Source organism: Epinephelus moara, chromosome 20 (assembly GCF_006386435.1).
Source record: "Epinephelus moara isolate mb chromosome 20, YSFRI_EMoa_1.0, whole genome shotgun sequence".
NCBI classification, from domain to species: Eukaryota; Metazoa; Chordata; class Actinopteri; order Perciformes; family Serranidae; genus Epinephelus; species Epinephelus moara.
Window position 1 is genome coordinate 22774318 of NC_065525.1, and position 131822 is coordinate 22906139.

Here is a 131822-nt window from a genome sequence, read left to right on the forward strand (position 1 = left end):
GAGAGGAAGAGATCTCTGCAGATAATGCAGCTCATGGTAACTCCTGAATGTCTGTGTCAGATAAAGTGAGCACACATTTGGTTATCAGAGAAAAAGGGTGAGCACAAAACAGCCTGTGGTGGGTGAGCAGTCCGTCTCTGAGATGCCAAACAGCATCAGAGAACTGGTTTTAATCACCTGGTGTGTTTGTTTTGGAGAGGAAGAGATGTCTGTGGATAATTGGGCTTGTGGTAAACACCTCCTGAACAATGAACACACATGGAATTCTAGGTGGGAGAAGTTTTAATTGGTTGCAATCTGCAATTCACCACTAGATGCCACCAAATCCCCCTAAATCTTATACACATTGCCTTTACGTTCTTTATTGATTACATGGCCTTAGCATCCTTAGAAACACTGATGTTAGAGTAAGTTTAAAAAGACTTACGCATATCCTTTGTTGGCCTTCAGCTCATACTTGTATCAAATATATCCATTCTTCAGCTGTCACATCAAGATGACAAATAACTTTTACTTAATGATGTTGACTAAACCAATCCTTACTCCATCGGTCCTTGTGCTGTTGTATAACACAAAAGTTACTGCGTGAAAATATGTTTTGGTGGTATATCCCGATTAAAGAAGCCCTGAGATTCATATAAGTGTTATTTTGTGATCTGTGTTGCTCCAACACCATCAGCTTCTTTTAAAACCAGGAGGCTCTGCTACAGTCTAACATTTTAGCTTGAGTCAACTCTGCCCCAGAGTGGCCATGTCTTCACATTACAGCTAAATATAAAGCATCAAAGGCATGACCAAGCATGGATATGTTGTTGTATAAATTTTAGTTCCAGCTTCTGCTTTACAGTTCTAAATGAACTGATTTAAAGTCAATAAAAATAAAGGCAAACCCAGAATGTTCATTCTTTGTAATTAAACTTAAAGCTGATAGAGATGGTGATGTGAATGATAACCCCCCCCCCCCACACACACACACACAAAAAAAGATAATTAAATGAGAAAATGGGCCATTTAATAATTAAATAAATACAATCACTGAGACTAAATAAATCGTATTAAAATGTTTAATTTTAAGTGTCTTAGAGTGCTCCCCAAAATGGCAGTGAGGTCATGGGTGTGCCACTCTGTTGATGCATTTTCGTAGCTGCTGGCACTTAATTGTCAACATTTGCATACCTCATTTAAATGGCTATTTGCAAAACAAGAGGGCAGAGGATCCAAATGTAAATGCACTTGCCCTTGAGCAGACCTAATTAAATTAAACTACTCAACAAAAAAATGGAATAAAGTGCTGTGGAAGGGTTACTTTCTTAAATGCATATGGTGGATAATTGTAATTAAAAACGTCAATGGGCATTGCTTTGGCGCCATCAGGTGGTGACATTAAGAATGACACTGTGTTAGACTGTAGACTGCCTTGTTCAGTCTACTCCAATAATCATTATTAACACATGGTAAATTGACTGCACTTGTACGGCACTTTTCTAGTCTTCTGACCACTCAAAGCGCTTTAACACTGCATGTCACGTTCACCCACGCACACAGTCACACACTAGTGGCTGAGGATACTGTGCTGTACATGGGGCCACCTGCTACTCAGTAACCATTCACACACACTCACACACTGAAGGAGCAGCCATCAGCAGGTTGGGGTTCAGTATCTTGCCCAAGGATACCTGACATGGAGGAGCTGAGAATCGGACGACCTGCTCTACCAAAAAGAAGTTTGGTCTTTATGTGAGAATAAAAATGTTGCTTTACATTCTTCAAAATTCATTTTCACAATTCACAACAAAGCAAGCTCCACTCTGTGTGTGTAATATAGCTCTTCTTAATATTTATTCTTTAGACTCAGGGGAAACAGCTGATTTTTTACAGCACAATTTGCATAATATCTCAACACATCCTGTGTACAACCACAAAACCATAACATGTTAGATTCTTTGTTTTTGCACTGAGTGAAAAACAAGACAATTTTACAAGCATATTTCTTTACAGTCAGCATACAGATAAATCTATACATATTCTGTCTCTTTTTAAACATAATCTGTAGGCAAAATATACAGACAAACCATCAACAAAACATGCAACATCCAAAACATAAAGTCTCAGACAACTATTGAAGTTGAATAGATTTTTTTTCCCTTTGTGTTGTTTCAGCCGTTTACGGGATGTGGTTGCACAGATAGTCATTGGTTGACAGCACATGTTTTGATTACACAGTCAACTCCCCTTATACAACTATAGACACGCATTGCTGTACAGTTATAAGTCTTTTGTGGGTTTTTTTTTTTTTTCTCGACACTCACATGCTCAAACTTCGGACAATATAAACATTCAATCTTTGTAGAAAATAAACACTTTATGTACACATGTCAAAGGACTTGAGTCACATTCACACCCCTCAGAACAACAACACATGGATGGTTTCACAATTACAGGCAACAGCTGATCTGAACAAACAGTAATTAGCTTGGGGGAAGTCTAATGAAACACGAGGGGTTAAACAGTCATGACGGAGCATTTAGGGAATATGTCTTATTTACTGTACTTTGTACACAGACTGGTAAGTAGACTATGAGCGTGATGTAGTGAGGGTGATTTCTCCCCGGATTGTGCATCGTGTTCAGGAACCCCAACATGTCTGCGTGTTTTTCTTTTTTGCCACATAGATACAAAATGCACACCACGATATTTTCTGCCACCACGTACACCATGTTTCAGTTCATTTCAGTGCAGAAACACAAAACACATAACCTTGCATGTCATGACAGTTAAAACTGAGACAAGAAAATAAACAATGTCATAATAAAGTGCACAAGCTCCATGTAGACGTTAACGGCTGTTAACATCAATTCATATTAAAATCAGTAAAAAATCAATATATTTAATATTTTCTTTCAATGATGTACAAATTAAAGATATTTTCCTATAAGACATTTTTTTATGTTCACAGATATAACATTTAGTTCAAAAAAACAAATGCATTCAAACACATCTATGTTGCATAGAATTAAGAACCAATGGGTCTGGAATTAAAAAAAAAAAAAAAAGGTTGGCACAGCAAAATAATAATCTGAGAAATCAACCACATTCCCTTCCTTATTATATTCTCTCTTTTTTTTACCATTTGCTATAAGATTTAAGTGACATCTTGCTCTAAGTGTGTCTGTCGTTTCCTCTGGTATATTTAATTCTTTAAAAAATTGCATCAGCCCTGTGATATGCCTAAATACACCGACAGTAGGTCTGAGGGTCACTTGATAGATTTTTTTATTTTTTTTTAAATTCTGTAGATATGGTGGCAAAACATTACAAGATAAATGCATGGGTCACCTGCTCCACGTTCGTACTGAGACTTGGCCCCATCGGACTTGTGTATGACTGAACCCCAGCGGGCCTGAGTGAGTGTTTTGGTCACAGGCAGTGAAAGAGGCTGGTTCACTGTGTTGCAACGGGAGTCACTGACACAAAACAGCATAGTGAGTTTTACAGCACAGCCGGACACACAGAGGAACCTTGACATATGACTGGTAAGAATTTTTTTTTTGTTGTCATTTTGAAGTTATTTTCAGGTAAAACTCAGACTGGGAGTGGGGGGGGGCTTTTTAACTAATACACAGAGAGCAGAGCTGTCACACTGAGGTGGTGACAGTTGCAGATCTACGTATGGTTTTGACACAGTGTAATTACATGATGGGTTACACGGAAAGAAATATTAGCGTACTATGAGCAACTACGACAGCCTTAAATTAAAACGTCGTACAGATGACACAGATGTGATCTTGTCATCCTCTACAGTTGGCTTGTAACTTTCAACTTGGTATTATTGTAACTCTGCCTGGCAAGAAAGCATGCCAGTGAAATAGCAATGCCACTGCATGTTGACCTTGACCTTTAAAATCTATCACAGCCCTGTTGAATGGTGCATCAGTGTGATCAGAGGACCGGCGGAGCTATTATTCATAAACATCCTTGAGCTCACATAGGTCCACATTCACGTTACAGCTAGTTAGACTGCCTACACCATAGACTAAAGTAGCCTACTGGATTGTCAGTGCGTCACCCACAGCCTCAACCTAACAGATCATATGTCTATAGTTTATTATATATACTCTAATGACAAGAGAACAGCTCTTTTACTGTATATTGTATTTAGATATATTCTGCATCTTATATCTTTGTATATTATATAAACATCACGCTGTACAATGTGGTTCTCTGATATGCTCTGTAATCTGCATGTGATATCTACAGTCTGTAGTGCTGTACATTTTTATCTTCAACCCATAGCAAAACTGTCTGGCTCTTTTTTTTTTTTCTTTTTACATGAAACTGAATCATAGAAAACATTTAGCATTCCTTCATCGTTAAACATTTCAAGACCACTGATGTCCACACACATTACAACCATCATTTCGGCATCACAACAATGACTCTCGTATGAAGAAAACACTAATTCAGCTGATGTCATTTTTTTTTTTTTCATCTTTCCCCCTCTCATAGATATGTTAGCTCAGTTGCGCAGCACCAAAACAAGAAAGTCTCATGTGGATGATGGAATCGGGGACTATGGTAAGAAAGACGTCGCTGCTCTCAAAGCCATATTGCTGCTGAGTGTGTTTCAGTGCCTGCTGTGGTATTTGCATGTTTGCATCCTTACAAGCAAAGTCCACAGCCAGCACAGACTCGATGTGGGAAGAGGTGGACATGTGTGCTGGCAGTGTTGGACTGATAAAGTTGTCATGGTATTAGCACGTAATTCCCTCCTTCTTATAACGTATGAACTGAGGAAGTGAATTAAATGGATCTTTTTCATTCCTCTATTTGATTTTTTTTTTTGGTCTAGTATTCGTCTTTTTGTCAAATCAGATCTCCAAACTACTACATTCTGGCTTCACCTGTCGTCAGTCTATCGCATCTCCGTCTTGTTTGACGTGGCGCTCAGGGGTTGGTCTGAGTGGAGCTGACGAATAACTTGTGCCAGCTGACCACTCTCTTCCTCATGTCCACCTTGTCCAGCCAGATGTAGGCTTCACCGATCAGAGTCTTCTTCATGAACTTGCCTCCGTTGGACACCAGGAAAAGCTGGAAACACATTACAGAGAGAAACAGATTTGTCATGGCTGTTGTTGTTCTGTCTTGGAAAGTGCACGAGTAAAAGCATGTTATTCGGCATGAATAATGCAAACACCATTTGGCAAAGTGGTTACAAGACGACAAACCTGATCTGGCGATCAATACTTACTTAAGCAAGTGTAACCTTTAAATCAGGATGCAAAATGGACATAATGGGATTATCCTTTTCTTTTTAAAGATTATTTTTCGGGTGTTTTTTGCCTTTAATGACAGTACAGCTGGAAACAGACAGGAAAGGTTAGAGAGGGGGGGTGACATGCAGAAAAGGGCTGCAAGTTGGTGTTAAACCCAGGCCACTTGGAACGCACTCTCTACCAGGTGAGCAAGCGGTCATCCCCCATATCTGTTGTGTAGGACTAGATGTTGATATCCCTTACTGCACACTTGAGACACTGCAAGACTCTGTGGGATGGTCAAGTGAGAGATGGCATCCTCTAGGTTATCAAGTGGGCGCCCTACTTCCTTGGTGTTTCACTGATTGGCCCACGACACCTCCAGAGGGTTTAGCAGTGAATCCCAGCGTCCCAGGTTCACCCCCTAGATGCCTAGATGCCTTGGGTGAGGCTGGTCTTGCAGCCCACCAAGATGTGCTTAAGTGTTGCTGGACTTGGACAGAATGGGCATGTGGGGTCTTCACCATACCACTGGCTGAGGTTTTTGGGAGATGGAAGGACATCGTAGGCAGCCCTGATGTTAAAGCTTGCCCTGAATGCCTCCATCTCCCACAGCTCTTGCCAGGAGATCTTCCTCTTCTCCACTCCTTCCCACGTCATCCACTGCCCTTGCTTTGCCTGTGCCACGGCCTTTGCGCACCTTCCTGCTTCCTCTTCCCGACGCACCTCTTGAACCACGAGCTTGCGACTCTGGGACGGAGTGGCCTTGTTCCAGGCTGGTGTGCTGTCCCCAAGACCAAGACCACTCCTCCCATGCTGCACTCGGCCAGCGATGTCTTTGTGTTTTAGTGCTGCCTTTGCCTGCTCAGTTGCAGCCAGTGGAGTCCACTTCCTCCTCCATATTGGTATTGTAAGATCCTGTTATGCCTGGTTCACACTACACAAGATTTTTGTCTGTTCCGACGGTCACTATGACAGACTACACGATGGTCCACACCAATCATCCCCGGTTGTCTTTCAAAATGTATGTGATGTCATCGGGTTGTTCTTGTCCTACTTTTATTATTATTATGAGTATTTCAGTCACACTGTCTGTTCATGTCCCAGCTGAAATATTACCGTAGTAACGCAAAAATGGCCACCAGATGGCAGGAGCTACATTTTAAGTACCACATGCAAATTTGCAACTCACTAAATCCTCCACAAGTTCCTGCAAATGTTTCACAACAATATTACTTTATATCCTCCAGTCTGATGCTAATAGCAGTACTCAGTGGGTTGCTAAAGTGCCTCTGCTGTTTCAACCCATCGTTTTTCCCTTTTTACTCAATTGTGGTAACGTCCCTAAAGACATATCCAAAAGGCTGGGGTGTTGTTGTCATACAGTTCTACGGCAGCAGATTGCATTGTCTTTGTATGGGTCAAAATGACGGCTGTGATGGGAGCAGTTGTGAACAACAAAAAGAAAATTAAACATGCTAGACTTTCTGTAGGAAAGTTGTGAGGTGTCCCAGTTGTGGCGTTGGATAAAGTATTTCTGATTCTGATTGTCATCTACTATGTAACACTACACGAGATGAAACCTTGGATTATCTCGTTCGACACTCGTTGTCATTTACGATCCATGCCAACACTGTACATTGCTGCGTCAGGCTATAATCGGGCTGATATTGTGTGGTGTGAACCAGGCATTATTTTCATCTTATCTGATGAACAGGAGGTTCTGTGTCTCTGTCAACACACACTTCTCATCAGTTTTCACCTCTTAAGTATGGTGTGCCTCAAGGGTCGGTCCTGGGACCAATTTTATTCTCTATATAAATGCTTCCCCTTGGGCACATTAATCAGAGACATGGTGTCTCTTTTCATTTTTACGCTGATGATACACAGATGTACCTGATCCACAGACCCTGGAATGATGTGTTCACTCAGTGAGTACCTTACTGATGTTAAAAGCTGGATGTCAAAATTTTTTTCTTCAGCTGAACTCAGACTAAACAGACATTGTTGTCATCGGGCCCCAGCATGGCTGGTCCCCTATTGGATAATATCAATCCTAGTGCAACAAATCTTGGAGTCTGGTTTTGACAGTAATTTAAGTTTTGAGCCGATGTTTTTACCATCTCAGAAATATTTCAAAAATACGATCCATTTTAACTCACTTAAGACACTGAGACAATTTTACATGCCTTCATCTGTTCACGCCTGGGATACTGCAACAGCCTCTTTTCTTGCCTGAATCAAAAATCTATTAATCGACTCCAGACTATTATTATTGTAACGTGAGGGTTCAATGTGTAGTGGTTGGATCACATGCCCCTTAGTTAACCAGTGAGAAGCTAGAAGGACTTAGACTGAGGTAAATGTGTGTAAAAATTACTGTGGCAGATTCAGCAAATAAAGTCAATAATAATTGTGAACATAAATGTGTAAACAGTTAACTGTACAAACACTGTAAATGTAATTTTTTAGCAAATTACTGTAACACATGAATTAACATAACTTGTAAACCTTACAGTATTATCCTTAAATTCAGAGCAAAAGAAGACTATAAATGAATGCGTTTATAATTTCCATCCATTTCCATTCATCTTCCTTAAGGGCATGCACGCTCCCCTAAATCTACTCCTATGATTTTCCTTTATTTTCTCAGAGTCAGTGAGCATGAGATATGTCAGTTTTTATTAAACTGCACCAGTCTGTGCAGAATTTACCTTTTATAGTTTACCAGCTACTTTTAGATGCTCATATCCTGCAGCCCACCAGGAGGAGGTTCATTCTCCCAGCTGCTCCATGAGGCAGCAGACCACTTTATAAAACTTCCCATAATGACGTTTAAGACTTGTATTGTCAGGCGTTACGAGCCTCCCGTTTTAATTAGCTGCAATAAAGCATTTTGGAGATGCTGCATGCAAACTGAACTGGAACAATTGGATGAGTACACCACAAATTACTGCAAATCTATACATGGAATTCATTTTCTATGATTATTCAGCCAACCAGGCATGGACAAATGTATTACACCTGATATAACTGGAGCAGTATTGTGTGACACATCATGCTTGAAAGGTAGAGAGAGCCTGATCCGTATCTGTCAGTCTGCAGTGTCTCATTATGTGGCATGTTGTACCTGTATGGAGTGTCCTGTTGGGTTCAGAGGGAATCTGAAGGTCTCGTTGAAAGAGGGCTCTCTGTCGTGTCGGCAAACTCTGGTCTTCTTCTTGATGATCCTCTTCTGAGTGGCTACATTGACCACATACAGCTTCACATACAGGTCTGAAGGCAAATAGGATAAAACATGAATATGTATTAGTCCCCTGCCAAAAAACTGTGAGCATTTAACATTTAATTTCCTGTGTGCTGGGGAATTTTTTTGCACCAATTTGTGCCTTTTCTGTATCAATTTATGGTGTAAATGTGCTTAATTTTGTCAAAATAAAAGTCATCTGCTTGTGCACAAATACACACTACTTCCTGACCTGGTAGGTGGTCGGGGCTTTTGAACTTGTAAGTGATGTTTCTGCATTGAAGGATCTCCAAGACCAGTTGATCCCCTTCTGTCTTCACCTCCTTCTTGAGAGCAACCTTGATCTCTCCCATTACTTGTGTTTTGCCGCCTGAAAATAAGAATGAAAAAGAGATATGGGTTATCAGTTTTCAGAATAAAATCGAGATAACTATATGTCTTTATTTGAATAGCCCTGGCTGAACCCTAGACTAAGAAACTGCAGGCAGATTCCTACAGCTGCACAGAAAATTGTGTTCTCCTAGTGTCACTAAGGATTATTTAAATTATTTAATAATTCTGCATCACTAAACCTGGGCTCACAGCAGAATGAAAGCGGGTCAGGGAACATCCTCGCAGTATCACATGGGTCTTATCACTGTCATGTGTCTCCACTGATACCTGAGGGCTTCACCAAGACGGAGTTAACTGTGTTAAATGAATCATCAGGCGCCATGGAAATGACCGCCTGACCCTCATCTGTGTAACAGCTGCCAGGCTACAGCCTAAGATGACCTTGGGCTCTTTGTTACAAATTGAAACGAGAGATGGAAGGGAGGCACCATGACACCCGAGCTACATGAAACGTAGATATAGTTATGACAGTGGGTAGGATAGTGTGACATCCATTTCTCTACCGCCATCCCAAGCCATGCATTAAGTCATTAGGCTGGGTAAATATTGTTTCATGACAATGAGCACTTAACTGAGCTTTTGACTCCACAATTAAATGGAGTCATCATTAAAAGACAATTTATAGGTGGCTAAAAGTGTCTGGGTAAATAAATAAATAAATAAATAAAATAAAGTGTTGTTATGCAAAATAACCAGCAGGTGGAGACCTATATCCAAAAAACAACCAAACAGAGGCCATTTCTGGAACTTGCCTTCATTTTCTGGGGTCCCTAGTTGGTTTTTGTCGGTGCCGTTAGGAATAGTCTTACCACTGTGGGGAGAAAAAAATCAGACATATTATGACAGTGCAAAACTTGGCATTAGTGTCAGCTGTGAGCATTATGGTGCTGAATGTGCTGAAAAACACTGAGTCACAAATGGTCTTACATGCGTGGCACTTGAAAAATGGCACTGTCCACTCCAGTGTCCGCCCCCTCTTCACCTTCCAGACCTCCATAGGCGTCTCCAACAAGACTCGGGGCAGACAACACCACTGACCCTGAGACATCTGCCAGTCGGTGTCCTGGTCCTGAGGGTGGAAAGTGCAAGCATGATGGTGAGGAACTTTATGGTTTTCAGGACAGGAAGTCATTTGTACACAGAGCGTCTTCACTGACTCAGATTTTACCACACATGCATGTCCAACAGAAACACTTCACGCCCCCAGCTATAGCTCACTGACAGGGATGCTGTCTGTCACATACAACTTTAAGTGAGCATCACAGAACAGCTTATGCAGGGAGGGACACATCAGCAGAGACGACAGCTTGTCCTTGTATTTAGCAGTGCAGCGTGAATTACCTCGCTTCACTCATCGAGATCACAGCACTAGAAATAAATGAAGGTTGCGAAGTTTAATTCACACATGAAAATGAATTTTGCGTGAGAAAATGTGGATGTTCTTTCATAGTTTTAATCATTTGCTCGTGGCTGCTGGCTGCTGCTGAGTTACATGCTCATACAGTACGACAGACTGTGATTAGTTCAGGGAATATATGAAGTGTTTCTGTCTAGACGACGAGTGGATACATGGCCTTTGTGATCTCTTTGCTTTAAAGCAATGACTAATAGAAGTTAGATTATGTTTGAAACACAATCTGTGGTACAAAGGCAATAGCTGGAAGTCACTTTCTCAATGAAAAAACATAGCAAAATTACAACAGCAAAAAAAGACACGCGCATGCACACTCACACAATCACAAACAAAGATACATGAAAATCATTAAATGAGACTTATTTTGTTACTTTAATTATTCACACATTTGGTTATATGGATTTATTTTGTTTATTTTCTTTAGGTTTAGTGTTGTTATAGTTAAGGTTATGTTAGGCTTAATAATATTTAGCAGTACATTTTTCCTATGTTGTCTCACCTTCCCTTGACACTCATGGTTCCTCTCATGGTTAGCTGACCGCTTTACTCTCATTGGCCGGTGAGTGAGCCTCCTGATGCCTTTTGAACCTCTTGGTGTGTCTGTGTTTCCTGGTTTGACTGCTTCAGTCTCACATTTGTGTCCACTTAGTTTTAGGGGCGGCAGGTTTGGGGAGAGGAACGGGAAGGGAGGGGAGCCTTGTGGGCCATACCTGTGTGTGTGTCTGTGTGTGTGTGTTTTGTGACTAAGGGTTCATTCATATGGTACACGCATGCACACACACAGAGAGGCTGCAGCATCACAAAGTCCTCAGTGGCCGGGGAACAGTAGCCAGGGAAGCTGCAACTGCATGCGTAAATCGTTCTGACACTGGGCTAACTTATCTCAGAGAGGGGTGACAACATACAGTAGTTTGTCATTTTAAGGACATCACACTTAAGACTATGCATGAACATGAATGGATATTGTTGTTCATTAAGTTGTGTTAATATGGTACAAGACATGTGAGGGATTGCAATCCCAGTTTGGTTTCTATACTGGGGTTGGAGATCTCCACACTGGGGTTCTGTAGAAACCATATACTTGGGATTGGCACATGCACAATTCACGTAGAAACAGAGGGGTATGGGCTCTTATTTTGAAGCTCATAAATATTTTTCTTTGGGGTTTTTTTTATAAGTTGTTAAAACTCTTCTACTGTTTTAATAACTCATAGTAAAATATCAACTTTATGTCCTACTTAAGAGACCAAAATATGCAGCAAAATATTAAAAAGGTGGGAAATGTCAAATACTGTATTTGGAATATTTAGTGCACTAACTGTGCCAGATTTATAAATATTTAATTTCAGATTTCAAGGTTTAATAAAATAAGATTTTTACAGCAAGTTTAGGTTTCGCTATATCTCAGTTATTTGTCTTTTTTATCTTTTTTATTAGAAAATAGATAAGAAGAACAGAAGGCAAAGGTCAAATGTTAAGGAGGTGAACGCACAGCGGTTCAGGTTCTAATCAAACGTTCTCGACAAAGCTTGCATGCGCAGGAAAAAAGGAAGCATGTCACAGGAAGTGTATCACAGGTAGGGAAGGGAATTACTTGGTTGCAGGCGGGACTGTTGCACGGCAGCCTCGGCGGCAGCGATGGCTATCCCAGCATCCTCAAGGTGGGCCTGAGTGACGCTGCTCTTGCTTTGGCTGCGGGAGGGGCCATGGGAGCGCAGTTGGCCATCGGAGGAAGACTTGGAGCTGCCCGGGCTGCTGTGTGACTTTTCCAAAGGTAGCATCTGCATGTCTGGAGGAAGGTGAGACAAAGTGTTGTGACTGCTAACGGGACGTGAGACATGAGATGAATAGATGGATCCATGCTATTAACAGTATTTAATATTTCCCGCTCTGCTGTGTGTGTCATGTAGCAGTTGTCAAGCACATGTGTAATTACAGCTGTCAAGAAATTATTAGCATTTTTGTTTCTATGGTAACAGCCTCTATCTCTATGACAACTGAGGGAGCACTTTATGAATTATAGCTTTTGTCGTAAACGGACACCTGCCAAGGATTCTTTTACCTTTGGATGGATCAGGGAAGATTCCATGGCTTCTGCTCTTGATTACAGAGTTTTTAGGTGAGTCATGACCCCCGTCTGGTCCTTGACCCTGTCCCATACCATGCCCAGGCCCCATCCCAGGCCCTGACATATGGCCAAGGCTGTGTCCATGACCATGACCCTGACCTGGCCCAGACCCTGGCGGTCCTTGAGCAGCGTGGTGGGCTTTGCTGTGCTCAATGCTCTCGCTCTGCTCCTTCAGAGGCAGCCAGCGAGGAGTGTTGTCCAGCTGGGCTGTGTTTGACAAGTCAATCAACACCTGAGACACAATTAACACACACATACACACAGTGACAGTGTGAGAAAGACAATCTTAAACAAGCCCAACATATAGAAAAACTGATACAATAAGGAGAGGAATTTGCATGAGGGTAGATAACAACGTAGTGTGTGGAAACAGTCTATTTGCAAAAGCATTGAAATGCACACTGCATTTAGCACGAGATGAATAGCACCGCTCACTATACAGATTTACAGGCATGAAGCAAAGCTTGACTTCGGAGCTTATGAGAGGAGGGAGATAAGGCTAATAATATTAGGTTGTTTAAGAAAAGCCGGTCCATCGCAAAAAAATAAAAAATAAATAAAGCAACAGAAACCTTTTGTGTGAGGTAAACACTAAATGCATTTGACATTTTCAGACATTTTTATTCAGATTCCAAAAGCACTCACTTCTCCAAGGAAGTCATTGGAGGAGGATCTGTCATAGTCCCACACTGTCACCTCCAGCGTCTTCTTCTTTAACTGGATAGAAAGAGTGAAGGAGAGGAGACAGGGGTAAAGATTATGACGAGGGATCTTGTGTGCATATGTATGTGTGCGGGAGAGGAATGTGTCTGAGTGCCTGTGTTTGTGTGCATGTGGGTGGTGGGAGCGTGAAAGAAAACAGGAACACTGTATGTGCTGTGCATGAATGAATGCACTGCATTTACTGTAATAAGCAAAGAAGCGGGGAGTTAGATTAGATTTGGTTTGTTTCAGTATACGTACATGCATGTGTGTATAGACTTGTGCATGTGCATGTGTAGAAAGGAACATGTGGGAGGAGATGGAAACATATCTCAGAGGAGGAGGAGGAGGAGGAGGAGGAGGAGGAGGAGTGGGCGAACGAGAGATGCAGCAGCATTTTTAGGGCCGGCAGGCTCCGGCCAGCAATGAGACGTGATTAACAGAAGGCAGCCCCGGAGGAGCCGGTGGAGGCCTCTATTCTCTGACCACTAAAGCTACCGCATCTGCACTCGTCCCTCACTGTTGTTGTTGTTATTACAGTCTGGGTGGTGTCTGTGTCGCAAACAACACATGCTCCTAGCAAACACAGATATCCAAGAATAAACAGCCATACACACAGCGACACTTGCACGGTGACAGACAAGCACACAAGCGCACAGTTACCAAGTTTCTATTCTCTTTTTGTTAAAATGACACGCGGTTAGGCTGCCTGTGTCGAGGCTGCGTGAGAGCAGAAATGATGGTTGTTAACTTGAGTCTTGGGAGTGCTGATAAGAGGTTGCACAGGGATACGGAGGACAGCCCTGGGGACAAGGCATGAGGACAGAATCCTAATAAGAGTATAAGACATCCACTTCACCTAAAGTGGCCCACAGCACATACAGTAACTGCACTGAGTGAAGGCTTTGTGTGTGTGTGTGTGTGTGTGTGTGTGTGTGTGTGTGTGTGTGTGTGTGTGTGTGTAAGTGTGTGTAAGTGTGTGTGCGTGTTATTGTCATTCTGCACAGTACCTGCTCCAAATGAATGTTCTTGTAGATGACAGTCTGGTTCCATTCTGGGTTCATGGTCTTCTGAGCATACTTGGTCCTTCTCTTGTTATCAGCACTGATAAGTCATGATATTCAGAATGATAGGTTGTCAGTTAATAATTAAAAAAAGTTTTTCTCCTGCCTGAACCCATGGCAAACATTCACCAAACTGTGATATACTCAGTAAATGTGGATTCAATAGACGCTTGTAAAATAGTCAATCTCCTGCCGTGGAGACATGAGAAACAAACCCAGATATAAATGCTCTTTAAATTACCTAAGATGCTTTTACAAAAAAATCACAGAGTACTTCAGAGATAGGAGCTGAGGAGAGTTAAAAGTGAGAGGCATGGAGAGAAAAAAGCAATGACAGGAGTGCTCTTAAACACCATGAAATAGAGCAGATAATTGGACAAACAACAGAGGCCACAACAAAAGGATGGAGAACCACTTTGGAGACGTAATTTACAGAAAGAGAGGACATGACACCAAACGAAAAAGCAAAGATCAGCACCACGCTACCTTGCATTCTGGACAACCATGACTTGGCTGAGGCAGTCCAGAAGAGGAAGAGGAGGGCAGATATCACAAACAAGAAAAGCAAAAACACAAAAAACAGTCAGAGAAGCCCAGAGAGCTCAAAGAAAAGGCAGTAAAGGATAGAGAGCTGAGGCAATCAATATTCACTGCAGGGTGTATCGCTGTTTTTGTGCCCGAGCCATGTTTGTGACGCGAGACAAAAAAAAACTCACAATGATTACATCTGGCTCATGGGTGACTGACTAATTCACTCTTCTGAACTGTTGTTGTTGTACCACGGTTGTGCACTCTGCCGCTAATGTCTGACAAATACATTTGAAAATACTCTTCAAATGAAACAGCAGGGGAACAAAAGTGCTCTCCTACAGAGCTTTCAGTTGTAACCTATACAGCGTGTAGTAGAGAGGGCTTATAATCTCATAAACAGGTCTGATGGGGTCATTATCTAAGAGCAGATACTGTTACAGAGCAGATAAAGGCTGGATCGATCCTTTCTCCTGCTATCCACAGGCTCTTGGGAAAGACAGTGGATCAGGCAGGAGGAGGAAACCTGGGCATAATACTGAGGGACAATACTAAAATTCTGATTCAGTAAAAAGAAGGCAGAGTAAGAATTCAGCATAGAGTATGTTTGCACACATGTATGCTGCCTACGCTTAGATAATTGAACATATTGTAATCTCGTAGCGTGCCAAATGACCTCACCTCGCGGATTTGTTTCAATTCTAAAACACCCATCCATTGATTCACAAAGACTGAATCAAATTGAATCGAATTGCACTGCAAATGACTGCCTCATATCATCATGTCCAGGCTCATTCTCTCACACAAACTCAAGTAGTTAGTCAATTCCGTACAGGACATTCAATATAAAAGTCAGAAAGAAATAGGGGGAGAGAAAACAAGACAGACACAGAAGCAGAAAGGCAGACACAGACCAGACACTCGTGAGCACTCAAACACACGCGCAGAGCTCACCCTCTCCCCGGCAAGAGGTAGACCTTGACAAAAGGGTCAGAGTAGCCGTCGTTGTCCCTCGGGGCCAGGTTTCTAGCCTGCAGGACGTGGACGATCAGGTTTCCCAAGTTCCTGTCATAGTTGATCTGGAGCTGAAGGGAAAACAGAGGCTGTGTGAGAAAGACCAAACAGATGAATGACACCGAAAGTGATTTTTATAAGTGTTTTAATACCTGAATTTCTCCAGTGATGGCATGAGGTGTCCTCATTGCCTCCATTGGCTACACAAAAAAGTGGGGAAATGCACACAGTGGTTGTAAAACAATTGTCTCATGATCTGACCCACAAAGAAAAGTTCATGCCAGATTTAAGCTGTTACCCTGGTGTTAGGTTGCAGTAAACGGTGCTCTGACTTCACTCTCGAAATATATATTGTCAGCTTACAGATGAATGGGCTGTCCTTGTAGAAAAGATGCCGAGTAAAGATTTCTCACTGAATCTATAGGCCTCAGGAGGGATTTGACCATCTGAGCTGTGTAATTGACTGGAAAAGTCCTCCAGTGAAGTTTGGGAAGGTTAATCAATTATTTGAGGTACTTAAACATTAATGAAAAAATCTGTTTCAGTGCAGACGATTTCTAAATATATTTCTACTCTTTGTTTTATATTCTATTCCTAATAATGCCTTTATATATTTAAACATCTGCTTATAATGAAGCACTTATGCTTATATTGCCCATTTCATGTGTAAAGGCCACCCGCAGCCAGGGTCATGCACTGTACCACACTATTTCTTGTTCCGCTATAATTGGCCTGTCACAGTGATGAACACAGTCACACTCTTTGACCTTCACATGCAAGCTCCCCTTTGTAGTGTTATGTACATATGATGTAATACTAATGGAGGTGCATGATGGATCACACAGGGGACCCAGAGTCTGCGGCTTAAAACGGATTCACACACTATTATTAATTCAAACTAGATTTATATTTTGCAGAATGTTTCAGGCGCTGATATATTGTTCACTGTCTATATTCTGCCTCGTCATCACATTGTGAGCTGAACTCTTCACAACTGAAGAGCGTGTCTGAGACGAGGCAGCAGAAAGCGTGCTAACAAGTCAAATCCACAACCTTGTGTCGCTGTTTCTTGTTTATGGCTGGGGATGCGGGCTGGCCGGGGCTTGGCACGCCACTGGAGGCAGCCGATCCAGGACCTGAGTGGAGGAGGGCTGAGCGCTCAAGTGCAGAGAGGACCCCCAAACCCCCGGGCCCGAGTCCTGTTCCAGCCATACCAGGAGCCAGCTGCTGGGACACTTTCTGCAGCTCGGCAGCCAACTGCTTAGGATCCACACCAGGGGAACGCTGCCCACCTACTGAGACAAATGCGTATAGTAATTCACTTTGTATTTATGTGAAATAGGTACACAGATACATGCATGCATGCAGACATATCAGCAAATCCTTGTACATACCAGCCTTAAGCTGGACATGGTGCTCCAGGGCTTGTGGGTGCTCAGGGTCAGACAGCATATTAAGGTCGCTGTTTGGATCCATACAGGAAATTTATAATGGAATATCAACCAGTGTATCTTAGCAGTAATCAGTCATAGAGTGAGTATTTGTCAGATGAAGGGGTGTGGGATGAAGAGGAGGGAAAGGAAGGAGGAGAGAAGGTGTACATGGGTGCAGAGCTGCCATATTGCGACTAAACATGTCGGAGTCTTAGTGGGATAGATGGGTAAATGATGACAGATGTAACTCACAGTCTCACACAGAGCTCCGCCTCTGCACATGGCTGGCCCATGATGCACTGCACTTCTTCATAAGTCTTTCCCGTCAGAGGGACTCCATTCCACTCCAACACCTGCATTCCTGTGGTGTGATAAAGGCAAGCAGGCGGAGTCAGAGACAAAAGGGTGCTATCAATTCCCACACAAGATGTTATAGCCTGTCGGCAAATGCACTGCACCCCCACTCCGTATATGAAACATGATTCAGTGTGGGTAGTGCAGCCTACATGCTCACACAGCAGAAGTAATGCTTTTATTTGTAGTATACCCAGTGGAAAAGTTTAATAATTTCATTTTCAATTTGTGTTTGTGTTGACTTTGACATTGCATCACTATAGCATTACACACACACAGCACAGCGAGAGGAAACTGAAGTTTTGCACACAATCTCATTTGTTTAAACTCAAGAGAATGGCATGTCAGATGCAAGAGCAGTGGGAAGTCAGTGCACAGCAAACTCAAACTTCCAACTCAATGCCAGAGCTGCAGAAGGCCTCACTTACACAACTGAAATCTGGTCCTCAGATTAGGCTTCTGCTTACGAGGCAACTTACCAGCTGCTGTGACAATAAAGACTTGAATTAATATTCCCATATCCTTCTGCATGAGCCAGTGCTCATTTCGATTATTCCCTCTGCTCCCTCTATATATAATCCACCGTATCCTCCCCCACCTTATTTCTCTTTGCACCTGAAGGCATGTTGCGCTGCCATTCTCTTTCAGTGGAACACAAACATCACATTTGCATAGTTACAATTCAGCATACGCTACAAAGTAAACATTGCCATTCTGACCACTATTCCTATTTCATTATTACAACGAATAATGCCATAAAAATGGGAGCCCAGTCTAACCTTTTCAGTCTCATTATTTCCAAAGCAAAACAATGAATGAAAGCATTAGACCAAGCAGAAATACACTAGCTGATCTGTCCTTCACCCTCTCTCTTGTGTAATAGCAAAGTCGTGGCAGTCCCCATGGCAGAGCTCCCTTCAAAAGGAGAAACTAGAACCAATTTTGTCCTAAAATATCTTCAAACGTCAGAAATGACCATTAATATCCAGGCTCCTCTCTGTCCAAACAATAAACATTAAGATCAACCATTTGAAAAATCCTAATGACTTAATGTACAAATTGAGTAGGGATTTCGGAAGGTTCATAAAGCTAATTATTGTGTGTGTGTGTTTGTGTATGCCTGGGTGTGTGTATTTGTGTGTCTATAATGATGCTAAATATAGCCTAATGACTAACACAGCCCAGTGCTGTGGAGGGTGAGTTGACAGGCTCTTTCTGTGTTTGGATGTGATGTGTCGGGGAATGAGACATGACAGACCACAACACAGAAGGCTACAGCAGCCTCTCACATCTCCATCTGGAATTCACTGATTCAGGCAGGGATTTTTTTTTTGGCTGAGGGCTTATAGACTGCCCTAAAAATAATAACACTTGGAAGATTTGCATTTACACTGTTTATCTCTCGGGCCCCAGAAATGATGTTTTTTTACCATGTATAAAGTCAAATGAATGCACAGGAAATACCTTAATTTCAGCAGCACATCTTCTCTTGTGGGATGGAAATATGTATATGAGTTTTTCTTACTATTCAAAACTTAACAAAACTTACTGCCACCTCCTTACTCAATCTCCTCTTACCTTCTACAACTTTTCCTGTTTGCTCTGCCACACCACCAGGGATAACCTTGGCAATGTATGCTCCAATCTCTCCTCGGCTCCCCGGAATCTCCTTCCCACCTACCACGCGGATCCCTAGTCCGTTTCCTGAGGGAAAAATAAACATGCAAATTCTAGTGAGCAAAGAGAGATAGAAAATGATTGTATGCACAATGCTTTGTTCTGTGTTCGCCTTGTACCTGACACACTGGTATCCTTGGGGTCTCTCTTAAGCTTGATGCGAGTGTGAGGGAAAGCATAAGGGACCAGTTTCATCTGAAAGTAATTTTTGAGAAATTACAGCATGAAAAATAGGCCTCCTCGCAGAAAACATGCCAGGTTTACAGACCGAAATTTAACCAAGGAAACAGCACAATGTGAAGCTGAATGTTGGACCTCACCTGTCTCCTGTCTGACATGCTTCCGCTCTGTGGATGCCCTTCTCTTGGCTTATCAAACCAATCTGTGTCCTCTCTCCTCAGGTGGTAGGCTAGGCAGGGAGAGATATTGGTCAACAGCCATGTACACACAAACACAAACCCACTGTATCCCCAATAGCTTTAAAAAAATATCTGCTGTAAACATGGTTACGACTACTTTGGGCAGAGATCAATCTTGCAATCAAGCTTTGGAAACAGTTTCTAGCCTGCATCACAAAGTTTGAAACACATCCATCCCCATTTGTACAAATGCAGGAAGATCTCTGATCTGTCCTGACCGGATAGGTGAAAGCAAAGAAGTATAAACTCTGGTCCATCCTATCCATGCCAACTGTGAGTTCAGATGATTACTGCAAGCACTGAATGAAGGATGAATACATTTCAAGAGCATTATACATTTTGCATGCTTTTGATACCATGCAGTGCTCCCCGTCTCAGTGTGAGGGCACATTCTTGTCCACATTTTCATAGCTGCTGTATATGAAACATTGTTGTTGAAAGAAGCCCTTGGAAATGATGTATTGTATTTAATAATTTCAGACAAAACACTGTGGGTTGGAGTTGTCCCATTGTGTGTTTTAATTCTAATAATAATAATAATGATAATAACGTATCTTGTTTATAGAAATTATCTTAAGAGCATTGTTGTTTGCATGAAGGGGGAGAAGTATCTACGCAGTCTGTGAGTCACAACCTCCAACTGTAGCTTACATATAGGATCAATAACCATATACCTGTGAAGTGGTACTGTACAATGCTAATGTAAGTATGATGTATTTTAAGTTCTGTGTGCTGTGAAACCAGCCAGAGATCATCACACAGGCATCTACCACCTTTTAAGCATGATATGTAACATCTGAAAGACTTCAGATGCCTCATGTTACATTTAGCATCATTACTGCAGAGCTCACAATTCATCTAAAGCCATGGTAACGAGACAGATTGGTGGAGAAAGTTCTACATAAGAAATGTGAGTCATCATTTTGGTGCTTGATGCTATACATTGTCACTAAGGATAGAATGTGCACACATCTGCCAAATGTCTCTTTGTATTATCAGTGATCTAATTCCACCAAGGAGATGCACCAATAATGATGAAGAGTATGGCCTGATGACTGTATTTGCTGAAGGTAAATGTTGCCTGTTAGCTAAATCTCTTGGATTAGACAGCACTAATCAGTTCTTATCGCTACAGGAGTTTTCTGATCTACAATGAGAACACAGCGGCAACATCGACCTTCAGAATTCTATAAAGCAACTGGATAAAATGCACTGCCATAGCAATTCGGATTTTGTTGGCAACACTTATGCATGATCACACAATATACACGTGATTTTATTTGCAGAAGTGCATGAACATGAATACTGGAAATGGGTCTGATATGCTTACAGAAGCACCGTGATGTTCAATCATTCCAGAATGATGTATAGCTAAAGTCACTTTGGGTAAAACATTATCTAGTGCCATTACGATGGGGTTCATTGCAGAATGGATCTGACATGTCAGCTACTACAGATCTGCTACATGACATGTATTGTATACTACTGAGATGTGGGTCATTCCAGAATGAGTCTGGTATGTTTGCAAAATCAACCAGAGAAGTGGATCATTCAGAACCATGATGTGCGGCATGGAGGCAAACAGTCTCTATGTATCTACATGGAATTGTGATGCTGTCTCACCTTCTATATTCCAGTTTGGGCCTCCAGCTGGGGTACAAAGTTATATGTTTTTTTCAGAAATGCGTCCAACACATGTTCAGTAATCTTAACAAACTACAGGAACTGTGCTAACACTACTTAGATTTGTATTGTGAGTATACTTCAGCACATGAAATCAGTAGTCAATGTAAGATGCATGCTTGAAATTAGCCTGGCAAAGAGTTTACAAATTTAAGCAGTAGCATTAAGGAAAACATAAAATACATTTTAGGGGAAAAAGTCATCTATCAATGAATGTAAGATTGAGCTATAGCAGTACCAGGAAAGTAAGGGTTTTTAACTAATACTGTAAGATACTCTACCGTGTCTGATACTTTCATGAAAGATTCTGGCATCATCTCTGTTCAGAGCCAGCATGGACTCACTTAGTGCTGTAATCAAGGCAGATGGACACTCTTATGTGGGGTCAGGACAAATATCACCTTCTTATCAAGAATTTAATCATACAGACTCTTTGCAAATGGTCCAGAAACAAAGCTAAAGTTGCTAAACATATTTATTACTCATAATCTCATAATTAATATGGACATTAAACCCTCTTAACCTTAACTCTAATCAGGCAAGTGTTTTTAAAAGTCATTGGCCTTTTTTTTTTTGCAATGTCTAATTATACTTGTATCTAATAAATGCATAACATACTGTGTCTAATTAAATCTTAAAAATAACTTTACATATCATACAGTATGATATGTTGACATCTACAGAAATTGATTTTACCTAACCTAATGGAACACTACCAATCCCACACTTAGGAAAATGGAGATAGCACATGTCAATATTTTGCTGTCAATAGGGGACATGGACATCTCACATTGCAATGAGACATCCACAGCAACAACCGACAAGCAGAAAACATTCACTTTATTAAAATGGAAATGGAAAACATATATTATTGCACAACATGCAAGGATGCAAAATCAGATACAGATAGAAAATTAAAGACATAGAAACACAGACGTACAGTTACATACAAGAAAAATGAGACAGAATACTATTGTGCTTAATGTATTATGTTTTAACAATACACATAACTGCATGGTAGTCCTTGAGAGAAAGTCATTGCATCGCGGTATAGGTTTACGAGTACAAAAACTCGGATTACTCTTGGTAACTACACAAAGTGAATGCCTCGACTGCACCTGCATAACACTTGAGTGCATCTAGATACCGTGATTCATCAGTATTCCTTCAACCTCACTGCTGCTAGTTGTTTTCCAAAATAGCTGAAAGGATGTCTAAGAAAAGTAAATATACTTTTTTTCTGAGGCGATGACCTACTTTTCACAAAGACACTATTTTGCTCTGCAGATTGGTGGGGGAGGGCTGGGAAAAAGACAGAGAGAATCCCTAGACACTCCTTGTCATACCTTCATGTGAAAGTCCTCTACAACAGGTTTCTGCAGCTTCCAGGTGGTCTGAACAGCATTTCAAACACTCTAAATGCCATTCAGCGAACATTTTTTAACACACCGATCAGGCAAAACATTAAAACACTTGCAGGTGAAGTGAATAACATTGATCACCTCGTTAAAATGCAGTGTTCTGATGGGAAACTATTGGTCCCGTTAAGTAAAAGGAACAAGGGAATTTGGAGGTCAGGTCAATGCCTTGAGCTCTTTGTCGTGTTCCTTGGGCCAGTCCTGAACAGTGTTGTGACATGGTGCTTTGTCCTGCTGGGGAGGGGGGCACTGCTATCAGGGTGTGCTGGTGCCATAAGGGAGGTTGCTTGGTTTGTAATTGTGTTTGGTTAGAGCATGTTAAGTGGCATCCACATGCTAGGACCAAAAGTTTCCCAGCAGAACATGGCATTGTAACCGGATGATCAAGGTTATTCATTTCATCTGTCACTGGTTTTAATGTTTTGGCTGATCGATGTCTATATAGATGTAAATATAGACATAGGTCATGTATAAGTTAGCATTATTAACATTTATGAGGCACTTTACACATGAGAAAATGATGATTACATTGTTCTATTTAAACATACTTTTTGTTGTTTAAAAAGGACTTGCACATTACACATTTTAAAACTTTTTCATAACACAAAGCTTACTACTACTACTACAATTGTTTCGTGGTACCTCACTTTTAAAGATTAAAAAAATACTCTGTCCCTATCAGTACATTTCTGAACAGCCACTCATGTCTGCCATTATGTGTCACACCCTCTCTTAACATAAGTATTTATGCAGGAATGAATTCTCAGTAGCTGCATTATATCCACCATGCATTCACTGAATGTGCCCCAAGCAGATACCTAGTTAGGGTGACTGTAAAATATGTCATGCTTGGTATAACAATAACAAAGTTTGGGCTTTCACTAAGAATAAGGATAAGGCAGCCGTAATGTGGACAACATATATGAATAACTTCAAGCCTATAGATTTTTGTGCAGTTGCGTTACCACTGAGTTTTAGGAGTAAGGATGATCATTAAACTGTGAAGAAGTAAAGCTGTTGAAAAATAAAAAGCCAAAGCATGCTAATGAAATCACAGAACAAACATGGATAAAACTGATTAGTGACATACATAAACTCATGCCAAGAGTGTTATGTATCGGTGAGTGAGATAATAAAAAGAAAGGAAACAGCATGCAAACATCTATTGTGACATTTACCGTGACAGAGGAAAATATAGTAACAAACAAACAACACTAATTATCTGGAGCACTGATGATTGAGAAAGAACCAGTTAATGCACAAACTCAGTAAGACCACTCAGCATTAGCATGCATGACAAGCAAGTCCACACAGTCGAGTTGCTGCAACAGTCTCAGGCTCCATTTACCTTCGCTGTCAGACATGGCGCCTTGCAAATCATCCATGATGAATGCGATGTCTCGATCATAGCCTCGCGTACGAGATTCCTCCCTCATGTGTTGCTGTACCTCTGGCAGGGAATGGCTGGAACCAAATTGGTCCCTGGAGTCAGCAGAGATGGGAGGGAGAGGTCCAGCTGAGGCCCTAGCCATACCCATAGGCTGCCCCACTGGGCTTAGAGGGCTCTCTTCCTCTGAGTTCTGAGCCACAATGGGGATACGGCCCCTACTTTGGCTGATAGGTAGACTGGTGGGCTTTGCTCTTGCCACCCCAGGAGCAAATGCTGCATCCAGGACTTCTCCCTCTGTTTTAAGTCTGAGTGAGGAGCTGGATAGGTCCCTTTTGATAGATAGATCCAAACCATAGACAGATGAGGGACGGGAGGAGGGGCGTGATGAGGGGCGGGAACGGGTGCCACTTGGGTAGGTGCCATCATCGTGGGCAGTGGCCCTGATAGTAGATCCAAGTCCGAGGGACTGCCCAATATTTAGAGAACCAGCTAAATTGGCCCCCAAGGAGGAGCCTAAATATTTTTGCTGCTCAGACAAGTTCTTTCTTAGCCCAAATGTAATCTCATCCTGAAGCAACCTAGCTGTAGCAGCCAGATTGGTCACAGAGGAGGCCCCAGATCCCATGTAGCTGCCAAAGTCAGGCTCCAAGTCCCTACTCTCCTGAATTGGGGAAAATTTCGTGATGGCCTTAGGGTCTATTAGGGCCTTTTTGTTCTTCATCTGTTTCTGGTAAAGCACAGCTGCTGGGAGTTGCTTTGCAGCCTGTTTTTCAAGGGTGAGCCTGCCGATGCTATATTTCTCTCCTTTAGGGAAGTGGCGAAAACTACCATCACTGGGGAGATACTGGGGCAGGCCCAAGCCTGTTAAATGTTCTAGTCCCTCAGTTCCTCGCCTGAACTCCTGCTTGATCTGCTGCTTCAGTAGCTTCAGCTCATAAGGCTCCTCCATGGTGTCATCTTCTCCTTTACCATAACCCTGAAGTCGAGATGAGCCTAAAAATTCTGCCACCTAAAAGGAGACAATTATATGTCACACATTAGTTGTTTTCTCAGCAGCACTGTGAATAGGACTTGCACACGAACAAATGCATTTTATGTGTGTTACATATACCTCAAAAATAATTGATCAATGACATAAGTAGAGAAGTGGCCAGACTGAAACATTGTGGATACTGTCTAGTCCATTGTGACTACTGATCTAGTCAATCTCTCCTAAATGTGTGTCCCCATTGACATATACAAGGTGTGCAAAGGTTGAACCTTCAGGAACAGACAGATACTTTTCACAGACATTGACATATGTTTGGCCAAGACACTGTAGTATCAGCCCAACAGCTAAAGTCTTGTTTTGCTGACATGTGTTTTGCTGCATCTTGAACAACGGCAGCCAACAAGGGCAAACGTGCTGCAACGGTCCAAAACATATCCATTAGGAGAAACATGCTGCAGCTTCAGAAACGATGCCAATTCTAAAACATATACAAAAATCCACAACAGATACAACAATGGAAACTTGCTACAAAAAGCAGCTGCAGAAAGCCAAAACAGATACATTAACAGCAAATACTCTGCAAATGCAGGAATGATGTGATGGTGCCAAAAACACACACACCAGGGAAAAAACTGCATATTAAGTCAACACAATTGAGGCGATCAAGGCCTCTAGGTGGAGCACCAAATGTACAAGAGAATACGTACCATTTTATGTCCCCTCTTAACTCCACTTTTCTTTTCACTTCATAAACAAACAGTCTCTCCCTTGGTCTCCCTTTCTCTTTTGGGTCAAAACTCAAGCTGTTCCATTTAGCGCTCCCCCTAGAGGCCTGAAGAACTTCCATTGTGTTGACTGGACATGAAACATTTTTTTATTGCACTTGTTTCCGGAGGTTGTGTCTTTTTGACTTTGCATCATATCTGTATTTGCTGTTAATACAATAGATTGTTTTCTGCAGCACCTTTTCTTAATTTGCAGCGCATTCCTGTTGTTGTATTTGTTTTGGATTATCATATATTTTTTTGACTTGGCATAATTTCTGAAGCTGCAGCAAGTTTCTCCTAAAAGAAATGTTTTGGGCCGTTGTAGCATTTTTGCCCTTTTCAGCCATCATATTAAACAGGCTATAAAAATTGCATGATAGGAATAAAAGAAAGATATTGCAATACTGTCAAATTTCAAAAGTATGTTTATCCAGAGATGGATTGGTAAAACTGCACCCTAAAAAGCAAATTAAAAATATAGCTATGTACATGAAGAGATGAAAAAGGTGAAAATGAGGATAATAAAAGACTATGTATTTACCTCTGCTGTCCGCCTGACTTCTGCTGCCCTGAGGAGTCTGTCTGCCTTGGACAACTCCTTATCTGGCATGTTGAATCCAGAGCCCAAGCCGGTGTTGCTCAGCCCTGTTGAGGCCTTGGTGAGCTCTCCTATGTCCTCTATCAGCACATAGTTCCTGGCATTGTGGTGGTCAATATCGGCATAGAAGGAATCAGCAGAAATGCTAGACATGGGACTAGAGGCCATGCTCCTTTCCTCCAGCCCTAGCCTCAAGTCCAGGCTGCCATACTTGCCTCCCAGGTGAGCAACCCCATAACCACTTTCTGTGGAGGTTGGCACAATGAGCAAAGGCTGGTTGCGTATCACTTCATAGTTGGTGGTGATCTTAGGCTCTAAATCAGACAGGGTGGTTTGTCGCTGCTTTCCCTGCTGCAGGAGCAGAGCATGTTGGTAGTTGCTAGACTGTGCCTGGGCATGGGAGAGGGATAGGGTTGGGTAAGGAGACACCTGTTGGTGGTAGAGGGACTGCTGCTGATATAGGTTCTGTTGGGTGTAGTGGCTGGTGGTTTGGGTCTGGGGAACATACTGGGCATAGTGAGAGTAGGGACTAGTTAGTGTGTTGTACTGGGAATCAGCTTCCGTCTGTGGGGGGATGAATTGGTCAAACTCTGACTGGGGTGCTGTCCGTGGTCTCTCCAGGCCGTCACCCCTGGCCTCTCTGATGTTGCTAACTTCACTGTCAGACATGTAGTCTCTTTCCTCTGCCACCCCCTGGAGATAGGCCCTCTCTCTCTTCTCTCTCTCCTTCAGCAAGGCCTCCTTCCGCCGGTTGATACCCATCTCCAGGTACCTACAGTAATGGGCACATACTGTTTTACAATTTGAGCACAAAAAATTCTATTATCATTACAACCAAAGAGGCAAATATTGTTCTGGGTTCTCACACAGTAGTACCTTTCGTACGAGTGTGACATGTGTGAGTGTGGAGAGGTCTCACTGAGTGGTGTCAAGGCAGCCTTTTAGCCCATAAGCTATCAAGGTAAGAGGGGAATCATGCAGATGAATTAGGAATAATGATTGGATGAGAGGGACACACGCAGTGATATTAGTTTACAATCAACACAACTTACTCACTGGTTAGTAACATTATTTGTTAATGATGTAATGTTACAGGGTCTGACAATAAGTGCAAGCCCATATCCTAAATTGTGTTGATGTTACATCTGTGGTATCTCACCGTAGCTTGGCGTCAATCTCCTTTTCCTCTTCGTCTAGCTCAGCTTGTTTCTTGCGAAGTTTAGAAGATTCTCTCTCCACAAGATCAAGCTCCTTGTCAATGTCCTGAAGGATCTTTGCCCGGGCCATTGTTGTACTGCGGGCAAGACGGCGACGAGCAGAGTTGGTGCTGTAGCCTGTCCGTCCTGTCAGAGTGTCATCCTCAGGAGGAGGGTCTGGTAGCGTCCGCTTCACCTTCTTACCTGTACCAGAGGGAGAGCTTCGGCTCTAGAACACAAAAACAAATGATACATCACGCAATTGTAATTCACTGCATGCTTCACTAAAATGTCATCATTCTGACACAATCATGAGTGTGATATTTATCTTTATCAACAATAATACAACAAGTCTTTTTTTTTCCATTTATATTTTGCTTTGACTTACATTATAGCTGTCTGCATAGTATCCACCCATTCTGTCTTCTGCGGCAGGACTAAGGGATTTCGGATCAGACAGAGACTTCTGACCAGCCTTCAATATTCGAGGACCAGAGGAAAATCTGGTTGGGTCAGCAGTCAGCATTCTTTGCCCTCCAAGTGACTTTTCCGGGGACAGCGGGGAGACTGAGGTGTAGAAGACTTTAGATTTAGAGGGGACATCTGCTGTTAAGTGTGTGCTGTAACCAACCTCAATGGGTGTGTGTCTTCTGTCTGAGTCTGTCTGACAGCTCAGACTGCCACCTCTCTGAGAGTTCTCTGGAGCTGAGATATGCTTGATGATTTCCACCTTTGTGTCCATCTGGACATTGGGACGTTTGATAGTTCCAGAGTGGTCAGTCTGGACAGATATCTCGGCCACTGTCTGGATAGCGATGCTAGAGACCTTGGAGCCATGTTTCCCCTCACTGCTATGTTTTCGAGACCGTCGCCGAGCTTTTGTAGGAGCATCCCATTCGTCTTGGTCCTCATCATCAGTCTGAGCTGAGCTATCAATATTTCTCTTATTCTTCTTTCTCCTTCCTACATGCTGCTTCTCTGCTGAATCTTCATCATCTGTCTGCACTCCACTATCAATTATTTTTTTCCCTGTGTCCTGATCAGCTTGAAGCTTCTTTACTAAATTAAGTTGATCCTGACTTTCCTCTAACTGTGTCCCAATAGATGGAGTTGAAGACTCATCTTTGACAGGCCAGTACTGGCCACTGTCCCCTACCCCTGCATATTTAGCATCTAGGAGGTTTCCTGTGGTGCCAGTGCTACCATAGTGCTCATCAAGCTGGCGCTGGAGTTGCAATTGCAGTTGTTGAATTTGTTGCAACTGCTCTTTTTGCTGGGCATATGTCTCCTGCTGGGCCACCATGTGGGCATGGTGCTCTTCCTCTTGCTGCAAGAGAAGCTGCTGTTTCAGTGCCTGAAGCTCCTCAAGCTCCCTTTGGACCATAAGCTGCTCCTGTTCACGGTAACGCTGGATCTCCTGCCTCTCCCACTCCAGCTCCTCTGCAAGACATAGCTGCTTAAGCTTCTCTAGCTCTAGAAACTCCCTCTCCATCTGATATTGGGCCATCTTGGTGTTGTCTAAGCCAGGGAATATTGGGGAAGAGGCTAAGGCATCCAGAGATGCAGCAATTGCTTCCAAGGTGGTGTCTGAGTACATGTCTGGATAGCCTGTTATGATGTCAGCCAAAGCTGTGGGTAGAAGCTCCTTAGGTAGCCCTGTGTCATAAGGAATTATCTGTCCTGGGTCTGTACTGGGAATGAAGCCATACGGATGCGGCAATGACTGGTTCTGGACTGTTGATGTAGGTGTTAAGGTAGTGCTAAAGACGGAGCCTGGTTGTGTTGTAATTGCATATGTGGACGGAACTGGGGCAGCAACAGAAGAGTAAACTATTCCATCTGAAGTTCTTAGAACACCGGTTACACCAAACCCAGCTGCAGGAACCTGGGAGTATGGAGCAGTAGTCATCCCAGGGTAGACTCCAGTTTTGCTAGTGTAGTCTAGAGCTTTACCTGCCATAATAAGCCCAAAGATGTAGGTTTTACTTCATCAAATATATTATTATTTCAGAAACAAACACATTGTTCTCTACACTAAATGAAGGTCATGCAATTTGTATTTAAAAGGATTTTCATTTCACATGCATATCTGCAGTCATTTTGGCTAGCAAGATGCAAAACCAAAATATTGAGGGAGCACACGCAGGCAAACACATGCATCTGTATGAAGACAAAAGAAAACAAAAACAAGCAGGTGTTAATATTTAATGAAAGCATGCATATAAAACCAAAGCAAATTGAAGGATAATCAAAAGCAGGAGTTACTAAACTTAAAGGGGACACAACCACAAATGCCTCGAGTAAGCAAAGTATTGAACTGTACAATCCACATTAAAGAGCAAAGGGGCTTTGTAAATAAAAGTTTCAAGTTTATTAAAGCAATCAAATGCAAGCCCATAAAGCAAGCACAGAGCATGGTAATAAAACCTGCAAGCATGCAGAAAAAAAACCCATACTCACCAGCAGAAAGTTTGGCAGCAGTGAGGTCTATAGCACCATCTGCAGATCCACTGAGATAGTCATAGTCATTCTTGCTGTCATAAGGGAACAGTCCTGCCTCTGTCAGGTTGGTCTCAGACATTGAAGCTTTAATGCCATTCATGCCTTTGATACCATACAGTCCAGCATTATCATATTGGTAGTGGTCATCCCTATAGCCAAAGCGGTTGTCAGGCTGGGTTGTAACCGGGGGCTGTGTTCTGCAGCTTCCTGTAAATGGTAGCTTGTAAAGGACATCACAGCACACGCTCCTCCTGCCAGCTGTAAGGTCGACTGGAGTCCCATCATCCTCTACAACAGTGGTCACCACTCCTGGGCTTGTGTCAGACAAAGCTACCATAGCTCTCACTGGTCTGTAGTTTGACAGATCCATGGCCCCTGTGGCCTCTAGAGAAAGAACAGGACCTCCATTGCTGATAGCTGTTGGGGAAGTCATTGGCTGTTTCCCTCCTGGGGTGACTAGAGCTCCAAAGGAAAGATTAATGGGTATGTCTTGAGCTGTGGATGCTACAGCACTTATAATGGGCTGGGAATTCACAGGTCTGTATACAATCTGAGCAAGTGGTTCAAATGGTTTGTATGTAGTGAGCGCCAGAGGCAATGAAGTAACAGGGCCCTGCAAATCCAGTGGTTTTTCTGCTGGAGTGTTGTTATATGAGGCAATGGTGGCTGTGCATGTGACTATTGTGATGCTGTCTGTGACCACAGACAATGTGGTCGCAGGAGTGATCTCCGCACTAAGATTTACTATTTCAGGCTGCACAGCTGTGATTTGACGCCCACTAGAGTCACTTGAAAAAGACTGTCGACATGACTCAGGTGGTGTTAGGTCCATGCCTTGTTCAGTCATCTTTACGCCAACCTTCATTGTACGTAAATCGATAACATCACCAGGGTAGATTATTTTGCCATTCTGTTTTGGCAGAGATTGGACTTTAGCTATGTCTGGTTGAATAGTGATTGCTACACTTGGCTGAGGGACTTGTGGAAGTCTTTCATGGACAACAGAGACAGTGGTCCTTTGGACTTCAGTGGTAACCACCTGAGTGACCAGGTTAGGCAGGTTTTCAGGAGGCTGGCCTGAGGTGGAAATTGAAGAAGAATACATGTGACTCATACTGGAGACCACCTTTTCTGGTCCTCGAATCTCTTGGCTCTCAATAGACTCTTGCTGAATTTTAGTGATGGTGACTGGGGCCACAGGTACACCTTGTGGAATGTCCTGTGCTGTAGGAATTGGGGTTCTCCTGGTGTATGCCTCAGTGGTTATTATCTCTAGAGGGTGATCATATTCTGAAGAATACGTTAATACTTGGGGTCTTTGTTCTGTTGAATGAATAGATCCTCTTCTGTAGGGGTCCTGAACATTATAACCATCAATAGGAACATCTTTTTCAGCAGGCATATTTACTATATGTGCCATTGGTATTGGCTGCTGCATGGTTATGGATTCTCTCCTGGTGGTAGCAAAGGCCTCAGTTGTAACCACCTGTGTGGGTGTTTCATACTCTGCAGGATAAATAAATGTCTCATTTGTTGTGTATGTTGGTTGTACTATTGAAGATATAGATGTTCTCCTCCTACTGGTGGTTTCCTCAGTTGAAATAACTCCAACTGGCATCCCAGCCAATGCCTGGGGCTGCAACACTGATGATGGTATTGAAGCTCTTACATCAACTTCCTTTGTTATAATCTCTGTGGGTGTCTCACGTTCAGGCTGCAATGCTATGACTTCCAGTGGTGGCATTGAATGTGGCATGACTGAGGAAGTAATCGTGTCATAGACCTGTGGAATGTAGGGGACTTCTGGCTGCACTGCCATTGGTTGGACTTCCATGACAGGAGGTGATGGTGTTACTTTACCAATTGTAGGAGTTATCTCAGCAACTGTAGTTGGCATAAACTTAGGTACTTCTGGTGTTGGAGTTACTTCAGCAACTAGAGGTAAAGGATAAGGTACTGGAGATATGGTTGCTACTCCTGGCAATCTAACAGCAGTATCAGTTGTAATAACTTCTGTAGGCATTTCAAACTCTCTCCGGAGGGTCGACACTTCAGCTACAAGAGATGGCTGCTGCAAAGATAGCTGCTCTGTCATGAAAGGCTGAACAGTGTGTGGCACTGATGGGAGTTCAGCAGAGTAAGTCACTGCTTCAACTACGGTAACTTGCTGTTGAGCAGGAATTTGCTGGATCTCTCCCTGTACCATATCTGTCTCGGTGACTGTGACATGAGAAGGTATATCCTGTTGTTTCTGCAGCATTTCTATTTGAGCTGTAACTGGTGGATAAGAGACATCAGGGGACACTGTAGCTGGTCTAACTTGGGGAACTAGTGCATCTAAAGGTATCTCAGGCTGCAGAAGTACAGCAACAACTTCTGTTAGACCCTGTGGCTGCACAGGTACAATTGGTATTAAGGCCTGAGGAACTAATGCTTCAGCTGAAACCTCTGATGGAACTGTTATGACCTCTGTGGCTGTGCTTGGTTGTTGAGCGAGTGGTACAGACGGGGCTCTTGCTGTGGCTTGGATTGTTTGTGGTTGAATAACAACCATTGGCTCTGGGGGCATTGTGATAACCTCAAAGCTTGTTTTAGGTGGTGGCAGTGGCTGAGTAATTGGTTGTTGCTGTTGCATATATGGTTTCTTAATTGGAGGAGGTACACTAATTGCCTGAATAGATGTTTCCTGAGCTGATGACACTACCATGACATCAGCTACAGGTGGTGGTGTTGGTGGTGGTAACACTTCAGAAGGCACAGAGTCTCTCCTGGCTTGCACTTTGGCAACCACTTCCTCAGAAGATGTCACTTGCTCTACTGCCACAGTTGGAGCTATGGCTATTGGAGGTGGGTGCCTTACAGTGGGGACAGAGGCTCTCCTAACTGTAGCCTGTGTTGAGAATGCCTCAGTAGGTGTTTTCTGTTCTAAGGGCGTGGTCCGTACACCTGACACTTTTGTAGATGGGATGGAACCTCGTCTTACAGGCGCTTGGACTGTTATGGCCTCTGTTGGTGAGCCAGGCTCAGATGGAAGGGTTATCACCACATAGGTTTGCAAACATTTGGCATGTTTAGGAGACAAAGGTGACTTAGGAGATGTTGCACCCAACTTAGATTCCACGGGTCGTGTCAGGCTAAGTGACAGAGCATTTGGAGGTTCTTTGGTCCTGGGTAGTGTTGCAGCTTTGGGCATCACATGAGGGGGAGGTGGTTTGACACTCTCTCCTGGCTTGTGGCTGAAAACCAGTCCAGCAGGAATTGATATAGGCTTAGGTGGTATGGGTGGAGGAGGCTTTGTGGTTTGACTGGGGCCAGTTGTTGTGTCAGAAACTTGTGTTACTGCTGCTGTAGCAATAGTGACTGCAATGGGAACCACTGTTTTTGAATAAACTGTTGGCTTTGGTGAAGTAGTTGAGGGTGGTGGAGGTGTATCTGCTACAGGTATTTCTACTGTGTCTACAACTGTTGTACCTGCCATAGGTTTAGGGGGAAGTGGTGGAGCTGAAGCTACTGGCACTGCTGACACCTTTGTGGATAGTGAAGTTGTAACTGTGCTGGGTATATCTGAGGCTATTGGACCACTTGGTGGCAGAGAAGCGGTGGAAGCTATTGACCCTGTGCTAGCTTTATCTTGTGGGGTTTGTCCATGCAGAGACATGTTTTCCACACTTGGCACTATAATTACAACATGTCCTTGTCTGGTTGGGGTCACTACTTGAGGAACAGCCATGTTATCAGGTTGCATGTCTTCCATTCTTGGCTGTATATCCACAACTACAGACTGCATTTGCTGGCCAGCCGCTGTGGTTCCCCTAGCTACAGTGGTGGTCATAATTGGGGTGACCTGCTGAATAGTTCTTACAGGCTGCAGCTCTGTGTTAGGCTCAGGTAATGACACTGAAGTAGACCGAGGGGGAGGAGGTGGTGGAACCTTCTTTTTGATTATAGTAGTTGATGCTGGAGTAGGCACGTGGGCTGTTTGAGCTGGGATTGTTCCTGGGCTCACTGATGGGACTGTTGCTTGTACAGGGACTGCATGTACCACTTTGGCTTGGGCTTGAGCTGGGGTAGTTATGAGGGATGAGATTGGTAGTGGGGCTTGTGCAGAGATTGGAGACGTTGTTGAAACCAAGTCAGGCATTTGTACTATGACTGGCCCAGGGCATGAATCCAGAGTGAAAGGAGCAACATGGGCTGAAGCTGGAGTGGAGACTGCAGCAGGTGTAGCAACTGCAGCAGGTGTAGCTGTAACTAAAGTTTTAGGTTGAGCTGACACAACAGCAGGTGCTGGACTCTGTGCTGAGACAAGTATAACAGCTGGAGCCTCAATAGGCACCTGAGATGGAGATGAAACCAAGTCTGGCATTTGAACTATAACAGGTACAGGAGTAGATGTCCCATGTGGGGCTGGAGTTGAAGCTTCAGCTGTAGGAGCCTTAACTTGAATTACTGCAGTTGTTTGAGCTTTGGAAGGATCAGACACCACATCTGGTATTGTGACTATGACTGTGGCTGGAGCAGGGTGAGAGACTGAGCCCTGACTAGACGGTACTGTTGCAATTGTGGCAGCTGATGGTGGTGAGATCTCTGGAGGTGACTGTGTTACAAATGAAGTTGGAGGTGTTGGTGTAGACAGCGGAGTTGAATCTGCTGAAAGTGGTGTTTGAGCTTGGAATGAGGATGAAGATGTAGCATTAGAAGCCAAACTGGAATCTGGAGTGGCTGGTGAAGTTAGAGGTGACATTGGTGATACAGGCGAAGGTGTAGTGGTTAGTTCTGGGGCCGATATTGGTGTTGGAATAGGTTTTGGCTCTGGGATTTCACAGACCACACAGATAGGTTCCATCTCAGCGGTTTCAGACAAAGGTGGGCTTATGGATTGATCTTCTTTAGTGTCAGATTCATCACTGGGGGTAATGTCAGAGGAAATACCAACACCATACTCGTCTGCAAGACTGTCATCCTCTTCCTCCCCAGATGAACACTGGGTAATCTTAAGGTCTGGTATGGGGAACAATGCCTTCATGAGTGCAGGATCTTGAGGAACCATAGGCCTAACAAAACCTATAGATCCACCAGTAGTGCTAGGAACAACAGTCCCCTCTGAGCGCTTAGGAGGTTCAGACGGGCGTGGTGGAGCTGGCCTTTTCTTTTTCTTCACTGGCACTTCACCAGAACTTTCAGTGCCTGTAAGAGGCATATCAGTTTGCTCAGTGAGGGATGTCTCTTCCATCGGTATGGTCACCACACAGGTCTCAGCAACTGAGGGAGGCTCAGTGACTGAAGCCACTAATAAAGAAGATTCCATAGCAGTCTGAGCCTGTTGAAACTCTTGCTCTATCATCATCAGTTCTCTCTTTTTTTGCATCATCTCCTCATAAACTTCCTCCGGAGACCTGAGTTTTTTGAGACTCTCTGCGCTAGTATCCTGTTTGAGTTCTTCCTCTGGAGATTCACCTATCCTAAATTCAGGCTCCTCTACTAAGGATTCATAAAGGTAGTCCTCTATTGCCATTCCTCCATAGAGAGGCTCAATATCAGGGGGGCTCTCCCCTGGAATAGCTTTTGTCTTCTGAATAATTTCCTCATATGCTTCTTCGGCACTCTTCAATGATTTTGTCACAGTATCCTTCTCTTTAAATGGATCAGAAGAAAGGTATGGTATCACTGTCGACGAAGGCTTGCGTCCTCTCTGGACAGCTCGCCTAGCCTCTGATTCTGAGTCTATACTTACAGAGGGCTCAGAGCCAGATGTTCTACTGGTTTCAGTCATTACCTGTCTCAGATTCTCTGTAGACGAAGCATCTTCAGATGGAGACAGTGGTTGGCCATGGGCTCTAAATTCATCTTTGTCTTTCCTAGACTTCTCTTCTCCCCTCATCTTCTCTTCCTCAGAGGAGTCTTCAATAGTGGGGAGAGGCTGGGTTGGCTGCCTGTGCCTACCTTTGCGATGCTGTTTGTCCCCACTGACTTTCCTGTGACTGGGGCTGCTATCACTGTCCTCCTCCAGAGACGAGGCAGACGTGGGTGAAGATCCTGGGGTAAAGCTTGATACCTGAACACTAGACGATCCCTTTGACAGGGATTCTGTGATGCTCTCTACTTCTTCATCAGTGCTTTGTCTCTGTCTCATGGCTGGAATAGCTTTCTTGAAAGTACTGCTGGGCATTGTTTCAGGAACATCTTGAGTAGTTGCAGTTTCAGTTTTTGGGAGGGATTTTTTCCTGGCTGGGCTTTCTTCATTCTCTGTGCTACTTTTTGTGGCTGTCATTGAAGCATTATCAAGCTCAATCTCTTTGATAGCGTCCTCATCTGCCAAATTATTGTCTTTCTCATCTTCTGAAACAGACATTTCTTCTTCATCACCCATACCCATTATCTGCTTGCGGATGAATTCTTCATCTTCCATAGAGGAGTCAGCGCTTTCAGTTTTAATGTCCTCACTGCTGGATGAAAGATTGCTGACCTTCAGCCTTCTCCTCTGGACTTGAGGTGAGGGTGTGAGTTCACTTTCGCTGCTCTCATCCATTGCTTGGAAACTTAGGCGCCTTCTTTCAGCCTTGACCTCCTCCTTTACTGGAATGGATGTATCTGTATTTATTTCATTTTTATTTGTATCATCAACCACCTGCCCATCCTTCAATTCCTGTGTTATGGGTAAAATCTGTGGTTGATCTTCTTCAAGCTCCTCTGCTTTGGATTCAGGCGTTTTAGCTGTCGCAGCGGCAACTGTGCTTTCCAGTTTAACCTGCCCAGTAGGTAGAGAGACCTTTCTCTCTTTCACTGGCTCTGCTTTGATTTCATCCTGCTCCTAAAATTTGAAAAAACAAGATAACAGTAAATACATTTCCTTGATAAAAGAACCAGACATTCTGGGACAAACATGACCAGATATATTGCCTGATTTTTACTTCTAACTGCAGCGTGTTAGTAAGAGTTGTTCTGAAAACGGTCCAATGCAGTGGAAGGATGCATTATTCACCCAAGTTTTGTCCATTTTAGACAAGCAGTAAGAAATAACATCAGAAGTTTCAGAAGTTACAAACAAGCTAAGCAGAATTTAGGCACCTCTTGAGTTAATCAGTGTAATTGGAACCCCAGAGTGTAGTTGTAAAATGCATCTTTCCAAAACAGTCATAAAAAGTTCATCCCTAATTTTTGGTGTCACATTAGTCATAATAAAAATGAAAAATGAGGGACAAAGTATACTAACAAATGAGAGGTGAGCAAATAAAGTGACTTCAATAAAATGCAGTAAGATGGTAATGACCAAAACAATGTTTGATGCACAACTTACTAACCTGCTGTTAGGGAAAACATTTTATAGGCTGCACATAGGTTGTCAGTATTGTCCCCAAACGTGGAATTTTGAAGCCAACATTGGTGTTTAATCTCAATAATTAATATTGAACAGTAGCTCTCCACAGTATGTAATTATTTGCTTTAATACAATATTGATGTTATTATGTTAATTGAACATTTGTCAATAGAGTTAATTATCTTAAAATCAAGGGAACCCATTCTTACTTTTGTGGTGATCTTTGTAGAGACTGGTTGTGTCTCTGGAGTTGAGGTGACGTCAGTAGTCTTTTTAACTGTCTTATCAGCCACTTCCTTGCTGTCAGCTGCTACGTCTGGTTCTACTTTCAGTGCCAGCTGTGGTTCTTGTGACTTTGGTTGCACCTCAACTTGCTGTAATGGTTTTGTTGGCTCTGTCAGTTTGATATGATCATCAGGCTGCACTTCCTTAATAATCCTCTCTGGAGTAGAAAATTCTGGCCTTGTTTCAGTCCTTGGAACAGCTCCAGCCACAGCAACCTCTGCAGCAATAGGGGGGGTGGGTGCAACTGTAGCTTCAGTCACTGGCAAAGAGAAAGCTGCAGCTACACCTGCTTCTGCCTTGACTTTTGGAAGGTCAGGTTTAGACTCCTCAGCTTTTGGACGTTCTGCTTCACCAGGCTCCACTTTCAATACCTCTTCTTTAGTTTCCACTGTCACAGTCTTTGGAACATCTTCAACCTTTGCTGTTACTGCTTTCTGTTGCACAGCAGCCATAGCAGGTAGAATGGCTTCTGCTGTGGATGCTGTTAAAGGCTGTTTTTCTGCTGTAACAGGTGAAATCTTTGCTGTTGAAGGTACGCGTGTGGTCTCTATCTCGATTTTTGCAGAAACTGCTGTAGCTGTGGGTTCCATTTTGACAGATGGAGGTTCCACCTTTGCTTTTAGGGTTGGAACTGCTGGCACTGCCGCAATGGAGGCAGGTGAAGGCTGTGATTTTGTAGCCGTAGGAGCAGGCTCTGCCTTTGTAGGGGAAATTTTGGGCTCTGCCTTTTTGGCTGTAGGTGTGGCCAGGTTCTCTGGTTTGGCAGATACAGGTGAAGGCTGGGGCATTTTTCCTGAGTCTCCCAGCTGCCCAGACAAAGCCCTCTGAGTCTGGCAGTTCAGACACAGCCATTCCTTCTGTAATCAAACAAACACAAAACAAACATATGATTAGGAGAGACACTATACCAAGATTTACATAAAAAAAACCCTAAAGGCCCAATTAGTTAGGTTTTCTTTTCACCCATGGTACATCACATATGTAATTAAAGTGTTTTAGTTCTTTATTCAGTCGATGTTAAAGCAGCATTTTGTAGGGATGGGCATTTAAAGTAAATTCTAGAATGTTAGAATGGTTATGTAAATTAGCCAACAACGGAAAACAAGTGCTATTTGAAATTCATTTATTGAACAACCAGGCCTCAATTTGCCTAATAAACCATAAATTGAAAGTTAACATGAGAAAAATCAATGTTACATAGGTTAGACATAGTGCTAAGGACCACCTCTCCAGCCGCCCCCCCCGTGGTCAGTTCAACTTCTGCCCATTAGGCATGAGCTAACACAGCAGCAGTGGCTAACATCCTACACTAAGCCGTTTAATGTCCCAACAAACTCAAACAGACACTGCAACGGCTCAACTTTATCGTTAAGCTGGTTAATAACCATAAAGTAATATTAGCGGTGTGATGCTAATAGTTCGCCCCATCACTATGTGTGTGTGTATGTGTGTGCACATACATATAAAACATATAACATAATGTAAAAGTCATGTTCACATGTAGGAGAGGCAGCATCGAGTACTCTATATGTTGAACCAATGCTGAGGTCCAAAAAGTACTCGATTACTCATGCCCATCCCTAGCATTTTCCAGGTTTCTCATCAGATCACCATTCAAGGTGTAGGCCTAGAGGGATATTTTATAAAGAAAGATAAGAGAAGGAGGGTTACTGTGAAATATCTGACTTGAGTGAACCTAACAGATGAGTGAACAACACAGCTGCGGCTTTTGCAACCTGCTACCTTTCACTATTACTGAGCTAATGACTCCTGCCAGTGCTGTTTTCGGCTGCAACTCTCACCACCACTACAACTTCTTCCTCTTATGCTAAGTTTTGTTTTGTATTGTTGACTTCAACCTGATGTTCTGATATGTGTTTATTAAGGATGGATTAGTTATCGCAAAAGCACAGCCTTTTTTTTTTTTTTTTGCCAAATCCAACAGTAAAATGCATTTGCCATTAATGGTAATCTCCTTGATGTAAGCTCTGACTGAATTAGCGTTTCTAAAAACTAACAAAAACAAGCAGTATGCTGTTTGGTTTGTGGTGGTAAATCTGTCTACATGGTGCAACTGTATGTACTTTCTTTTGCACATTTTTTAAAAAACTGAAATACATAAAAGCAACGCTTTGTATTTTCTCCAATGCATTAAATGCACGTGTTTTGTGCAGAGACATTACAATAATGCAGGGCTGGCATTCTATATTTAAAAAAAAAGGTAAGAAAGAAAAGTAACAACAAGCAGCTACACATTTTGATTGAATCCTGTTTCTAACTTTCTTCAGATTTATGGGCACAATGACCGTAATGAGGGAGAGGACAGACTTAAGCTCAGCTTTTGAACAAAACTAGCTTTTTGGTCATTTTTTGTTACAATGCTTTAGTCTGAGTTAAAGTAAACCCTGAAAAGTAGCCTGGCCAGGAGCTGAATTACACTGTGTTTCTTCCATTGTAACATATAGCTCCAGAGACTTTGCTGAAAAGTAGCCTAATTTGCATATGAATGAGACTGCCTCAACTCTTTACTTTGTGAAAGACCTTTACATTTTACTCCAGTTTTTAATAAGCCAAACAAAACTAATATGCAACAGATAAATAGATAATTAAAGAATAATGCAAAACGTATAGCACGTTGTCTGGTGTCTAGTCTTAGTATTGATATACCTGTTACTGAACTGATACTGATAGCAGTTTCAAATAGGGATACATTTAGCTTTTAGACTGTACCTTTAAAGTTTAATCCTATGAAAGCTAAATACTTGTTAAAAATAACACACTAACTGTTTAATATCATATCTACTGAGGCAATCAGTTATTTCGGCATTATAGCATCTTACTTGTTATTGATATGAACGTGATACAGTACAACACAGTCTCTTATGCTGAGTAATACCCTGACACTCAAAGTAATATAAATTCAATCTTCCCCCGGCACTCGTTTTGCTTTACAATTCAAACAACCAAAGCATCCACACAGACTAATCACCAATAAATAACATGTTCAATAGAAGCTTGCGCTCCCCAATATGAATATACTTGCTGCTATTACACTAAAACTTACGACACTTGTAAGACAGCAATAAAAATGCTTACCTTGCAAAAGAGCTAATCACATTTTATAAGCAACGCTATTACTTTGAAAATATAATCCTCTGAAGACACATTTCTTATCACATCTAAGCTCCATTAATGGACAGCTGAGGAGGAGAGGAAGGCTTAAGCTGTCAATAGATAAAGCAGTGTGTCTGTAGCAACCTAGCAGACCAAATCACAGCAATGCGCCTGCCTCTGCAGAGCCAGGCAGAGCAGTCCTGATACACAGGACAGAGGAGGAGATTACATCACACACACATCCTGTTTGTGGAACACCATTAAGTTTTAATTGCTCTATCCACAAGATAACATATTAGAGTCTATCCACTTTTCACACATCTTAATTAAGAAACCACAACGGCCACATGTGCACACTAATGCCCATGCACTTCAGAAACAGGAGAAGGATCTGGATGTGTCTTTAAACACACACATTCTGTCTTGGAGATTAGCACTGGTTCAGGATGCAGTGAATTAATAACATAGTTCACAGGCTCATGTGCCGAGTTGGGCTTTAGTAAGTGATGTAATCTACCCTCTGTCATACCCTGGCTTAGGCCTGCTCTTATACTCCAGCTGTGTTGGGCATTTCATCTGTGTTCCCATAAACAAGCCGAAAATATCACACTGCTAAGACCTTACTCCTAAACAGAAAGACAAGCCTGGAGGGATCATTTAAAAATGATTGGTCAACGCTGGCAAAATATCACTTGGAGTCATTTTTTGTCCTACTTAGGGTTATTATTATTGTTCCATTGAATACAATAAATCCACTGCGACTAGAGCATAGCTGAAAACATAAATGCACATATTCTACCCTGAGACTGTGTGCAGCAGCAACACTGCAAGAAAAGCATGATTAGCTGCATTGCTGTAAAATGCTTGCTCCGACTAAAGACATTCAGGTAAACAGAATTACAGCTAATATACCGTATAATATATACAGTCTGTGATAAATAAAATCATAATGCAAAACACTGCTTGCCTCAGGAGAAACCTGATATCGATGCATCCACTTTGATTGATACTGGGATGCTTTTGTTCTGTCAGTTGTGGCTCAGTGAGGAATATGATAATCCTATTGGCCCCCAACAGTCACAAACAAAGCCTCATCAGCATATTGCATGATGCTCATAATCGTGTTAACCAATAAATCATTTCAACCTCTGTTTCATGTGATTCGATGCGAGCTCAGCCTCACTAATGTTTACCTTTGAAGTTGGACAAACACTAGGGTTCACAAAAAAAGCTAAATCCCACTAAAGGTAATTTATTTTTCTCTGTAAACTGTTGCACACATTGCAGCTTGTTCATGTACAATACAGAGTAGCTCATGAATCAGTGCTTTTCAAACAGAGTTGATTATTAAAACCAATCTTTTGTTAAATGTTAAAGATATGTTATATATGATATAATTCCCACACATCCCTCCACGTCTCCTCCTCCTCCTCTATCACATTTGCAGGATGTAATCACAGCTAACAAGGAGCATGCTCCTGTCACATACATATGCTAATCAGCAAAATCATGTCCCTACTAAGGTCATTCAAATGATAAATTAGCAATCATGAACTCCAGCTCTTCCTACATTTCTGATCATCTTACAGATCCACCATAATGGCCTTATCAGAGGCAGCTCATATGCACTGATGCTATCCTTATAGCTACGGAAATGAATGTAATTATATCAATATATAACTGCCATTTTGGAAGAAAATATATATCAAAATCTATTCTTTCTTTGTAGATCAAATCCTGAGCTGTTAAAATACATAATTTGAGATAATATGATATACAAAAAAGCACAAAAAGAATAACTCATTGTTCAATTTTAGATAGAGGTGCACTTGGATGAAAAATCAGATCAATTTCATAATTCCTCGAGAGAGACTTATGAGTAAATAGACAGCTCTTTCACGTTCCCAGCTCGTCAAATATCATCACTTTGTCACTGATCTCGGCGTAAGATACTGACACAAAAAGGCACCTTTCACACAATATAAAAAAGAATCCACTGGTTCAACTTAAAAAAAAATGAAGGTAACAATTTGCATTCATCTTTTATGCAGTTCCAACTCTGGCATTATTGAGTCAGTTCTTTGAGACTTTTATAGTCTGACAAACTCAATTAGTTTAGGGTTTGCTTTGACCTCAAAAAGCTTAATGAAGTTGACTCAACTTAACATGTATTCAAAATTTTGTTGATATTTAGTGGTGACATCATTTTATTTAAGATATTCTAACTTATTTATTGTAATTCCATCCTACTCAAATGTCAAAATTGTTTTGATTTTGACAAACTCCTTAATAATAGTCATTTTTTTATGCTAAAAACTTCTTTATGTTAAGCATTATCCACTAACCCCATGGAGTGCAGCAGTAAACTGCACACTGGGTGGTGGCAGTCATTGACGCAGCAGGCAGCAAATGAATTTGTCATATGCGGTAGCTATGTCAGTGGACATCTGCATGAGTTACCGACACACAAAGGCACCTTATATACTGTTATGAAACACACTGGCAGCAACAGTATGTAATGCTGCAAGCAACTACATAGTATTAACAGTTAAAAGTCCTTATAGGGCAGACAGGAGGGGTAGTGGGTGGGTCAAACAAACACTGAACTTTCACCCGTGAGTCCACTGCCCATTTCCCATGTGAAACCAAAAGGCGATGATGTTATTTTAATAACAGTAAGTAAGTAAGTAAGTAGGGTGCTAATATCTATAGCATGCTAAGACACTGACGGATCTACCCATCCATCCATTTTCAACCACTTATCCGAAGTCGGGTTGTGGGGGCTGCAGGCCAAGCAAAGTATACCAGTCATTCCTCTCCCCATCAGCACTTTCCAGCTCCTCCTGGGGGACCCCGAGGCGTTCCCAGGCCAGACAAAATACGTAATCCCTCCAGCATGTTCTGGGTCTGCCCTGGGGCCTCCTACCAGTGAGACATGCCCAGAACACCCCCAATGGGAGATGCCCAGGAGGCATCCTGATCAGACGCCTGTACCACCTCAACTGACCCCTTTTGACGCGAAGGAGTGGTGGCTCTGTTCTGAGCTCCCTGCGGATGTCCAAGCTCCCTACCCTATCTGAGGAAACTCAGTGGTGACATATGTCAAGTGATATCACATGATGTTAGTAACAACCGTACTTATTTTAAGCCAAACCATGATGTTTTTTTCTAACTATATGTTTTTGTTGCCTAAACTTAAGGAAATAAACATAAAATCAAGGTGTTTTAGCAGCATGGTAAATTCATTTGTTAAAGACTGTATGCTTGTAACGAGCAGAAACTGTACGTGTCCTGTGAAAACGGAAATGTATTTTAAAAAGAAACAATACATTAAACAACCGTAAACTTACATGTTGTCCCAGAACATCCATAACTGACACAGGAGGGTATCTAGTGCATCATATTTTGACTGTTATGTCCACTGACAAAGTGGCAGTACTTAACAAGATGGGACAGCAACACACTGAAAAGACATAATTACTGTAGATTGTGACTTTCTTAGCATCTATCATTGATCAGCATCTATCACTGCCATTCCACTGATCGGTTGCGTCATTGCACTGACTTTATGGAAAACTGGGTAACCTAAATTCAGCCACAGAGGATAATTGCACACTGGAATTAACACATATTAACAATACACAGGTTGTTAAGAAGCCGCAGGATTGTCAAAACCCACATTTGCATAACTCATTAAAATCCTACATTGTGCCCTATTCCCCATTCTGCCTCTGCCTCCCTGTAACAGGACAAACTTGAAAAGAGCTATCAGGAAAGAATGATAGAGAAGGATCAAACAGCAGTGTTCGCAGATGGCTGAGCCATGGCCGTGCATTCCTGAGTCTTTCTGCTGGTCTACTGTATTCTCCCTCTCCTGCAAGCTAAATAAGGCCCTGCCGCTCACACCTCTCCAGGTGCTGGTATTGCAAAGGTCCAAGTCTCAGCATGATCATTGACCTCTGTGGTGAACAGATGGACAGCGCAGTTACAAAAAAATTCAAATGAATTTGCATTACGTGTCATATACCAAATTAATATTAAACCAATCAGCAAAGATAAGCATTTACACACCACCACTGCACCAACCTTGCATCTGATAACTCATTTAACCTTACCCTAATTCTAAAACACCCTGCAATAATAATAATAAAAAACATCCCAGTCAACAAAAAGACCTAATCCCATCACATTCCCCTCCAGCGCCAGTCACTGCCTCACAGCCACACAGTCTCAGAGCCATGCATCAGAGCCACAGGCTTTGGAAAGTCGCCATCATCCTTTTGTCTAATTAAATCTGTTTTATGAGTAAAGAGCAGGAGCCCCAAGCAGAGAGCTGTGGGAGAGGCTGCTCCCCACGATTAGCCTGTGAGCTGGATTACCAAACCTTCACAATGACAGCAGTCAGGAAATTATGCTCTTGACACACAGGCGTGCTGCATTAGGCTGGATCTGCTGAGCTTTATAAAGAAATGCCCACTTCACTTTATCCACAGCGAGAGACACTCTGCATTTATGCAACACCTCAGGAAAACATATTACCTTTAAACTGTGATATTTTAACACACCGAAATATTTTACACCTTCACACAAACAATACCAATGTGTTAATTGGTATTCAAATCCTGCATACACATTCGGCACATTCCATCATGCAGTATGGATAAATGGATCACTGACAAGGGAAATAAATCTTGTTCGCTACCAGCGTTGGGAAAGACACGTGTGGTTCAACAAAGACACTGTAAATCAAATGTAAAATTCAAATGCCCAAACATCTATCAGACTGCTCTTAACAGGAAAGCCTGCCACTCTTTTCCAAACTAATAAATCAATCCCATAGTTTGAGTCTGTACCCACTGCTCCCTATGGCACACCAGTCACCAAGTATCAAAGTGCTCCTGAAATTTACATTTTATAATAGCCAGACTGAAGGGATGGCCTTTGGGCTGTGGACTACACCACTATTTCTCAGCCTCTCTTGATGTTGATTCTGGAGCTGGTAAGTTTCTTATTGATTTTCTGGCAGAGGCCTTTGGCACAAGCTGTAGCTGGCTAATATACTTGGCTTTCAGCGGCCCCCGCAGAGCAGAACTCCTCATAAATCAAGCCCTCTGATAATAGAGAACGTTGACCTACTAATCTGTAATAAGCAGAGTGCTTCAATCTAAAGACAAGGAAATACACCCCCTGCTTTTTCCAATCTGACAAATGGCGCATCAGCAGACTTCCTGTTGGTGGCAGGATGCAATGGGGTGACGATTAAAAGAGGGTAAAAGGGGGAGTGAGAGGGTGTGGCATAAATAGAACGCATGCACCGATTGATCGGCTGAAGATCGGCATTGGCCGATATTCACCTTGTTGACTCCTATGGATCTATCAGCAAACAAAATGCGATTTACCAGTGGCAGTGGTTGATGTTTTTCTGTTGTGTCATCTATTTTGTGCAGACTAAAAAGAAGGGCTTGAGAAAACGGTACCCTGTCAAAAAATAGAAAACGTGTTTGGGACGAAGAGAGATCTACCTTGGGATGCTTTCGGAATGACGAGATGCAGTAAACTTAATACTGACGTGTCAAGACACACACCCTACTTTTCCTTCGATAATGCTACAGTGTGATCAGTAAATCCCTGAAATTGGCAGAAGAGATGAAGGGCTAATTAACATTAGCTGTTAGCAGCCTGTGGCCCAAACGAACAGTTACAGAGGTTGCAATGAGTTATATTATGATACTGTAATGGGTGAGTCCTTCCCCCTTCTTGTAATCCCTCTGACTGGGAACCGGTGACACTTCCGCTCCAGCATGCCCCTTTAAAAGTAGCTGTGTGCAGCTAACTGCACACTTGCCATACTCTTCCCTCCCTGTTACTGCTGTTGTGGGCTATGAAAGTGAGACTAAGGTGCCATTTGTAGTCAGGCTGGAGCTATAGCATTAGTTTCCCCTGCTACACCTGCACAGCACTATGTGATGAGCATAGAGTACAGCGGTGTTGTCTCCCTGCCTGACCTAGCTCAGCTACACTTTGTGAAGGAGGAGCACCTTTGCCACTGCTATTTGTGTTTCCTAGTCTGCTCCCTTATCTAATTTCTTACCCTTTTGACTGCTATGTGTTTTGTGATTTATTAACTAGATCTTTTTTATTTCCACTAACTGATGATTTTCTTTGGTTCCTTTCTTTTTTGGTTAAAGTGGCTTAAATGAGGTCATTGGGTAGAGGTTCTTTTCTTCTTTTCCTTGGGGATGTACTGCATGCTCTCTCGTTGTTTGTGCCTTTCCTGTAGCTAACTGTATTTAAGTGAGTCCTTAATTGCATGTGACTTTGCTGTGGTATTAACTCCTGTGTGGTTCTTTGTTCTTGCAGTGAGTATAGACAACCTGTGCAGGGTATTTTTCATAATACTGGTGGTGGTGAAGCACTCTGGAGCCTCCCCCTCACTTTCCTACCCCTGTGGGTTCCCTGGCACCTTTCCCCCCGTGTACTGGTAGTACTGTTGTAGAAGTATTTTTAGACTTTTGAATTGAGTGTTGCAATAAAGGCATCTGTTTTTCTATCCTGGTCTCTTTTGCAGCTTTTAGCAAAGCAATAGGCTAGTAACTCTTTTAGATTTAAATAAAATGTATGCAGTTGAAACTTGAAAGTCACATCTCTGCTTCCTCTCTATGTAAAAGAACTTGTGTATTCTGTCGGTATTCTCTGGGTGAAACTCCCAGAGTGGCTTTGTCAGACCTTGGTATTCAGGGGCCTTTTAGTGCCCGGTTACAATATGTTCAAACTCTATTCAGTAAAAATGAGTATTGGGTGAAGGTAAATTATTATGTTATCATGATGTGTTCAAATGTAATCTTGTAACATTAAGTTTTTGGCGAGAAGTTTGAAAAAAAAAATAGCTGTTTGAAGGAGAAATTTGTTGATGTTTTCACAGCAATCTAAAAAAGATAGAAGGGAATTTTATATACCGGGCTTATAAAATGGCTTTTGAAGCACTTATATATTTTAAACACAGTTTTCATATGAAAAGAGATCATATTAAAGGTTGTTTCATAAATTTGTATGATTGAATTTAAGCTCTTTCAAAGGTAGTGTAATGAAGGGCTCAATTACATTAAAGCATTCAAATTATTTTTTATAATGAGGATTTTTTGTTTACCTGGCACAAAAGGGGGAATAATTTAAAAAAATCAAATGCCACCACAATTTTTTATTTTAAACATTGGTACTGGCACAGAATTTTACCATTGCTGCATCCTTAAAAAACACTAACAGGAACATTAAGAAAGCCTAAACCTCTTAGGTGAGGTCCTGTTCCTTCTCCTCTGGCAAAAAGCCACAGCATGTCTTTTAATAGCAACATCCTTTTCCCTTATTCAGGGAAATCATTGCAGCTTGAGGGGTAAGTGTCACAGCCTCCAAAATGTCATAAAACATCAAACATACGCCGTCCTCTAAAAAGCAAATAGAGTAATACAATAATCTGTATTGAAAAACATCCGAGAGCATTGGGAATAAATAAATACTACAATAATTTCAATGTTCACATTGATATAAGATTATTTCAACAATGTTCTAAAGCAGCATCACGTTTAAATCATGAGCCCACGCAATTCTAGGATTGATTTTTGCCTAAGTGCACCCTCCAAAAAAGGGTGTAAAAAGGAGTGAGGATGCAGCAGGTAAACCATGCTTGGTTTCTCTTCAGAGTGACTATTTTTAACGCTGTCACTAGGTGCATCATGGGTGTCTTCTCCTTATCATGGGGCCAAGGTGTCTGGCCTACAGCAGAAAACATCTTGCAAATAGACATGTGTGAAAATATAAAAACTTTGGCACTAATAAAAAGACTTTATAAGTGTTACCTTAAGGGTGCTGGGCCTGTGCTTCAGAGATATTGTCACGAATCAGTCTCTCACGGAAGCTTTTACCTTTGATGGCACAATTCCTTTAATGGATCTTACAATATATTCATATTTATATGCAATATAAGGTGAAGACTTTGTTTTGGAAACTAAACAAAACAAATCTATTTCAAGTGAGAGATGAGAAACTATCATTCATGCTGTCTCATCTGTCACACACAAAGCTTTAGCTGGCAGAGCGCGACACACGTGTGTCCTACTTATCAGACAACAGTTACTCCCAGGCTTTTGATGGCATCAGCTGAAGCAGAAAAGGCAAAAGGAAAAATGGATAGTCTCGCTGCCAGCACTCACTTTGCCTCTCATCTTTCCAACCCTACAAGTCCTTTTCATATTTTAAAAGGAGGCATTTCTACGAAAAAGCCACACACATCCATGATAGAGAACTGGCAGGGACAGTCCCCTTCGGATGAAACAGGTCATAGGACAGCAATAAGTATGGCAGCTCATCCTGTCCAGTGGCGTTAAGGCCAAGCTATTTCTGTTTTCCACAGCTATTAAGAGGAATGAATCTATGTTGTACACACAGCAGCAATCATCCACACTTGTCCCTTCCCCCCGTCCAACCTCTACCCTCAGGCTCTTCCCCCTCTCTGGTGTCCACGAAATATGTGAGAAGTGTCCATTACATAAGAGGCACATCACTCCTATGTCTATTTGTATTCTATTTTCCTACAATAACGCACCATTTGGGCCGAGCGTGTGGTAATCTGTCTCTGGGAGACCAAATTGAGGGGAGAAATAAAGAGAAAGAGAAAAAAATAATGCCCACAGCCACTCAATCACGACAGAGATGAGTTGTGTTGTTTACTGAGAGTCAACAGAACGCATAAACAATGTCCCCATTCTCATGCAAACAACTGTCAGCCGGAAACACTTTGTCTTTCATAGAGAGTAGGAATTCACTATTAAAAATTGAATAAAAGGTCACATTATTTAAATAAATGTCCTGTTACGTATTTTTCAGATTCAATGTAACTGACTCCTGTTTAATAGGACCTCACATTATGAAATATCAGCATCAAACATGGCCTGTGTGAAAGCCTCAGGTAAAATGACAAGCATGACTGACATGGCACATTACTGATTTGTACCCACATTGTAAATATTAGCGCGGTGTTGTATCATTTGAGCCCCATTTAACTGAAGTAACTACGAGAGAAGAATAGAAAGCCTCTCTTGTTTTCACCATATCACAGATGGGTCTAACAAAACCCATCGAACAAATTATTAAAGGCATTAACAGCTCAAACTGTTTGCCAGAAAACCACACCAACCACACAGGGGAACGCGAGCTGCTCAGAGAGACAAGTGTTACTGCACCTAACATATAGAAAATGAAAAGGCTACACAGGGTACGCAGCCACGCATTCAGCTATGACCTGCAGGGCTGCACAGAGCACACACAGACGTGCTGCTGCCACCCACATAAAATAAAGGGGGAATTGTTGAATTATATGGAGCCACAGATCTGTGAGAGAGCAGATGGCCTGAAAGGAAATGTCTGCAGCTCTAATGTACTGCACCGTGTTGTGTTGGACTTAATCCGTTTCACCTCTGCTTATTGGCATATCACAGGGCTTTGCCATCTCAGATCTCTCACGGGGGCTGGAGATTCCCTGGTCCCTGTTCTGTTATGGCAGCAGATCCCATCTCACTAATGCTGTTGCACAACCCTCAATCACGTTAATACATTTTCAGTGCTGCCGGTCTGCTGAAGCCGACTTCTCATGAGGCGTTATGTAATAACTCAGGCCACTCCGGTGGACGGATAGCAGCCACCACAAAGCTTGCGTTTGAGCGTGTTTTTAATTTTGTGTGAGACCTCTCAAAGTAGGTCAATAATTCAAATAGATTACATTAATTAACAGTACAAAGACCTCTCTTAAGAGTCACAGTTTAAAAAACCAATTCAAGCAAGCTGCCCATATATATTTTTTCTTCTGTGGGCACCTTCATCCATTATTCCACCACACTTTTAATTCATGTTCTTTGCCAAGAAATTAAATCAACAATGGAGTAAAAATTCAGCCTTTTGTGTACCACATTATTAATCGAAATAAAAGGAGAGATGACAGCCTATTTAAAAAGCGAGATGACAGCCAATCTCCAAGTTTTCTCCACCCTGGAACACTACACAAGAATATTCCACAAAGCAAAAACACAATAAAGTATTAAAAATCAATGGCATTGCTGGCACACTCCAAGCCAAAAAGGTGCCCTTGACTGTGCAAGAATTAACAACAAACAGCAAGGACAAGTACATTAACTTTATAACACAAATAAAAGTGATTTCCAATAAACAATGACAGGCAAATAAACTGTTTCATAAACTATAATACTACAATGTCATAGATATGCTCAGATGTCCATGTGGCATTGCTAACTGAAGGGCAAACAAAGACATTTCTGACATGTATGTTACATATTACAGAATATAAGGCAGCTATTTATAATACATAGAGCTATGCTGTGCTCTACAATTAACATAAAAGCAAACCATGTACCAACCTTTACTAAAAAAACAAAAGCAGTGTGGAGCATATTAAACACTATGAAACCTTGATTCATTAACCTCAAGTCCCATATTTTTCTTCAGCTGCATTTTTATAAATTTGCCCATTCATTTTACTCTACTTTGACTGCACCACCAATCACCATATCTACATAATTTGTGCGGTCTGCTCTCTGCCCTGTGTATTTCATTACAGTTTCAAGTTTGTTACACATGATTAATGTACAATACAGCATATTTTGCGATACTTAAGCTCTAAATGGTGTTGAAACGTGCACATGGATTAAAGAGTGCTGCCTCTCTGTCATTCTGAAGTGCCCTTACAAGTATTTTGCTGCTCAGTATCAGACATGAATAATAAAAACTGGCGCGCCCTCATCGCGGTCCAGCAAAACATAAAACACCAAGTCATAATAATCACTCCTGTCAATTGAACATGAGGCAACCCAGTGGATAAAACTGCAAGACTTGAGCTGGAAATCATAAGGGAAAATGTTTCAAGGCCATAACTAAAAAATCTCATTACAATTGATGTGAAAACGACATGTAAAATGAAACTGATTGCACTTACCGCTCCTGTGTGAGGCATGGGATTAAATCCACAAAGGTTGCAGACAGTGTTCTTGCATTCAGTGCAGGTGTTGTAATTGGGAGGATCCTTGGAGCCCACGTTGAGTTCGACCTTACATAGTGGACAGGTGGACGGGCCTGCTTTAGGAGCAACTGGGGTCACATCTTTGGGTTTTGGAGGCTCTGGTGGAGCTGCTTTGGCCTGTGCTGATGGAGCTGGCTTGGCCTGTTGAGGTGGCTCAGCTTTCTGTGCAGCAGCAGGGGGTTTGGTGTCCTTTGCAAGAGGCATCTTAGGAGAGACGGGAGGTGTAGCTTTAGGAGAGACTGTAGTGGACATCTTACGTGGAGTAGGTGGTGTAGTTTTAGGTTCATCCTGGACAGCCGATGTTATCAAAGTTGATGCAGAGCTTAAGAAAGATGACCCAAAGCCAAACATCTTCCCAGTCACTGACTCAGCAGGCTTTGCAGCAGCAGGCTGGGTTTTTGGACCACCAAAACCAAAGAAGCCTCCTGACTCCTGTTTAGCAGGCTGAGCTGGTGGTGGTGCAGATTTGGCAGGAGGGGGCGCAGCTTTTGCAGGCTGTTGTGGTGGCTTTCCAGCTTCTTGTTTTGAAGGACCTGCCTTGACTTCTGGCTTTGTAGCTTGAGAAGGCTGCACTTGTGGGGCTTTTCCAACAGGCTGTTGCACACCAGCCAAATCCTGGACTTGTCCTTGTTCAGTACCCGGAGGGACATGTGTCTTTTGAACAGAACCTCGTCGTGGTGCCTCTGTCTTTTGGACTGCAGGAAGCACTGGAGCCTCAGCTTTGGGCATTTCTTTTTTCTGTGGCATTGCTTGAGTGACTTCTTTTTTGACTGCTGCTGATTCTGTAGACTTGTCCTTCTGGACTAATGTCTGTACATCCTTCTTTTCAGAGCCAGGAGGTGCAGTGACCTTGCTTGGGGAGGGCTGAGGTTTTACTACAGGAGGTCCAGTTGGCTCGGATGCTCCAAGGGCTCTGTGCATCTGGCAGTTCAGACAAAGCCATTCCTTTACCTGGAAAAAGTGCAATAGAATGTGTAAGTCATTGCTGAAAAACAGGGACCGACACAGTGTTTTGACAAATTACAGAGCAAATTTCAAGTGATTTCATCGCACACAATATATTACTACTTCAAACATCTTGATGTCATGTGTATTGATTCACAGATCTATCACCTATATCAACTATAATCACGCCTTTTGGAAAGATTAATTCTGTTGAAATTAAATCAAGTCCTGTGTGTCCGGCATTTATACTGTAATTACTGACAGGATGAACCTGTTAAACAAACCATGAGGTTACCAAACCAATGAATGTCAAGGAGTTATAATCAGTGGTGATGAGCAATTGTGTGGCACTAGCAGTTAAAAGGCTCCTATAAACATCAACATCAAATAAACATCAAGCATTTAAACCTTGCAACCTATTGATCATTAAACAATGTTAAAATGTCATATCAAATCATGAATTACCACTACCAGGGCCATAAACATTGTTGAACAAATCAGTTAAATGCTCATTTAAATAAATCAATAAATAAAATGAGATTAAAGCGAAGACAACACTTGGGGGAATAGTGATTTACCTCTGCCACCGTTGGCATTGTACTAAATCCACACTGGTTGCAGACGGTAGTCTTGCACTCTGTGCAAGTATTGTAGTTGGGCGGTTCTTTGGAGCCCATGTTGAGGTTGGCCTTACAGAGTGGACAGATGGATGGAACCGCCTTTGGAGCACCTTGGATGTCTGATGGTGCCTTGGGGGTCTCTGATGGAGCTTTGTCCACTTTGGCTTGAATTGTTGAAGGAGTCTTTTCCTGCTGTGGTTTGTCTGGTTTCTTTTCCTCTGTTTTCTGGACAGCAGGTGGCTTGGTGTCCTTTGCAGATACAGTTTTAGGAGAGGCTGGTGGTGTAGTTCTAGGAGAGACATTGGCTGTAGTGGACATCTTTCGTGGAGTTGGTGGTGTAGGGGTAGGTGATGGAGCTGGCTTGGCCTGTTGAGGTGGCTCAGCTTTCTGTGCAGCAGCAGGGGGTTTGGTCTCCTTGGCAGGGGGCATCTTAGGAGAGACTGGTGGTGTAGCTTTAGGAGAGACTGTGGCGGACATCTTGCGTGGAGTAGGTGGTGTTGTTTTAGGTTCATCCTGGACAGCTGAGGTTATCAAAGTTGATGCAGAGCTTAAGAAGGATGACCCAAAGCCAAACATCTTCCCAGTCACTGACTCAGCAGGCTTTGCAGCAGCAGGCTGGGTTTTAGGTCCACCAAAACCAAAGAAGCCTCCTGATGCCTGTTTAGCAGGCTGAGCTGCTGGCGGTGCAGATTTGGCTGGGGAGGTACCAGCTTTTGCAGGCTGTTGTGGGGGTGGCTTTCCCGCTTCTTGACCTGGTGGAGGAGCAGACTTAACAGTAGAAGTCGCAGTTTTTGGAGGCTGTTGTTGGGGTGGCGTTCCTGCTTCTCGGTCTGATAGAGGAGCAGACTTAGCAACAGAAGTCACGGTTTTTGGAGGCTGCTCTAAGGGTGGCTTCCCTGCCTCTGGGCCTGGTGGAGGAGCAGGCTTAGGGGTAGATGTCACAGCTTTTGGAGGCTGTGGTGGGGATGGCTTTCCTGCCTCTGAGCCTGGTGGAGGAGCAGACACTGGAGGCTGTTGTGGAGGTGTATTTGGTTGTCCTTTAGGTGTCTCTCCAGAAGGCTTTGGTGAAGCCGGGGAAACATCAGTCTTTGTTGTAGTGGATGGAACAGTTTTGTCAGGCAATGAAGCAGCTGCAGGGGTAACTTTCTTCACTGGTGCACCAACAGCTGGGGATTCAGTTTCTTTGGTTGTGGCAACATCAACAAGCTCATTTTTGGGTGCGGCTGGTTTAGGGATGTCTTCCTGAGAAGTTGACAACGGGGTCTCTTTATTTTTCTGTATGGTAGCAGGGACCTCTTTGCTTGGAGAAGGTGCGGGTTTTATCATGGGAAGGCCCAGAGGTTCAGAAGCTCCAAGTGCTCTTTGCATCTGGCAACTGAGACAAAGCCATTCCTTTGTCTGAAAACAAAAACAGAATATGAGTAACATTATTTGCATCTCTTAATAACAGACTCTCAAAAACAGCAATTGACTTGGTCCAATTAATTACTTTGTTTTCCTGGAAATGACAACAGAGATTGGAAAAACAAATTTCAATTTCCACTAAAGCTAATTAAAAGGATGTGAGGACAAGAAAAAGTCAGCTTACAACCAACAATTTTACAGTGAAAATTATCATCCAAAAATAAACCTGGGACTCAATAGCTGATGTATGGAGATAAAGCAAAACAATTTACTAAACTCTCAGCTGACCAAAACTGCTGAATGAGGAAATTCATTCTACATGAAGTTAGACATTCACCTCCTTTAGACTTGGCATAGGACTAAATCCACATTTGTTGCAGACAGTGGTTTTGCATTCAGTGCAGGTGTTGTAGTTGGGAGGATCTTTGGAGCCCATATTAAGTTCCATCTTACAGAGTGGACAAGTAGACTGGACCACTTTGGGAGCAGCTTGGGGGGCTTCTGGTTTTGCAGGCTCTGATAGACCTTTGTCCACTTTGTCCTGTTCCGATGGAGGAGCCATGGCCTGTTGAGGTTGGTCTGGTATCTTTTCCGCAGGTGGTGTCTGAGCAGCAGGTGGTTTGGCCTCCTTTGCTGAAGTCATCTTTGGAGAAACTGGGGGGCTGGACTTTGGAGAAATCTTGCCAGAGACTTGTGCTGGGGCAGACATTTTGCGAGAACTTGGTGGTGTTGTGCGGGACTCCTCCTTAGCTGCAGATGATATCAAGGTGGATGCTGAGCTGAAGAGGGATGAACCAAATCCCATCATCTTCCCAGTGACAGCTTCGGGTGTTATTGAGGCAGCACGCTGTGATTTAGGACTACCAAAGCTGAAGAAACCTCCTGATTCTTTACTTGTTTGCTGTGCTGCTGGTGGAACAGATTTGGCAGGCGGTGTTTCAACAGCGTTTGAGTCTTTGTTTAAGGCTGTTGGGGGCTGTACTTTATCAGAGGGTTTCACTGGCTCATCAGCTGGTTTCATAACTATTTCTGCCTTCTCCTCTTTCTTTTCTGATACTTCTTTAGGTTTAGGAGAACTTGGTGGAGTCATAACTTTTTTCTGCTGGAGAGAAGTTGCAACATCCGTGTTGACAGGAGGAGCTTGAGCAGGAAGTGGTTTGTTGAGGTCTGAAACTACAGCTGTCTTCTCTTTGGCTGGAGGTGCAGTGGGGATGGGAGCCTTCTTGGTAGGTGGTGAAGCAGTTTTCTCCTCTTTTGTTGGGGCTGAAACAGGACCCATGATCTCTTTTGCAGATGGTGTGGCAGTGGTTGATGTTTTGGTAATGTCCATTTGTAATGAGGGTTTAGTGTCTTCTTTCTTTTGTGGTGCACCTGGTGTTGTACTGCCCTTCTGATCTTTTTCTGGCACTTCTGCCTTTTCTGTGGAAACAATGTCTTTCTTTTGATTGGCAGCAGCGTCTTTCTGGGCAGCAGCAAGTGTGGGCACTTTGCTGGGTGATGCCTGGGGTTTCTTCAGTGGAGGCTCTACTGATTCAGCAGCTTTGAGAGCTCTTTGCATCTGACAAGTCAGACACAACCACTCCTTCATCTAAGAGGAAAAACATATTTGTTTTAAGTGTGTAAGCACAACAAAAGGCAGTATGTATGAATTTCTATATTTTGTTAAGGTACACCACATCATAATTTTTAAAGTGTCATTATATATTTTAAATGTAAATGTAACAACATAATATTGTCAATATCATATGGTCTACGCATCATTAATACACGACTTTACTTACTTCTGACACATTTGGCATGGGGTTAAATCCACACTGGTTACAGACAGTGCTATTGCATTCAGTGCAGGTGTTGTAGTTCGGTGGATCTTTGGATCCCATGTTGAGTTCCACCTTACAGAGTGGACAGGTAGACTGGCCTGGTTTGACAGCGGCTTGGGAGACTGTTGCAGCCTTTAGAGGCTCTGATGGGGGTTTGTCAATTTTGGCCTGTCCTGGTGGAGGTGTCTTGGTCTGCTGGGATGGCTCTGTTTTCTTCTGCTGTTCCAGCTGTTGTGCACTAGGCGACTTGACCGTTTTTGCAGGAGACATCTTGGGAGAAACTGGTGGAGTAGTCTTGGGCTGGTCCTGAACAGCTGAGGTAATCAAAGTTGATGCAGAACTGAAGATGGAAGAACCAAAGCCGAACATTTTCCCAGCTGCTGAATCTGCTGGCTTTGCAGCATCAGGTTGAGTTTTACCACCTCCAAAACCAAAGAAGCCTCCTGACTGTTGCTGTGTTGCTGCTGTGGCATTACTCTGCTTACGTTCAGTTTGCCTCGTCTGGTCTGGTGTTTTAGGACCTGGTGATTTCTGCGGCTCCTGTGGCTTCTTCTGAGCAGAAACTGGGCTGGGTTGCTTTTGACCTTCTGGCTTAGTAGAAGCCTCAGCTGTAGCTGGCTGTGCTGTTACAGACGGTTTCCTCTGGGGTGAGACTGTCTTTTCAGGTTCAGCTGGGCTTATGATGTCTTTCTTTTGGGGCTTTGCAGGTATCTGAGAGTTGACAGAGGCCACTCCTTGGGGCTGTGTTGCTCCTAGAGCCCGCTGCATCTGGCAGGTGAGACACAGCCACTCTTTTACCTAAAAAAACAAAAAACAAACATAAGAAAAGGTTAAATTATAAATTGTTTAGTAATTAGCATACTGTAATTATATTTTAATTTATGTAAGGCAATGAGTATTTTTCTGTTATATTTGAGCAATTGTTATAAATCTAGTAACAAAGAGTAAATGGGGATTTCAGTGATTAATGTTCCAAGAAAATAATGAATGTAGACATGCATAATTTCAGCACAATGAAGAGCCAGCAAGGGACACTTTCAAATAAAAGTGAATGTGCTGTAATTCTTTACAGTCTATCTGCAGTCAACTGTGAAAGAAACTGTTGTAAGTAATATATGTTTTCTCAAGTCTTACCGCTGTTTCATTTGGCATAGGGTTAAATCCACACTGGTTACAGACAGTGTTCTTGCATTCAGTGCAGGTATTGTAGTTAGGTGGATCCTTTGAACCCACATTGAGTTCAACCTTACAGAGTGGACAGGTAGACTGGCCTGGTTTGACAGCGGCTTGAGAGACTGCTGCAGCCTTTGGAGGCTCTGATGGGGGTTTGTCAATTTTGGCCTGTCCTGGTGGAGGTGTCTTGGTCTGCTGGGATGGCTCTGTTTTCTTCTGCTGTTCCAGCTGTTGTGCACTAGGCGACTTGACCGTTTTTGCAGGAGACATCTTGGGAGAAACTGGTGGAGTAGTCTTGGGCTGGTCCTGAACAGCTGAGGTAATCAAAGTTGATGCAGAACTGAAGATGGAGGAACCAAAGCCAAACATTTTCCCAGCCGCTGAATCTGCCGGCTTTGCAGCATCGGGTTGAGATTTACCACCTCCAAAACCAAAGAAGCCTCCTGACTGTTGCTGTGTCGCTGCTGTGGCATTACTCTGCTTACGTTCAGTTTGCCTATTTGTCACGGACACTGCAGGCTTTGCAGTATCAGGTTGCTTATCTCCAGGTTGGCCTGCCTGATCTGGTGGCTTCTTTGGAACTGTCTTCTGTCCTTCCTGTGGAGTTTTACGATCAGGTGCTGGACTGGCCTGTTTCAATGGTGCAGTAGCAGCTTCAGGTTTGCCTGACTGCACAGATGGTGCAGATGGTTTTCTCTGTGGTGAGGCTGCTCCTGGGGGCTCCTTCTTTTGTACAGCAGGGCTTGGACTGTCCTTCCTTTGTGGTGTAGTTGGTTTGGAAGAATCCTTCAACTGGGCTGCAGCAGGTGAAGGAACTTTGCTTGGTGATGTTTGGGACTTAAGTTTAGGAGGCCCTGGTGGCTCAGATGCTCCAACTGCTCTTTTCATCTGGCAGTTAAGACATAGCCACTCTTTTACCTAAAATACAGTAGACACTTGTTATGTGCTGCTTTGGAATTAGGAATTGCAGTAATTCACAACAACCTGAGTGTTTAGACAAACAGACTCCTCAAAACTGCATTACAGCTCAATGAGGTTTTGTAAAAAGGTCACAGATCATAGATCAATAAACAAATGTAATTTCAAATATGCTGACTGCAAATACAGTGTAAATGCATACAATATGTAAGAAATAATTTCTTCGTTGTGTATTCCTTTGCTTACCTCTCCAATAGGCATTGGGTTAAATCCACATTGGGTACAGACGGTGGTCTTGCACTCAGTGCAGGTGTTGTAGTTTGGAACATCCTTAGAGCCAATGTTAAGCTCGACCTTACACAGGGGGCAGGTGGTCTGGCCTGCATTAGGAGATGTTTGGGGGATTGATGCTGCCTTAGGAGGCTGTGATGGAGCTTTGTCCTCTTTGCTCTGGCGGGATTCTTCTGGTTTCTTCTCCTGCTCTGGTTTCTGAACAGGAGTTTTGGGCTCTCTTGCTGGCGACATTTTGGGAGAAACTGTTGGTGTACTTTTTGGAGAAACCTTGGGAGCAGCAGACATCTTGGGAGAGACTTGTGCTGGCGCAGACATCTTACGAGAGCTTGGTGGGGTAGTACGTGATTCATCCTGAACAGCAGATGATATCAACGTGGATGCTGAGCTGAAAATGGAGGAACCAAAGCCAAACATCTTCCCAGTGACGGACTCTGTTGTTTTGGACTCATCAGGCCCTTTTTTAGGACCACTCGAGCCAAATAGATTTCCTGACTCCTGCTTTGTATCTGGGGTGACCTTACTCTGTTTTAGTCCAGGTTGACTTGCCTGGTCAGTTGGTTTCTGAGAACCTGGTGCCTCCTGGATATCCAGAGGAGTTTTCTGACCAGGAGTTGGGCTAGCCTGTGTGTTAGGTTCTGGTCCTTTAGCAGCCTTAGTTGCCTGTGTCTTCTGAGGAGAACCCGGTGTAGGACTCCCCTTCTTTTGAAGTGTATCAGGCACTGGAGTCTCCTTCTTTAAAGGTGCATCAGATTTCAATGACTCCTTCTTTTGAGTTTCCACTTGGTTCGGACCTGTTAACTTCTGATGTACAGCAGATGGAGACATTTTGTTGGCTGCATTTTGAGGTTTCATTGAAGGTCCTGTGAGTTCAGATGCACTAAGAGCTCTCTTCATCTGACAGTTCAGGCATAACCATTCTTTAACCTGTAAAAAGAAAATTCATCAAATTAAAATATGAAACATTAACAACACCTCCATACAATCACATTACATTTCAAAATATGTAATTTATAGAGTTAATGGTGTATTCCTGTTCAATTATTGGCTGTCATATGTTACTTTTACCCTTTATAAGTTTGCATCAAATTGTAATTTGATCATCTTTGCTCTTATTACCTCTGATACGTTTGGCATTGGATTAAATCCACATTGGTTACAGACAGTGTTCTTGCATTCAGTGCAGCTGTTGTAGTTGGGAGGTTCCTTGGAGCCAATGTTGAGATCCACCTTACAGAGTGGACAGGTAGATTTGCCTGCCTTGTGAACAGCTGGGGAAGGAGCTGCATCCTTTGGAGGCTCTGGTGGAGCTTTTCCTACTTTGGCTTGATGTGATGAAGAGGTCTTGGGCTCTACTTTCTTCTCTTGCTCTTGTTTCTGAGAAACTGGAGATTTAGGTGCCTTTGCGGCTGCCATCTTGGGAGAAACTGGTGGTGTCGTTTTGGACTCATCTTGCACAGCTGTGTTTATTAAATTGGATGCAGAACTGAAGATGGAGGAACCAAAGCCAAACATTTTTCCACCCAGGGATTCAGCAGGCTTTGCAGCATCAGGCTGAGGTTTAGTACCACCAAATCCAAAGAACCCCCCAGATTCCTCTTGTGTAGTTGAGGTAGTATTACTCTGCTTACGTCCAGTTTGACTTGTCTGGTCTGGTGGTTTCTGAGGACCTGTCTTTCGACTCTCCTGCGGAGTTTTCTGACCAGGAGCTGGGCTGACCTGTTTCTGACTTTCTGGTCCTTTCATGACTTCAGCCTTTGCTGGCTGCCCTGCTGCTGGTGTTGATGGTTTTCTCTGAGGAGATCCTGGTGCAGATGTCTCCTTTGCTTTAGATTCAGCAGGTGTTTGAATGTCTTTCTTTTGGGGTTTATCTAGTGGGGGAGTTTCCTTATTTATGGCATTGGCAGGAGCAGGGACTTTATTTGGTGAGGCCTGTAGTTTCATCATGGGAGTTCCCGGAGGCTCAGATGCTCCTAGTGCTCTCTGCATCTGGCAGTTAAGACATAACCACTCGTTTACCTATAATAGAGCAAACAGATCATTAGTGACATTTAGATTGGTGTTGTTTTATCGTTGTTTTAACTCTAACAATATATTACATTATTGATAAAAATACATGATGCAAAAATCATTGTTAAAGTAATGTTTCTGTAATCTACAGTGTTCTTTTCTTACCTCTTTAACATTTGGCATGGGGTTAAATCCACATTGGTTGCAGACAGTGTTTTTGCACTCTGTACAGGTGTTGTAGTTGGGAGGATCTTTAGAGCCCACATTGAGTTTGAGTTTACAGAGAGGACAGGTAGACTGGCCTGCTTTGGAAACTACTGGGGAAGCTGATGCTTTCTTTGGCGGCTCTGATGGAGGACCCTTGGCCTGCTGGGGTTGTTCTGGTTTCTTCTCCTGTTCTGGTTTCTTGGCAGTGGGCGGCGTGGAGTCCTTTGCAGCAGGCATTTTCGGAGAAACTGGCGGTGTAGTTTTGGGTTCAGCTGAGGTGATCAAAGTAGATGCAGAACTCAAGATGGAGGAACCAAAACCAAACATTTTCCCAGCCGCTGATTCTGCAGGCTTTGCAGCATCGGGCTGACTTTTAGGACCCCCGAAACCAAAGAACCCTCCTGACTCTTGCTTTGTAGCTGTTGTGGCATTTCCCTGCTTTTGTGCAGTTTGGCTTGTCTGGTCTGGTGGTTTCTGAGGACCTGTCTTCCGGGTCTCCTGAGGTGTTTTCTGACCTGGAGCTGGGCTGGCCTGTTTACTGTCTGGTCCTTTAGCAGCTCCAGCCTTGGCTGGTTGTGCTGCAGGTGTAGATACTTTCCTCTGAGGCGAACCTGGTGCAGAAGTCTTTTGTAGCGCATTAAACGCAGACGTGTCCTTTTGAGGTTCAATTCCACCGGCAGCTCGTTTCACCTGACAGTTTAGACAAAGCCACTCCTTTCCCTTAAAAAACACAACAAAGAAACAAATTATGCAGGTACATATTTTAATAATAACAAATCACAATGAAAGCACTAAACTTAAAAATGCTAGGAGCTCAGGTGCCCTATTCTGAACAGAAACACACAAACAACACACACAAAATCATGGGATACAAAAACCAGATTCTGTGGGTGACTACAGCAATTTAGATGAAAACAGGACTGGGTAACTCCAAATATTGGGACTAATGAGGCATGTGTAATCTTGATAAGCTGTATGATGTGAGAAACACACCACACACTTCTTGTTTATGCTTTTGGTAACACCCACTCTTTACTACAGTATTTAAGAAAAGTGCATATCCGATGTTTGTATTTAATTAAATGTCTTTAATTTAATCAACTAATTCATTCATCACAAAAATGCCAGCTTATAAAAAAGTAAGCCAAGTGACAGTCCTGCCAATGTTTTAGTGGTTCAGACTACACATGTTAAAACATCCACTTTCACAGAGTGCTCACAAAATGCACAAAAGCATCTCTCCATCCTGATCTTGGTTCACTACTATTTTAGCCATTAGTTTAAGCAGTATCACGAGATCAAGTAGCCTTGGAATGTCCTTGGCAAGGTAGCCTACTAACTGTGCATTGAATTACAGAGTCATGTGTCAAGTTCTCTGTGCTTCAGTATGCCATGTCCATTTACCTTGTATTTGGTATTCCCTACAAGGCAATCCCCACGAGGTGTGTCTGTGTGTGTGTGTGTGTGTGTGTGTGTGTGAAGTGCATTTGTTCCCCCTCTGCTGTCCTTGCAGTCTGAGTGTTAATTATACCATAAGNACAAAAGCTGATAAACTGTTTTCTAAGAATCATGGATCAATTCTCTAAAAACCAACCAAGCCCCCCACCCCCAATAGAACATGTGATTCACAGCACTCCTTTTTTACAATAAGCTATAAGACTATAGGGGAAAAACAGGTGTGTGAAGTTGCTTTTGTATGCGAGTGTGGCCCTCATCTGCCAAAGGGTCTGACACATAGCCATGTCACTGTTTAGTGACTAGAGGCACTGTGTGTGCAGAATATAGGAGTGGGAATCACCAGAGGCTACACAATACGGTATTATCACAATACTTTAGTCACCATACAATATTATTGAGTTTTTTGTATCTAGTGGACTAAAAAAGCAACTGATATTGTTATCAAATTAGGCTACCTAAAGTTTAATTTGTAAAATTAAGAATTTATATAATAAAAAAAATTGATACTTGGCACTGTGTCACAATATTGCCACACAAAAATATCGCAATACTTTGCTGTATCGATTTTTTTCCCCAGCCCTAGTAGGATATGAAATTAAAATAGCTTCACAGCTTTGCCAATTTAGTCTGAGGATTGGACATTCACAGCATTAACAGGTCTGACCAGACAGGCAAATATGGATCTTATTTCATGAGAATTTTTTTTTTTTACTACATGCCTCTGCCATTAGCTAGACTTGAACTCTGTAACCTTAAAATGACTGCTGCCATGTCGTCTGTTCATGTAAATGAGTTATGACATTGGGGAATAACACTCCAAACAACCACTCTAAACATCAAAAGGGAACTTAACAGCTTCAAGGAGCTTAATTCACAAATATTATGAGCAGGCTGGAGTTCTGAATCTAAGTAATGAACACTTTGGAGATATTTTTGGCCATACTGTAACTGAACTGAATCAGGGAACAGGAACTATATCAGGAAACAGAAGCACTTTGCTTCCAAATTTATAAATTGGTATGGTGGTGTATTTAATCACTGAGATCTCTTCTTTATTCATTCATTACTTAATTCAATCAATATAACGTGTGTCTTACCTCATTGACATTTGGCATGGGGTTAAATCCACATTGGTTGCAGACAATGCTTTTGCATTCAGTGCAGGTGTTGTAGTTGGGAGGATCCTTTGAGCCCATATTGAGCGCCACCTTACACAGTGGACAAGTGGATTGACCTCCTTTAGGAACGTTGTGGGAGGCTGCTGCTGCCTTTTGAGTTTCCGATGGTGCTTTGTCCACTTTGACCTGTCCTGGTGGATTCGCCTTTGCCTGCTGGGGTTGCTCTTGTTTCTTGTCTTGCGCTGGCTTTTGGACAGGAGCTGGTTTGGTCTCCTTTGCAGACTGCATTTTGGGAGAAACTGGTGGTGTGGTTTTAGGCTCATTCTGAACAGCTGAAGCCATTAAAGTAGATGCAGAACTGAAAATGGAGGAGCCAAAACCAAACATCTTCCCAGTCACCGACTCTTCGGGCTTCGCAGGTTCAGTTTTAGCACCACCAAAGCCAAATAATCCCCCTGACTCCTGCTGGGCACTGCTTTGCTTGCGTCCACTTTGACTAGTCTGGTCTGGTTTTTGAGACCCTGATGTTCGCTGGGTCTCGGGTGTCATTTTCTGAACAGGAGCTGGACTGGCCTGTTTTTGACTTTCTGGTCCTTTGGCAGCTTCACCCTTGGCTGGCACTTTTGCTGATGTAGACTGCATTTTCTGAGGTGAACCTGGCGCTGACGTCTCTTTTTTGACAGGTGCAGCAGGAGATGGTGTCCGGTTTTGAGGAGCAGGAGCTTTGTTGGGCGTCGGCTTCTTCATGGAAGGTCCCGATGGTTCAGGGGCTCCTTGGGCTCTCTGTATCTGGCAGGTGAGACAAAGCCACTCACGCCCCTGTTCAAAAATAAAAGGATACAGACATTTTCACAATGATTACATATTAATGCACAAAATTAGTTGTGTGGCATTGCAAATAAATGTTATAACCTATAACAATGAACTTCAAGGTATACTATGCAGGATTTTCCCTAAAAACCAATGTCTATACAACATATATTCATACAAAAGTCACTTGCAACCCGCTAGAAGCGTGTGATGGGGTGTGTAGCCCCACAGTGCGCAGGTGAGGTCAGAGTGAATTTGGGATTTGTTTTTACTTTCACTTTCACTTTGGTTAATGTGTCCTACATAGTATGACTTTAAACACAAATCTAGCCATGCCAATGCAAAACAACCATTGTTATTTTATCTTAATTCAAGACAGCCTGAGCGAGATGATGCTATTGTATAATTTGCATATATCTTAGATAATATGCAGTGCGTAATTGCAAATCTAAATTATATATGCAGTAAAGCGTCATGGATAATGAACTTTCATCAGTTAAGACTGCACTACTATGACTGCGCTGAATAGCAAAATAATTTTCAGTTGTCAAAGAGAACTGTTGTAATAGCATTCATACTTCATAGACTTATAATAGCATAAGAATACATAAGAGAAATGACACATTGGCAAAATTCTAAGCCACTACTTACATCAGAATCTGGCGGACTGAAGCCACACAAGCTGCACACTTGGGTTTTACACTGTGTACAGGTTTTATGATTCGGTGGTTCCTTGGTGTGCATATTAAGTTCTGTTGTTTTACACACTGGGCAAAGGGACTTAGCTGCTGCTTTTGCCTGAGATCCAGCTTTAGTTGGTCCCGGTGATGAGGACCCCGCCCGTGACAGGTCAGGTGTACCAGGTCCCTTAGGCCCTTGTTTCTGAGGTGCAGGTTTATCAGACGACTGCTGCTGGGGTGCAGTCCTGATGCCTTGCTGTTGTTGCCCCACCTTAGATGAGCCCTGTTGTTGCTGTGAAAGTTTTGGTGAGCCCTGTTGTTGCTGTTGCTGTCCAATTCTTGGTGACCCCTGTTGTTGCTGTCCTACTTTAGGTGACCCTTGCTGTGAGCCTTGCACCCCAGTCTTTGCAGGTTGTTGCTGCTGTGCACCAGTCTTAGCAGGCCCTTGTTGTTGCATCCCTGTCTTAGGTGGAGCCTGTTGTTGTGACGCTGCCTTTGGAGATCCTGGCTGTGCTCCACTCTTGGTCACAGTCGGTTGTTGAGCTCCAGGTTTAGGTGAGCCTTGCTGTGGTGGGCCCTTAGGTTGATTTTTCTGTGGCTCTCCTTTAAGCTGGCCTCCAGGCTGTGTCCCTGCCTTTGGAGCAGCTTGTTGCCCACCAGGTTTGTTTGGGGGTCCAGCCTGTCCATTCCCTTGCAGCTGTGGTGATCCTTGTTTCGGGGGAGGCTGGCCCTTTTGCACAGGGGGGCCCTGGCCTGATTTTTGGGCTACCTGCTGCTGTTGGGGGCCCTTGCCAAGGCCTGCTCCTGGCTGCTGTTCTCCAGATGGCTTCACCCCCTGCTGGGAAGGTGCTTTCTTATCCCCCTCGCCTTCATCTCCAAATAACCCAAACTTATTCACAGCAGAGGACACAGCATTGAGGGGGTTGGCCCCGCTAAGGAATTTGGAGGAGAACATAGTGGGGTCTTCGTCCTCCTCCTCTTCCTCCTCCTCCTCGTCCTCCTCGTCCTCCTCGCAGGAGCTGGATTCTACAGGACTGTCGGAGTCAGAGCAGGAGCTGTCTCCTCTCTGTCCTGGCTCTCCCGCAGAGGCCTGGAGAGGGGCTGGTGCCGGAGCTGTGGAGAGGGCATCTACAGCCCCGATGCTGCTACTGCTGCTGCTGCTGCTGCTGCTCCCTGGGCTCTCCTCTGGCTCAGCATCTACATCAGACTTCCTAAATGCACAAGAAACAGACAAAAGAGGAAGTGTGAGATGACAGGGAACAAGACAAGAGGGAGGGATAATGAAAGAGAGCATGAGAATTTGTGAAGCACATTCGCAGTCGTGTCTGAGCTAATATGCTGTCTGGTACACAAAATAAAAACCTGCTGCTGCACCACCGTGCTAAAGTGTAATGGATGCAGAGGAAACATGATATCACTCAGCCACTATGGTGGGGTTTGGATGGAGGAATTTACATTAGAAAACACTGTAAATGTTAATAAACTACGTCTCTGACACAGCACGGTGCTTGATAAATAAAATGTACTCCCACCCCGGATGAAACGATGATCATTTGCATAGCAATCGTCACCTCTATATGGAGAAAGCCATTAGTGATTCAGCCACACTTTGATTTACTCCGCTCCGACTGTTGCTTTCAGGACCATGGAGAGGGTCAGAGCCGCTCTGTTGATCACAGCGTACACAAACCTCACAGATCCCTTTCAGCAGGCAATACAATACAGAGCAATGTGCAACACAGAAGGCGGATATCGCTCTCAATGCACCCGGCTACTATAAATCCCAATTCAAATGACCATTCAAGGTGGACTTACTATTTTTCTTCCACAGTAAAAGAATTCGACTTTCTCTGCTAACCGCATCCTCGGGGTTTCCGTGTCATTCATCACCCAAATGGCACCGAGTGTCGGGGAGTGGGAAATCTCATGCAGGACATGTTTTACAGCAGCGAGACGAGTAAACAGAGGAAATCTAGCGCGCTCTCTGGAGAAACTGCAGGCACATCCGGGTAGGGGCCCATCAAATAACGCATGGGAAGTGAATACTGATACTTTTCCTTTATAAAAAGCAACATAAAGGGCTGTGCAGCTCTGTGATCAGCTGTTATTTTTATACATAACAGATGAAGGATACTACGCTCAGCCCACTGGCAGCAATGGCTCAACCATAGGCGGTTAAAGTGGGATTTATCCACAGCGTTTTTTACCGTAATGAAAAAGCAGCATGCATTACCACTGTAACATGTTAGTCCGCAAAGGGTACGAGGTGATGACAGCTCCGTGCACACTGGTGAGCGGAGAAAAAAAACAGATTATCACCTATTTGTGTGCCCTTGACCAGGAGTCTGTTCAGAAATCGCAAAAGTCTAAATGCTGTACGATCCGGAATGATTTGAACGCATCATAAATCAGCTTGGACACCCGTCAAAAGCCATGTCATCGGTGGCATCTCCCGAAATACCATCTGTTCTCCGCGCCGTGTCCCCCCTTACTCATCTCCTCCCATCCTGCAGCCGAGCATCCTTCACCCTCCACGGTCACAATGTCAAACTCCGAGGCGCGGCATTCCAGTGAAAGCGAATGGGGAAACCGTACCTTCAACAACAGCAGATCTGCCTCCCTGTTCTCGCCCCAAAGCTCCCTCGGATATCCCCCTCTCGTCCGTGACTGTCTGATCGCCGAGGGATGGAGGGCACAGGGCAGCAGATAGAGAGCGATCAGCATCCACTCCGCCTCCCGCAGCAGTGCGCAGGCGCCGCATCTGACAGGTGATCACAATATATATCACGCACGGAAATTGAAATTAAAGGGGACAGGGCGATTTATTTCCCCCGGAGTCACGTGTTATCGGCGTCGAGGACCTTAAGATTTACCATCCTGCGTGATAGGTTGCACATTTTCTCAGCGTCAGTGACATATTTGAAATGTCACTGCAGTGATCATGAGGAGTATCGAGGGCTAATGTGAGTTTAGCCCCAAGTGTGCTGAGCCATAAGAGGGATATCACTTTGAATTCCATTTCACATGATAGCCTATAAAACACCACAATCTATTGTGATTTTTTCTGTTCTATAATGTACACTGGAAATACACTCACTGGCCACTTTATTAGGTACACCTGTTCAAGACGACCTGCTGAAGTTCAAACTGAGCATCAGAATGGGGAAGAAAGGTGATTTAAGTGACCTTGAACGTGGCATGGTTGTTGGTGCCAGATGGACTGGTCTGTCAGAAACTGCTGATCTACTGGGATTTTCACACACAACCATCTCTAGGGTTTACAGAGGATGGTCCCAAAAAGAGAAAATATCCAGTGAGCGGCAGTTTTCTCACTGAAAATGCCTTGTTGATGCCAGAGGTCAGAGGAGAATGGCCAGACTGGTTCAAGATGATAGGCAACTGTAACCTCTCGTTACAACCAAGGTATGCAGAAGACCATCTCTGAACCAACAACATGTCAAACCTTGAAGCAGATGGGCTACAGCAGCAGAAGACCACACCAGGTGCCACTCCTGTCAGCTAACAACAGGAAACTGAGGCTACAGTTCACACAGGCTCACCAAAACTNTGAACATGACAATGAGTTCACTGTACTCCAATGGCCTCCACAGTCACCAGATCTCAATCCAATAGAGCACCTTTGGGATGTGCAGCCGACAAATCTGCAGCGACTGCGTGATGCTATCATGTCAATATGGACCAAAATCTGCAGCGACTGCGTGATGCTATCATGTCAATATGGACCAAAATCTTTGAGGAGTGTTTCCAGCACCTTGTTGAATCTACATGTATTCCACCAAGAATTGAGGCAGCTCTGAAGGCAAAAGGGGTCCAACCTGGTACTAGCAAGGTGTACCTAATAAAGTGGCCAGTGAGCGTATATTGACACATTGCACAAGTAAGGAAAAAATTCATCATGGATTGTTTGCAGGCACTTCTGTCTTTTTATAGTCTATTCCAAATTAGAGCTGCAGCGATTAATCGATTAATTGATTTGTCGAGTCATTGTCAACTATTAAAATATCAGCAACTAATTTGATTATCCATTATCTATCAGTTTGAGTCATTTTTTTGAAAGAAAAACAGCCAAAATTCTCTGATTCCAGCTTTTAAATGTGGATGGATTCTTCATTCCTCTATGACAGTAAACTGACTATCATTGGGACATTTGAGGACGTCATTTTGCACTTTGGGAAACAGTGATGAACATTTCTCACCATTTCCTGACATTTCATAGACCAAACAAATAATCTAATAATCAAGGAAACAAGCGACAAATCAATCAACAGTAAAAAATTATCATTAGTTGCAGCTCTATTCTAAATACACACCCATATGCATATGTGTGTGTTCATTTCATCTCTCAGAATGAGCTGGCCATGTGCCCGCTTTGTCTTTATGAATACATTCGTCTATACCTGATACAATCGAACAAGAAATATTGTCATCCAGACAATGATAGATCATCCATCTCCATTTTACATATCTTAAACATCATCCATCTGTCAACCCTGTCTAAGTGCGAGCGCACACAGTAACACAACCCATTTCAGCAGAAATCAATACATCTCAGAACTATCATTGAAATTCCCTTTTCATATTTCTTTCTCTTTGTCAGTTTAGCAAACCTAATTGCTCCCTCCACACAGACTTGCCTCCAGATCTGCTCCGCCTGGCACACAATGCTGGATTTAATCCACACAGCTCCCAGATTTGGATATCAGTTGATAGGATTGTAAAGCAAAATGTCTACAGGTAATGCCATAATTTATTTACTTTACTCAGCATAAACACATTTTGGGCCAGACACCTTCTCCAGCAATTCCCTCACTTTGCATACACCGTCTAGACATGTCCTCTTGGGCCGGAGTTAATTGTTGCTGTTGGTTGCATTTTAGTGTATAGAATACCTAATAGAGATGTACGTAATAGGAAGTGAACACCCACGGGCACAAAGCACCTCTTTAGTCCGTGTAACCTGTCTCTTCTTCCTGTGCTGGCCTCCTTATCCTGGCATTGCTCCCACAAGAGTTTTTCTACAAAGCAGATGTGATGTGAAGAGACAATCTGGGCAATCTTATCCTGTGCCACTGTCAGAGTGATAAAAAACTAGCTGGCTCTCTTCTCTCCTTCTTCAAGCTCAAGGCCAGATGAATAGACACGCTGGGACTTCTGTCCAACCGTTAACTGACCACAATCTCTGCAAAGCATTTGTCTGTGTTTACGCAACTTGGTAAAATGTCACAAAAATTTTTTAAACAGGACAAAGTGAAAGTTTGCTGTTGCAGAATACAATCTGGAGGTTTAGAAAACTTGATTTTATAGCAAGAAGAAGGAGGAGAATGAAAAAAAAAACCCCACCTCCATAGATGTCACCCTCCTGTTATAAAAAAAGATAATTCACGAGCTGTGATTACTAATCATCGAAGGAAAGGCTTTATCTAGAATTTCTTAATGGACACATGGCCTCCCACAACCCACCCCGCCCCCACATTCGCATGCAAATCCACACACACGACATACAGTAGATGAAGCCCTATTCAGTATGTGGTAAGCGTGAGTGTGGGAAGGATGGAGAGCAAGTGGTGTGTGGGCGTGTGGAAGAGTTACGTCATGCGTGATGTGTGAGCGGCATGAATCGCCATGGTCTCTCTTTGGAAAGCGCCAGATTTGGCTTCACTGCAGACACACACACACACACACACACACACACACACACACAGGAAACATTCATCAGCACAATCTCCATCTGGGGATATAGGCTGTAGCTTTGCAGTGGGCTCATACGCGATCCGGAAATCCTTTAAGTAATGTTAGACTGCTTATATCTACCTCATCCTCACAATCTGGTACTTGGAAATGTTTTTTGGTAGACATAATACGTGACGATCCTCTTCCTGTTTCTGTGGTGTATCAAAAAAGAACGAAAGTCAAAGCAGGCCTTGTGTCCTTACAGTACATGCCACTTCTTATTACGCAGTGGGAGATGTAATTGTATGTTTTCTCTAACACAAACAAGCACTATTTATCCTGAGAGGAATGAGTAAGTGCTGTTTCTTTGGCCTGTTATTTTAAAGCACATGACAGTAAACAAACAGCTGCCTAAAAAAAATCTGAGTTTATCACTAATGTTTTTGGTGTTGTTTAACTGCTTTCATCCTGCTCCACAAGTGAGTCGTGTTTGTCAGTCAACAATATTATGTAAGACTGTAAGACAGCAGGCAATCACCAGATGCGGCACCATCATGTTCTTTTCTTTTGATCTCCCCCCCGCTTGTCAGTTTAAATGCAATAACTACAATCTCCTCTGTCACCATCCTTTTTTCTCCCACGCACACTCTGATAACGCCAGGACAGACTTAAATCCCGCGCTCACACAGCTGAAGCATCATAGACTTTAACAACACCGCTCAGTCGTACAGAGGGACCCCAACATGAATTGTGCGCTCTCGTGTGTATTGAGGGGTGAAAAGAATTCAACCTGCTCATGGGGAACAATTTAAAAAGCTTGGATATTAAAACATGTTTCACCTGCAGATTCCTTTTGTCTGGCTTTACCACGTGTGAGTAAATTCACTTCAAGAGACTGAGATAAAATTCCCATCAAAGGCCTTTTTAATATCAGGTTTTTCAATTCCTTTCCAGGCAGATTCCCTCAGGTGACAGACAGAATTCCCCACAGGAACCTCAAGAGATGATTAGCATCAGCCACTCTGCTTTCTTCTCTCTGGTGTGATTTAACAGTTCACATAGAGACACGCAGCCTATATTAATCTACCAGAAGCTTTTAGTTTCTTAGTCTCCACATTCAAACCTTCAAGTGACAAGATTTCTGAAGCTACGGTGCCGGTATACAATCTAACATCTACATCTAGAAAAGGCTAGGCTAACATTTGATATAAACTTTTATGATAAAGAGCATTTCAAAAGACTTTTACCTCGTTGTTGAGAGGCCTTAAAGTGTTACTTTGTCTATTTCAATCAGATTTCTATCATAACAATGTGGATAGTATGTGTAAATGAATTGTGGCAAACTTCCCTCCTTCTTACCAGTGCCCAGATCCCCCTGCTCATCTCCCAGCTAAAACCTACCAGATATTCGCTGGCTCTGGGGCTGTTACTTGAGGTACAGATTGTACTTCCACATTTTTGTATGCCCACAACCTTGGACACAAAGGGTACGGTCCGAAATACTAACTCCTAGTGAGCAGAGAACACTCTGGCACAAACTGGACTGTTTGTTAATTTGGACTGTTTGGACACACTGTGCAGCAGAGCACCGAACGGAGTGAATGTGTGAGTAACTTCAATGGTCGTTCATTTATGAAGAAACTGAACGTTCTGTTTTGTTGAACCACGCTCTCTTTTAAGTGTAGACTGTCAGATTGGATTTATGAGCACACCCAAAGTGAAGAGAAATGGATTGAGAAAGTGGTTTGCCCCGCTTGCTTGCCTTCTTTCCCTCTCAAACGCAGACAAAATTCAAATCAAACTGTAAAACTATGCAGTGGTGATCAAATACAAACAAAGATTCTGTATTGCATATTTCAAGCCTAAAATGTTTCCAGAAACATATTTTAGTGCTGACAAAAGTGATCAAATATGAATCAAGATTCTGTAACTGTGCGGCCTAGTCCTCACAAAAAATGTTTTCAGAAACATATTTTAGCTTGCCGTTTAACTATAATTTGAGATTGTTTATTAGCAGCCAGCCGACCACCATTTTGTGTCCTACTTCAAAACGGACATGCTTGCGTTATGTCACCCCAACGTGTTCTGATCCCAACTCATCAAATATTGTCTTTTGTCAGTGGACTTTCATGTCTACATATGATGTGCTTGGTATCTTCCTGTGTTGTTGTTGACATTCTGGGATGCCATGTAAATTCAGACTTGTAACATGCACTGGGTCTTTTCAAAATACACTTCTCTAATCACAGGAAATGTACAGTTTCTGCTTGTTAGATGCATACAGTCTTTTTCTAAATAAACCTTCAAAGTTGGTAAAACACCTTGTTTATTTCCTTGAGCAACAAAAGCATGTGGTTAGATTTAGAAAAAAAACATCATGGGTTGGCTCAATATTCACACAGGGAAGCAAACAGCAGGCTCCTGGGTGAAAGTCCAACCCTATGGGCAGCTTTCAGCTCTTTATATAACATTGTTACCAGCAGTGTTTCAAGCTGATGCTGTCCGGTGGCATTATAAACTGTTACACTTTTCCCTGCAGTAGACCTTTGATAAACTGTCACTGCCTGGCAGCGTATCATACAGCAGCAAAAGGTGCCTTTTCACGTTGGTGTCTGATGCCAAAATCACAAACAAAGCTGCAGTGTATTTTGGTAGTTGTAGGCTTTCTACCTCTTGAGCAAAAGCAAATGCCACAGCCCTTATCCTCTGTTTTCCTGTCTGCATAGACAGCCCAGCATAGATCATCTTTTCAGCAGTGGAATATTTCTCTAAGGCTTGTCTAAAACTTTGTGTGCTTCTAGTTTACATTTAAAAGAAGCACAAACTCACTCCAGTAGCCCACATACTGTACAGCTGAAACTTAAAGCCGATCTCCATGAGAAGAAACCTATACTGCTCAAGGTTCAGGTGTCTGAATCCTCGGGAGAGAGGTGGGCTACATCCTGAACAGGTCACCGGTCCATCACAGGGCCCTAAAGACAAATAGATTCACGCCTACAGGCCTTTTAGTAGTTGAGTTTGTACTGCACCTAACCTGGAAGCCTTTTGTCCGTGGGAGGAAACCCACGCGGGTTTGAATTCAGGACCTGCTTACTAAGAGGCAACAGCGCATACCATCAAAAGCCACCTGGGAAAAACCTAGACTCCATTAATGCTAACTATTAATGTACTTATCCTCGAATTCCATTTTCCGAACATTAATATAGACACGAGGGCATGTCCCACCTGACAGCTGACCAGGTGCCTCTGTGGTTTTCCTTTCTGCAGCATTGCCTTTCTGCTCACTCAGGCGTACACCATTAGAAATACATCACATTTAGAAAGCATTTGTATTCTTCTCTGCACGGTCGAGCCCGTTCCCACACACCCGTCTTTCTCTCTCTCCCTCTCTCTTTCTCTATCCAGCTCTCTCATACACAAACACACTCAAACAAACAGAGCTCAGAAGCAGTACTTATCTCTCTCTCTCATTTTAATTAAGCCGACACACTGGAGCATAATGCTGCCCAGCAGTTTCAAACTCCCTGAGCTGTAATTCTCATGGATGAGACTGCAACTTCCACATCAACCTGACAGTCACTTACAAATGCCTTTTTTTTTTTTTTTTTTTTTCCACATCAACCTGACAGTCACTTACAAATGCCTTTTTTTTTTTTTTTTTTTTTAAGTATTTTGGTCAAGGAACTAGTTTGCAAAAAAAATAACCCACACACCTCTGACGCTGACCCTTGAGGAAGGCAAAGCAGTTTTTTCCCGGCATGGTTTTCTCTGGAGCAGAGCCGGAGCGGTGTGGAGCAGTAACCTGCATGGAGGTGTATTGTTGGCCTCTCTAGGTCTCTAGGTCTCTGTGCCTGTGTGTTTTGCAGGGTCACCATGTAATCTATACAGTAACCTGATCACACGCACTTTGCCAGTGTCATTAAATTTACATATCTGCCCCGAGGAGGGGAAAATATGCACTCACGATACTACGCTCTAGATGGAACCAAAAGACCGGTGGAATGCAAAACGACAAATAGAAAATTAAAGTTGACAGCTCATGAATTGGTTTTCAAGTATGATATTTAAGACTATGTATAATTTGTGTCATGTGAGCAAGCATGCTCTTTGTATCATAATTATAAGCCAATGAAGCCAATAACGGAGCCAATAATTTATAATAATAAACGTATTTATATCAGTAAAATGGACAAGAAAATGGAGTTGGTTCATGTAGGTTTCTTTTCCTCTTGAGCACCTTGTTATTCATGGACGCATTGAAGCCAGGACTGTCACACATTATAAACGTTCTAACAATGTAATTGACTGACTGATAACTTGATTGTGTTAGAATGCTCATGATACGCAGGTTGGGTTACCACGCCTTGGCAGTCTGCTGTGTGTCACTAGGGAGCATGGTCTGTGCTCTGCCTTCTCCCTTCCTCCCACTGCATCATGCCAGAACACTGCACAAGTCTCTAAAGCCACCCAGTCCTTTTTCCTGACGAGTGACCACTGCTATCTGCCATACTAAAAATACTCTTAAAGGAGCAGCGTCCGCAAGGCATCGGTGCACCCTTATCGCCACTTCCCCTTTTCTTATCTCGCTTTTCCCACCAGCCCCTCCCTCGGCTGCCATGTCATGGGAGAATTCTCAGGATAACACAGTTCACGCCCCCAAATCCTACAAATCAGTGAGCAGGAAATCACTGCTGATCAGATTCAGACTGGCAAAGGAGAGAAGGGTGGGAGAGAATGAAAATAAGGGGGGGAGACTGGGTAGGATAAAAATACATCTGATAATGGAAATGAGGACGCTAAATTGATAAATACCATAAAGATAAGGAGAAAAAGTCATTGGTGGATGTGAGGACAGGAATTGAGTGGAGAAGGAGTCTCAATGATGCTCTAAATAGAAAAGGAAGGAAGATGTGACAGAGCTGCAGATGCTTCAGTGCTAATGTAGGGCTTTATTGAAACTGGCAAATGCCTTGAGTTGGACATCCTTCTTGGATCAGACATATCTTGTAGCCATTAGTAATCTCTAATCTAACAAGCCGATGGAAAGTGCATACATCTGCATTGTGCTCTTCCCTTGTAATGTCAGAGCAGACAAGCCTTTGAAATACAAATTTCAGCCACGTAACAGAAAAAGTATTCATCCTACTGCTGAAAAGGCAAAGCTGTGATGGTTATGCACTCTGAGATATATTGTAGCTTGGTGAACGGTGTTGTTTGCTGTTCAGCAGATGGACATCAGAATGTTTGTAGAGGTGCTGTGATAAGGTCTAGACAGCAGGCTGTATATAATTGACGAGGTGTAAAAGAAGATGGGGTTTTAGACTACCTGAAGACTCCTGCCTCCAGTGTACAGTGTCAGAGGCAAACCTTGCTCAGTTAACAGGCAGGGACTGTACCGATGATAAGAAATCCAAAATGATTCAAAAGCGTTGATACTAAAGCTCTACAGGAGTTCACTTTATAAATATTCAAATATGCAGCTCTGTCTCATCGTACGTATGATTTATGAATCAGTTCCTTTAGGCTTTCCATCATATTTCCAAGTGTTTGTGCCTCTCAAGTCTGTTTAACACAGGGGTGTAAGAATATATCAATACACTTGAGTATTGCAGTATTATGTTTTGTAATACTGTATAGAACCCTCGATTGTCCTGCTCAACCGTTTGGTCGAGCACATTTTGAGTCATTCATTCATTTTCTGTGACCGCTTGTCCTGGTACAGGGTCATGGGTGTGCTGGAGCCTATCCCAACTGTCACTGGGCGAGACAGGTCGCCAGACTATTGCAAGGCTGATGTTGTGAGTCACTTTATGTTAATGAAAAGTTCACCTCCTACAAAACAACAAAACAACAACAACAAAAAGACACTCCAGACATGAGGGCTGTGTGTGGTGGAATTTTCAAAGGTCGGCATATTTTTCAACATGTTATAGTTACAGATTTATGTAACTTAATACAAAAATAAAAGTATGATACGGGTCAAATAACTTTTTAAAAACATCCGCTACCAAAAGGTTGATTTGTCCTCACATGGTAAAGGTAGTGATGCTAAGCTAATGTAATTAAATTCGACTATTTGCTTAGAAATAATAACGTCTTCTGATTATTCATTGTTGTTAAATGATACATTTAATGTTATCCAATACAAATATGCTGAAATAATTTCATAAGTATGATTTTTTATTGTCTGAAGCCACATTCAACCAAATGGTTGAATTTTTATGAAATAAAAAATGATGACTAATCACTGTTATTAATAACATAGCCTATATTTAATGTTGGGAAAAAGAATAATATCAGTATGATTTTTCCCCATCTCTGAGATGTTTTTAAAGTACTGTAATGGTAAATATCTAGAATAAATACATGGAAATAATACTAGTACTTTTAATACGACTTATTCCATGGTAACAAATTGATACATACTGGTATACTAAAGCATGCAAAGAAAAATGTGTTTCCATTGATTTTCTCTTAGTGTAGAAATGAATGGTTTACATGCAAAGATTTGCAGCAATGCTTCATTTTGTGTCAGTTTTAAACTCCCTAACTGCTAGATCTTCAGCCTTTAGGTGTGGTGTGGTTTCATTTCTTCTCTTATTGTAAGGCAGTAATACTTGTGCAGCTCCTGAGTCCAAGACAAATTTCCCTATGGAGACAATAAAGTATATCATATTGTATCATATCGTAGTGCATCGTATCGTATCGTGTTTTGACTCTTCTAATCCAGTGGAAAAACTTATCACCAGCGTAAGCACAAAGAGTACGGGCCTGTGAAACACGCAGAGTAATAAAGGATGCACAGCTAGCATTGAAAGTTTTCCTGAAATTGCCTTGCTTACAGTATGGCAGTATATTGCAATATAATGAATTGTAATCCCTGTATCGTGATTCATATTGTATCAGCAGATTTTTGCCAATACACAACCCTAATTTAACATTTAGGATATACACATCACACACACGTGATGTTACTGCTCACCACTTTTTAATGTAAGCTATGGTGTTTCAGATTTTTGACTTGTGTTTGGGGTCAGGCTGCTTTTCATTCCTTTCACAACAGTATGAAAAACAACTTGAAACTTGCTTGTTTAGTCCATCAGAGTGAGCACCATGTTGGATTGTTTTGTTGTCAGAGATGCATTAACCTCTCTATGCTAAACTATGCTAATGCAGTTATAAGTGCACATCTATTTGAAAAGTCTGCAGTGCAGTGCCTCACAGAGGAAAAAACAACAATCAAGCCTCTAAAAAGGGCTGTAATGCACGGGCTAAAACATTCAGATATACTGGTGTGATCCTCTCAGAGCAGAATGGTACAAACAGTGGCAACGTTGAATATGAAGCAATGAATGAGTGCACTTGTGATTGCTCAATTTCTAGGCATCCTTGTCTTTGACTCTCTCTTAGTATTCCTCTCTTGCCACTTGAAAGCTACTGGTGAAAAAGAGAGGATGACCTTGCATGTGTGCGTGAGCATGTGCCCCAATGATTTCTAAGATGGAGACCATGGAGAATAAGAGGCATCACTTTCTGGTGTGCTTTTCATCAGCAGTTATGCGGCGTACTCTAATATCACCTTCACTGGCACCTGCTTGGCGTAAGACTGTGGAACAGCAGAGAAACCGTACCACCCCATGTGTGTGTACACATGTGTATGCCTTTGTGTGCGTTTGTGCGTGTGTGTCTGTGTGTGCTCATGTGTGCGATTGAGTATGCACACTGTACTCAACCTGCCCAGGGAGAGGATCCATTCTCTCATCAAATATTCACCAGCAACCACAGGCTCCCAGCTGCCTGCTGCTGTAATGCACACACATTGCTGTGTTATTGGTTCCTGATGTATTCACTAGGAAAAAGTGCCTCATAAAATGTTCCAACAGTCCATTTCGAGGATCATTTTTCAAGTTTATGCAGCTCAGCTTCAGATGTAACTGCCATACACCTACACCTGGATACAGCAAATCCCCTACTTGAATGCAAGCTGGCTGGTTCACTAGATTGTGAGTAAAATGTCAATTCCCACTCAAAAACATGTGCTCATTGCTTCCAGACACCTTGCAACTGTTTGTTTAACATCCCGCCTTAATGCGGATGCTGTGTTTGTCTAATACTATTGATCAACGCTAATGAAGCCAAGGTAGATGTAAGATTTAGAGAGCTAAACTAGGGAGGAACATATACATCTTTGCATTTACCACTCTGCCTGTGTTGCCTTATTTATTTACATTGCTGGTATGTATTCAGCACTGTGACATGATCTACTCCCATCTAATTCATGCATTTATACATGACATCCTTTGAAAGGAAAAAAAAAAATTCTGTGACTGGAAACTGATATGACTCAAATGTGAAGCTATAAATTATAAATGTCTAGAACTCCATAACCAAAACTGGAGACTTGTGCTGGAGTGAGAAAAGATAGACAGGTAGTGTGGATTTGGGCGGACATATTTGGAACATGTGAATTTGCACCTCCTCCTCAAATTACTTATTTTGTCTGTCAAACACTCCATCAGCCAAATTTATTTAGATCACGGTCACATAAGACAAAAAAAGTGTCAAATCCTCACACTGAGAAGCTAAACTGATTTGAGGAAGATTTGGCTTGAAAAATCACTCCAATTATTATTATGTAATATTTTTCTTTTCCTGTTGATGAACTAATCATTTCAGTTTTGAAGCTGAATATCGTTGGTCTGTTCCTTAAGCATGTAAAGATGTCGCCTTAGGCTGTTTTTGCATAGTCACTAATGGAGTGACGTCTGTGAGCTGGTTGAAGCAGTCAGCTGGAGCTGCACTGATTCATACACCTACGTCATATGGCATCAGTGCTGCCGCTTGCTCTTTCAGCCCCATCTCCACCCCAGCATCCACCTGCAGGCTCTGGCTAAGGGGGAAATATTTTATCATCATTCCCCAGTATCTTACATAGATATATCTGCATGGAGCAATGAGACTGGAGTCTAGATGCCAAACTCTAACTATGTTCTGCTGTTGAAATAAACATTTAAACGTGAGTTGTCTGACTGAACTGTCTATGAAAGGAGGTTTTAGAGTATTCACATCCAAAGGATCTGGTTGCATAGCTCATATGCTCCCATAGCTGTAGATTCTGGGGAACACAGGGGACACGTCAACCCCCACTCCCCCAGTTAAACCTAAAAGTAGCAAAGGACTATTATTTTCACAAAATTAAAAACATTCACACCATATATTGATGCAGAAAAGGTACAAATTGGTGCATACAAATTCACCAGACTGCATAAAATTCAGTGTTTCATGCTCAATTTTTTTTTTTGCCGGAGGACCCCTACATCCTGTTTCATATGTGTCCCCTCCCCAGTGTTGAAACAAAAGCTATGCCTTGATCTTGTAAATGACCAATACAGATACTGTGGATCACATTCAAAATTTAAATATATTTCCAAAATTACGCCCTAAGATCCTAGTTCCAATTAAACACCCAGTCTCTTTTACTAGCCTGATGTGGCTACATATTTTGACGCCTGGTTCTTCAGATGTGTAAAACAGTTGGCTACCTCAAAGTATGTATCCATTCCTCGATTACCTATTAAGTACTCATATTTCTTAGTCCGTAAGGGTCCTCAGATCAAAAGAATCAAAAGTGTTTTTCATGAAAATGAATCCAAGTTGTGAGCATTGTTTTAACAGGACAAAGTGGTGTTGTGTCGGTATGCTGGGGGCAGTAATCCATGAGTGCCGTAAGTCAGTAACTTAACTGACTTAAACAAATAATATGCATACTGGTTTGAATAAACTATTTGACTGTATTTCCTCATCTTTGCTAAGAAACAGTTTTGTGTGAAAGGAATTAAAGGTCTGTCTCAAATATTCAGTTGATTCAGTGATTTAAGCAGATAATAGCCCAGGCTACTGATTGAAGTTTTACGGTAAATACATTGTCTTAGATTGGTCAGAATGATTCCCTCACAACAAATGATGTGGTTGCAAAGCTCAAATGCTCCCATAGCCGTAGACTGACTAAGATTTTTTTGGCGGATGACCCCTACACCCTGTTTCATATGTGTCCCCTCCCCAGTGTTGAAATGTAACCTATGCTTTGATCTTGTATATGAATAATACAGACAACAGTCATGCCTGAGTGTAATAAACATACCATGGGTCACATTCTAAATTTAAATATTTCCAAAATTATAAATACATTGTCTTAGATTGGTCAGAATTATTCCCTCAGAAGAAATGAGTATCTTTTCTTACTATATAATGATGAAAATTCTGTCTGTGTGTCTGTTCCACGTTCTTCTCCTCACTGACTTGGTCAATCCATGTGAAATTTGGCACAGTGGTAGAGGGTCATGGGAGGATGCGAATGAAGCAATATTACATCAATTGGCCAAGGTGGGGGGCGCTATAGCAACCGATTGACATTGCAAACTTTGAATGGGCATATCTCATGCCCCGTATGTCATAGAGACAAGAAACTTTGCACAGAGATGCCTCTCCTCATGAGGAACAAATTTGCCTAAGAACCCATAACTTCCAGTTGTATAGATTTTCCGCCATTTTGATTTTTTTGAAAAACACTTAAAATCGATCTCTTCCTAGGAAGTTTGACCGATCTGCATGAAACTCGGTGAACATAATCTAGGGACCAATATCTAAAGTTCCCTCTTGGCAAAAGTTGGAAAACTTACTAAAACTGAGCTTCTATAAGGCAATGAATATTGTGGAGGGCGTGGCTCATCACATAAAGGTGTATAACATCTCAAGGGTTTCACCGATCACCACGCAACGCTGTAGGCATATAACCACACATAATCTGAGGGGACCCCTCCATTATTGACCCCATCAAACAAAATGGGGGCACTAGAGAGCTAATTTCTTATCTAGGCCTAACTGCCATATCAATTTTTACTAAACTTGGTAGATATGTAGAACAGGACGCCTCAAGGTGACTGGAGGAATTTAACTCTAATTGGCAACTGGGTGGAAACTGTCAGTGTGTCATTCTGTCTGTCCCACATTTTTCAAACTCTGTCTGAATACATTGCTCTTCTTAATGGGTTCAGTTGACTATTTAATCTGCAATTTACTATGACCTGTATCCCAAACACACACCATGTGAAACTGTGCGTGGGCAACTGTGCACTCATTGGGTATGGGCTAGTAGTATAATAATACTGAGAGAACACAGAAATCATATCCTCCTGTACAGACACTGAGCCATAATTCATAATTCAATCCAGATATGAAAAAGCATGCAGCCGCACTGAAAGTCTGTTTATTGTCAGTGTCAAATGATTCTGTAATAGGCCACAGATAAAGACACGCAATATGGTACCTTTGTAATAGTCATATTCTATTGGGGGGAATTAGTTTCATAGCTGACTTGTTTCTTGTTATCTTGAAACGCTGTCAGCTCAGACTGGCGCTGCAAATACAGCTGCTTTGGTTGAGGGACAGTGTGAGAAATTAATTCAAGCGAATCTCCAACACACTTTAATACATACCAGTGTTACCAATTTGCAAGAATATTATATGCAAATATGGATATTTGATAAAGCGACTGTTGAAGCAAATTTGCAAAATTAGATTGCCAATCTTTTCTACTGTATGAGTCCAAGTAGGTGGCAGAAGTAAGGTAGAGCTGAGAGTTAATCAGTGATGTATTACATTTGAGACTAATCTCATTAATCACTTACAAAGTGTACGTGTACTGCAAGAAGCTTTGATAAATGTTTCTGAAAATGTCATACGGGGCGGGGGGGGGGGGGGGGGGCAATCTGCTTAATACTTTTAATTAGATCACTCATATAAATCCGTACTTTTTCTGTTGGTACCTTCCAGCCTAAAGCAGCATCTCTAAATGCAGCTATGAGTAAAACATCGTCCTTAGCTTTGTTTACCTCGTCTCTTATCTCCTTGTGACAGTGAGGGACAGCTACATGTTTCGTCTTCATCAAAATATCACAGTTGTTTTCCTCTGACTAAGCTATTCGTCATTTAGAAAGAGTGATTCAGGGAAAGCGATGAGTTTTTGTCGTGCGGCAGACTCGGGCGATTCTTATTTCAAATCGATTTTGATTTTCTGAGGTTAACTTTATAAAGCGTGACCTTTTCGAGGATAGGCAGACACACTTTATAAACACATCCAAACATTTTTTGATATTCTCTTTGGCTCTCTCATGGTTAGTTATGTTTATTGACTTTGAAAAATACAGACAGGCAAAGACAGAGATGAGAGATCAGGGTAGTCATATTGATTAGACAAGCAGAGCAGCTCAGTCAACACCCAACTCGCTCCACTGCAAGGTTGCCTGCAATGTACTGTATGCTTACTTAATCACATACAAGGCCTTGAATATTCAGTACATGCATTTCTTCAGCTATACAAATCTATTGGGATCCCTAGCATTAACTATAAAGAAATTCCCAGCTACTACAATGCATGCCTGAGTGTACGCTTCCAGCATTCACATTTAATATCTCTGTATTTATAGTACAGCTTTTGTAACTGATCCTCGAGTTGAAACCTCAGTGTCTTACTGTATGTGTGTGGTGGTATAGCTTTCATTTCTGACTTCCTCAGAGTCAATATGGTGTGTTGATTGACTGCGCGTGTTGTTTGTTGTTTAACAGCCTTGGCCAGCTGTTGGGGCTGCCACAGTGCAGAGGTCAGAGTGATGTAATGAGAGAGATGCAGGGATAAAGAGATGGATTAGAGGAGAGAGCAGCCCCACAGGGACACAGATGTAGTGATTACACCCAGATTAATGACACAGCACTCACTGCGTCACACACATGCACACACATCCGCGGCATGTGCCTCGCTTTCACTGAACATAATGTACTCCGGTGCGTGCAGACACGCGCCCAAACAAAGTTGCACAGATGGGTTTACATATTCAGACATTCTGCTGGAGTTGCGTTCCAAAAATAAAAAACGCATGAGAAAGAATTGTTATTTTTCAGCAGCGCTAACCAGCATTACTAATTTATACCTGTCAGACATGTTCACTTTAGTTTTAGGGCATCTGTGTTTCTCACTTGCATCAGGTACACGTCCCACTTCTCTTGGCAGACTTAAAGTTCAGGTTGCCAGATCAGGCAGCAGTATAATTCAAAGACTTGTTGGTCTCATGAGAGGGAAAGCCCCAAGGTGTGGAGAGCACAGAGCTTCGCATCACACACCTCCCCAAGTGCACGTCTCCTCTGTTTTCTCTTTTCTTTTCCTCTCCTTTTTTCCTTTTCACCGCTCCGCTCACTTCACACTTTCTCTCTCGCTGATTCACTCTCCCTTCTCTGCTTTCCCTTGGCTATCAGCAGTAGGAAAAAGCCAGATGATCCACGCCTCCCATCTTTCTCACTCCCTCGGCTCTCCTCTCTGGGGTATGCGAGCTGTGGGAAACATCGCAGGTTTATGGGTGGTAGGCATCTTTTATACATAGGAACTCCTCCTGGGCTTCATGGAGAGGCACACCTCGGCCCAGTGAATCACTTTGAATGAATGGATTCAATTTTTTATTAGCCTGTATGTTGCACATGCTTTTGGACGCAGTATTTGGAGGAGAAAAACAAAGCACATGGACACAGACAGATTTCTAAATGCAAAAAATAAATTCAGCAGGGTCAGTCCAACCTCTCCTGGTGCTGGTTATTTAATGTACTAACTGCTGAGGGGGAATACTGTTCCCTGAGACAGCTGTGTCAGCGAGATAACACACAGTACATGTTGACACGCTGCTTGTGTGTACAGCGTGCTCATGTCTATGTTATTTCAGATTCAGTTTATGTATTCCGTGTGCTGCCATCGCATCTGCTGGTGACAAATATACACCTTACTTCAAAACTGGAGTATCTTCTGTCCTAACCTGATACGCAGGGCAAGTTAGTGCCTGTGCGTCTACTGATAGTAGTCCTCCTTCGCTTATCTGATCCCTTATCGATGCGGAGAGTATTGTATTTGATGTTTAACCTTCACTTTGTGCACCAATGTGCCGAGAACATCTAGAGATAAAACAAAGGCCTGCTCCGTCTGGAGTCTGGACACGTAAACAAATACTAAAAAAATGATAACAAAATGGCCGTAGATCGGAGCATTCCAACCAGGTATATCTTTTGGAAATATCAAATGTGCTGCAGTGCGATGGAGCGCTGTAATAAGAACCTAAATGAAGGCTGAGGAACTAGATCCAGGATGTGAACAACTGTTTAGTTCTCAGAGGCTTTAATCTGTAGCTTACAGGTCAGGATGAAAGAGATTTCATGACGTGAACGGTATGAAAGTGAGAGACATTTTTTCCATGGTGGTGTGAGGTTTGCCTTGCATATTACTGATAACACCGAATCAAAGGAAGGAGAGACCGGGAGGAGAGAGACATCTATCTGTTCATATCTGCTGGGCTTTCATTCCTACACAGACGCCAAAAAAACATTCCACATATATACAATATACTGTACACATTGACTGTGTCGAGTCTTACTGGCTGTAGAGGCCTCATTTACTGTTTGTCCTCCAATTTTCATTTCCCGCTGCCTCATAACCTCTTCTTCCCTCTGACATTTTCACTTGTAATAAAGCGTTCTGGTGCATTGGCTCCTGATAGAAACAGCACTGCGTGGGGACAACAAAGACGACAGGAAAAACGGGTGCCAACAGAAGAACAGGATAAGCACTGTCATCTTCACACAGTGACAGAAACATGTACAGCAGTCTGATTATTGTAGCGCCCGGCCTTTGACCTTTTGATCCCCCTGTAGATCAATAAATGGATTTATGCCGCAGCATTTCATTACGTGAAATTGGCTTCTTCATCCTTGAAATGCACGATGTCTAGAAGAAGCTACACACAGCTCCAGATTCAAGATCTATTTTCTACATCTGGTCCCAACTGGCATCTATCTATGGGATCAGAAGCTCCATCCAGCAGGCAAATGCCAGCCTCAGTCCCGGAAGAAAAGACGGCACTTTTAAGTTTAACTAAGGGGACCGGTCTCATACATTAGAGTGTGATCTATAAGTGGCTACAGGGAAGGGAGCATTGGCTAGAGGGTGCCCAGGGGCCAGGGTAACAGTGTTAAAACTTGACAGAGGGAGAGCAGAGAGCTTTGATGAGGAGGGGAGCTGAACTGGTTCAGAGCCTGTTGCTATGGTAGCCATGTGGAATAAATCAGCAGCATGAATTCCATTCTCAAATGCCTTCAGCACCCCACCGACTCAGGTACTGTAGACCCAGACAGAATTTGAATGAGTGCGGTGTCCTAGTGCGCAGCTCACCATGAGAAAAAAAAAATCATAAACCGGTCCTTATCGTCATGGAACACGTAACACGTTGTGTAATCTATTTCACCATCTTATGGGACATTTAACATTAATTAGAAAACGTGACGCTTGAGCTACTTGAGCGATCACATAAAATATAGCATTGCATAAAGATGAAATGTATATTTTAATTTAAATATCCAGTGTCTGCTATTATGGGGGATATACTTGCAGAAATAGAATATAAGACACCTTAGAATGAGCCGTTTATATCTACACAGGAAGCAGGTCCTCGTCTACACAGATCGCCATGTTGCACTGCTATGTTTCTATAGTAGCTCTGGATGGACAAACCAAATGCTGGCTCTAGATAGGGCCATTTGTGTTTTTGTGTCAGCCACTGTAGTTAGCAGCCTCTGCGCAACAAGAGTGTTGGTTTTGGAGAGGAAAAGAAATCTGCAGATATAAAACTTCCAGGAGTCTGGATCCTATTTATCAGAGGAAAAAGGTAAGCACACATTAGCAGGTGCTAAGCTAACAGCTATCTCCAACATGCCAAATAGCATCAGAGAAACACTGATTTGCAATTCATTCATTTATTCATTTTCCATAACCCCTTATCCTGTTAGAGGTCATGGGTGTGCTGGATCCTATCCCAGCTGACATTGGGCGAGAGGCGGGGTACACCCTGGACAGGTCACCAGACTATCACAGGACACATAGAGACAGACAACCATTGACGCCCACGGGCAATTTGGAGTCACCAGTTAACCTGCATGTCTTTGGACTGTGGGAGGAAGCCGGAGCAGATGGAGAAAACCCACGCTGACACGTGGAGAACATGCAAACTCCGCACTGAAGGGCTCCAGAAACCCTCTTGCTGTGAGGCAACAATGCTACTGCAGCACTGTGCTGCCTGATTTGCAATGTGATGTTTTAATCACTGGGTCCAGTTGTTTTGTGAGGGGAAGAGACATCTGCAGATAATTCGGCTCCTGATAAAAATCTCTTGAACAATGAACACTGAAGGAATTATAATCTGGTAAAAATTTCAGATGCTTGCAATTTGCAATCCTCGTCATCAGATGCCACTAAGGGTGCTTTCACACTTGCCCTGTTTGGTTTGGTTCAATCGCACTCAAGTTCATTTGCCCTCTGAGTGTGGTTCGTTTAAACAGGTGTGAGCACAACAATCCCACTTGGGTTTGCACCAAAACAACCGCACCGAGACCTTCTTGAAGAGGTGGTCTCAGTCTGGTTACAAATGAACTCTGGTGCGGTTCATTTGTAGTGAGAACGTGTTCTGACCTCGATCCGAACCAACTGCAGTCACATGACCCATTGTTTGGGTTAAACATGAGCATATTACAGTCCCAGAGGATTAATGTGCACCTCCTCCTGTACTGCCTTAATATGCACATTCAGCACATCCAGTGCATCAAAACATTGTTTTCTAGTTGGAGCCGCGCCTCGTTTTCAAACTGTATGCTTTGCCTCTAGTGAACAATGCAAGCAATATAGTACATGATGACCAGCGCTAAAATAAACCCACATAGTTGTCCCTATGATGACCAGCGCTAAAATAAACCCACATAGTTGTCCCTCCATTGTGACATTAGAAAGTGTCACATTTATCTTGCAAGTGTACTCTTCTCAATGTTTTGTTTACTTCCTGGATTTTTCCCACATGGAAATTCTGACCAATCAAGAGCAGCTATCTCGTGCAAGGCATTTGATCTGGTCCGCTTGTAAATGCTGCCGTGAGAGCATGAATGCAACTCTGTAACAAAATTAGTCCCTGATTCGGACCAAAGCAAGTGAACTCTAGGTCTGAAAGCACCCTAAATCTTGCTAAATCTTACACACTGCTCCTTTAAGTGACTACTGCACACATCTCTCTCTCTCTACCACTGTCTTTATGCTTCATTGGCTGCAGTCTCTTAATGTGTGTGAGTGTGTGTGTGCGGATATGGACTCAGTATACTTCGTCATTATTGATGGCTAAACCACAGAGGTGACACCAAGGGAAGGATGGTCCATCTTTTTTTAATGGCAGGTATTTATAAGGGGTATAGCAGACACATCATTTTCAATCTACGTCAAACTCTTAGTTGAGGAATATTCAAGGAGAATGATGAGTGACAATATAAGGCCTTGACATAGACCAAGCGTTTGTTTTTACCCCGTCATGAATACGGGGGTAATACAGCAAGGTCAAAACTCTAAAGTGACAAAATTAAGAGATAAATAAGGCACGACATGGAAAAAGAGGTGATCCTCCAGACTCTGTTGTTAGCACAGCCCACTACAATGCATTTCCCTGGTACATCAGATTGTTCGATGTCATCTCAGGATGAAGTGAATATTCATGAGGCTGATTCATCAGTTTTGCTAATGGCATGCTTGGATGGTCACCCTAACATTTATTTGTCTTTTTTTGTTTTTGCTTCTGAAGGAAATGTAGTGTTCTACATTGTTGTTTCATGGTGGTAATTATGAATCCCATCTGCAGCATCGTTACAGATGAACACATGGGGGGAGATGAAGGGGTGATGGAGGGAAAGAGGAGGGAGCAGCCAGCAGAGAAGGATGACTTTTTGAATACACAGTTAGTTACCAGATGTGCACACAAAGACCACCCTGAATGCGATAAATACAATATACAATACACACAATACTGTTGGTACATTTGATCACAAATGTACATGTAAATGTAGACACTTAGAATAACAATAACATCCAACAATAGGACCACTTTTATCGACTGTAACAGTTTCCACAAGTGCTTAAATAGGAATTATTTCCATTGAAGGCATAATTATAACTGAAACATGCCTCAAATATTCATAATAGTGGCATTGCAACATCTTACTGTATGCATTGTGGCCGTTATAACCACACACACACCACAGCCATGACCACAGTATAATCAAATTAGCTGTATCATAAAGCTCAAGGCATTTTTTTCACTGTACAAAAACAACAACACTACATATGTTCCAGTTTATGACATCTAAAAACAACTACAGAACTCAAAGTAGAAAGGAAATAAGTTATCATAGTACAAAAAAAGATTAGAAGGCCATTACCTTTTACATAGTTTTCTCTCATAATAGATACAGTTACAGTTTGTCGTAGTGATTTACTGAATGAGAGGCGGGGCAGAGGTTTAGTGTAGCAGTCTCTGTGTGCGTTTGGATTGACAGCTGGGTTGGGCTGGGTCAGTCCGCAGGAGCTGAAATATTATGTTCTGTCTCTCCAGATCAGAGGCAACGCCGCCAAATCAGTCGTCCATCTCCTCCAAGGGCCTCGCTCTGCTCTGACACTGCCGTTTGTAGTATTAACCCAGGGTCTGCACCGCATAATCAGTTTACACCACACACACACACAAAAAAGGCAAAAATGTTGCTTTTTAAAATCAGAGTCAAACTACTGGGTGATAAATGTAGCTACAGCAGCTAGACAGCCTGCTACTGTTGTTTTTTCTGGTACTGCTCTTGTCGAAAGCAAAGTGGAAACCTTTTACATGGTGCAAACACTGAGTGAGTCTGACCTTTAGACTGTGTGTTTGTGTGTGTGTGTGTGCGTGTGTGTGTATGTGCAGTCAGTCTCTGTTCTCCTCAGGTGTCCAAGGTGTGCCTGGGCGCTCGGTGGGAGTTCTCCTCTCCTCTCCCTTTCCCTCGCTTCTCGCCACCTGAAGGAACATACCTCCTTTTGGTCTTTTTGCGTTTTTTATCAGAGCACCACACTCTCTCGCAGTACTCCTCTACTCTCTGGGCATCCCCGTAGCCAATCAGCTGGAGAAACTCCTTGTACCACAGCCTGGAGTGGGGGCCTGGGACTGAGGATGGTAACAGAGCTCTGGGAGTGATGCTCGGGCCTGGTGGGGGGCCAATGGAAGAGTGGCATGGAGGCGCAGCTTTCTCTCCGTTCCCATCATTAGCCCTGTGGATCGTTGACTCCACCCTCTCCCCTCTGAGCACGTGTAGAGTGGTACGTAATAACGTGTGCACGTATCCGTGCTCCACAGTCTGGCACACGTACACACCAGCATCTGAACTTCTCACTCGTAAAAACAGCAGCCCGTGGGAGGTCATGACAACCCGCTCATCACCTCGAACCTTTATGGAGACAATAACGGGGGGAAAAAATCTAGTCATTAATTCAGCCATTACCTGAGCCGAGAAATTCAGACATTTACAGCAGTACTGCTGCTGCTGCTGCATTTGTTCTTCTCCCTAGACACATTTTAATTAAACAAACCTACAGAGCTAAAAGATAAATTAAGGAATGGTAAGACTTAAATAGTGCACTCAATACACTGACTAATGTACTTAAGGTTCTGTAAGGTACATAGGTGTAGATTTCAGCCAGGATGCAGAAGACATGCCCCTTTCAATATTTTTCTTGCATGCCTCCATAGAAAACTGCAAACATATTGATTTATTGATCTGTTTGGGACCAGTTTAACAACAGCAAAACTATATCAAAGGATTTGTGTACAAACTCTCACACAACTCATGCAGTTTAATCCAAGTCTCATTTATCCAGTCGTATGCTCAGTACTTCCCAAACACATGCACACATTTTCCCTTAAAAACCTTAGTACTGAGGATAGATATGTTTTATTTTCAGCTCAGTTTTAAATAATGAGTTTTTAGCAAAAAAATGCATGTGTTTGGGAAGTTCAGAGCATCCAGCTGGACAAATAAGACTTGGATTATATTGCATAAATTGTGTGTGTATTTGTAGATAGGTGTTAAACGGATGTGGCACTATATTTGACAGTGCGGTATGCAGGAAGGCCAAACATCCTCGCATCCATTACACTCAGAGTTTGAGCTGCTCTCGTCTGGGTGTCGATTTGGGGTTCAAAGAACGAGTCAGAACATATATAAGAATGACTGTATCAGGGAACACTACTATTTTTACAAGATGTGCTCTCTTTTACTGTTTATATAACGTATTGTCCCTACCTGCCTACTTGCACTATTGTATCATATACATTGTTAAATTGTATGTTTTTAATGGTGTGTTATGTGTCTTTATGCACCTTTGATTTCTGAGAGAAGCCAAAGACAAAATTTCCACTGAGGCGGACAATACAGATATCTATATTATCTTATCTATCTAATTTTTCTGTTGCTAAATGCATCCCCAATCAATCAAGAAATCAGTATGTTTGGTGATTTCCATGGCGGCACATGAGAATCCCAAAGTTTTCCTCATGAATTCAAGGTAACAGGCAACGAGTAATTGACATACAAATGGTCATTATGTCGGTGAAGCATTACTTTAAAGAGATTTACACCATAAATTGATACAGAAAAGGCACAAATTGGTGCATAAAAAATCATCAGAATGCAGGAAGTTAAGTGTTTGATGCCCCAAATTTTTCGTTAAATGTCCTCACACCCCCCCACCTCAGTGTTGAAACAAAATCAATGCTCTTGGTGAGCTATATAACCATCCCAGGTTTTTGTTTGCAGAAGTATACACTGCATGTTTAAATATAATGTAAGATATATGAATAATGTAACACTATAAAGCGAAATGTTGTGACTTAAGTCAATGAAGAGGAATGAAATCTGCTTTGTGGTGCTCTACTTATTGATAAAGTGAATATAAATACCCAACAACAGCATCTCTTTTCAAACACAATGTCCCACTTACTCAGGACAGTCCACAAACTCCACTAAATGTAATTGAGTCACCCTACTTGCACTGAAGTAGCAATTTCAGTCAGCACAGCCAGACAGATTTACATTTTGTTCTTGGAAGTGGTACACACTATAGGAGTAAGTGGGAAAATATGATTTAAGATACCTAACCCTTATGCATCACCTCCACTGTGCTACTTTTTTAGTGTACTGTATGTAGCCTGCTTTTCATATCTGTGTTTGTAGTGTAATATATGTTTGTCTCCATTCTCATTTTTTTCACGTTTGGATCCATCAGACTCACCTCGTGTTTCTCTCCGCCTCTCTGTAAGAACCAGAGGACTTTGGCTTGCAGTGACCGAGGGACACACTCGAGTAAAGTGCTATTGCTCTCCACACCGTACACCAATCTCTCCTCCGCTCTGTGCCATTGTTCATCTGTGCACAAACACACAGGCATCATAAAAAGATAGCGAGGCAAGAGAGACTGCAGTGAACTGACGTGACCTTTCATCAACTGACAAATGCAGAGTGGATTGTTCTTCCCCCAATCTGTCGCCTCACTGGAAGCACTAACCTCTTACCTCCGACTGCAATGACACGTGAAGAGTTCGTATTTTGTCACATTCAGTCGAGTGCTTTTGAAGAACTGCACCACTTCCCGGCTTGTATACAGTATTTGTTTGACAATTTATTTATTTTTTGATACCAGTAAATACACACAGGCAGGCCCATGCACACACACACACACACATCACACAGTCATTTTATACACTAACCATCAATTTGCAGCCCATTGCACAGCTGGACGGCGTTGCCATGGCGAACATCCTGCCGCCTGAATCGTCTGCTGATATGGGAGCGAGGGAAGTACAGAGAGAGAGTCATTTTGAACATGATGAAGATGGGTGAAAGGAAAGAGACGGAATCAAAGAGGGAGAAATAGAGAGGAGAGATAAAAAGAGGGGCGATGATCAAGTGCATACTGATGGGCATTACACAGCACCTGGCTGTCAGACTGTGTGATAATGACTTGGCAAAGCAGCCTCAGAGCATTGTGACATTCAGGGCAAGATGCTATGATGGAACAGAACCACTGGTAAAGGTGTGAACAGCTGGTATCACACCGACACCTCTGCAGGGGAGAAAGGTGTGTGTGTTGTTACCTTTTGGTGTAGACTCCAGCAGGGTAGTATCTGGAGCAGGTTAATCCATCCCAGGCGCAGTAGGGGTCTCTGGCCAGGCAGCAATCAGCACATTCTGACCCATAGAGGTCACACTGATGCAGTCTGACCTGGGCCACGCCCACCTCTGACCCCACGTACAGCTGTTGCTGTGGAGCCGACAGTATGGATCATTATTATAAAAGACAGTTTAATTGGAATTCATTTCTTCACCTATTGCCACATGTAGGCAACAGTATATATAAATTATGTTATTACAAAGTAATGAAAAGTGTTGCAATGTTAACATCTTGTGGCTAAACACCAGAATTACATGAATGAGCATCAGTATATGGATTCAGATGTTCCTCTTACCCTTTTAGGTGATATTATGATCTCTTTTATCGGTGCTGGCACCTGCAAACAGGAAATATTTGACTGTTATTCAAAAAGAAAGCTGATCAGTGCTCTTCATCATGCTCTAAGAATAAAGTAACAAGAGCTGACTTTAAGTTCCTTGTCACTAGAGGCCTCCCGTCATGCTTCTATCCCCTCTAAATCAGGCCTTAATTAAAATGGCAGCAGCCCTTGCTCGCAGACTAGTTTTAAAACATAACCGATCTGAGTAGAACTGATATATTCAGATCATTCTGAAGATCTCTCCCAGCAGGCCGGCTGCTCAATCATACGCGAGCCCCTCTGATGATGGAAGGGAGGCAAATCAGCAATCAGTGGTGTCAAACTGCTCCCTTTTAACTGCAGCAATAATGGACTGTGATATGCATGCGGTGAAACGCAGGATTTGCTTGGTTACAAAGTCTACTTCGCTCTCACATTGTGAAGCTAAAAATAGAGTACCTTGAATACTTGCAGTTCTTCCAGCAGCACCTCCTCCATAGTGTCTGTGTCTTTGTTGTAGATGGTGATAACTTTCAACACCACTGAGTCGTCTAATAAAAGGAGACATTAATGTTGCTGACACGAGTTTTACAAGCAATGGCATAATTTTTGTCTTCATAATTTCAGGTTTAAAACTGTCTCAAGATATGCAACAAACATTTATTATAACTGTATTAATATATTTTGTAATATCTGACTTTATACCATCACAATGTCAGTTTCATAGGACTATATCCTGTTTCATTGTGCCAACAGTAACACGCATACAGCATTCTTTATTCTTCACAGTGTGTGTACCAGTGCCGATGTAGAGGACATGGTAGTGTCCATCCTGGGCTTGAACTCTGTCCACAGCAATCTGGGTCAGCTTTCTCCTGCCTGGCTCCGTCTGCAGCAGGACAGGTCTACGGTGCTGAGGGAGGACCGGACGATACATCACCGGATGGGAACGCACAAACCGCAGAACCTCGTCAGGAAACTCCTTCGAGCTGGAGAAGCCACCGCCGTTCACTTTACTGGCACACTGTCAAAGAGATTGTGCGACAGAAAGAGAGGGAGTAAAGGAGGGAGTGTGTACAGAGACAGAGGAGAGCCATTAAATGCATTGGCCCTTAATGCAGTGTAGGGAAAAAAAAGCTGACATGCTTTTGTCTGGCGCAGACTGTCCCTGCATGACCTGCTGAGGTAGCTACAACAGTGCTGACATTCACCACAGCTGTCCTACATGCTCTCAACACTGTCCCTCCCAAAGGACGGCTGTCATGGACACAAACTAATGGAGAGTGCTGTGAATGCATAATGTCGGTGCATCGGGAATGAAAACCTTTAAACATAACTTTATTCAGACTTTAGGACTTACAGATCCAGGTCGAGGGTAGGGGACTCTGTCCTCATAGGGAGTCCAGTGATGCTCAGGTCTCTCTCGGTAGGCAAATGGACCGTTAAAGGCTGCTCTGATATCATCCATGTGATAGACACACACCGCATAGCCCTTGAACACAGCGCTAGAAGAGAAGGTTTTATTAGTGATTTCATGGATGATAAAAATGGGAGTGTATAATGAAATGATGATGTCACACTCCACTCACCTTGTTGTGCTAAAGAGGCCAAAGATCTCTGGGTTTTTTCCATCCTTGTTCTTGAGCACAAACACATCCTCTGAAACACAAGTTTAGAAATTAAAAGTTGTTTGTTAACCATACTGGGTTGATATTTTTGTGTTTTAGTGACATGTCTCATCAACTTTGACATGTCGAACATGGCAAACTTTAAAGGGTGCTGCAGGAGTCAGTCCAATAACATGAAAATGAGTTAGCATTTTAGCGCTCCTAATTCACTCATCTTGAAGTCACTGGGTTTTTTGAATGAGTTTTTAGTTACACGCCTGAGATAAGGTCTGTGGTCAACACAAGTTTAAGAGATTCGTATGACTTGTGAAGCTTTTATGTGTCTTAAAAAGGGCGGTTTGCTAACAAGTGGCTAACTTAGACTACAGAACGTCATCATGCCAAACATGGCATTACAGCCTCAATGTGGAGGCAATGTTGAAGTCATGTGATCGTGGTGAAGATTATCTTGCTGAACAAAACATGTCAGTATCATAAACCTTTGTTTGCCACAGAGCTTATTTCCAGCAGTTATCCAAAACCAATGGAAAAATCCATTGAGTTTTGTTGAGGGAACCAGGGCTTTGTTTACTTCCTGGTTGCCATCATCCACCACTCTATACCTGCTAAGCACCAGCATGTTAGCACTATCACTGTGAGCATGTTAGCATGCTGACAATAGCATTTAGCTCAAAGCAATGCTGGGCTAAGTACAGCTTCACACAGCATGGTTGAGACAGTTTGGTTAAACCACAGCCTTTTGGGAACTTTGTGAATAAAGGTCTTGAGATTACTTCTCAAAGGTTTAGAAAGAGGTTAAAATCTTTTTTATCCTGCAGTAGACAGAATATGTTTTTCATCCAGATTCATAGAAGAGTTTTTTTGGATCTTGAAAATACCATCAGAACAGCAGTAAGCCGTGTTAAATGAGTTTCTGGGTTTTTCAAAGATCACCACTTCTTTAGTTTTCCATCAACTGAATGCTTAGCTCTGTGACTCGAATGTAATGCTAATGCATGAGAAGCACTCACTGGGGCTTTAGCCACACTGCACTTGACTGAGCATCTTATGGAAACAATCCCAAGTGTTGAAATGTGTTGCTTTACTATTCTGGGCCTACAAAATACCGGTTACCACTACTGAAGAAAGTAGGAAGCATCTTTACCCAGACAACAGTTGTATGTGGGGTCCTTGTGGGTAGTAAATGGGCTGGAAAATGGGTTCCATATTGGCCCCATGACATTTGCCCACATGGGTGTGTTTATGAAAGTGGGCCCCAGTTAAGATGCCCATTTTGAACCCATACCCACTTTGAACCCAGGTAGCCCCAGCATGGCCCATGTGGGCAATTGGCATGGGCCAATATGGAACAGGTGGACATTCCAATTTTCAGCCCATTATCCACCCACATGGGCCCCTCATACAAATGTTGGCTGGGTGATACCATATTGACTCTCCAGCTCTTGGGTGATATAGATAAAGGTGTGTGCATTACTATAAAGCATAAAGACCTCAAAGTTTAATAGTAAATAAACAAGATGGCGTGTCCTTGTATCCCCACCGAGCTCATCGAAGTGTGTATCAATGCCATTGGATCCAGCCACAGAGCAGATGAGGCGAGTTTTCAGGAAGGAGCTCCATCTATTCACCAGCATTCTCTGCCCTCCTTGGTCATTCTGAGGGATGAAGGCAGATATAGAATGTGAGTGCGGTACTTTGCCTTCGGCTGGAGAATGGCCAGGAATCTATCGACGGCATTTGCATTCTCACCGCACAGACTCTCCCCACGCGAGTGTACACAGCCTTGTTCACTCCCTCGGCATCCATCTCTCGCTCAGTGAAGAAGAAGTAAACTTTATCATCGTCCCTGTCATCGTTGTCGGGAATAACTGCTGACCCGACAAATTTAGGTTCTGCAGGAAGAGGAATTTGTCAGAAAAGACTTGAGATGAAACATAAAAACAATAAGGTGGTGGAGGTATGTGCAAACAGTATGCCTGTTAGAGGCTGTTCATTTTAAATTCATACTCGTTTATAGGGGCAAGAGACAAGTTTTTCTGCTTTCATTACGAAGACAATTAATGGCTATAGAATTATGACACCATCGTTGTTAAGATTGGTTCTCTACATGCCTCACTTGCACTATGTGATTTCATCTGCCACCAGGTATAATCTCCCAGGAAAATGAAGGCTCAATTTACGGCACAAATGGGCATGAACCATTGCACCAAAACAGGAAGAGGATAGCGCTTGTATTATCCTCGGTAGCTCTTGGTAGCCATCCCCAATTACCAGTGAGTCTCATTTATGTTTTTTGCAGTTACTATCTCCACTAGTGGAAATGGCGGAAAGTGGAACAGCCGAAGTAACTGTGTAAACTCTACCAGGCAAAAGAAAAAGAACAGCAAGTGATCCAGTTGTCTCGGCAATAGTAGCATCAAAAAATATTATCACTTGGGAACACTAGGGAGGAAAAAGCTGAATTTTTTTGTATTTTTTATGGTAGGAATCTTTTCAAAATAATTCTATATTTGTCAAGCCAGGTCTTAAAAAACATCCATGCATATGAATAGTCTGTTTAATTATTTAAAAATTAAGTTACAAAACACAAGCTCATGTATCCTCAAACAAAAGCAGTCCTGATAAGAACAGTTATATTGCCATCATGTGGAAGGCACACAGTATCTACAGTACATCTTGGCCAGTGTCACATTTTCTTTATCATTTAATAACCAACTTATTTAATTTGATTATCAATCATAAAACTACCAGCTTCAGGAAGGAACACATGAACAAAACATTTACACTATGAATAATTGCATCTCACTATCTGAACTGTCACACTGTATTAATATATTTTTGAAAAAGAGCTTGGGATGTGTTACCACACATACTATATCTGATTATTTGATTGCACTCTGTTGCATTTCAAGGGAGATCATGTACACCAACCGTTGAGTTGCTGCCTGTCATCTCTCTCAGTGCGCGTGTAGGTCTGGTTGTTAAGTCGACAGAAAGCACCATCGTTCTCCCAGTAGTCTGTGTACAGGCCAATGTACAGCTCTCCTCCTAACACACACATTAACACAGACAAAATCTCAATTAACAATATATTATTAAATGTGAAGTCCCCCTTATGACCACAAGATGGCAGCATTGGCTGGTTAGAGGTCAACAAAGTGAGCACATCTCTACAATGTGGACCTGCATAGTACAAATATAAGCATGCATTGTAGTCTAACAGCTGTGCTCAGCGGATGGTGAGGTGATGAGTGACAGAATGAGCAGTGTCTTACTGGAGAGCGTAGACGTGCAGGGACTGTTGGGGTCATATGGACAGCGTCCTCTGCCACTCATGATGCTGTCCTCGTCAAGAGCAAACAGCCTGTCCTAAGAACAACACAAAGCATACACATATATATTAATTCCCACACAAAAATCCATGAATATAAATGCTGCAGCCACACACTGAAAAGCAATACCCTTGCAGAGGCTTTAACGATATCTAGACAAACTCCAGCAGGAGGTGGTATGCTGGGAGAAGTGAATTAGAGAGGAGGGATCAGAAAGTGATGGATGAGTCTGAGGAAGAAAGATAGATGAGACAAGGAGTGATGGATGACCACACGAAGGATTTCTGTCTGGATGTGTATAACCAACAATGTTCTGCTCTTATATCTGGTGAGTTCACTACTTCTGCTCTTCTGATCTTATTGCCCTGCACAGCAGGTGGCAGAAACACACACAAACACACACACATAGACCTGAGCTCCCTATAGAACCACAGCTCATATCTTGCGGGCCACCACAGTGTTTATGACTGTCACCAGCAGATCAGAGGGGATGTCATACATTGATTTATGAGTAGCTGCGGAACCCAACTGTGCTGGGACCACCGCCCGACGTGTGACTGTAACAGAAGTCCACTTCTGGGTTAAAGTCATCCATCATATAATATCGAAACGGAAAATAGAAAAATAGGCCGATACAATCAAACTCTATATGCAGGAATCTGAAATGTGTGTGGTTTTTTAAATGTCTGGACCAGTGTTGCATTAATACTTGATTTGATACTCACTGACTGGCTTGATAAATGGCAATGACATTTTATATCTCAGTTTATAGTTATGTAAATATTATTCAGCTCAGGTTTAATGGTCATCATAGACTAGATGTAATCGTACACACACAAGTATGAAATTTATGCGAGGAAACGTCGTAGAGAGATTAAGTTGCTTATACGGACCCAGTGTTGCTCACTCTATGAGCATTCCAATGATATGAGTGATGGTTAAGAGTGGTTCCTGTTTGGATGGTGTGGCTGGCCTGGTCGACCTACTGGACCAGTGCTGGAATGCAGGGTGGAAACCTTCTCCCCTCCTCGCTCTCTAAATACACCCCAACCACACACACACACACACACACACACACACACACACACACTGAAGACTGCTCCATGTTTGACATCTGGGAGATATGCGTCATACTGTAGACAAACATGCTCGCACAGATGGATGCGGGCAATTTTGCATGGACACCAGTACGCAGGCAAAACCCTCCCGTGCAGCTCACACACACACACATTTGAACTGACCCCTGACTGAGACAGAGCATTAGTCTTCCCTAACCTTGAAGCAGGCTCATTCAGACAGCAGCATGTGGTCTGCTCTCCCTGTTTACCTGGACAGTAGTGGTGTCTTTTTTCAATATAGATGAGAACTGTGTGCAAACCAATTCTCTCCCTCTGAGAAAAACAAAAACACTCCACCATCTCTTATCCACTGTCTTTTCCAATTTAACCTCACATCACTTCTTGTTGCTCGGAGGATAAACTGAACTACTATAGCTTGAGTTCAATAAACACTTCTAGGAGCTCCTGGCTAAAACATTTAAGGCAGTGCGAAGAAGGTTTTGGCTACTTCTTCTAAAGAGGGAAGAGGGGCACAAAAGGAAATTTGCCTTACTGTAAAGTGAAGAAATTTGCAGCATTTTTATTGGATTAATCATCTGTTTCATCTGTGAAAAAAGCAGCCGAATTAGAAACATCCACCATGAATTAAGAGACCCACCAACCGTTGCAGATCTCGGCAGATATTACTGTCTGTCAGTGAGTTCTGAAGCTAACCTAAGGAACCCACCGCTTCCAACCACACCATGCTAGCTTGTCTCTTAAGGCAGTAAATACCGCTCCATGATTAGGCTACATTTTGGCAAGGGAAAACCTGGAATGGCCATTTTACAGGGTTCCCTTGATCTTTCACATCAAGATGTCTGACTGAAAATGGGTTTGATGGGTACCCATGAGTCTCCCCTTTACAGACATGCCCATTTTATGCTAACCCCATGCAGTTTTTTGGCAAAAACCATAATCTTTTTTGCCTGCAGTACAGATATTCCTGCATGCCGGGGTCCCCAAAGAGTCTTGGAATTGCATAAATTGGGTTTTACTGGAAAGCTGAGATTCATTGAGCCAGATTTTATTCTTGTGTGATGATGTTAGCCCCCATAGGAGCCATTTCATTGTAGTGAGACCATTTCTTTTTAACGGACATCACTGTATAAAATGACCTATTGTGACCTGTAGGATTATCACAGCCTCATGAAACGTTACAACTACAAGCTCCAGACCTTGAGCATTTTATAGGTATATGGACAATACGGGGGTTTCTGAGCAGTTTTCAGAACAAAAGTGCTCCCCATCCAGTTGCTGAAAATGCAGTTCTTACAAAAGGTTTTTTAAATCAAATCAGCATGGAATTTTCTATGGTGTTTCTCAAGGTCTTGGTGTGTAAATGTGGTATTTTGGAAATATTTTCAACTTTTTATTTGTCAATCCTAAAGTAGTTAAAAAAAAAGTTAAATTATAGCACCAAATCTTTATAACAAACTAACCCAAAAATTGCTGCAACAACTTATATGATATAATTGAGCATGGGAATGGCCATCATATACTACCATCATAATGTTCCAAGTCCCTATGGGCTATAACCAAAACAGGTTTTCTCCATATTCATGACTAAAAAAAAAACTGCGAGATACATAGTGCTGAGCTGCATCTCTAATTAATATTCAGGTGCTTTCAGATGATGCATACCACTTCTATGTGGCATATACTGTTGACTTGCCAAGATTCCCTTCATAGAAAAAGACAAAATTGGATCTTTGGTGGGTCTCAGGGCGTTAACAGGCAAGTGGTGTCAGAGAGCTGTTTGACTATGAAAAGATCCCTGGCAGGAGAAACCCTTTGAATACCACTTGAATACCTTGTTGTGAACATTTTTTTGACTCACCTGCCCCGTGTGTCCCACTCCGACCAAGGCACAGGTGGGATTGAAGGCTCCAGTCCCACAGACCAGCAGATGGGTCTGGTTGTACTGTTGCAAGACCTTGATGTAGTTAGCACACTCCGACTGTTGGAGGAGATGCAGAGATGAGGCAATGGGTAGGGGGGAGGGTGGTTGGGTGAGGGGTCATGAGGGCAAATTGAGGCCAAGCAAGAGAAAATGGTGTACTGGAAAAATGCCAGGCCTTTTACGGCATCATCAATTACATCAATATTTCAGGTTGGACAAAGGTTAATGAGCACAGTGAGATATGTAAATCAATTCATACATGCTGACGGTGTCTGTCTCTAATATGGATCAATGTACTTAAATGATAAATTAATTACACTGTGTATATATAAATGCCATAAAATGCACATTATAAACTGGGCATTTGTGCTTTTCACCTGATAATCAATCTCAGGCAAACAATCGGCCAAATGTGAACATATGCAGTCACGTAGAAGGTGTCCTTACCTTTTCCCTCCCCTTCATCAAACACTCCTCGATCTGAGATTCTGTGCTGGCCCACTGGATCTGAGAGAAAACACAATTACACTCATATTTACAATAGAGTTGTTTCACCAAAAAAATAAATAAAAAAATAAATTAGTTTGGTTTCCATCCAAATTTAGCGCCATTTTTAACCAATTTTTTTAGAAAATATGTAAAACAAAATATGAATTCATGGGTCTTGTATCCACTCCAGTCAAGATCCACTGCCGAAGAGGAGTGCAACGAGATGATGAAAATAAAACAGTGCCAGTAAAACTTCAAACAAGCCTCACATTTTTGGTGGATGGAAAAATTTTGGTGGATGGAAACATACCCATTGTGAGGTATTTCGTACATACACAGTTAGGTGTAGAGTTGAAAATGTGACCACAACAACTTCTTTTATCCCATGATGAACGCACACTACGTTTGGCTAACCTATTGCCCAATGGATGGGTGAGTTCAACCTGTCTCACCACCTAACAGGCGGGGAGAGATGAAAACAAGCGTACCTCTCTGTGGTGTGTGTTGACCCGATCCAGGCTAAGGGAGAACAAAGTATTCTTGGCCCCAACATAAAGCCTCTCGTGGCCCTCGTCCAGCAGCATGGTCTGAGGCTGAAGAGACGCTCCATGTCCTTGGAACACCCAGGTCCTGTTCAGCTGCCAAAGTTCTGCATACAACAACACGCACACACAAAGAGATTAAGACTAGAAACTGATAGAAACAATGATAGAAAGAAGTCTGCAGTTTAGGTAGGGAGATCTAGCTAGCTATCAAGATAGCTATAGGCAGAAAATAGTTTTCATTTCACTTCAAACATGAATCCTCATCTTGCTTCTTGTCTGTACTAAACAGCATGATCAAATTTGACCAGACCTCATCCTCAAGGGATTTCTAACTGATCCAGTAACCTGCGTCTGAGTCCCCTCTGCTCCCATGGCCAAGGGCACATTGCAACATGTGTGTCTCATTTATCGCTTCCCCAAGAGAATGTCAAAGAGCAACAGCAGGGTTATCTTTCCATCTCATCTCTCCATCTCATGTGGCACCTATGCCTTCATTCACTCAATTCAGCCACGCTTTTAAGTGGCATTGTTCGGTCATAGAGGAACTACAAAGCATCTTGCTTTTAATCATCAGTAAAAGTTGTCATGGCATCAAAGAGTGCACGCAGCCCACAGCCGACCTCCCGGGCACCAGTACAGAGTAATAAATTGCTTTAAGAACTTCTGAGAAGCATTCTTAGAGGACATTCTGGCAACCATAAGGGCACTTTGCAGAAGCAGAGATGGAAGAATGAGTCCTGGGAAAGATGTTGTGATTAATGGGAGGGACATTTGATGTTCTACGGTCTCTTTTACCAGGAGGAAGGAGTTTTATCAGACAGGAAACGGAACCTCTTTATCAGCCATTAGTTGGAGATCAGCTGCCACTCCCTGTCAGTCTCGCTTTAGGTGATTTGAAATCCTACTTTAAAAAGGAAGCAGCGGACCATGGCAGATATGTCATTAAATATAAACACACGCTCATCAGAATAATCACAGACTGAGTAGACACAGATAGTTTGCCTGCACACATGCAACACACCCAGTCGTATCTACCTGATTGAACCTGACAGATTGCTCCTCTATACCTGCTCTCTGTGAGCTTCTGGAGAGGTTGAGGGTGAAGGATTTCAGCAAAGCACTGAAGCCCCAGAGGTGTGCACTTCCTCTGGCCTGAAAAACCTTTCATTAACACATGAACGGGTTGGTGTCCTTGTAAAAGACAAGATGGGGATCTGGTGTGTGTTAGCACAGCTTTTGAAACCTGAGACAGATTCAAGCAAGCAAACCAGGGTTTTTGTTTAGATTTATGGCACTGCACAGGCTGTATTCTTTCCATTTGTTTTATGTTCATGCACAAATTAGGCCACCCATGAACTAGTCTTTAGAAAAACTCCCTTGTCTTTAAAAAAAAACTCCCTTTAGAAGAGCAGTGTGTAAGATTTATGGGGATTTAGTGGCATCTAGTGGTGAGGATTGCACATTGCAACCAGCTGAAACTTTTCCTGGTTATAATTCATTCAGTGTTCATTGTTCAGGAGGTCTTTATCAGGAGCCAAAATATCTGCAGAGGGCTCCTCCTCTCCAAAACAAACAGACCAGATGATTTAAACAAGAAAAAACAATGCATTGATCAGTTTCACGTTATAAATCAATGTTTCTCCAATGCTGTTTGGCATGTTGGAGATGGGCCACTAGCCCAGCACCTGCTGATGTGTGCTCACCTTTGTTCTCTGATCTAGAGCCAGACATTCACGAGGTTTTTACCAGGAGCTGTATTATCCTCAGAGGTTGCATCCTCTCTAAAAGACACAACAAGACTAGCCCTAGGTAGAGCCAGTGTTTCCACTTGTGGAGGCGTGTCACTTACAGAATGGCTTCTTGCAATCCATTGCTGTCACCCACATGTGCTCACTTATTAATCAAGATTGGGTGATACCCCCTACCAAGTTTCTAAAAATGTTTTGCTTGACTCCTGTCCACCCTTTTGCACCCTGATGAAGACCTTAGGGTCAAAACCAGTCTGCATTTTAATGTAAGAAGCCATGTTTTTAAATAAAGGCTTTTCAACTTCATTCAAATGCATCTGTTCCTGCTCCATGCATGAGTGCCTGATGTTCTTTTCTTCCCATGTGCTAACCCTTTTCTGTAAGAGCACCTGCGTTTTGTTCTTGAGTATCATATGATAAAGACGGTCCTTGAGCACACTACTATCTGTCCATTTTGGGCTACTGTAGAAAAATGGCAATGCAACATGGGGATCTCCATGGACAAGGACCCACTCCCTATATAGATATAAACCACTAATTCTAAGATAACTAAATCACAAGGACTCTTATTTTTCAGGCTATTATACACTAAAGAAAACATGTTAAGGGTCATGGGGGACCGGAGCTCCCAGCTGACACTGGGTGAGAGATGGGGTACACCCTGGACAGGTCACCAGACTATCACAACGCCAACACATTGAGACAGACAACCCTTCATGCTCACATTCACACCTACGGGCAATTTAGAGTCACCAGTTAACTACAGTCTTTGGCCTGTGAGAGCAAGCCCACGGAGAGCATGAAACTCCGTGCAGAAGGGCTCCAGCTGGTTGCCAGATTTGAATCCTGAAGCCTCTTGCTGTGAGGCAACAGTGCTAAACACTGCACCACCATGCTGCCATTTTTTCCCCAATATATCCACCTAAATCCTACACACTGGACCTTTAAATGATAAAAGGGGGGAAAATAGCAACCACCCATTATTCAAGAATGACTGTAATACTATTCCAACCTTTCAGCTACCTTAAATAATACTGAGATGTCTCTACACGCTGGGGGTTCAGGGGGTAATTGTATGATTTGTTTTCCTAGCATGTGTGTATTTTTAGTGATACTTGATCTCCAAGATAGAAAGAGAAAGAGTGTTTATCCCATTTCTGTAGATTACTCATAGCAACAGCGAACACTCCGTAGAAGGTTTTATTTGTTTAACTTGGGATTAGGTATCCACAGAGGAGTGTATACTTTGTTGCTATTAAGATTTCTACGTTGGAGACAAGCGGCTGTTTGTTTGAGCAGCATTAGATCTCGGGTGGCTAGGTGGCAGAGACTGAGGGGATGTGGCAGTGGTGTTCTGCCAGGGCGCAGACATGCTTCCTGTAATTATCTAATCCACACATACTTGGAGCTCTTTCTCGCTCACACACACACGCACACACAAACACACACACACTGTCTCTATCTCCTCACAGTCCCCTCTGAGTTAAGCTGAACTTGGATCAAGGACAGTCCTCCCACATTCCACTCCAACTTTTCTACAAGTGTTAGGCCGGGCTCTCAAACAATCGGCTCCTTCTTTATTTCAAGGCAAATCTGCTACCACTTATTTAGATGACAGACATAGACGGCTATTTAAAGTGATGGAGTAAACAGTCCATAAGCCAAACCCCTTTTTCCGTCTACTTTTCACTTGTCTTTGTTAATAATCATGAGTGGCAGTTGATCCATATGGACAGGCATGGCCAGATGCATAGACATGCCCAATCTGTCTCGCTCTGTCTCGCACAAACAAACACGCACACAGATACATTTCGTTCTATAATGTTGTTTACATGTGCAGAAATGTAAATTTTACATGTATAGTGTTCAGCTCGGAGCTGGAATGTTTCCATGCCATGCTCATGTGATTAAAGAAACGGAGGAAAGTCTAACAATCATCAGCTTGAAACGTGAAACTGAAAGAAAAATGGAAAGAAAGACAGAAAAAAAAACATCCGTTCCCGACCACTGTGCAAGTACAAGCAATAAGAAACTATAATCACATTTATAATAAAGAAGGTGTTGATTAATCTGCTTAATTACACATGATTACAGAGCTGCTATACAACACAATTGGTGGATGTGATTACACACTGACACCCAGAGTGACGCTTCAGAGCTCACAATGCTGCTCTAAAGGTTTCTCCTCTGTCATTATGTGCACCGGTTACAGACAGCCGCTGGCACTGCTCAGACAGAGGAGGGGAAGAGGGGGATTTCCGCAGTTCCCCTTTCCTCTCTCTCTCTCTCTCTCTCCTTTCCAAGATTTTCTCACCATCTGCAGCCAGTGAGGGCTCCTCAGCCATCAGCTAAGGATCTGTGAGGCAGAGGGTGAGGAGGAGGAGGAGGGTGTTTCTCCATCGGCAACTGAACCAGGGAGACACATGGCCCTGGTGTTATCCCACTTCAAATGGAAAGCACAGGGAGAGAGGACTCCCTCAAGACAGACACTTTCATCGGCTGTCTGAGGAGTGCTGAGAGATGCCCGACGAGATTTGGTGAAGTGAAATCAAAATAAACTTTGCGATCTCCTCTTTGTCCATGTATGGAAACACTGCTTTGCTTCACCAGGGGATAACAAGACATGTGTGTGTGTGTACGTGTGCAGTAGCAACCTACCGTACTTCTGGTTTGTCTCTTAGCAGGGAGGTAATATGTTTAGTGTTCAGGTTTAGTCAAACATAAATGCACACAGGAGTTTATACAGAACATTCCTCAGGAAACTTAAAAACACAAATTAAATTTGCCGTCATAATTTAATCTATCGCCAATACCAGGCACACATTTCATGTCAGAAATAAAACTTGCGGTAGGCATGCAGTCTCATATTTCCACTTAAATCAGTCTATGTAGGTTTACTTATTGAGTTATGGGACTGGTGCTGGAACAGAAACAAAGAGAGTGATTGGAGTGGGCTGGAGTTAAAGGGGACAAAAATAAGGAGGGAGTTTGTTCTCCTCGTGCCGTCAGGGCCTGAGACTGGGGAGCCCCTGGGGGTGGGGTCAGGAGCTGGAGAACTGGGGTGTTATGCCATTATCGGTATACAGCCGTGTGTTCCTGTATCCTCCTGTGTGTGAGGGGGGTGATGTCACTGAGCAAAATGAAAGCCACATGGAGTGTCTGAGAGAGAGGGAAAGACAGCAACGTATGTTTGTCTGTAATAAAGTCTGAGTGTCGGCCTGTGACCTGATTGATGTTATAAATCAGGGGAACACATTGACAACTGACAGTTCATGTTGTTATTGGCCCGAGCAGATGTATATACCTCTTAATTAAACCATGCAGGTATTCACATACAGGACATGTGTGCTGCGTTTGACTGACATTTAATCAAAGTCTATCCCCATCAGCTCCAAACTGCACCGCCTCAGCAGCACATGTATATGACCTTGGAGCCCAGATGTATTAGTTATTGATGTGAGTTACTCAATGCATAATTGTATTGTATGTCAAAAACCCATAAAGTGCAAACTGATTTTCATGTGATGCGTGTGGAATATCAACATGTTTCCACAGAGTTTTGTTTGTGTCCATATTTCCTTCAAGTCAACACATTCTCACATATCGACGCTTGGTCATGGACCTTCCACGTCCAAATACAACGTGAAAGGTAACAGTACTGACCTAATCAGATCAAAGTCACTTCCAAAAAACTCTTTACTTCTGCATAGTTTGATATGTTGGCTAACACTGCACTTACCTGTGAAGGTGAAGGTGTGTTGGACTTTCATTTCCTGCTGCTGTCATGTCAGTTCATTTCAATTTAGCAGTGTTTCCGGGCAAATCAGGAGAATGCATTCCTGATTTAGTGAAGCTTAAAATATCACCCCACCCACTTCATAGATACCTGTCCAAAACTGCTCTGGTAATGTGCACTGAGAACCCTTATCTGATCAACTAAATAGAAAAAACAGAGATATGAAGGCCCTGTCTATATGCAAAGAAATATTTTTAAAAGGAAATTATCACCTTCCGTTTTAAAGAAAAAACTGATCAACACATTCTCACTCCAACCTTGTCACATATTGACGTTTGGTCATGGACTTTCCATGTCCAGATATGACGTGCATTGCATTTTCTTCTTTCAAAATACACTTCTATTCTCACAGAAAATGTGATGTTTACATTCAGTCTCAAAATAAAGGCACTACGTCGGTACAACGCCACAATTTGACATTTTTTTCCTTCAACAACAAACGCAGTTGGTTGGGTTTAGGAAAAAAGAACAGGGTTTGGCTTTAGAATCTCACTGGACACGAACACCGCTCCCCTGGGTGATAGTCTGTGTTTGTTGGACCCATTCACTGCCCCTCCCGCACACAATACTTGGACTTTTGCCGCCTTAACTTTCATTCTGTCCCATGGCATTTCCCTCTGACGCTGCCTAGCGCCGACATTAAAGGACGGCTTCTTCGTCTGTGTCTGACACCGCAAATCACTGCCCAAGCACCGGATTTTGACGACTTCGGAGTGAGACCGGGTTGTTAAAGTATATGGAGTACGGTCCTACTGTTCAACACAAGAAAATGCATCTCTTTACAGATGGATAAAAATGAATTGCAAAGAAGTTTATCTTGAGTGTTTTTCCGTCCAGTGCAATATGTGCATGGATCATTACAGATACAAAAAAGGGACCAATAATGCATGGTGACAAATAAGTGAGCAGGTTAGCATGTAACCAAAGAGGTTTAAACCGCTATGCATGCATTCAATATACGTATGTTACCCAGCTAGCATGCTACCAATGTTACCTAGCTAAAGATGCTGTCAAACTTTTTACTTAGACAAAACTTATAAATAGGAGCTGTGGGCCCTCAGTCTTCAACAGCCAGCATTTGTATATGGGGCCCATATGGGTGGTAAATAGGTTGAAAAATGGGCCCTATATGGGATTGTTCCTCGGTTCCATTGGCTCCCATGCCAATTGCCCACATCGATGGCTTTACCCAAGTGGGCTACGCATGGTTATGTCAGGGCTAATGGGTACCAAGTGGGTATGAGCCCAAAATGGGCACCTTATCTTATCTGGGGCTAATTGGGTGAACTAACCCATGTGAGCAATTGGTATGGGGCAAAACTGTAACCAATGAACAGTCCCATATATGGCCCATTTTCCAGCCTGTTTGCAACCCACATGGGCCCCACATACAAAAGTTTGCAGTGGGTCCTGAGAGCTATTGTAACGGGCCGCCAAATTACTGTTTGATAGTTTAATTTAAGTTGTTGTTAAGTGTGTCTGAAAATATACATTCATATGAATCCAACATATGATTAGCAAAGATAAATCGGCCTCTTCATTTAGCTTACGTTAAATCATTGTGCGGCACCTTTCCATAGCTGCAGTTCTGTGGAAACTAGACGTAAAGCAGCGTCAGCACAGAAAAAGTTTGCTCAAGTGTTTAAGTAGCAGAAGACACTGAACAAAGTCAAACTTTTTAAATACATGTCTTTGCTGGATTTGTTTATTCACATTTTATTGCTATAATAAGTTTAACCAAAAGCTTGTGTAGCCATTTTCCAGATGAACAGTTTGTTTCTTCTCTGTGTCCCACAGGTTGGCAGTGCAAAACAACACTTGACTTTTAACTGCCAGCCTATAATAAGCAATATCCGCATGGCATTTCTGTGTCTTGAAGCGCTCACCTCAGTCATCATCCTTCATTCTGTTTCTCCCCTCTCTCTCTTATATCATTGAAAAATAATCTCCTAGGACTACAACACTCTTTGTGCCTTCTCTTCTTTTCCCATGTCACAAACTTAACTCATCTCCTCTTCCTGATCCCGTCGCCGCGAAAAGGTCAGAAAGGATATTAGAGTTTCACCAGCTGCCTTCCCCTCTGGACATCTCATTAATGAACTGCAGAGCACACACATAACACAATGGGAGATGTACACAGGCAAAATGAGAAAGCTGGAGAGAGATGGAGAGGTGAGTGTGCAGGGGAGGGGGTTAAGAAAATATCCCTTTTCCTCTGCTGACCTAAAAGGTGTGATTTATGTAATCATCACCATAACCTGCATTTTCCAGTGGTCTGATGTAAGACCTGTGACTGCCCCATGGCCACAATCCAATGTGGTAAATGTTAATTATAGGGTGCACATGCAGGCGGAAGAAAGTTAATAGGACTCCTCACTCTGCACATTAACTTTATATAGAAAGTATAAAAAAAAATAAAAATCCCCCCATTCATTTCAGAACTTTGGGCCATACTGGTATTCCCCATCTCCCCCTCAGAAGACAGCCACCTACAGCCACATCATTTCAAGGTTGTTAAATATATAGAGAGAGCCGTTTCTTGTCTGGAGAGGAAGGTTTAAAATTACAGCTCAAAGGGGACTTTCATACAGTACGTACAGTAATTGCTACCTGAGTAATCCCTGTGAGCTCCTTCTGCTCAAATCTCGCAATTTAACAGTAAGTGCTGGAGAAAATAAATGGGTTTAGCATTTGTTGACCGATGCATTTGGTGCTCACCTATATTCTCATTGATTAAGTTTTAGAAGAGTATATACACACACGTATGAGTAAATCCAGCTGCTTTAAAACCAACTTTTGTTTACATTCTCTATGAAGTAAATGTCAGGCTGAAATAGGGAAAGCACATGCGTTTATTTATTTAAACGAACATATACAGTGTGATGGTAACCCTGTCAGAACAGCTTAGCATCACCGGATAAGTTAATTCACCTTCACAGACTCATTTGAAGAAAAATATTTATATCTTGCTTCACGATTACGACTTTTACGTAAACACGCGTTTGGCAGACATGTTGAAGGTATGCCTGCTTAATTTAATTATTGTGAAATGGTCCAGTTTTTTTCCATGTGATTGTCACACGACTGCTCTCATGAACACGTTTACCAAACTCAGACATGTTTTTAGTAGACACAAGCTTGACTGCAATAATAACCCGCCAGCTTGTGTTATTTTTTAGGACTTTGAGAATGTGACAATTTGGGATTCGTCAAGATTTATTTATTTTTTTTCTTGTGGCTAAAAACAGCAGCAAGAGCTTACAGGCTCTCTCCATGACGGGTTTTAGGCCCTGTCTAAAACTGATATTTTCCTACATGTTTTAAATGCCTTCTACAGTGCAGGTTTCTCAAACCTCCTGTTACTGTGTATCCGTGTGGACACGTAAAATGGAGCATTTGGAAAACAATGTCGTCATCTGTCGTCTCCTCAATTCACGTACGTTAGCACTACTCGGTCTACTAACTAAGTACTCAAAACTTTAAAATGTAGTACCGCTGCACCACTTCATGGATGAACCGAGCCGAATGCTGCGCCCAGTGTTATTTGGTCTGCCAGAAATGACGGCTTGAGATCAGGCAGGGTCGAACAAGCAGATGGTGGGGCAATTCCAAAAGTGGGATTGCTGTCAATGAGGAGTGAAAGGAAAACTTGTCCATGTCCAGAGCATCACTTGTACTGTTGAGTGAGCTTCATCCTGTTATCAAAAGGGGAATCAGCAGTGATGAAATCTCCAGTGGTCAGTTTGAAGAACGTCAACGTTAGCCTGTATCTTCCCAATGAGAGGAGACTGCAGAGGACAGCTAACGCTAGCATTTTGGGTTATTTTTGTGTTGTAGTGTGTACTGAGATATTTTCTAAAACAACGGTCATGTCAACGGGGTCTCACTCCAAAGTCGTTGAAATCTAGCGCTTGGGCAGTGACCTTCGACATCAGACACCAACAAAAAAAGGCGTCAGAGGGAAACACAGTGGGACAAGAAGGAAAGTTAAGGCAGCTAAAGTCCTAGTGGGGTGGGCGGGATGGGTGCTGGATGGGTCCAACAAACACTGACTTTCACCCGGGAGAGCAGCGTTCGCGAGACATTATAAAGCCAAACCCTGTTCTGTTTTCCTAAACCTAGCCGCATGTTTTTGTTGCCTAAAACCAATCACATGCGTTTGTTGTTGAAGGAAAAAAAAAAACATCAAATCGCGGTGTTGTACCAAGGTAGTGCATTTATTTTGAAAGAGACTGTATGTAAACAGTAAACTTCCTGTGAAAACAGAAGACAATGCATGTAACAGGCAGAGCTTGACACAGTGTCCCAGAGCATCAACAACCAACACACACAGGGTACCTTGCATGCCATATCTAGACGGGTCCATGTCATTGGTTCGACAGCCCATTGGTACGACATCCCATTAGTCCGACTGTCCGCGGTGCTGAACGGCTCGCGGCGGGCGTATGGTGCGCCGCGACCGGCTTGAGGCGGAGCAGGTTCACGGCTTATGTGTTTGTCACTTTCTTTTTCATTTTAACCCACGCCATGATCTTTTCCTAACCCTAACCAAGTGGTTTTTGTGCCTAAACCTAACCAGACCTTAACCACAGGGCATCATGATGATTTCGGAACGGACTTCGGAACGATGAGTTTAATATGGTCGGAACAATGGGATGTTGAACCAATGGGCTGTCGAACCAATGGGCAGTTCCCATCTAGACGTGGAAAGTCCATGACAAATCATCAATTAAAAATATTTCTATGTATATAGACAGGGCCCTTTCCATGTCGTTGGTCAGATAAGGTTTCTCAGTGCACATTTCCACAGCTGTTCTGGACAGGTATCTATTAAGTGGGTGGGGTAATATTTTAAGCCTCATTAAGGAATGCATTCTCCTGATTTGCCCGGAAACACCGCTGAATTAAAATGATCTGACATGACTGAGTCAGCAGGAAGTGAAAGTCCATCACACCCTCACCTTCACAGGTAAGTGCAGTGTTAGCCAACATATCAAACTAAGCAGAAGTAAAGAGTTTGTTGGAAGTGACTTTGATCTGATTAGGTCATTAGTGTTACGAAAACTGCTGCATCACGCTCTCTGCAGCTCGAGCCAGGCATGATGACAGGGCTGTAGAGGCAGCAAAATAAGTCAAAGCCTGACCACCTACCTGCAGCCTGTCAAGATTCTGACACATGGTAGCTGCGCAACAGCTTCATTAGCAGCAGAATTGATGGTTGTCCTAAAAGAAGGCCCGGAGATCTGAAGCTGCTGCCAAGAGGCTTGGACGACGCAGATCCAAATTTCATGGATCTGCGTCCAAAGGCACAAAAAAAATTCTAGAAAACAAACTTTGTGTTCTATAGTGAGCACATCTCCCCGCAGGGTATTTCTCTGTATAATAAGCCAGGATTTGGAGAGTTTGATTGGCCAAAAGTCGAAGAAAATGAGGTCTTTAGTGTGTGTTTAAGGACTTTGGAAGCTGTGCAGTCAAAGATTAGGGGCTATTCTCCCTTAACGCAGCAGAGACTCTGTGAGCGTAACTCAATACTCCATGTAATTTAGATAACAACCTATTGGAACTGAAGTTAATTGGGGGTGTAAGCAAATGAAAGGATGACCGGGATGAAAGTGAATCGAATACATTTGGAAAAATTTTCACTGGTCCAGAAGTCTAGACAAGAAGATGGGGAATAGATGAAAGAGAGACTGAATAATAATTCCACACCATGTGTGAGGTGTGGCTGACATCAAAGCCTGCACAGATCCATACCCGATGGTAGTAAGGTCGTCCTCGGAACACAAGATAATGTGCCCGAAGGAATTCATTCCCAGAAACAGGGAGAAAGTTGATCTGATATTTTATCAGGATTTCTATTGATCCAACACTTGGTATCTGCCCATGTGACCAGAGGCAGGTTAAAAATATTTCCGTGCTATATTTATTTCTCATTATCAATCTTTTTGTCAGAGAGAGTGTAGTTTTGATACCAGATGTTGCGGTAATATTTTCTTAGTCCTGAGGGTGAACAGTTAAAACCACATCCCTCTCCATCTCCCTGAACTGCATCCAAGTCATTGACGTGTGTGGAATTCACACTATTCCTGTGCGTGTGTGTGTCTGTCTATTTGTGTGTACATGTGTGTATGAGTTTGTGTGATTTTTAAGGGTGTGTGCAAAAATCACTGGCAGAGCCCATGAGGCATATATTAAGGCTTAGATGTTTTTCATTCCATAATGATAGGATCCAACTGCAGCCCTTCATGGAGCTGCGTGCTAGCCAGAACATGTATCAAAGGAGAGGGAGAGGTGGGATGTCAATCACTGCAGCAGCTTCCCCCTCAGGCGGTTAATGAATTGGGTGATATTCATCAGTTCCTAAGTTCCAGATAGATCACATATTGATGTGGCATTTATGACTAAGCACATCAGCACCGGCCTGCTTTCTTTTGTTGATATATGAGCTTTGCATTACTGTAGATAAAAGTGCTCCAATTTCTGCTCGACCTCCATTATTTCTCTGTACTTTACTGTATTTATTTATGGGGGTTTATAGCCGATATATTCCACTATGCAGAAAGTGTATAGCATATATAATACAGCACACCCTCCTCACAGATGTAACTGACAAGCCAGACTTGTTAACTGTCATATTGGACCCACAGCACCGTATTTTTGTATGACTTATTGACCATCCGCATTCCACACCTATATTCAACCATGACTAACAGGCTTACGTGGAATCATCACCTTCTGTTGGTGCAGAGATCAAAGAAACTGTGTGAAAGAGCCAGTGTTTACTCAAGAGTTTTATCTACAGAGATAAAACCCCCATTATTGTCCGAGAGATACACAACGCTCGGGCCGCATACCAATGCGTGCACATCCATTTCACACACTCCCACACACACGTAAACAGGCGCACACAAGCACGTTTCTCCACGCAGCCTCATCCATGCCCCCCCCCCCAAAACAACACCTCCATTGCTATGGCATGAGAGAAAGCCACATTGTAGATTCTCAGCCCACATGGCAGAGGAATCAAAACAAGCTTCACGGAGGCTCCTTGATCATCAACAGTGAGTGAAAAAAAAAGAAAAAAGTCTGGACTTCACAAAGTCAGAGGAAGTCAGATCCAAACCCCTGCGTGGTGACTGTTGCTCTCAGGCTAAGACATAAATCTTCAATGACCATCTCGTTACATGGTAATGATAACCTGCGGCTTCTTTTACTCACTCACAGAGAATGCTGCCTCTCTGACTTCTTTATTTACAGCACATTTTCTACATTTTTGGTTGTTGTTTTTTTAAAATTTTACATATATTTTAAAGAGAATGATGCCATAAACTTTTTTGATGAGTGCAGATGGGCAAAAGTAGCACTCTTTATCTAATCATTAGCTAGTTTTAGTGATACCTGCAAAAATGCTGCATTGAATACTGCTATAAATTAGGAGCATAGATGTGTTTGAGTGAAATGCTCTGTTCCGTTACACCTGTCTTATTCTCAGTCTGCACTGAAAGCACTGAATGGAGAATGCCAGTTTCCGTTTTGGGCTCTTAAGACTGTTCCTGACAGTTTGACACACTATGCTGCATCAACCTAAAATTGGTGCAACACAACAGAGCATTTGAATTTGTTGCCAAAGTAGATTAAACCTCACAAAAGAATCACACACTACATATTCCTTACCTTTGTGTGAGAGCCGTATCCTTGGGTAGATGCTGTGCGCCGTGCGAGCCGTGCCCAGCAGAACAAGATACAGCAGCATCAGTGACAGATACACAGTCCTTATGCGCTCTGCCATCCTCATTGAGACACACACTCCACGTTCATCTACACAGAAATCCTGCAGGTCCACTCAGCATGGGCTGCAAAGTCCATGAAAAGAAAGAAAGTCTTTGCTCTGCAAGTTCCTGCAAACAGTGTCTAAACAGAGATAGCAATCCAGCAAAAGTCCACCTGGAGGTAACAGTCCATTTTCTGGCTATCACCACAGTGTGGATCAACTAGATCTATATCTGCAGCTTCTATACAGTCTCTGCTTTCCCCTATAGCAGTGTGATGAAAGCTGCATCCACCCACTACCTCAGTGGACAGGATAGTGCTCTGGCTATTATCCGTGTTTGGTCTTAGTAACCAGGGAGAAGAGAAGTCCAGTTGCTACATTCACGCCGCAGTGCCCACTGCTCTCTGTCCATATGTCAGTCCGTCTGTTTGTTTGTCTGTCTGTGCGCCCAGCTTAGATCCAGTCTTTCTGATGTGATGACAGGAAAAATAAATAAATAAATAAAAAATAATAAGTCTATGAATCCCACAAAGGTGTTGGAGCTGATTTGTAAAACCTCAATGCATTTGTGTGTCCCAGCAGGCAGGCAAGCAAGCAGGCAGGCAGGAGCTGCTGTACTGTATCCTCAGGCTGCGTTCCTCCTCTTGGGTCCACTGGAGCCAGTCATTCTCTGGACGGGAGCCCAGGAAAAGGCAGAGTGGGAGAGGGGAGGAGTGGGGAGCCTCGTGCCTGGCGTGCGGTCTCTCAGCACTGGGAAAGAAAGTGAAGCTCCAGCTCTCCTAACTCTGCTCACGCTCGAATGGTCAGGGAGGATCCAAACCTCAGCTCAAACCTCAGTTAAGATGGCTTCTACCACAGCTACTGATCTGGGCAGAGGCCACCTGCCACGGTTGTGGTCTGTCTGAGGAAAAGTGTGTGTGTGTGTGTGTGTGTGTGTGTGTGTGTGGGTGTGTCTGTGTGTGTGTGTGGCTGGTAATGAGGGGAGTGTGTATCAGCTTGAAGGGCTGGAAATTGCCTGCTCCTTCTTCTAGATTGTCTTGGGATCTCTCTTTCTCTCTCTCAGGCAGCTGGATTAAGTGCGCTGTGTCTCCCAGGCAGGCTCTGTAAAGACTCCCCGGCTCTCCTTTAAGAAATACTGCCTCATGTCACTCCACAGACCACCCCTTGCTTCTCCTCTCTCCTTGCCCACCTCCTTTTTGCTCCTACCTCCACTGCATTAACATAGACCCGAGCCAAGGTTTTCAGCCTCTTTACTCTGGCAAGTCTTTCATTTTCAATTATTACTATCTTTGTGTTTGTTTCCATGTGGATAGTCATTATCACTGTTACCATGGATTTTCATGTACAAGGTTCCTTTCATGCCCTGCCCATTTAGTCTCTCCTCCTGTTTATCTATCCACCCATCTCTCACACCTCTGTAAAAACCTAGTCATTAGTTTCTGCCTCCTTAATGTCTCATAATATGCCTGGCTTTTCACTTTTTCTGCTACTGTATTCTGCCTAAATGAATTACCTCTGTTTGAGTGTGTGTACCTGTGCGTGAGGAAAATATTAACATTGAACTCATTGACATGCAGTCGTATATTTTGTCCTTGTGGTTTTTTGTTTTGTCTCAAGGTCCGCAGCTTTCTGAATCTGATTAGCAGCCACACACACTCAAAAAGAGGAAAAAAAGCAATGTACGCTACATGATGTGACTCGAGTCACTATTGAATTTGCACATATCCCATAGGAAAGTCCCACAGGCGTCCAGTTACTGGAGCAGAGCGTTGTCTGTCTCCCGTAAAGCCCTCTGCGATACATCTGTTTCTCTCTGTCTCTTTCTCATGGCTGTGTGGTGACACTAACATTAAGTCATGCTGATCCCTAACATGGGAGCATTCCACAAGTCTGGTTCATTTTGTGGTGTGAGTGTTTTTTATTTTGCAAAACGGGGAGCTTGTGAGAACACTTCCTCGTGGTAGTACTCATAATTTGGATCGACGGTGATTAACGGCAAAAATAAAGCTGCACCAACTCATGCAGAGACAAAGCAAGCACATATTTCTGAATAAACAGGAGACCGACACATGCCTAGTGTGAACGTGCACCCAAGCCTGTATATTAAGACACATATAGTAATGCAGAATTTGACATGATTCCATTAGGCTGTAGCAGCTGCAACCCCACCCCCTTTGCACCACCCTGAGATCTGATGACTCCAACTCCCACGTTGCACCTGTTCCCTGCCAGAACAGAAGGACTTTGTGCTTTGTGGAGGTCTCGTACACTATCTCTGTTATTCCACTGCCTGGTGCAATTATAGACCCTCATCTGTCGTCGAGGCTGAGACAACTGTTCAACGTCATCTTCCCATGGAGCTGACACTATCTGACCCACTGTGACACACAGTTTCATCAGTGTGAACTTAATAGCATATTTTAGCCTCGCGTCCCGGTGAAAGGTGCGCCGGAAGATGTTCATTTCCGATCTCTTAAGCCACTACCTCAGATTGATAGCCATTTAAAGAGGCTAATGCACACAGGCCAGTGGGCACAGCATCCACTTACTCACATCGGCCCCTCTGTGACTCAATGGGTCTCTCCTTCCTTCGCCCAGCCTAATAGCAGTAATCAGTCAGAAATCTGCCTCAGACCAGAAACAGCAACAGCTCAATCCCCCAGATCCCCAACCTTTATAACTGTCCCTGCCTCCCTCCCCTTTTCTTGATTTGTGTTGTACTTTCAGCCCTTGATGTTTCCATTAGTATGATTCTGACTGTGCGAGTAGCTTGCACCAAGGGCCCTGCCATGCAGCACTCCCACACAGCAGCCGTACACCCACTTTCTTTCCACCTCCATTGAAATTCTGTCCTCTTACGTTCGTCCCTGGGATTCCAACAATACCTAGAATATTTATTCAGCGTGTACTGCACTGCAGAGATTTTCCTCCGCACTATCTGAGTCCTGTGAATGCGTCAAGTTTCATGGTCGGACCTGCAGCCCGTCGCGTCGCTAAATGCCACCTTCCTTTAGCGGCTGTTTTAGGAAGCCGCCGTGTGTGTGAAAAGACTGCTTGATTGAGTGCTGATGTCTAGCGTTTGTTTGAATAGGCCATGTCCAAACGTCTGGCGGCGTTCCTTTCATGCTCTCTGAACACAGAAAATATTTTCATTCATGTTAATGCTGTGTCAATATCCGCCCCTGTTCAACAGAAGCCTCCCTCGCCTCCTGTGTTGACCCACAGAGACAGACACTCCTCCCGCCCCCCAACATACACACTGTTAATGCCCATGCAAGTGTCTCACAGCTTCGTGCACTGAACTGCACAGTTACAGTATTGGAGGAAAAGGAAATAACGAGATAAAAAACATGATATAGTTAACCGGGTGAAAATGTGTACATGCATTTATGCATGAAACTGTGTAAGTTTGTGTATGTCTACCACTGAGCGCCTGCTGGGCTCCCCTCGCTATAGAGAGGTCAGGCCCCTTGTCTCCCGCGGCAACAGAAGCAGCACTCTGAGGATCCAGTGTTTCAGAGCCACTAGATACTCCAGCCGTTTACACAGGTGGCTATCATATGGCCAGTGAGGTTTGTCCCCGCGGCACACACCGGCCACGGACACATCAGTCAGACTTTGACGGCAGGTAGCACTCTTCGCTTGCTCTTTTCCTTAAGGGGCCACTATTTTATCAGTAGACTGACAGCCCCAGACTGAGTGATGTATTTTATGAATATTTAATTGTATTTTCAGTGCATGACAATAACAGTACAGAACTACTGATGAACTGTACAATAAACCCACATAGTGAACGCAATAACTGCAGGAAGTTTGTGTAAAACAGGCAATTTGGATAAACTTTGAGCAGATTATTTCCTGTGAATATTGCATCTGATATTTTTAGAAACTTTTTATACAGTTTTCTGTATGTGTTTTGTTTATTTTTCATTTATTTTTGACAATGAGGTAAATATGCCTTATTGTGAAAAATAAATAAAAAAAATTTAGACTTCATTTTTTGGAAAAATCAGTGTTTTCTACTTCCTGAAGCTGAAAATACACAGATGCCGACGCATCATGTGATACGCGTCAAGTGCTGCCCATAGCATACACCAGACACGTCATGCTGCAGCTTGTTAACAGATGACCACACAAAGTTATTACTACCTTTACTGAAAGATCTGTACCTCTTCCACCTCTGTGTTAGCTTAAAATCATATGTGGACACCTTTAATAACAACTGATTTCTCACCAGAGGAGCAGCTCTCCAGAGCTATGACTCGACACGCAATGTCTTGTCGGCTATTGTCTTTATAATGTCGGGACTGTAGATTGTTTAGCTTGGGATATTTATCGACCTCAACAAGTCTCTCCTCATCCATTCTTTGTCACACACTAGACACAGCAACAGCTACAGTGTTCTCTTTATGCATCAATGGTGAGGAGAGGTGTCGAGCTGCCATAGGAGCAGAGAAAAGGAGCTGGTACTGGAGCTGGAGCTGCCGCCGGTGATGGATTGACCAATGAAAATAATAGGAGCATATCTTTTGACGCATAACGTTAGCCTTGATGCTTGGCCATTGTTCTATTATCTCATTGGTTGTTAGAACTGGGTACTTTTCTCATGCACGATGAGGCTGTTTTGCAGAGAGGGAATGCTCTGTTGATAGAGCTTGTGTTCAGGTCTTTACCTTGTCCTTATCCTGTGAGACTTAAGTTTATATCTTAAATAGTAATCTAAACTTTAAACATAATTTCATTTAGTTTTCCTCACAGAAATACATTAAATGAGAGATATAGGCCTACTGTATATTGAAGGAAAAAAGAAGTTTTCTGACCCCCCTTAAAATGAAGAAGTCCCTGTGACCCCCTGTGAAGCTTCGAGGACCATTAAGTGGGGTCGGCACCTCCATCTTGGGAGCCAGTGGTCTGCGATATAGCTTATGTGGCCAGGTAACAAAACCTCACCTACTCACACAAATGTTTATCATGTTTGCAGTGTGGTTTGGAGATGCTATCAGGAAGCTCGTGTTGCATTGTGTACGATACCCAGCAGCGAGAGGGAGCCAGTGTTAGCCACAAATGAACGAAGTGGGAGAGAGGAAGCAGAGAAGAAGTGTGGGCCTTCCCTGACTGAGAAGCCAGGTGTGTTATGGTTGGCTTGGCTGTATCTGCTGAGTGCGAACATTATGGTATAAAACCCAGAGTGCACACCTTCACGCGTATGAAATCATACATAACCATATTTAACATATGTTTATGGAGGAGTGGAAAGAGGTCTGCATATATTCTGTTACACCCCATTATTTCCTAACATGACTCCCACTGAGTGCTGCTAACCCTCAGGTGAGGCCCTAAGTAGGTGCACGTTTCGCTTGAATGTCCGTGGCACCAAAGCGTGGTAAATACATTCTGTCTTTGCCAAATATAATGCCAGAAACCACAATGCATCATCCAGCCTTTAGATAGTTACAAAACCACAACCCAGTCTCTATGTGGCCACCATTTTGGCTTCCTTTGCTTCCTGTGATTCAGCGCTCAGGGCATATTTCTCAGTTATAGAGTAAGTAATGGGAAACACAGCCCAGGCCAGCGCTCTGTAGTCACAGATGCTGAAGAGGAGGAATGGATTACGCCTCTGGAGTGATATGTGGAAGTGACCATCTGGCCTCATGTGTATTCTCATTCATCATCATGGTAACCGACACATAATCTACAGGTGTTTGTGCAGGTTTGTCCTTTTGAATGAGCATTGTGTGCCCTCAGGTGAATTATGTCATGTTTTTGCATATGTGCACAGGACGAAAAAGTTCAGACATGTGGAAGCTCCCCGTATATCCTCCTGTGCATTGTTATCCGTCATGCCTGACATAGTGACATGAGCGTATTTATGTAGAAAAGTCTAAGATTGAAAAACCAGGCTTGACAAGATTTTTTTGATGTTGTCCACTTTTTGTCTGGACCATTTGTCTTAATCACTCTCAGCTCTGATTGCTGTTAGCGGACAAAATGAAGATAGATATAATAATAATGGTGACAAGTATAGACTAAACATCTGCCTTCAATGTGCACTTATGGCTGCTTTTTCTAGCTCACTGGTTTGTGATTTGTTCCCACACAGAAATGTCAAACACATTTCATTCAGGACAACACAAAGGCGGATATGCGGAAAAAAAACAGCAGTTTGGAATCACTGTGGGGAAACACAGTGTTGTACATTGCATCAATTCAGACAACATGTTGGAGAACCTCGCCGCATAAAATTAACCAAACTGGCAAAACAACTTTTCTCAGTGTGACTTCGGGTGTAAATGCATGACTTGCCTGTTGGGTGTGTGTGAGCGCATGACGTCTGCGTGTGTGAGACGCCTAGATATGTTTATGCGTACCCCGCGGTGTTTATGAAATATGAATAGTGACACATAAATTGAATCAGAGGGTTCCCATCCTGCTGCAGGGCAGGACCACCGTGTGCTGCTGCAGCAAGAGGAAAACTGTGGTGCTTTCTTTCTCCCTCCATTTTATGACAGATTGCTTTGAAGTGGCTCAGAAGCAGTACGAGCTCCTCAGAGTCCCGTATGGATTGATTGCCTGTGACCACTAACAGCCCGATTCCGTGTTCAAGCCCTGACATTAATTGCTCAAGCAATCTGACAAATAAACATTCAACCATACGAAAAAAGAAACCCCAGCTTGATGTAGAAAGACACAAACTGAAAACAAAATTAGTCTAATGGAGACCAAATGCTTGAAAAAGCAGCACATACAGTATCCACATCCGTGAATCAAGAGCGTGAGTCATACTTTGGGTGTATCTGTTGATCTGTTGGCTGGTATTTGCCTCTTGGTAAATTATGGGCTTGTGTCTGTTGTTCCCTGCATTTCTTCCTCTTACAAATGCTAGACACGCTTCACATCAACACCTTGTTCTTGTTTGAACTCAGGCCTTGATTATCAAGAGGACAAAGGTGTGAGACGACCTTCAATACTAAGTTTCTCTTCAGCTGCATCCGATGCTTACACACTGACGTGCGGTGTGTTTGTCGTCGTCAAACATGAGTAAGAATGTGAGTGGGAAGATGAGGATTGGGTGGAGGCTATCGGGGCTAATGCTTGTTACAGATGTGCTTTTGTGTCTGGCAGAACTATCAGTTAACCTGTTAACCTACAATATATCACTCTGACTGCTTTGAATGACACTATCAGTGACCCGTGTCAAATCCCGTGTTAATACATCTGCGGATGTCACTGAGTTTACATGTCTCCCTAACTGTGATTAATAACCTTTAGTAATTGTTTAGATCACAAGGAGACATATTCCAGAGAAACAAAAGATACAGTATGCGTACAGTTGTGTGTGCATGTGCATACAGAAGAATACAGTAGGCAGTATCAACCTTTTAATGACCTTTGGATCATGCTTATCAACTTTCTCGCACTCTATTGTCTGTATAATAAATATGAAGTTACAGCCAGTAGCTAACCTGGCTCCATGCAAATGTAACTAAACCACCTTTTAAGATCCCTAATTGACCCATTACTAGGGCTGCCCCCTAATAGTCGACCAAAGGTTAGTCGACCATTGGTTCATTGGTTGCTTAGTTGCAGAGAAAAAAACAAAAACAAACGTGAAACTCTATCAGGAGCTGCGCCTTGTCAAAATAAATCAAAACCTATATGACTGGACCATGTGGGAATTCAGTTTGAAAGGACACAGGAAGAGGCCATGCTCAGCAGTCAGACAGACCAAACTAATCACAGCCGACAGATATCTTTCCCTTCTTCCGTAAATATTCAGTCTGATAAACACGGAAAAGTTGATCATGTTAATGCAGGGTTACTCAGAGCTTTACATCTGTCCCACAGATGACAGGCCTATGCACTTATAAACAGCACCTGGTTGCTCAGGATTTCAGTTAAATAGGCTATACAATGCTTGTTAAGGTTGCTTAGCAACCTCAGACTCAACCTGCTGGTACAAAAAAAGGTACAAGAGTAGCACCCAGTGCCCAACCTCGCGTTTCCAGGTGGTTAAAGACGCGGCATGTGTACAGCCTCTAATTTCCAGGGCTGGTACCTGCAGTTATTCCACAGGATAGTTAATAGCATGTTGGACAGGAAATCCAAAGTGTGGGATCATTTTGAGAAGGCGAAGGACAAACCCAAGGTGATATGTGAACTCAGTTGTTGAATACAAACATGACGTATCATCTGAAACATGTAAGTAGCTACATGCCCATTAGCCACTTAGCACAATCATTACTGCTTTGCCGACAGCGTCATTAACAGGCGGCTCGCTCAGTGTGTGACATGCACTTGTAGATAAAATATAGGCCTATATTAATGTAGGTTCATTAGTATGGTGTTACTGATACTATTCTTTCTCACACCTTCAACTCAAACCATTGTGTTGCCCCGCCCAAAATATATCATTTAATAATTAGATTAATTTCATAAACATCCTGGCGACTAGTAATGGCCCTAAATGATGACTATTGGTCGGCAAGGAAAATTCTTGGTTGGGAACAGCCCTACCCATTACCTCGACAAAAACAAAAGTGTAAAAAGGACACATTGGGGTTTTACAAAGGGATATATTCCTCCTGTTTCCACTTGTTTTGGTAAGCTACGTTTACTGGCTTCCGGCAGCAGCTTTATATTCACCATAGAGACACAGGAGTGGTAACAATCTTGCAGCCCCTGTTCACCAACCACATATGTCAACTGTGCAAATATCTTATTACAACCCATGTTTATGTTTTTTGTAAGGTGGCATCGTCTAGTGGCCGTGGTAATTAGTACAGGAGCAGAGAAGGAAGTGATGTGACGTAGCATGAAAAGTGACAAAGTTCGTGCAATGTTGTACAAATATTGAAGAAGCCCCCACAGAGTGGGCGAGAGCATTGGTGGACTGATCCAACAAACACAGAACTTTCAGTGACTGTGACTGGTGCACATGTCCCGAAGTCCACGTTGACATTTTTTAATAGCAATATTACTGAGTATGCTTGTACGTGTAGCATGCAAACCATGATGTTTTTCTTAAACCTTACGATGTAGTTCAGTTGCCTGAACCTAACCAGGTAGTTTTGGAGGTGAACTGTGACCGTTTCATGACATTAAGGACGTGTTTTAAACTGAGACCACTAGAACAGTAATAAAGATCATTTCTGGGCCGATCATACAAGTTTTTTTGAAAGTCAGTGGAAATTGACCTTTACTGTTGTTTAGGTATGAGAGACCATTGCAATGTCTTAACCATCCATAAGAAAGGGGTTAAGAGGATTTCCCATAATGTCGCACTACTCCTTTAACTTCAACATGTGTCTCTCTTCAACTAAAACAAGTTCCAAACCAATGAATTCATACAAATAAAAAAAAGAGAATCCCGTAAGCTGTAAACCCATTAATAAGCTCTAGTTTCAGACTGACGCCAGTGTGGCACCAATCAGAGCAGTGCCGGTCAGGCTGGTGTCTGCATTGTCTAACTGTTTCATGCCCGTCACCTCCACCGCCTTTGTTTGTCACTTCATGTGTCCGTAATTACTGGACTAACAATGCCACAGAAACCATGGCAAGATCCCCTCTGAGTGTGTGAGGAGGACCGGAGGTAAACACTGGGGTTTTCAAAGTCAATAAAATCATCACTTTATTTCAACCGACAAACACTTTTCCTGGAACAAAACACACTTGTTTGGGGTCACATATTTTCATCCGCCAGTGTGTACTCATCAACGTAGTCTCGCACTGTCGGCATGAACTGTGAAGAAAGTAGAATGTGCGGTGGCTGAGAAATTTTCTTTCCTCGACCACTAATTGGATAATGTGGCAACAGTGCAAAACAGATGTGCTATTTTTATGTGTTCACCACATGAAAAGGTTTGCTAACGGTTAAATTTAGACAAAAAACACCTTGAAGGTAACACCTGCAATCAAAGCTCCTGTTAGACAACACTTTTGCTGCCAAATGATCTGCACATACTGACAGCTATCGAGACCACGGCAATATAGGTCAGTTAACCATCTGAGAAGTTCACAGCAGCTGTTTTTTAACTACCTGTCAAATCTGTGTGAGATGGAGTGTCAAATTTATTTCTTACTGTACTTTGTGCCTTAAGCATCTCTTGTTTGTCTTGACTGACACGACTTGGCTACTGTAACAAGACACTTTCCCACTGGGCCTAATTAAGTACTCTGTTGATCTATTAACCTGTCAATAACATCATGTTCCAGTCCTTCTGCTTCTGTGATGGAAACTGCAGAGAGAAAACAATTATGTTCAAGAGCTTGCAGGATAAATTTAGACATGCAACCAGTTTTTACTGTGAAACAATAAAGAACAACCCGAGCTATGTAACTTTTTGGAGCGTATTCTGCATCAGCAGCAGCTAGACTGAGCATGCACAATGCTGTTTTGCGTAAAATGTATGGAATTTGTTTGCTCAGCACAAAGGAAGATCACTAATAGTCTTGTATCCTGTATGTTGTTTTTCTTATTCCAGCTTGAAAGAAAACTGACAGAAGAAACCACAAAGAAAATTAATTACAAATGTGCATTTATTTGTATCGTTAGCACATTAGTGCTGCTTAGTAGCCACATAAACTTCTGTGTGCAGTAGATTCAGAAGGGTTTAATTACATCTAGACTGAGATCATATGTATAGTTTGTTTGGTGCACGTTTTCCCCAGCATATGGCTGTAATGCTAGTCCATGCTGACGAAGATGAATTTCGGTGTTGAATGTTTAAGTTTCGATGTTTCTAATTTATCATAAATTATATCAACACATTTTTCCCATGAAGCAAGGGAGGGAGGGAGCGGAGATGGAGATGGTGATGGAGACGGGGATTTATTTGTTTATACATCCAAGTTCATGCGAAGTTTTAGCAATTTTTAAAAATTGGTTAAGTTAAGGGAAAGTCTTTGCTCATGGTTATATTAACATGCCTAACTCAAAACAGACCTTATACAATTCAGTTTGGCTCCGTCTGCTTTTAAATGCAGAGTCACTGATTCTTTATCCTCCTAATATTCTGAAAGCAGGGCTGAGCCGGGATGACACACAGCTAAGCCTTCCACTGGGTGATGTGTTCCAGGAGCTGCAGCCAAAAACCTCGCTTAAGCAGACCTCAATCAGTTACAGATTAGACATGTGGAGGGGAGCAGCCAGGCAACACTCAGACACACGGCAGGCTACCTAGACACATTTTTCTGCATACATTGATCTCTGCTCTGTGGTGCTCAGACCTTTGACCCATGTCAGGGTCAGCTAAGGTCAGGTCAGAGGCTGCAGTCATCCATTGTCTCAGCCCATCTCATCAGCTCCTTTGAGCAGCGTTCATGCTTTTCCTCTAAAACTCTAATACCCCCTTTAGCCAGCGCCGTAACAATCAGATATCTTTTCTTTTATTCTACTTTTTTTCTTGCATTTTTTGGAGTCCAACAACATATTTTACGGAAAACATAAAAAGATGTATAAACAAATATTGAAAAATGTGCGGTTTCTTTTCTTGCATCATCTTTAAAGGTACAGTGTGGAGGATTTAGTGGCATCTAGTGGTGAGGTTGCAGAACTGAAACTTTTGCCAACAGACAGGACAAACGGTGGTCAATGTGAAAATGGCCCTATCTAGACCCAACATTTTGTTTGTCCATTTTGGGCTTCTGTAGAAAAACATGGCAGGCTACATGGTGAAGAACCTGTTCTGTGTGTAAACGGCTCATTCTAAGGTAAAGAAAACACAGTGATTTTTAGTTTCAGGTGATTATACACTAACGAAAACATAGTTATGAATATTATGTTCCATTTCTGCCAATATATCCCCCTAAATCCTACAACCTGGACTTTTAATATAAACTCTTTTAACATTCTCCTTCATAAATGCGACTGTGATGTGGGAGATAAACACTTAAAATCACCCAGACTTACATTCCCGCCAGTGCTAATACTGGACTGTCTAGACAATTACGTTACAGAGCGCTGTGCACATGAACTGATTTACTGGGCTTGTACATCATTGCCACTGGATAAACAATTCAAGGAGCTTACAAACAGACTAAGAGTAATTGACCATTCATGGTTTATTCCAGTGTAATTGCATGTTTAGAAGTGAGCTCCATCAGTCAAGTGTGAGCCAGCAAAGGTGAGGGAAGAAAAAGACTTCCCTTTTCTTGTGTTTACTCCGTCTGTGAGATGTGCCAAAACTGCCTCGAGTCATCAAATGTCTGATGGGATTAAAAACTGACAGATCATTTGATTGAATACCAAGTTTTATTCTTGTGAAGTGTCAAAACTGTGATAGAAACACTTCCCTTTGACAGCCCACAAATTATAGTGTACGGTTGTACGCAAGGGAAGCCAATTAAATACTTATCATATTAACAGTTATTGTACATGATTCTACATGATTTTCTTCTATAAGTCTGGCATTGCCGCTGTGATTTATACAAGGTTTAGATGTGTGTTTGTGTGTGTGTGCTCAGCTTGTGGGTCCTTTTCATATATTGTGAAGAATTCCTGCATATTCTCTATTAAATTATTATCAATCCCAACTCGTCAAATATCGACGCTTAGTCAGTGGCCCTACACATCAATATATGACACGCTAGGTACCCCTCTTGCATCAGTTTTAAACATATAGTGACAGTGTGTCAATTTACACTTGTTACATGCATGATCTCTTTTCAAAAACAGCTTCTGTTTTCAGAGTAAATGTACAGTTTCTGCTCATTAAATGCATACAGTGTATTCTGTCCTTCTGTACGCCTGTCTGATGTACACATATAGACAGATAGCTAAACAGTAAGTCTAAGAGGCTTGAATGATGACTAGTAAAGTAAAGTTGACCTTGACAGCAAAATAGTATACACAAAGCATTACAAGGTAATCATCCACATGTAAAAATCAAATGATTTCAATCAATAATGTCACATGGTACAAATGATTGGTTCACTTCACCAATGATGCTTCTCCAAGGCTTTACATGAATAGATGGAGGTAGATTCTAAAGGTCATGCTCAGCAGAGCCTCTCTAGCATGCATTCAAAACAAAGATGGCCGAAATGAACCATGACCCAGGTCATATGTTTGTTTTGACCAATTAAAACAAGGAAGAGGCAGTTTCTTAAGTGCCTTTACTCTAAAGTCATACCAGAAATAGTCAGCAGGGGGTGCTAAACATAAAACGAACAAATGTTACATGACAGTAGCACTTTTTAGACCGGAATTGTGCAAATTTGCAGGAAAGCCCAATCAGTCTTTTTTCAGCATTGGCAGTATAAAAACAAAATCGGGGAGTGTGGCAGAATGCCGCCTGCCTACTTTTCTTTATACAGAATGCACCTTTTTCAGGGCAATGGGGGGCGTGAGCAAGTAACAAAATGTGTAGCTCAGCGTGTGACGTGAGAGAGAAGCCGCGGCTAGTCAGTCCTTCGGTGATTCTCTAGTAAGTCGTCTCATAACTGTTCCTTATTGTTCCCGTCATCTGACGGTTAATGGCCTCCTCATTTGCGAGGGCAAGGAGGGCGCACAGTTCCTTGTCTCCTCAGTTGCTCATCTTTACAGTGTCTGTCAGGTTTACGTTTTCCTCTTGCTATTAGCTGCTCGCTAATTCCTGCTATCAGCTGTTTCCTGTTTATCCACCGCCAGTGGCTCGCACGTACGGTGTCATCAATAGCTCCTCCCACAAGTCATCAACAGCCCCTCCCGTTGCGGAAGGCCGCCTCGGTCTGTTTAAACTAAAAGGGTTCCTCCAATATGTTTACCCCTACGAGGCGGAAAATTGGGCACCTCCGTTCAACTCGCCAATCCAGCACTGTATGTCTAAATGCTCGCAGCCTGCTGGCAAAATGGCCCAACACTCGCGGAAAATCTGGCAGTGTAAAAGGGGCCACTTAGATCATGGGTACAAAACTTTGATTATAGATTTACTTCCTTAGGTTCAGGCAACAAAAGTATGTGGTTGGGTTTATCAAAAGACTTTTCAAGGTTTGGCTAAAAATAAGTAGGTTTGTTACTAACGTAATGTAACATCAAGTGACATGCCTCACTATACTAACACACTATGCTGCTGACTGACTTTTGGTTTCACACGAGACATGAACAGCAGCCTCCCGGGCAAAAGTCCAGAGTTTGTTTGACCAATCCACTTCCACTCCTGCCGGTCTTACATGGACTTTATTGCTCTTTATACTATGGTAGTTGCCCAAAGCATTAAAAAATGCCGCCACCCAGTGTGTCTCATAATGCCACTAAAGGGTGCCTCTTTGCGTCAGTGTCTGACATCAAGGGCCACCAACTAAGCATCTATATTTAACAAGTTGGGAGTGGAAGTTGAAAGTGAAAGTAAACGCCAACCCCAGATTCACTTTGGTTTGGCATTTCGCCTCACTATATTTGCATTTTTTTGGCACTGCCTGCTGCTGATGGTCTGACACCTGGTCACTACGTTTTTATAAAGCCTCGACCTCACCTGAGCACAATGGGGGTACACGCCCATAAAGGTGCTGAACCACAAAGAAAAAGAAAATATGAGAATACAGGCAGAGGGCTGAGTTTTTGCAGACAGAAATAAGTGGTGACTGAAAGGGACTACATCTGTATGAGTCTTGAAAATCCTGCATGATATACCTTTTATGTGAAATACTGTATACGCATGGAAGAAAACAGGTTCTTATGTTTCCTTCATAAGTTATGATACACTGGCATGTATTGTAAAATAAATATAAAGTCTGTAATGCGTATTATATCTTAAAATACATGTTTGTTCCATAAGAGTAAGTAGACTACACAATGAGTATATGACAGCCATAAAAAAACATCAGAGCGGGTCTGTTCCACAAAGGAAATGAGCTAAAGTTGTTGTCATACCACCAGTCTAAACCTCTTGTGCCATGCAGTCACTCATAGCAGAGAGACACTGGAGGTTCCTGCCAACTGCACAGCACACCACCAGCACTAACGCTGCCAAGCTGCCACGGTTAAATACTCTGTCCTCTGTTTTACCCCAGGCAGGGGATGTGCCCCTTCTTGCAGACACACTAACACGCTACCAAACTCTGATGGAGAGCAGCTCACACAGACACACACAAACCTGATCATGCTTCAAAGCATTATCCTTCGCTGATCTAGTAACCCCCACCTCTCAAACTGCAAAATTAAGTTTTCCAGAAAATAACTTTAGATCACACACACTCACACACACACACACACACACACACACACACACACACACACACACACACACACACACACACACACACACACTTCCACCATCAGTGTTGACTCAATGACGCAGACAGGGACACTGCCAGAAATCTACAAGCCTCTGATAAGTGACAGCTGGAGGGAAAGGAATAGATAGATCATTACCTCACTCTGAGAGAGCTGTGATACACCACGCTCTGCTATAAGGTGGCAGAGCAGGGGAATGACATACGAATGTTATTTCTTGCCTGGCTAATGGGCTGCACACTGTCAGGGGTCCCTTCTTAAGTTGAGTAAATGTCAGACATGTTGTCGCTGAGTGGGTCATGTTTGGCTGTACTGGGGCTCTGAGGGAGACGCAGCTCCCTCCACAGCTTGCAGCTGTGTGGCGTTTCCTCCTTTAGGGAAAGAGTTCAGATGTTGGGAGTATCCATGTCTGCTGTTTGCATTATGATCCAAACATCAACAAATATGTGGATGAGCATGCTAAAACTTGGTGCTGAATCTTCTGCTTTTGGAATTTTCCATCAATCTTCCAGATAAACCAGCGTGTCATCTCTCAAGGTGCTCCAGAACAGACCAGCTGGAACGCACCGCTGATATGTGCATGTGTGTACATGTCTCCAGCAGAACCCCACTGGGCCTAGTGAAGCATCAACCCGGTGTATTGTCACCAGTGTAAGATTAAATGACTCCATCTCCGCTCCATTTCACTTTTTCCAAGCCTCATGATAGGAGGGAA

At 42.7% G+C, this 131822-nt stretch overlaps 3 protein-coding genes across 4 annotated transcripts; all 3 read right to left on the minus strand.

Moving 5' to 3' along the window:
- Positions 1 to 1833: 1833 nt before the first annotated feature.
- pclob (piccolo presynaptic cytomatrix protein b) lies at positions 1834 to 60029 on the minus strand. Its single transcript, XM_050073481.1, has 30 exons — positions 59097 to 60029; positions 57894 to 58850; positions 56721 to 57557; positions 55277 to 56527; positions 53494 to 54933; positions 51887 to 52921; positions 37698 to 38630; positions 30129 to 36981; positions 28057 to 29621; positions 27632 to 27897; positions 26416 to 27244; positions 24075 to 25125; positions 19527 to 19615; positions 19326 to 19401; positions 19108 to 19233; positions 17428 to 17536; positions 17137 to 17204; positions 16796 to 17037; positions 15895 to 15942; positions 15683 to 15813; positions 14687 to 14713; positions 14147 to 14240; positions 13080 to 13151; positions 12369 to 12666; positions 11901 to 12095; positions 9820 to 9961; positions 9645 to 9703; positions 8732 to 8869; positions 8383 to 8528; positions 1834 to 5088 (listed from the first exon to the last, which is right to left on the minus strand). Exons 1-30 carry the CDS (start codon positions 59967 to 59969, stop codon positions 4945 to 4947), a joined length of 20094 nt encoding a protein of 6697 aa, XP_049929438.1. The 5' UTR covers positions 59970 to 60029; the 3' UTR covers positions 1834 to 4944.
- Positions 60030 to 60063: 34 nt separating this feature from the next.
- On the minus strand, positions 60064 to 75209 carry LOC126408108 (protein bassoon-like). The gene is made up of 6 exons (XM_050073482.1): positions 74829 to 75209; positions 65396 to 66635; positions 63914 to 64753; positions 61317 to 62078; positions 60302 to 61160; positions 60064 to 60068 (listed from the first exon to the last, which is right to left on the minus strand). Exons 1-6 carry the CDS (start codon positions 74921 to 74923, stop codon positions 60064 to 60066), a joined length of 3801 nt encoding a protein of 1266 aa, XP_049929439.1. The 5' UTR covers positions 74924 to 75209.
- Positions 75210 to 88402: 13193 nt separating this feature from the next.
- Positions 88403 to 116964, minus strand: sema3e (sema domain, immunoglobulin domain (Ig), short basic domain, secreted, (semaphorin) 3E). 2 transcript variants are annotated; one of them, XM_050074009.1, is made up of 17 exons: positions 115797 to 116964; positions 102522 to 102682; positions 101992 to 102051; positions 101482 to 101601; positions 98488 to 98581; positions 98144 to 98260; positions 96962 to 97104; positions 96753 to 96867; positions 95174 to 95243; positions 94945 to 95089; positions 94383 to 94608; positions 94044 to 94135; positions 93561 to 93602; positions 93189 to 93355; positions 92802 to 92869; positions 92327 to 92460; positions 88403 to 90483 (listed from the first exon to the last, which is right to left on the minus strand). In XM_050074009.1, exons 1-17 carry the CDS (start codon positions 115915 to 115917, stop codon positions 89983 to 89985), a joined length of 2376 nt encoding a protein of 791 aa, XP_049929966.1. In that variant the 5' UTR covers positions 115918 to 116964; the 3' UTR covers positions 88403 to 89982. The 2 variants fall into 2 exon arrangements, with proteins under 2 accessions (XP_049929966.1, XP_049929965.1); XM_050074008.1 differs by having other exon boundaries at positions 92802 to 92872.
- Between the last annotated feature and the right edge of the window lie 14858 nt (positions 116965 to 131822).

Bases quoted from the DNA above. Each gene is read 5' to 3' on its own strand.
- pclob (XM_050073481.1), bottom strand. From the start codon at position 59,969: ATGTCTCCATCTGCTGTACATCAGAAGTTAACAGGTCCGAACCAAGTG. The intron at 12,096-12,368 runs GTAAAAGAATCC...ACCTTCCTCCAG, and splicing joins CTTCCCTGATCCATCCAAAG to ACATGCAGATGCTACCTTTG. The intron at 8,870-9,644 runs GCAAGTTCCAGA...TCTTATTTTCAG, and splicing joins AGGGACCCCAGAAAATGAAG to GCGGCAAAACACAAGTAATG.
- LOC126408108 (XM_050073482.1), bottom strand. From the start codon at position 74,923: ATGCAGGTTACTGCTCCACACCGCTCCGGCTCTGCTCCAGAGAAAACC. The intron at 62,079-63,913 runs GTAAGACACACG...GTGTTTTTTAAG, and splicing joins CCATGCCAAATGTCAATGAG to GGAAAGGAGTGGCTTTGTCT. The intron at 61,161-61,316 runs GTAAGAAAAGAA...GCTCTATTATAG, and splicing joins CCATGCCAAATGTTAAAGAG to GTAAACGAGTGGTTATGTCT.
- sema3e (XM_050074008.1), bottom strand. From the start codon at position 115,917: ATGAGGATGGCAGAGCGCATAAGGACTGTGTATCTGTCACTGATGCTG. The intron at 94,136-94,382 runs GTACACACACTG...TCCTTTTATTAG, and splicing joins TGTCCTCTACATCGGCACTG to ACGACTCAGTGGTGTTGAAA. The intron at 92,873-93,188 runs GTAACAACACAC...CTCCCATATCAG, and splicing joins GCTGGAGTCTACACCAAAAG to CAGACGATTCAGGCGGCAGG.